General features: G+C 38.0%; 2 protein-coding genes and 1 non-coding gene across 4 annotated transcripts; 2 read left to right on the forward strand and 1 right to left on the reverse strand.

Moving 5' to 3' along the window:
- Positions 1–51,322: 51,322 nt before the first annotated feature.
- On the reverse strand, positions 51,323–90,994 carry Lipi (lipase I). The gene is made up of 11 exons (NM_001105899.1): positions 90,836–90,994; positions 84,575–84,622; positions 81,443–81,828; positions 78,913–79,021; positions 77,654–77,755; positions 72,308–72,397; positions 71,331–71,498; positions 69,226–69,330; positions 67,516–67,627; positions 62,334–62,510; positions 51,323–51,937 (listed from the first exon to the last, which is right to left on the reverse strand). Exons 1-11 carry the CDS (start codon positions 90,879–90,881, stop codon positions 51,850–51,852), a joined length of 1,431 nt encoding a protein of 476 aa, NP_001099369.1. The 5' UTR covers positions 90,882–90,994; the 3' UTR covers positions 51,323–51,849.
- On the forward strand, positions 57,587–57,692 carry LOC120095819 (U6 spliceosomal RNA). The gene has a single exon (XR_005491583.1). It is a non-coding gene; the product is annotated as a U6 spliceosomal RNA (small nuclear RNA).
- Positions 90,995–96,838: 5,844 nt separating the features above from the next.
- On the forward strand, positions 96,839–106,094 carry Rbm11 (RNA binding motif protein 11). 2 transcript variants are annotated; one of them, XM_006247995.5, is made up of 5 exons: positions 96,839–97,031; positions 100,738–100,900; positions 102,132–102,204; positions 102,725–102,821; positions 104,746–106,094. In XM_006247995.5, exons 1-5 carry the CDS (start codon positions 96,936–96,938, stop codon positions 105,028–105,030), a joined length of 714 nt encoding a protein of 237 aa, XP_006248057.1. In that variant the 5' UTR covers positions 96,839–96,935; the 3' UTR covers positions 105,031–106,094. The 2 variants fall into 2 exon arrangements, with proteins under 2 accessions (XP_006248057.1, NP_001388776.1); NM_001401847.1 differs by having other exon boundaries at positions 96,880–97,031; positions 104,743–106,089.
- Positions 106,095–144,179: the final 38,085 nt, after the last annotated feature.

Raw genomic sequence — 144,179 nt, forward strand, 5'->3', positions numbered from 1 at the left:
GCCGGCCATTGCATAAAAGAAGTCATTATAGCAGTGTGTACCTGTGCAAGGCCTGAATAAGGTTGGACCAACAACCATTTTGGCATTCATTGGGAAGGAATTTGTGTGGCCTGGCCTCTCACTGGAGTGCTATAGGCAGTTAATTGTTGCCAGGGTGCAGGGTGTCATATTCTTCAGTGAGGTAGCCTCTGAGAAGTGGCCCATGTTCCAATAAATAAGCCTACTTTTATGATCAGGAAAACAACAGAAACTAAGATTAGTGAGAAGGAAGAATGTCAAAGTAAGAGGTGGCCTTGTTGAGAAGAGTCTCAGGGGAAAGAGAGCAGAATGAGAGAGAGAGAGCTATGTTGAAAATGACCAGAATCCATTTTTATGCACATATATCCATGTGCCGAAACAGCATACAAATAAATAACCTAACGACACAGAAACAAAAGATATTAAAATAATAGCACCTGATCTAAATAATGTCAGAACAGATTTTTACTGTGACAAACAATGCCTCAAAATCGGGCACCTAATCTGCCATAGTTAGATGAAAAGTTCATGAAAAATAATGTAAATCTGTCTGAGATATTTTTTCAGTCTGAAAGAGAAAAGAGAACAAATAGAGCAATGGCTACAACCAAGTGTGCATGCCTCAGGACTGCAAATTGTACTGACATAGAAAGATTGTATAGATATTAATAACAGCAACATTCCAACTGCTTCACGGGCACTTGAACATTACAGTGTTCAATGGACTGGGCATGTGTCTTGGTTAGGGTTTTCATTGTTGTGCACAGACACCATGACCAAGAACTCTTCTTACAAAGACAACAATTAAATGGGGCTGACTTACAGGTTCAGAGGTTCAGTCCATTATCATCAAGGCAGGAATATGGCAGCGTCCAGGCAGGCACGGTGCAGGAGGAGCTGAGAGTTCTACATCTTCATCTGAAGGCTGCTAGCAGAACACTGGCTTCCAGGCAGCTAGGACTAGGGTCTTATAGCCCACACCCACAGTGACACACCTACTTCAACAGGGCCACACCTTCTAATAGTGCCACTGCCTGGGCTGAGCAGATATAAACCAACACAATAGGGAGTGGGGCAGGGCATGGAAAGGGTAATTGATGAAAAATTATATATGGCTGAGAGTCACAGTTGTAAAATCGGAGAGCCGTACAATGGAAAGACAGTGTATAAGTCCCTAAGTGAGTCTTTGGAAAGGTTTTCAACTAACCTGAAAGGAGGTAAATGAATAAGGGAAAAAGTATTGAATCTGAAGGGCAGGCAGTGCAGCCTGAGGCCTATGGACTACGTACATTTCGGCGTGGCTATGAGTGCAAAGTAACACATTTGTAGGTGACAATGTGATCCAAGAACAGCAAAAAAAATTGCCTGCCCCTGCAAGAAGGATGCTAGAAACTGATAAATGGCCACTACGTCAGACCAATTAAGTCAGTGCTGCAGAGAGTGATGTGGAAACATCTGCTTTTCTAAAAGTTTCCCAAGTGTTTTTGGAGGAACAAAGGATGATAATTGATATAGTTAGAGCCTTAGTTTCAGAATAAGAGCTTCAATATTGAGAGATATGACAAGGTTCTAAAGATGGGTGTTACTGGAAAAGAGAAAATGGTTTTTAAACTATAGTTCCAAACTGTAGTGTACCTAGGACCATGAAGACAGATGGGAAGATTACAGGTAGAAAAATAAAATAGGCTTGGTAACTACTGGTGCAAACTGGGAGGGGCCGAGCTGAATGGACAGGAGGCAAGGATGAAACCCTGGTGTCAGGTGTAGTCAGAGATGAGAAAACTTGGCAAAGAGAATATGAGAATGAAAGGGAGTGAGTTGTTGAAGATTCAAAATAAGCAGCCAAGTGTGTCAGCGCTGTGCCATACCAGAGACCTTGAAGTCACACATAAATCTCAGATGGGAAAACATGCCAAAAACTCTTAATACAAGTGAAGGAGTCATAATTCATACCCAAGGAAATAACTGTCAGTGAAATCATGAAAGATTAGAGATGGATGCCTGGCATCTCAGAGGCTCTAGACCTCCAGCGTCAATGAAAGGAGATTCATCTATACCAATTAATGGTGTAGATGCGTTTATGCATTTGTGATGGTCCACAAACTCAAAAACAGAGCAGAATTCAAACACTGAGTTGTCGATTCATAAACTCACTTAAAGAACAAAATAAATTTGAGATTATAAGTGAATTTTTAAAGGGAAAAATATCAAAATGTCATGGCTTTCACTTTTGGTCTCTTGGAAGGAATACTATTTGAACCAGTTGGGACGAGCCCTGGCAATGCAAGAAGTTTAAAAGCAAGGCTCATACGGTCAATGATAAGTAACCCAAGGTTAACAACTAGGACGTTTCCCACAGTAATTCTTTCAGTGTGTTTCACAATATCTTGAATGTAATGAGATGCACGGTATCTCTATGCTTTCTTCCAGTGTGTCACAGAGCAAAATTGCCAAATAGATTCACAGTGCCACAGTGCTAGTTCAACAAAAATTAATGCAATTCTTCTTTGTACACTTTTAAGATACCGTCTTAGTTTCTTAGTTTCTTCCTTCCTTCCTTCCTTTCTTTCTTTCTTTCTTTCTCTCTTTCTTTCTTTCTTTTTTTTTTGTTATTGAGGTAAAAGCAGCATATTGAAAACCGGTTCCTTCTGGCTCACCATTCATCATGGCAGGGAAAGCAAAGCTGTAGGAACATGGAGCATCTGGGCACATAAGTTCATCCATAACCATGAGGTAAACAGCTACAACTGCGTGTGACTACTAAGCTCCCTTTTGTCACTCACACAAACCAGGGTCCCAGCAGGGAAACAGAACCATCCACAGTGGGAGAAATATCCCACCCAATATAATCAAGATGATCCACCCCAGGCCATCTTACAGCTAATTCTACGTTCTGACATGTTCACAATCAACAGTAGCTACCGAGGGTACATAACACACACTGGTCAGTTCAGTCAACGAGATTAGCATCTGTCATGACACAAATCCATCCACTATTAGGTCAAGTTCATCTGAAAACTTCTCTTATACCAAAATGCTAATCCATTGTTATTTGCTGTAGCGTTCCTGTGATACATTAAATTTCTAGACCTCTTTGTCTTCAGTGTGTGCCTACGTATGCCGTTCCACTTGTATCTCTCTTGAGTCATTTTTGATCCCTGCTCCTGATATTCGTTGATATCAATTATCAATATCTATGAATTCAACTTTATCCTTTGTCCTGAGAAATTTTATTATTGATAAAAAATAATGTTGTGTTTCTGGGTCTTGGATATCCTAAATGGAAAGGTTTATTTGTCAAATGAATATAATACGGATATTTATTGATGTAGAAGATAAAACAAAGAGAATAGTGAAATTTTGAATCATAACAATAGCTCAAAATTTTTAAATATGGCTGCTGCTTTTGTGAAGGAATTCAGAATATTTTTATTTTTTCTCTCGAATCAACTTATAAGTGAAAAAGACAACTTTCTAATACTAGTCAAAGGAAAAAATAACGTTTGTAGAAGAAGCCCTACCATTCATCATTTTGTTTTCAGAAAAATGGGTGGCATTTACTAAAATGCCATGCTTGCTATGTATCTGATCACAATTAGTAGAATCTTTGCAGTCACGTTTTAGGTTTTTTTTTTTTTTCAAATATTTTGTGCCAGAGATGCTTAATTTTAATGAAGATTGGTCAAATGTTAAAATTTTAAATCCATAAGAATCCCCAAGCTCCATCCACTGTTTGGCTGTGTCAGCTGCTGGGTGGAGCCTCTCAGAGAACAACTTGCTCTTATCTGCAAGCATACGAGAATCTCATTAGCAGTGTGGGTTAGGGACTGCTGCTCGTCTGTGGGTTGGGTCTCAAGCTGAGCTGGTTGTTGGTTGGCCATTCCCTCAGTCTCTGCTCCATTTTTTGTGTCTCCAAAAAGGAGGAAAGGGGATAGGAACTCTACAGGAAGACCAAAAGAGTCAATTAACCTGGACCCTTGTGGCTCTCAGAGTCTGAACCACCAACCAAAGAACATGCACAGGCTGGACCTAGGCCTCCCTGAACATAGGTAGCAGATGTGCAGCTTGGTCTTCATGTGAGTCCTGAACAACTGGAGCAGGGCGATCCCAAAAGCTGTTGCCTGTACCTGGAATATGTTCTTGTAGTTGGGCTACTTTGTCATGACCTCAGTGGAAAAGAAGTGCCTAGCCTCACAGAGGCTTTAAGTGCCAAGGAAGGAGGATGTCAAGAGGGGCCTCACCTGATTAGAAGAAAAGGGGGCTGGAAGGGTGGGGGAAGAATTATAGAATGGCTTGACCAGGACAATGAGCAGGATATTGAATAAATATGTAAAAAAATTAAGTTAAATTAAAAACTATTTTAAATCTATGTTTGGATAGTTTTTATCTGTCAATTCACTGTAGGTTTTAGATCTTTTTATCTATCATGGGTATGACACTGCTCTTTCTTTGCCCTCTGTGAATGAACTTAAAGATTTTGAATTTTACATGCAAACTGTCATCATTCATTCATATAAAATGACAAGCTTAAAAACTGTTATGGCTGTTGACTTGTGCTTTGCTGGACTGCTAAGATGGGGAGTAAGTGGGTGTGAGGCCGATCTTTCACCTACTCTTGGGACTCCTGTTAGGTTGCCTTACCCAGCCTCAGTCTGAAGACTTGTTTTATTTTGTCTTGTCCTGTTTGGCTGCCCTCTCTTTTCTGAAGGGAAATGAAATGGGAATGGATCTGGGGAGAGGGGAAGATGGGGGAGCTGGAAGGAGTGGAGTAGAGGAAGCTGTGGCTGAGGAGCATTGTATGAGAGAAGACCCTATTTGAATAAAAATAAAATATCTTTCAGTTTTAAAAAAGTCAAGGTCAAACCACAAAATTGCTTATCCGTCATCTGCTATATCTCCTTTCAGACAAAAGGAAAATAAATCCTACACTGCTGTAAAATAAATGAGTGAGGAGCTGCTTCCTGTGCTTTGAATAACATCGTACTTCTTATTAAACTGTAATCTAGAAGAAAACCATGTCCGAGTTTTACCAACTCTTTATTTCCTCTCTTCCCTGACTCAAGATATTTTATAATTCTAAAAAGGAAAATAAAGTGATAATTATAAAATGAAATTGCACAAGATAATTGAATAACTTATCCTCAGCAAACAGATTTTTAGCACTGCACTCACAATACTCCCTAGTTGTTTTTTTTTTTTTAATGTGCTAAGACCAATCCTTTCTTGCCTTGTGTGTGTGTCATAGGGAAAAAAATTACCTCTCTGGGGCATAGCAGTTACATTTGTAAGATTTATGGCTTAACCTCAGGAAGACTTTCAGTAACTTGGTATAAAATGTATACATTTAATGGAAGGCACACTATGCGTCTTATAAGAATTTGTTCCAAGTCACTGTGTATAATTAATGGCTTGTCTACATATTTTTCAATAAAACTATTCGTGCTGCATTTTAAGTAGGCATTTTCAATAGCAGAATGAATGTATCTTTGTGAAGATACCATTTATCTACTATCACACCCAAAGCATAATGGCTAGACTTTGATACTCCACAGACTTAGAACGGAGTTGGAATACAAAGCTGTCTTGTCAGCACAGTGTGGATAAAGTCATCACACTCTGCGGGGATTTTCTAGTCTCAGACTTATCAGCAGTAAAATTAGAGTCATTTTCACAAGTTTATTAACACAAGATTACATGATCTGAAGAATCCGCCTTATCATCAGGCAAGTGGGGCATTTAGAATTGAAATTATAAATTTTGTTCTCTAATTATATAAATTACATGTAAAAGATTTTTTTCTCGGAATGGCTAAAATCTGAAGAAACTTACCTTAATGAAAATAGAGCGTACAGTTTCAGACATATATTTAACTTTTGTATTTATGCTCTGGAAAAGTAGACAAGTGATGCAAAGAAAAGCTTGATTTTTCAAACTAAGGAACACAGTAGGCTTTTCTTCATTCAAATGATCACATCCATGAAGAGGGTCATAAATAGTTGTGAAGGAGTCCAGAAAGTGTCACCCCAAAATGTGGTACTACAGTACGCAAATCTCTTCCAACTTAAGACATTTTAAAAATGAGACATTCCAACAGGAGTGTTCTTGAAAGTCCCCTTGTCTGCCCGATTGTTATCAGTCCTCTCTCCAGGACCATTATTATTCTCAGAAACTCTAGACTCCGGCAGTGTTTCTCACCATCATGTATTTTTCTAAAGGTCCACCCATCTTGCTTACCTCCCCTGCACCTTGCTCAGCGAAGGAAGCCTACAGGCCTACAAGTTGCTCACTTCCTCAAGACTTGTGGCTCTTTTCTTCCCTGTCTTGTGCCTCGTGTCAGCTTATCATCCAGGCTGGGTCATGGAACTCTCAGAGGTTAGGAGAAAAGTATTCCCTACCCTATTTTATTTTCAAATGAAAGCAACTAGTAATTTTAAATATAAAGTCACAGATAACCCTGGGAACAGAAGTAGTTTGCTAGTACGGCAGTTTGGGATAAAGAGGTACACTGGCCGTCAAGGCAGATTTCCTAGGGTGGTCTCTCAGAAGCCTTCTGAGAGATATTGTGGTTAATGCCGCAACAACCATCTGATTGATTAGGCTTTTGGTTTTTGTAAGTTTTAGTTTTGTATTTTGAAACAGAGTTTGCCTTCTAATTTCTGGGATTATCATAGCTTGCAGTAATACCTGAGTGATGTGCATCTACTGATAGAACCCAACACTTGTTAGATAAGCATTCTGTCAACTCTGCTACACTCCCATGCCTTCAGTGAAACGCTGGCAGCTCACAAATTATAAAAGTCACAGTGCTGAAATAAAATGACAAACTGAATCCTAGTATGAACTCTTAAAATTACAGTTGAACATATGAAGGAAATCTGTTAGTGGATCTGGAGAGGGATTTTTTAAAAAAAATAATATATGAGTATTATTTGTTTTTAGATTTCAATATATATTCAAAGATTTCTAGACCTCTAAAGGGTAATAATTATTTTCAGTTTTGTGTTGGTGTTGGCTTGAAGTGGCTTGTACCAGCTTGTGAGAGCTAATTGCCACGTTTTCAAAACTTCTGTTTGGTGACAATTAAACTTAGAGACTCTCAAAATTAGCTTTTAGGGGATAATTTCCACTATATACATGAACAGAACCTACAGATTATGATGTTGATGGTATAATTTACACCATACACATAGGTGGACATTACACATTATCACATTTTCACACACTCTCTCCTTTAGTCCTTCTGTAAGTATTTCTAAGGTAAATCCTTATTTTTCATCATAAAAAATTCTAACATTAATAAAAGAAAATTATATATTTTAAAAGTATTTATGTCTGACCACATTAAATTAAAGTGAACTGTAATAATAAGGATGAATAAAATGCATTAGTTATTGTAAATAATAATAAATATTTGTTAATTATTTTACTAATTAGATGAATACAAAATTGCATCAATGGTTTCACAGAGTAAGGAATGTGTGCCAATTCCTCAGGGATTTTATACATGTCAGGAATTTATAGATTAAAGTTTAATTTGTGAGTAGCTTGCTGTATGATTTTTTTTTTAATTATAAATAAACTATCCTACTCTCCAAGTGGCTGAGACATTTAGTTTCTGGTATTTTGAAGTAAAAACAAAACATACGAATGTGAATAGGAAGTAAGTAGAAATCAAAAGGGTACAGACTTTTGCATGTATCGTGAGCTAAAAATAATAGGGAAAGGCTCGAAGTCTTAGAAACAAATTGTGAAAGCTCTAAGGCTAAGGAGATATAAATACAGAAAATTACAAAAATCAAGAAAAAAGGAAAGTAACAAACAATAAAGCGAAACTTATGATAAGGCCAAAAAATTGGATGGCCGTCAAGAAATATGGGAAGTTAAATTAAGACCAATTGCCAAGCTCAACTATGGAAAACCATATGGTGGAGAAGGAGTTGTGAATCATCAGAGGTAGGAAGATGACACAGGTTAGCTCAAATGGATGACATAAATAAAACCACAGGGGAGTTCTGTACCTGCAGAGAGCCTGAGATATAATGCATTTTCCAAGACATTCCTTCAGCAATGAGGTCTTTGTTGAGGGTGGAAGAAATACAGAATGGATAATAGAGTGAAGCGATTATAAATACCAGCCTAGGCCATGTGATCAGTTGCAGAAATGAGGATTATAATTGGCATGGGTGTTTCTGTCATAATTTGTTAGAATGTGTTTGCGCACACGTACACTCATTCGGCAGATACTTGTGTTTTCTTTCCTATGTTTCTTTATTGTATAACTTGTCATCACTTCAGAAATACCAATGGTTATCATGTTTAAGCTATGGGACACTAAAAGAATGGCCCTCAAGGGATAATGTCACCTACTTTAAGCTACATAAGATGTCTGTGGTTATATATAAGATAGTTGGATTTATAATTGCATGGGGGAATGGTCATATCATGTTAGATATAATTATTACCTTGTTTCTGCTTCATTTGGAAATTAAACACAATATGTAGAAAAGTGTCTGTGTGGCAAGGTGAGAGGGGGTGAACTTGTGAGGATCTAATTGTCAACTTTACAACATCTGGAATCACTTAAAACTCAAACATGTACAGACCTCTGAAGGAACTCCTTGATGACGTCATTTGTGATCAGAAGGTCCACCCTAAATCTCAATCACACCTTCAGGTTAAAACATACATAAAAAGACAGGAAAGAGCAAGGTGTGGTTTCCTACCCGCCTGCTCTGACGCTTGGTGTTGAGCTTACCCATCCTGTTGCTAAGATATTCCTCCCCTGTTATTATGAAGATTTGGAGATTCTAACACACACAGAAGGAGGCCGAGATCATTCAGCCTTTCTATAGGAAGAAGAGGACTATTGGAATACCTGGCCCACGGTATATAAAGCCATTCTAATAAATCCCCCTCTAATACAGAGTACCATTACTAAACAAAAGGCTTGTGAGAGGAGCAGTTCGGGTGAAAATCTTAATCTTTGACACCATAGAGTACAAATTGAGAAATTGTGACTCCATATATTCTATATTTATGCTGTACGGATATCAACTAGAATTCAGACAGAGCTATATGGGATAAAGGTACATTAAGCCAGAGTTAAAATTGCCAGTCAATTTATCTGTCAGAATACAGGTCAAGATTGGAGTCCTGTGAGGAGAATTCGGAGTGGTTGTAAGAAAAGATTGTGACTGAGGTTTCTTCAAAACATGAAATTGTTCTTGGAATGTGTTTTCAAGCTCCTTCCGGCTTTAGAGAATAGAAGTGAATTTACTTCATAGCATTCATTACAACTGGCTATTGTTGTTTGTATGTTTATATGTCTCTATGGAAAATGTACTTTTCCCATTTGTGGTCGGTCCTCATGATTGGAGACTTTACTCACATGACTCTGCCTGTCCCTCAAAGCATAGATTGCCTGATTCTTTGAATAAAATTGGCTAATGCATGAGACATTAGTTCTCCTCATGTATTATCTCCATTATTACAGGTCCCACCACCTTGAGAGCAGTGACAGGGGTTCAGCAAAGGAGGTTTCAAAATTATCTTAAGAAATTAAAATATCTATATTTAATTTCAATTTTTAACCCAAACTATTTTACCCAAAGCATGCCCACTCCAGATCTCTGTAGAAACGGAAATTAAAACACAAAAGGAAAAAAGTGTTTTGATCAGTAATCTCTCGTTTTATTTGTGGAAGGAAAAATTGTCAACTGTATTACACACAAAACTAAAAGAACTTGCATTTATTTCAGTCATCCTATTTTATAATACTGAACAAGATGACCCGAACCAGACAGTCTGGAGGAATGAAGCCTTGCATTTAATATCATGAACTTGCTATTTATAAATGGCGGTCCCTGTTAAAAATCTTAAAAGTACTCTGAAAATTTTGTTTTCAGAGGCTGGCACTGATGATTCACAGGATCGTTATCAAATGCAGCTGCACATCTGACCTGGAGATGATGAGTGTGGGTTTTGGTCAAATTTTCATAGTAATTTTGTTTTACCATGCTACTACACTACATAAATCCTTTATATCCATGCTGCTGCTACTTAAAAGTCTGATCTTGAAATATTGCTGTGTAATTTATCCTCAAATTTCATAGATAACTCATGTTTCATGAAAAACTGAGTTATTCCCTATTCCTCTATATTTTGTTTGTTTGTTTAACATGGATGTTGGAAGCCCAGACTTTTGAGATAAATAACACCGATCTTAGTTCCACTGTTGAAAAGCTAGGAAATCTAAAGAAAGCTATTATCTGGCCATTGCCTCTCAATATTGTTTTAAAAATATGAAACATAAAAATAATGTTTGAAAAAGCAAGCATTAATATTTAAAAGACATGATATTAAGCTATATTGTTAACATAGGCTCAGCTAATTTACAAGGTTTTCTATTTATATTATATAAAAATCTGCATAAATGTAAACTTGGAACCAAAAGACAGTGCTTCCAAGATAAATGAAAAATAACCAATCATGAGAGTTCATGTCTCAAATCTATATAAGGAGTTCCAGGCTGGCTTAGTCTACAAAGCAATACTCTGTGGCTCTGCCTCACTCTCAACCCCTGTCCAAAGAAGAAAAGAGATAAATGAAAATCTGCTGAATGAACTTCAACTATTGGGACCTTTAATTGTAGACAATAAAATAAACATCTCCCTCCATTACTGTACAGTTCCCTGTCTATGGGATAGGGTGTTTGAAAAGGACATAGGTACTGTTCAGGGCACACACATGAAGGAAAGGAAATGAGTGCAGAAGAGCTTATTATCAATTGCTCTTCTTCCTGGTATCATTAACCTTTGTAGAAGTTATGAGCATGTAAAACAGATCCTAAATGAACTTGGTGCTGGGAAGTTCTCATAACGAAGTCGTATTTCTTCTATGATAAGTCCAAGAAGCAGTAAAATCACCATGATCGCTCACTGAATATATCCTTTACAAAGTGGAGATATTATATGCTACACACTATCCACGTTCTATGTTTTCTTGTTAATAATTGCAAATTTATAAAAACATTTCATTTCATTTTACAATACTTGGGTGAAAACTGCTGTGTAATGAGGGACATACACAGAGTGTGAAGACACCTTCTAAGAGGGCAGCATGTCTTTTTTTTTTTTTTTCTTTGAATAGTTATTTTTTTTTATTAACTTGAGTATTTCTTTTATACATTTCGAGTGTTATTCCCTTTCCCGGTTTCCGGGCAAACATCCCCCTCCCCCCTCCCCTTCCTTATGGGTGTTCCCCTCCCAACCCTCCCCCCATTGCCGCCCTCCCCCCATAGTCTAGTTCACTGGGGGTTCAGTCTTAGCAGGACCCAGGGCTTCCCCTTCCACTGGTGCTCTTACTAGGATATTCATTGCTACCTATGGGGTCAGAGTCCAGGGTTAGTCCATGTATAGTCTTTAGGTAGTGGCTTAGTCCCTGGAAGCTCTGGTTGCTTGGCATTGTTGTACTTTTGGGGTCTCGAGCCCCTTCAAGCTCTTCCAGTTCTTTCTCTGATTCCTTCAATAGGGGACCTATTCTCAGTTCAGTGGTTTGCTGCTGGCATTCGCCTCTATATTTGCTGTATTCTGGCAGTGTCTCTCAGGAGCGATCTACATCCGGCTCCTGTCGGTCTGCACTTCTTTGCTTCATCCATCTTGTCTAATTGGGTGGCTGTATATGTATGGGCCACATGTGGGGCAGGCTCTGAATGGGTGTTCCTTCAGTCTCTGTTTTAATCTTTGCCTCTCCCTTCCCTGCCAAGGGTATTCTTTTTCCTCATTTAAAGAAGGAGTGAAGCATTCACATTTTGATCATCCGTCTTGAGTTTCCTTTGTTCTAGGGATCTAGGGTAATTCAAGCATTTGGGCTAATAGCCACTTATCAATGAGTGCATACCATGTATGTCTTTCTGTGATTGGGTTAGCTCACTCAGGATGATATTTTCCAGTTCCAACCATTTGCCTACGAATTTCATAAACTCGTTGTTTTTGATAGCTGAGTAATATTCCATTGTGTAGATGTACCACATTTTCTGTATCCATTCCTCTGTTGAAGGGCATCTGGGTTCTTTCCATTTTCTGGCTATTATAAATAAGGCTGCGATGAACATAGTGGTGCACGTGTCTCTTTTATATGTTGAGGCATCTTTTGGGTATATGCCCAAGAGAGGTATAGCTGGATCATCAGGCAGTTCAATGTCCAATTTTCTGAGGATCCTCCAGACTGATTTCCAGAATGGTTTTACCAGTCTGCAATCCCACCAACAATGGAGGAGTGTTCCTCTTTCTCCACATCCTCGCCAGCATCTGCTGTCACCTGAGTTTTTGATCTTAGCCAATCGCACTGGTGTGAGGTGAAATCTCAGGGTTGTTTTGATTTGCATTTCCCTTATGACTAAAGATGTTGAACATTTCTTTAGGTGTTTCTCAGCCATTCGGCATTCCTCAGCTGTGAATTCTTTGTTTAGCTCTGAACCCCATTTTTTAATAGGGTTATTTGTTTCCCTGCGGTCTAACTTCTTGAGTTCTTTGTATATTTTGGAAATAAGGCCTCTATCTGTTGTAGGATTGGTAAAGATCTTTTCCCAATCTGTTGGTTGCCGTTTTGTCCTAACCACAGTGTCCTTTGCCTTACAGAAGCTTTGCAGTTTTATGAGATCCCATTTGTCGATTCTTGATCTTAGAGCATAAGCCATTGGTGTTTTGTTCAGGAAATTTTTTCCAGTGGAGGGCAGCATGTCTTAATAAGTGATTGGGAGGTTTTCTCCCTACTCTGAAAGTCCACATTTATTGAATATGATTGAAGTTATAGCGATCTCCTTGAGGTACTCTTTTCCTATGTGCGACATGGTTTCATTTCCAAACAAAACGTAGTATCACCGTACTACACTTCAAAACGGAAGGACTTAAAAGTGAAAAGAAATACACAGCTTATCAACACCTTGTTTTCTACACGGGACCTGAAATATTAAGCCTTCATTATAGGGACAGAGTGGAGTCAGTTGTTTTTGAGGAGTGTGAATTGATAGTGTCCATATTTTACTCTAATGACTTAAACAGAGGTGTGTAATTTGCACCTCAAATCTTATTAAAAATCAGGGGTGTCACATGCAATTATTTAGAAGTGTGAAAGTGACCTCATTAATGATCAAATAGCCTTTGACTCTTTATGGTAAGATGTTCTGGGAACCAAAATTGAAAGAGAATGATGGATACAGGGACCTTCTATTCTTAGAAAAATCAGCAATTCTAATCAGGAAAATAGTTTTGCAAAAAAAAAGCCATTGTTGCTGAAGTTTATTTTCATTTGCAGTGTACTTCAATGTACCATGGAAATATTGTGAGCTAATAAGAATCATCACTGGAATCATGCACAATTACTCAAGGATACATGCAGCATGTCAGTTGAGAGAATTTTCAAAGGACACTCAAATATACATGAGGCATTTCTTGGTCTTTTTTATGATAATTAAAAAGTACTCATTTAATTATCAATCGATGAAAATATGCAAAGGCATAATTTTAGCAATCTTCTGACATTTTCATCAATTGAGATTAAAATTTAAAAAATAAAATAGAAGTTTCCAATGAGTGTATCGGATACTCCAATAACATAACAATAAGGAATGGTTTGTAATTCCTAGCTGACAGGAGAGGGAGAGTTAACATCGTTTAAGGAAGAAGCCCCATGTAGTAAGGATTCTGTAATTTTTGTTTCTTCAAAAACACACAGAAATATTATTATAAGAGTATGTTTTTATTTTAATCCCAAGTGTAGTGGTGTGGGACTCTTTGGACTGTCTGTAGCAGCTGACTATGGTTGGCCTCATGTTCTAGCAGAGGCATGGTTTTGTCAGCTGTAGTTTCTACAACTGTATGATGATTTGAATTCCTGAAACTTTTCAGGGGGTAGATAAATGCTAGAGAACCAAGAGGCAAGGTTGGTGGTTCAGGGGCAGGGGTGGTGGCAGTGGTAGTGGTACTACTGGTGGCTGTGGTGCTGGTGGTGCTGGTGATGGTGGAGGTGGTGATTCTGATTTGTTAGAAGTTGCACTCCAAGAAGAAACAAGAAGAAAGAAATTAGATTCAGGGATATTCTCTCTCTCCCTCCCTCTCTCTCTCTCCCTCCCTTTCTCTCTCTCTCTCTCTCCCTCCCTTCCTCCTTCCCTCTCTCTCTCCCTCCCTTCCTCCTTCCCTCTCTCTCTCCCTCTCTCTCTCTCTCTCCCTCCCTCTCTCTCTCCCCCTTTCTCCCTCTCCCTCCCCCTTCCTTTCTCCCTCCCTCTCTCCCTCTTCTATCATACTTTCTCTCCTATCTAGTGGTAGAATATAATGGGGTAAAATCGGGGGGATAAAATGTGGGGGAAAAGAACCCACAAAGTAGCAAAGACCAGCTACAACAGCTATAAGTTGTTATAAATTGCTCCAGTGGATGGCCACCCCCCTAGGAGTATGCAGATAATAATAATGAGGTACAGTGGGATTTGAAAAAAAAAGCAAAACAAGAAAATACAGCATTGTTGCCTATGGAGTTCACAGGATGAATCTGTGTTGAGATGGGAAAGGCAGATTAATCATGATCAAAATACCATGTTTGAAATTCACAAAAACTAATAAAATAATTTTCTCTGTTTTTAGTAATCATTTTATTTGTTTACATTTCAAAGGTTACCAAACTCCCTGGTCTCCCCTCCATGAATCTCCTACCCTATACCCATTGCTTCTAAGAGGGCACTCCCCCCTCCACACAACCACTTCCACCTCACCTCTCCAGCACCCTCCTTCTCTGGGGCATCAAGCCTCCACAGAACTACATGCCTCCCTGATGCCTGATGAGGCCATCCTCTCCTACATATATTTCAGGAGCCATGGACCAGCTTGTGTATACTCTTTGGTTGGTGCTTTAGTCCCTGAGAGCTCTGAGGGTTAGGTTAACTGACACTGTTATTCTTGCTTGGGTTTGAAGTGCCCTAAAGCTCCTTTAGCCTTTTCCCTAACTCTTCTATTGTGGTCAACAGGCTTAATCCAATGGCTGGCTGTATCTGCACCTGTCTTAGTCAGGTGCTGGCAGAGCCTCTCAGAGGACAGCCATGCCAGGCTCCTGTCTGTGGGCACATCTTGGCATCTGCAATAATGTCAGGGCTTGTTGTCTGTGGATGGAAGAGATCCCAAGGGGGTAGGAGTGTCTGAATGGCTTTTTCTTCAGTCTCTGCTCCATTTTTGTCCCTGAATTTTCTTTAGAGAGGGACAGTTCTGGGTTAAAAATTTTTAGATGAATGGGTGATCTCATCCCTCGACTGGGGGTCATGTTATCCACTGGAGGTGGTCTCTTCAGGTTCTATGTCCCTGCTGTTTGGTATATTGGCTAATGTCATCCCCATTGGGTCCCAGGAGCCTTTTGCATCCCTAGCAGCTAGAACTTTCTAGTAGTTCCCCAAGTTCCCCACCCCTCAATGCTACTCATTTCTGTTCATTCTCTTGGCCCTTTGGACTTCTCTCCTATATCTTCCCATACATAATATGAATGATTAATAAATACTAAGAAAGGTACTCAACATTGTTAGCCGTCTGAGAAACTAAAATACTTTGCTATTTCATCTCAAGCTAGTTAAGATATGGTTAAAGAGAAACCTTAAAATTTGATGAGTGCAATTGTTGACACAGTTGGAAATTAGTGTCAAGATTCCTTAAAAAACAAAAAGAAAAGAAAGAGAATAACCACATAAACTATTCTCTTATCATATCCAAAGAGTGACTTACCACAGAAATGCTTGCCCATCCATGGTATTGCAGATCTACTCAAAATAGCCAGCAAATGTAATTGCCCTAAATGTCCATACATTGGTGAGTTGATGATGAAAATGTAGATAACATACAGAATGGAATTTGATTAAACTATAAAGAAAGCTGAAATTATGAAATGTGCAGAGAAATGGACAAAATGCAAACGTCCTATGGATATAATGAAGGCACAAGAAAATCGCTGCATGTTCTCCCTCAGAAGCAGACCATAGCTTTAAATATGTAGCTTTGTCTATTTGACATGGATTTAATATAAAGGTCAGTAAGAGTGTCTGGCCATTCCTCTTGATTGCCCACTGAAACTAGAAGATCTTACTGCTGAAGACATTGCACTTTAGTTGTATGATACAGAAAAAGGATGAACCATGATGAACATGTCCTACTTCATGATGGCTTTCACTACAAAGGAAGGTGCTAATTAGGCACCAGGGAAAGGAGAGAAAGGGCATCAATGAACTCATCCTGCTGTGAACCTTAATAATACTGACTTAGCTGTTTTCTGGTGCAGTCATTAAACACCAAAGTCATGTCTGGCACCAAGTGGCTTAAGTGGTATCTCTCCTCCAGCTCTGCTACCAGCATCTCTCTCATCAGCTGGCTCCACTCCCTATGTACACTCTCCTTGGTAGATACCCCCGTCTCCAAAATCTTGGCTTTACTTTCCCACCTTCATGCAGTAGCTTCTGGGGGTTTTCATTCATGGACTCCATTGTCACACCCTTCCTGGTCTCCTTGTCTCTCTGAAATCACATAGAAAGAATCTGACCTCCTTCCTCTTTTACTTCCCATTTCTCTAAAACCACATGGCCAAAGTCTGCAGCTGGTTTGAAATGAACCCTAGCTTTTTTGAATTGCATTGGCAGTAATTCCTTTATTCACTGACTTTCTAGGAATAGAAAAGGCCTTGGTCTCTCTTCCACAAATTGGAAGCTTATCTAGGTAGAATCTTGTACTGAGGGCACCATTGTTTTTCCAGTACAAAGCAGGGTTCTCTTTTATAGAGTTAATCATCTCATTGGCTATAACTTCTCTTTAAGCACATGCCTTGCCTCTAACATTAAGCTTGCTTTCCAGTGTTCTTTTTGTCTTTGCTATACATTTTTGCTTCTGCCCAACAATAACCAATACACAACTCAACATAATCTACTTTTGAAATTCTCTCTGCCAAATAAATTACTTATACACATTTTCTTATTTTAGGCTCAGACAAGTTCACAGGACAGGAGAGAAAGCAACCAGATAATTTGCAAAATACTACAGTAATGACTTTTAGCATAGTTGCTAATATTCTCCTCTGAAACCTCAGAGCTCAACCTCCATATTCTGCATAGCTTTCAGTGCTACCCTTGTCTTCTATTAGAACAATAATTTCTGCTTACACCACTTTTATTCCCCAGTTCAAAGTTCCAAACTCTCCCACATTCAACAAAAGAAAACACTAAACCACAGTCAACTTGTTCAGAACAACAGCCTACACTTGTGTAGCAACTTCTGATTAGTTAGTTTAATGTGAAAAAACATCAAGTCCAGCAGTTCTATATACCATATAAAATGACTTAGATGCCTCTGTTTTTCTGGCTTTGTTAACTGTAATATACATCTTTGCCATTTGCTTATGGTTGATATATGATCTTTCTCACTTTCCTGCATTGTCTAACTTGCCTATTGCTTGCATTCATGCCTAGTGCTTGTTCATATGCCTCCCCATCATAATTCATTCTTATCATTTTGGAATCATAAACCCAAATAAACTGTTTATTAAGTTGCTTTGGTCATGGTCATTTATAATCAAAAAATAAAAGTACATTACACACACACACACACACACACACACACAGAAGCACTGTAGTAGAAGAATATGTGAAAAGAATATACAGAGTAGAAAATACACAGACAATTTGGGACAGGCTTTTTTCTGGAAATATACATTTATCACAATCACACTGTTAATTAATTAATTTAACATCTCTGTATAAAAATTGGTCATCAACAGCTCAGTATGAATGGAGGAGAAGCTCTACCTCTTGCTGCTAAATGATCTCTAAGTGACTTTCAGGGAGAAGTTGAATTATTGCCTTAAGCTGTTCACCCAGTGTTTACTCCATCAGACTGCACTGCACAATTCCAATTCAACAATCACAACCATCCTAATTAAACAAAACATGTTTTAAAAACAAAACGCAAGATTGTGAATCAGGGAAAGGAATAAGTAGGAAGGAAGGATGATTGTTAGAAGTGAAGGTGATATAAAAGAGGGTGTGAAAGTTCATAATTAGAATGCATATATGCATGAATGAAATTTGTGAAAATCTAATTTAAAAGTGGAAGAAGGTATCTTACCTAGAATTACACATATGCATACATATGAAAAAGAAACATTTTCAGTATTGATTCTTTAAAGGAATATTCAACATTTCTTTGCATTCGATTCTGTTTTTTCTTTTTTATTTCCACCCAACTCAGATTTTAAAAAGTATTTTGAGATAGGCTCTCATTATGTCATCCTGAATGTCATAGAACTCTCTCCCTAGACCAGGCTGGCTTTGCTGACAGTAGCTCATAAGGAAAAGATCTTTATCAGCTTACAATTCCAGGTTTAGTCTAGGATTTGGGGAAACCAAGACTAAGACTTCAAAGACCTAGTGACTTCACATCACTGTGAAGATCAGAGAAATAAATGTGTGCACGCACACTTTGTTGTAATAATCTTGATTTCTCTATCGTATATGGTTCAGGAACATAGGCTCAGGAAGAGTGCCACCCCCAATAGACCACGTTGTCCCACATAAATTAACAAGATATTTACCCATAGATCAACCCCATGTAGACATACTTCACTGAAATTCACTTCCCATGTGATTCTAGGTTGTATCAAGTGGATAATTAAAAGTAACTGTCACACTAGGTAATGGTCTCTACCACTGAACTATGTTTCTAGTTCTAAAGGGCTAATATTCTTAGGAGTGTGTAGGCTATTTTATTATCATCAAAGTCTGGGATACTGCATAAAAACCACTCATTAAGATAATGTTCTGATACCATATCAATTTATAATTACACTAAATTTAATGCATGCACAAATTACTAGTGAAGTATAATAACAGATCACGACTACAAGATCTATTAATAATCCATTGATGGAAAAACTAAAAAATATATATTCAAGTCTAGATACCTAAAACAGGAAATTGCAAAGAATATAAAATACTAAAGTATTTTCAGCAGACAGTATTAGAGTCAAAACTATTCCAGCCACCATTTAGGTTAAGTCTTATAGTGAAACCATCTTCTTTCAGTGTATACATCTACTTAAAGATGTCAAAGATTAGACATGTATTATATGGTGTGAGACATTCACTCATACAAACAAGTAACAGCAGGGGTAGAGGCTGGATCAAATAGCAGACTGAAATCAACATGAACAAAGGGAGCTATCAACAACGGACACAGCTTATAGCTACAGTTCTGGAACATGAAAGGCGGCCCTTGTATCTCTCAGCATTGGTAGCTTGCCATAATCCAGGAGGCAGAACACCTTTTCTTTTTTGTAATACCCTGCATAATTTAGGGCTATGCTTGAAATTTAATATCAATTTCTTGGATAAATGAATAATTAATATGACTAAAATCTGACTAGGCCATGAAAAAGTACCAAAGCACGCGCTGGCTATGAAGAGGGATCTATTAGAAATCTTGCTCTCCAAAAAGCCTCTGATTAATTATTGATTTGTGTTGCTCACAACTTCACTTTCTCAGAGGTAAAGAAGCAGTAAGGTTATTTGGCCTCTTTAGAGCCTCCTCCCTTAATGTTCCAAGTCCTCAGTCTTGATCCACAGAGGACTGTGACTTTCCATTCATTTTGCCATTCTACTAGAACTCATTGTTCATTCTCATGTGTGACCAGCTTGTCTCTTGCCAGACAGTCATTCACATTTTCTATCCATAGAGAAAGGAGAGCCTAGATTTCAAATGGCAAAGAAGCATTACAGGACGAGAGTTGCTGTTTCCTGGGTCCAGGATGGATATTCCTAATTGGCCTACACACCCTTTGTCTTCAATCACGTACTTGTCTTGATGTGGTTTTCTCAAACATTTCCTCAATGTGGGCTCCAATTGGGGCAGACTAAACATTTTGCTCACTATAATCTCAACCTCAGAATGCCTGATACTGGCAGAAGCCACTGTTCAAAACAACTCACAAGTTCACAATTGTGTATACGTTCGTCAATATGCCTCAGAATGGTCTCTTGGCAAATCCTAGCCACTCACACATACACTTAAACTGAATGTTCATAGAGCCAACTTGAATCATGTCTGAGACCACAGTAGAGGCTCTAGTTGCTCAAGCTCAAAAGCACTGGCATCCTGGTTACTAAAACAAAGAGATCAGCATCTATGGAAGGTAATATGTAGGGAACGCCCAATAGAGACAATTTTTCCTTATACAAAATGTGGTATTTTGTTATCATTATGGTCACACACCTGGGAGAAAGCTGAGATTATGCTTGAAAAAGAAAATAATATTTAAGGATTTGGTAGAAGTAACTCCTTCCTTTCTTTCTTTTTTCACATTACATTCTGATTGCTGTCCCCTCCAGGTTCTCCCCTCACACCTCTCCCCACCATGATCATCCCCCTCTCCTCTGGGAAGGTGGAGGCACCTCTGGGCATTTCCTCATCCTCGCACATCAAGTCTCTACAGAGCTAGGCACATATTCTCCTACAAGCGCAGACAAGGCAATCCTATTAAGGGTACATATTCCAGAGAAAGGCAAAAGCTTAGGAATATCTCTGGCTCCAGTTGAAGACTGACCTACACATTTTCTCTCTTTTCAATTCCACGATATGTTAATGTAATGCTTGTAACAAAATAGGCTTTTAAAATAATACACGGATGGAAAAATACTATTAGAGTTACATCATAAAAACTGTAGGAAGACTGTCTGTGTGTCCCATGAGAACCCACCACCTACTTAGCAGGAACATAACCAAATTAAGCCATAATACAAATAAAAATCACAAACAACAAACCCTACTAAAATTTGTATTATGTGCCTTGGAAGCTCAGATATATAAATGAAGAAAAATGTTCCAATTACTCTTATTTTTCTCTGGGGAACTGTAACAGATGGATTATAAAGATGAATCCATGATAAACATCTAAATGTGGTTACTACCTTCTGTGCTTTCTTGGTTCATACTTTTATTGTTTTCTTTTTCTTTGTAACAGGCGAAACTTTTTCTGAAGCAATGAAGAACTTACAGCTGCACTGAATATTATATAGTTACATATTTTTCTTTATTGTAGGTGTCTCTTTTAAATGGTAGAGAAAACAAATAGAGGAGAAGTTCATGTTGGAAAAGAAGAAGGAAATACAGCTTAAAACAAATAAAATGGAAAGCTTTTTGTGTAAAATTTCTTAGGAAAATGGGAGCTAGTGAACTAATTACTTAGATTCTGATTCCTTTTCAGCATATTCTTTCTCTCCTATCTATCTATCTGTCTGTCCGCCTATCTATCTATCTATCTATCTATCTATCTATCTATCTATCTATCTATCTAATCTATAGATATCTGTATATCAATAGATAGATATCTGTGAATTTATCTATAGACAGATAGATAGATTTTATACATTATTTGCTCATATGTATGTATGTGGGATATTTTAAACTTCTGATCCTAAAATTATAGGTGTGTACCACCATGCCAAGCTTGTAGCAGATAGTTAACAGTATTAGGAAGAAAGAAGAGCTGAAAATAAATGTCTATGTTAGTAAGAGTAAAGCTACTGAAAGCAGAACAGAACCTATACCTTGGGTCCATGAGTAGTGACCATCGAATGATGTACTTCGGCAATATGAAGGGACATTCACACACATGGTGCCATAGGAGATCAAAGCATGCTTCTAGGGACAGAAAGAGACCTTCATTGTCCTCTTGAAACTCGATAATCAATCCACTTAGAAGTATAGATCAGGAGGTAAAATGGTTCCCTCCAGAGGAACATTACAGAATATTCTTTTGCATCAAGATCAACATAAAACAGCATTGCAAATATAGACTGTTTACTTTGCTAAAATAACATCATGGAATGTCAAAACTGTGTGGTGTTGAACCCAGGCATTTTACGAATGTGTCCTGACCTTAAAATGTAATAGCACATGCTTAATGTTTCTACACAAACTCATATGACTTTGCCAAGTAAGTTGTAGAAAAATTAAGTTGTACCTAGAAGATGAAGCTGTCTTCACGTCTAGTGGACACATTTATCTTCACAAATTCATCAAAATATTTGGAAGTTTTTAATTCATGCTAAAAATATTTAGGGCAAGTTATCTTCTAACTAATTATACATTTAGAATATTTATATTTGGGAGATGTCATCTTCTATAATTATTAAAGTTGACCAGACTGTGGTAGTTTGTTTAAATTTATACATATACATTTTACTTTAAACATGACAATTATTTGTGTCTTATTTCATTATAAACTATATCACATGGGGCTGGAGAGATGGTTGAACAGCTAAGGAACATCCATCCCTTGCAGGGGACCTGAGTTCAGTCTCCAGTATCCATTTAGGTGCCTTAGAACGACCTGTAATTCTAGCTCCTGGATATTTGCAGCTTTCTTCTGCTCTCTTCTCCCACCCACAAACTTATGCATAGAAAAACAACAGAGAGTTAAAAATAAATTATAATGAAACTTTTATTAAAAGATATTTCAGGAATGTTTTTAATTCTTAATTAAAATATAATTACACCATTTCCTCCTGCTTCTCCTCCCTCCATTACATCTCATGCATATCACCCCTGTCTGTTCCCTTCAAATGCATGCCCTCCATGGTTCCTCTTTGTTACTTTACATATATTCATGTATACGAATATAAATACAACTTGCTAGGTCCATTTGGTATGGTTTATATGTATATGATTTTACCTTCTAATCTCCTATAGAACAGACTATGCACTTCTGAGCACTAAATGGCTTTTCCAGTCTAAACTCCTCCCACAATCCTCTCCAAAATATTTTCAATTTAGAAACACTGCACAACACTGGTGCTAATCTCTGCCCTGCTTTGCTTTCTGCTGTTGGGATAAAACCAAAACCAGTTTGTGGAGGAAAGGTCCTGTTTCAGTTTACACCAGCAAGGAGAGTCAACAAAGTGTTCAGGGTAGGAACTCTGAGGTAGCAAATGAAAGGGAGCCCATAAAGAAATGATACTACTGGTTGACTTTCTCTGGCTCTGACAATCCAGAACCACCTGCCCAGGGGTGGCACCATGCAAAATGGGAGTGATCTCCCAACTCCCACATCAATCATGAATCAAGAAAATGCCCATAGGCAGCCAATAGGTTGGCCTACTGTAGTATTTTGAACTTTGTGTGTCATGTCAACAAAAGAACTATCCAGAACATTTCCTTTTATTTTGTAACATGAATTTTTTGACACTCTATACTGATAAAGTCTGTAACTGTTTTTCATTGTACAAGGTACATAGTTAAGAAACTCTACATTTACATTTTGGAAATTATGGAAACTAAAAGAGTGAGAACTCTTGAAGTGCAATGGAATGCATTTTTCACTCTGAGATGGCCATGGTGACAAGCAGACAAACTGGTAAAAATCTGAAAACCATTCTGCAATAGAATGATGAACAACAGAGAATACCAAAATTTATATTTCCCCTCCAACATTGTTGCAACATCCTTCTGTATTTCCTTTTAAGGGTGTATGTGTTGTGACCAAGTAACTAAAGAGACAGCATCCTCTAGAGCCATTTGAATACCTGTTTGGTTTTGCTAACAACATAAACCCAAATTAAAGGTCAGACAATTTCTCTGATGAAAGAGAGACTGTGGAAGAAGCCAGGAAATCTGCAGCTCTCAAATAACATTGACCTGAAATTCCCCAATAACATTTATCTGGAAATGTCTATGATGCTGATCTCTGAATCCTGCATTTCTCTAATGAGCGGATGTCAGTGTCAAGGAGGTAAGGTTGGCATAGCTTCACGCACATCTGCTTCCATTTCTTATCCTAAGTGCTCCTGAGACACCCAATTAATAGGCCTTCCCAACATTATGGCAAGATCAATATAAAACTCACTCTCGGTGCATTTTTGGGGATATGCCATTTGCTGCTTAATTAAACCTGGGATGGTCACCCAAATTCAGGACTGTGACATTTCCAGCTCTCTCTGTAACTCAAAATCACAAACATCTTTCCTGTGTCATTCCTAGAAGACTTTCCACTGAAATCCGTGAATCTGACACATGTCCTTATTTATGCAATTAAGAGCTACCACTATTTCCCTCCACATTTAAATTGAAATTATATATCTGGAGTCACTTTTCAGGGTTTTATTCTTAATATCAGAGAGATATCAAGCGGTTCTATGCAGCTTATTCTTAAAAACAACTTATATTAAATTCTGTCTAAGCTTCAATGAAATTCCTTTTTAACTTTTATACTTATCCGACAGATTCCATAATATGTGGCAGATTACAATTTGTCAAAATTTCCCATTGTCTCAACTTGAAACTTAGAATATGCCTTCTCTTTTCCTAATGTGAGGGCTATTTATATGTCAACACAAGCTACAGTCATTGGAAAGGAGCGAACACCAGCTGAGAAAAATGCTTCCAAGATATCAGAAGATCAGGCTACAGGCAATTCTATGCAGTATTTTCTTAGTGATTGATATGGAATGGTCTATCCCACCATGGGTGTGGCCATCCCTGGACTGGTGGTCTTTGGTTGTGGAAGAGAGTACACTGAACAAACTGCCTGTAGCAAGCCAATACACAGCACTGCTCAATAAAACTGCATCAGCTCCTGCCTTCGGGTTCCTTCCCTGTTTGAGTTTCTGTACTGACTTCTCTAATGGTGAACAAGATATGGAAGAATAAGTCAAATATACCCTTTCCTCTCCAAGGTGCTTTGGTCATAGTGTTTCATCACAGCAATAGAAAATCTGCTCAGACTCATAGCTCATGAAGGACGCAAGGGCATGGTTATTTCAGCATTAGGCTATGAGATTTTATGATACTTGGAATTTAAGAAGTAAGTTTGTCTGCATAGTTCAAGTTGGTACATTATACTATAGAAATATTAACATTGTAGAGGAAACAAATTGATCATTTCTCCAACATCATTTCTGTGACAGTCACTGGAAACTGGGTGTTCTTCTGATCTGACTTAGAAATACTGTCTCTGGCACCACTAATAGACACTCACAGAATGCTAACACATTTATCTTATACTTTTGTGATTGCTGTGGTACATCTGGTACAGGCAATGCAAAGGAAGAAGGCCTTATTCTGACTCACAATTCAAGGTTAAAGTTCAGGTCAGTCAGGACATTATGGTACCAGGAGCTTGAGGCATCTGATTCCATTGCAATCCCACTCAAGAAGCACAGCAGAGACACACAGTGCTGAGCTCACTTTTATGCTTCAATTCAGTCCAGGAACCTGACCCACAGAATAGCATTGTCAATCATTAAGGTGGATCTGTCCATCTCAGTTAACCATACCAAGGTAATTCCTCATAGCCATAACCACAGCCTATTTGCTTGGTGAATCTTACCAACTTGACAATCAATATCAAAGTTCGCATCCTATACACATAAGCTGTCTGAAACCTGGAGACATGGAAAAGTTCATTTATTCTGTAGAAATTCGTTTTCAACTTCTACCAAGTATGTCCTTTGAATCAAACTCGAAACATTAGATTCGTCAGTAAGTGCCTTTGCCCACTAAGCAATCATGCTAGCCCTGTTCTTCTCGATTGGAGTAAGCAATCACAGCCTTGCTGTTTTCAATTTCGCACTCCTGTCTCAGCCTTCTATAATGGGATATTAGGCATCTCTTATCACACCTTGCTGAGTGCAGTAGCCTTCGATTTGGTATTTCTCTGACTTAAGCTTAGCGTATCTTTGGCAACCTCCTTTTCAGAACATATGCCATGAACATCCATCCAACTTAGCTACTCAGAGTCATTTCCCACCAGGGTTCTTTGCGTGACATTAGATAGACTGCAGCACATTCTAAAGATATGTCTCAAACAGCAATATTTTGGATTCATATTATTAACCTGACTGTGCTGTGAAAATGCCATTGTTTAACACCTTTGGTGATGAATCTTGTTTGTGAAACCATAATCTGATTGCATCACTTCTTTCTTTCACTTTCCTCTCTCCTAACCCTCCCATGCACCCATTGCTCCCTCTCAAATGCATGTCTTCTTTTTCTTCATCCCCCCTCTTCCTAGATGTCTTTAAGAACCTTGCTACAAAGATACATATACTTAAGAAAGTATTATATGTATATATAATTGAAGAGGCTTCAGTGTCTCTGGAAAATAAGGTAAATAAAGACAAAGAAAAAGAAAGCTGAAAATTAGATAACAAATGACTGTACTTATTAACATTGTATTAATAATATATCAAATACTCTTACATTTTAAGTCAAATTCATTTAACATCAACCATGAACAACAGTGACAAACTACTAATGAAAACCTTGATAAATCTTCTGGGTAATAATTTTAGAACTTGTGTTTTAAGCTTTCATAGTAGTAATTTTATCATACTCATTACAACAAATAAGTAAGCTATACAAACTTCATTGCAGCATGAGAAAAGAAACTGATATCTAGACAGTAGTAAGGGACACTATTACCAAGATCGGATTCAATTTGACATTTGATTCCCCAGTTTTATAAATCACCATTCACATCATCATGATCTAGATCTAGGGTTGCACTAACATGTTTTTTGAAAGGATTGGCTCTTTGGTAATGTCCTAGTTAATTTTACGTGTCAAGTAAAACTCACCACCTGAGAGTGGAATCTACAGGATTTTTTCAGAACATATTGTGTGATGGGCATGTCTGTGGGGGGTTGTCTTGATTGTTAATAGATGAACCCTGCTTATTGTGAGAATGGGCATTCCACTGGGAGGTCAACTAATTGTATAAGAAAGGTAGTTAAGCATGAGTCTCTCATGAGTTGCTACAAAGAATCAGCCTCTTCCAATGTTCTCCTATCCTTCTTAGCTGTAAAATCAATTCCTTGTTGGAGGTAATGATGTGTGGAACACCATGGAAGCCTGTATTAAAATGCTGAGCTGACTCCTTTCAATGATGAGCCATAACTCATAAGTTGAAATAAGCCATTTCCTCTTCTAATTTTCTTTTTGCCAGCATGATTCATTATAGCAACAGAAATGAAAACAAAAGAAATGAATTTATGTGCTTAAATCTAAAAGTTGTATGATCTTGGAAAAGTTCAATTGCATCTTTATGTCTTAGTTGGGCCTGGCTTTGCCTCTTGTGGACTGGGGACAATCTCACTAGCTTCTACATGAAGGAAACAGATACCTGACTCTTGCTCGAAAGAACCATCATGTACCATTTTCTTCATCTTGATGAGTTTACGGCCAGAAGGAAATCAATGTCAATATGGATAAATGCTCACAAGGCAACAGCAGGAAATATAAAACCATATAAACAGCTTCATTTTACTGGAAAGGTATTTGAAAGCTATGTTAAATTGAGAAGGGGAAAGAAGGTCTCTAAGGGCATGGGGAATCGGTAACTGGAAGCTGATGAGGCTTGTCTGGAATATTATCTTGGAGACTCTGAGACTTAAGAGAAGTTTGGACAGCGGAGGGAAGATGATTGAAGAGTGTTGTGGGAGAGACATTTTCTGTAGTCAGCAGAGACAAGAGAAACGAATGTGATAAAGGAGTATGGTATGAAGTAAAAATGTCTTTAAGTAGCTCCATGGGGGTTATAAACGCAAGGGGTGTAAAAGCTAAATCACCAGGATGACTATAGCATCGTTATTGCCTGACTGATGTACATCCATATGAATTGGTCATTGAGATCAATTTTCCCAACCAGTGAATCCCATTAAACTCCAGACAGTGGTATCAGAAGTGTGAGTCCACAGCTGAGGATGTGTGGGCCATTGTAGAATGATGTTACCTATCTATTTTGGCGCAGTTGTTTAATTTTTACAGCAGATTGCATGAACATAAAATATTCTGTCTTATTCACTGTCCAATAGTAAACATCCATAATATTATTCAATCATTTACGCCATTCATTTCCAAAATGGGTATTGTCTTTCAAAAAACTGAACTGCATCCCTTAAACAACAACTTTCAGTCTTTCTCTGCCGGCACCTTCTATACCTCCTGCCCCCGTGACTAAGCATCTCATACAGTGGAATTAGACAGTGATTCGTGTGACGTTGAAGATGATATTTACTTAGATGTTTGAGAGTGTAGTGAGTATGTTAGCATTAATACTCATGCCTTTTCTGAGATCTCAAACCACTTTATGATGTAACTGCCTATTTACACTTTCAAGCACTCCACACCTGCATGTGTAACATCTATGTGCTACCGGCCGGGTAAATGCCCCAGGATTCTATGTATCCTTGTCATGTCTGTTTCCGTTGCTTTTCAGCTACGAGTGACTCTCACATCACTTTCTCCTCCATTTATCAAATTTGCATTTATTCAAATCCTTTATAGAGCCATCTGAACTGCAATGCTAAAGTATACCTTTGTTAGTGGGATCTGTAGCAAATTAGTATACAGAAAAAAATAAAAAAATATTTGTCCTTTACATGATCAAGAAGAAAACGCAAATTTTCAGACCAAGAGAGTCAAGAGACTAATCTGCAATGTTGCATTTTAAAAAAAGTTTAAGAAAATTCATTTTAAACTTTTAACATTTTAGCACATTTAGCTCTAGAATTTACACAATATCACATTTCATAATCAGCAGCTTCGGGTTCCTGTGAGGTCAATTGTTCATGTTTTGTAAAATTTAAAAATCTATTTTACTTTAAAGTATATTATCTCTTCTTTTTTTTAAAGGGGACCCTAATTAAGAGGTTAGTTTTATTCTAGGCTATACAACTAGGAAATTAGTCCTAATTTCACCATCTACTCTTGAGAGTGGGCTAATTAACTATATGTCGCAGCTACATTGATAGGTGAGTCTCCAAATCAGTCCCCGGACTGCTGCTCTATGAATGAGGACATGAACGGGGAACTGAAAAAAAAGTCATTCATCATAATAGATGAGTTATTCTGGTCTATATATTGACTCTTGCAATCCAATCCATTCTAATCCTCGATATTTTGACATGGTATACTGTTATTTTACAATTTTTCATGAACAATGTAATGTTAACCATGCCGAAAATGAAAACATGTAGCTATGTTCTGAACAATTTCACATCCTAAAGATGTTCATATTATTCTTAGGAATTCTGTGAAACTTGAGTTTATTGCTTTACCACAAATACAAATAATTTGTCAACTCTTGACTAATAAGTTCTAAACATATTTTAAAATTGCTTCTTTCACTGTTTGTTGTTTTATAATTATCATTGGAGAATTTTCTTGCGACAGCATTTCTGTGTAATATCCTGGTTCTGTTTGTGATTTTCATCTTCTCCACTCATCTTATTCCTGCATTGATGTCATATATCATGTCCTGTAGCATTACACATTCCTGGAAATCCTTCACTATGAAAATATCCCATGAAGGAAAAATGTATCTGCCAGATTCCTTCTTTCAGATATTTCTGCCAACCCATCTACTAGACAATACTTACAGGTCCTGTATGTAATTAATTTAAAATCATCTTCTTTAAAAGGTGCTTTAAGCTTAATTATGCTCTTGAGACCAGGTCACATTTCCATGAATACTCACCACATAATATAGCCTGTAATCTAGTTGACAGGACTTATAAGACACCATGGATCCTCCAGCTCTGCTTCAGTCAGTAATGGACTCCCCCTCCCACTATGATAATAGGCTGTGAGATGAGAAAAGAGCTAAAAATTTCTGTTGCCTAATGATATCACAGTACTCATAATATCTAGTTAAATTTTTACATGGCTGTGGCTTTTGTATAAGCAAGTATACCAATGCAGTCTACCCAATTATGAGTTGAGTCTGCTTCTTAATAATGAGAGTAAATGACTGTGTTTCCCAGTTTATATTTAGTAGAGCAAATTTCATTCTCTGTGTGTGTGCTAATTCCAGTTATATAAATTTTCAAAAAGCTTCTGGAAAACAGCCTCAGGCTACTCACAGTGTTGCTGCTGTGGGAGGTGGTGTCCTGTTTCTTTGTCATACTACTGACATTCCTTGGGACAAAGTAGAGACACAAAGTAAAATTCTTATTCGTTTGATTGTGATTCTCTGTGGGTGGCCCTAAGCTTACACTTGTTATGGCTTCAGCATTTAAAGCATGTAATAAAATGCTTATATGAGTAAATACAAAGAAAGTCTCTTCTAGTATGGGTTGACCATTTAAAACATAATAAAAAGCTAATGAAGTTAGATATAAAGAAAACCTTTTCTACTATTCTACAAATCATTTGTATCTTAGGTTAAATGTTATTGCTGGAGTAAAAAAAAATATGAGATGCTCTATTGTCATATGCTACAGTCGAGGTCTTAGAATAATGAAATATACTTCATGTAAAAATGTTATTCTGTTTTTATAGAGCTTGGAGGGGGAAAAACAAGATTTTCACAATTAAAAGTCACAGTATGTACTGAGAACATACTGTTTTATATTTCACGTGCTTCAGTGAGCTATCCACATGACATCCTGACATTCTTCTATTAACTGAACTGGAGAGAAGCATTTGTTACAGTCACGAGAAAAATGATTAATTACCAATGTTAAGTGGCATGGATAAATTTTAGTAATTATAATTCAGGAAGCTACATGCCTGTGTTGTCTTAATAATCAAAATGTTGTCTTTTCAGAAAAAAAAACCAAACTGGCTAGCATTCTAAACCTAAGTTAGGTTTAAAGTCAACGCTGACTTTTATTGGATGTTTGTTTTCTATTTGTAGGTATTACAGTTCACATATTTTAAAACAACAAAAACCTCACATAAACATGATCTAAGAAAATAGTATTTATGAAGTATACAGTCAAGATTAACAATACCATGGTTATATGATGTATAGTCAGGGACAGTACTGTCCCCAGTCCTTATATTTATTCTTCACTCCTTTCTGACTCACCCAGGACAACCTTTCATTCTACAATCTCTGTTCTAGATATGAACTCTACAAATATATGCCCTTTCCACTTTAAACATATTTTCCTGCATGGTTTTCTATACTGGAATGTGATTGGGTGGATAAAAGCTTACTTTTTTGTTAGATAATTAGCTGCTGTTTTAAGAAGGGCTGATAAATGGGTTTTCTAATATCTGAGAGATGGGCAATGCCAGGCTGGGATGTGTAGTTTAGGATGCATACTCTAATGTTTCTATAATATCCAAATAGGCAAAAGCTGTTTGTGAGAACGCAGACTGTTATTAAGCAAAATAAGACTAAAATTCCTAAAATATATTATTATAAAGCGTATTCTTGATTCTCTTACTGTTTTGAAGACAATTTCATCTATACTGTTCAATAAAGACACCTATGCTAAAAATAAAACAATTCAAATGTCAACCCACAGATAAACTGAGGCTTGCATTTCTCTAATTCAAACAGAATTAAGCACATCACTGCCAAATGATAGTACCAGATGATAAAGTATAACTGGAAAATGTTAATAGTATCCTTGAACCTTTGCAATTTCATTAACCAGGTCATTCTTACTCCTAGGCTTTATAAGTCCTTCTCTGAGCATAAAATAAAACATGTGATTGAAACTACAGATAAACAAATTAGTCTCCCCATTGACTGAAGCTCTCTGTGACCTCCCAAGGAGTACTGGGAGATCCCATTAGCTACAGGGTAGCACAATATAGCTAATCATAGATGACAGGAAGGAGGTCACGATAAAATTAAATCCAATGGCAATATGTTTCAGGATTTTTGTTAACCTGGAATACATAGTTACCTCAAGAGGTGAAATAGACAAACAAAATTACTTTAGGTGTTAGGGAAAAATCAAATTGAAAGATAACTTTATAAGCTATTCTTTTGCTATTAAAATCAATGAAATATGCAATTATGGAACATCACAGAAAGGTTAAAGATGAGAACACATGCAGTCTATCTACAGGACACCAAAGCCATTTAGGGTAATGAAATGTCTATGAAAGCCATATTAATTAGCAAGTTCCCAGGACTCCAGTGCTTACTTTATTAATGCCACAGTATACAGAACACAGATCATTCCGTCTTTTGTCTACTGTCTGAGTAGTGACCTCTGTGTTATGAGGTAGTGTATCCTGGAAATCTTTCAACAGACAGAAGTGCCACCTAGTCCTGTAGCCCTATGATTATTGGAAAATAGTAGAATCGTCTCGTTGTTGAAAAAGATAATTTTTAAATGTTCAAAACATGAAGATGCAGCTTACTACAAAGATGGCAGGCATATTGCCTCACCTTTTGCTTTGCTGTCATTTTGTTGTCCAAACATTTTTTTTCATAGAAAAGCGAGAACCCTGACCACTAAAATCCAAGGAGGAACAAAATCATGCATGATAGAGCATACATTGTATAGGTAGGAAGACCAGTAAAAATGAATGTAGTTCACAGTTTTTTTTAAAGATAAAACTAGAATAGCAATCATTTAGACTATAAACTTAACTGCCTACTCAGTATAAAAAAAACAGAAATTACCAGCAACACTTGGTTTATCTCTCCCACTTTCATGACCTAAAATGGTATCTGCCTATGATGTCTGTGGTGACCTTCATTCTTTCAAAATGTAGGTTCACTGAGTAGCTGAGCTGATGTTTCATAGGCATATTTGCCTGTGAGGAAAATTAAAAATGCATTCCTTTATCCTAGATACTTCAGACAGATTCAGAATTTGGAAAAGTCTCCAGACATAAAGAGATTTCCCCCGCCCCCTAAATTTTACAAATAGAGTTTCAATCATAAACTGTCATAGTAATTCACACTCATTTATTTCAAAAGCAAAAACAAGGAGCTCATAAAAAGTAAAATCCACATTTAATAACACCAGCAACAGTTAGCAGGCAGAAAGTCAGAGTGTCTGAGGCATGACAGACACATCTTTGAAGGAAACTTCTTGGAATTGGTTTCAGTTTGCCTAGATACAACTCTGTACCTGACGACACACCATTCCAGGAGACACGAGAAGTCTTCTGAAGAGACAGGACAACTTACAAGCTCAAAAGATTAGAGCAGAGACTGAGTATATAGAACCAGCCCTCTGAGGAGTGGAGCAAAATGGGATGGAATTCAGTGGGAGTGCATATCACAGGGGAGTGACTCAGCGTAGAGCCAAGAACCAAACATAAACCACATCTGGAAATGGTCTCTAAACAGTACCCGCAGATGAGATTCCACATATCCTTTTAGAAATCAGATCATTTGCTTCTGTGAGAATATTGCCACCATTTGAAATTATTTCTTATTTCATATAGATTTGATAACAGTAAAACTATACTCTTTCTTTTTTTAAAGCTTAATGTTGAGTTGCTTATAATATCTAGAAAATTTTCATGGAATACTAACACACCTAACATTTAAAAAGCCTAGTTTAGGGCAAGCAAGATGACATAGTGAGTTGCTTACTGCTAAACACAATGATCTGAGTTCAAGCCACAAGACCCACATGTAGAGAGAACCAACTCCCATAAGTCATCCTCTGACCCCTACAGTGGCACGTACTCACATATACATACATAAATAAATGTTTCAAAATACCCTCTTATATCATTATAATTAAAGACACAGATCAACACTGGGTTAATATGCAAAGGACTCTAGAACTGTCTCCAGAACCCCTCCATCTTGCTTTATGCATACTTCATTCCCATGAAGCTTGCTAGTTTAAGAAACTGTCACATAAATTGTTCCCATCTAAAAGAACTGCAGGGACAGCAATGGTAAAAAGACTGAAGGAAAGGAGGTCCAGTGACCAGTCCAACTTAGAATACATCTCAAGGGGCGGCTTCAAGGCTTGACTCTATTACTAATTCTATGATGTACTTACAGACAGGATGTACTTATAGCCTACCATGGCTGCCTTCTGTGAGGACCAACTAGCAGCTAAGACAGACATAGATACTAACACCCAACCAAGGGCAGAAGCCAGGTATCCCTGTGATTGAATTAGGAAAAGGTTGGAAGAAGCTGAGAAGGAGGGAGACCCCATAGGAAGAACAGTAGTATCAACTAACCTGTATGCCTGAAATGTCTTAGACACTGAGCCACTGACCAGGAAGCATGCACCAGCTGTTATGAGGCCCCTGACACATATATAGCAGAAAACTGCCTGGTCTGGCCTCAGTGAGAGAAGATGAACCAAACACTGAAGAAACTTGAGGCCTCAGGGAGTAGGGAGGTCTGGTGAGGTGGGGATGGATATAGGGTGGGGACATCCTCTTAGAGATATGGTGAGAAGGAATGGAATGAGGAACTGTGGGAGAGTGGACCAGGAGGAGGATAATGACTGGAGTGTAAAAAAAAAGATTAAAGATGATGATGATGATGATGACGACGACGACGACGACGATGATGATGACAGAAGAGGAGGAGGAAGAGAAGGAGGAGGAGGAGGAAGAGGAGGAGGAGGAGGAAGAGGAGGAGGAGGAGGAGGAAGAGGAGGAGGAGGAGGAAGAGGAGGAGGAGGAGGAGGAGGAGGAGGAGGAGGAGGAGGAGGAGAAGAAGAAGAAGAAGAAGAAGAAGAAGAAGAAGAAGAAGAAGAAGAAGAAGAAGAAGAAGAAGAAACAATGTAAAAGACACAAATAAATGACTAAATGCTTAAAGAGAAGAAAGTCATGTTTACGTTTAACTATCATGTTATTATTTTGGAATAAGTCTCTCAGGGAGGAGTTCTAAGTAGGGGAATTTCCTTCTTGTTTGGCATTCCCCTAAATCACTCCTCTTACTCTACTGCTGAAGATGTATTACTGTCAGATGAATTAGGTTAATGGCACGGAGAAGCACACTATTACAGACCAATATGAGTCAATGATTTTGGGAGTGCTTTTAGTTTTGTAGCTCATATTGTATCAGCTAAAATCTCAAAGTCAACTTTTAGCAAAAGAGGAATGGAATATTAAAGACTAGTCACAATATGTCAATATTAGTGTTTCAAAATAAATATCACAGACTTCTAAAGATACAATGAGTTAAGAGTTCTTAATAGACATATTTATGTATTTGATGTGAATAAAAAATAACTTCTGTTTGTTAAATACTAATGATGGTGAAAGTATCCCACATATAGATATAACAGTCTGTAGAACACAGAACATTCTTGCATAGAAGAAATGTTATGAATGTGTTGTGCTCAGATTGATTTAAAAAAAGAAACAGTCTCTGGGGAATCTAGGCAACTCCCAAAGCAATATGCTTTTGGTGTTGCCTTTGGTCACCTTGTAGAATTTTAAGGTATCTATCTCAGAAGACACCACATACTCAGATGCTGAACCTCAAAGATTCCTGTTGAACATGGCCTTAAATTCTACTCCCCGCAATAAACAGCTTTCATAGTATTGGGACTTGATATGAAGTAACCAGCTTTCATAGTATTGGAAGTTGATATGAAGTCGCCAATGGAGAAAAGCAATCAATAGTCCCATCCAGCTATGATGACTACAAAGCAAAGCAATGACCAGTTTATCAAAGGTGCAACAGTGGTCATTACACCTTGGCAGTAGCCAATAACTGTTTAACAAAATGTAAGGCCCACTCAAAATGAGGTAATGAATTCATGCCTAGTACTCTAAACCTAGCATATGAGACCATAAAGTCTTGGTGTGAACCCCTACTGTCCCTTTTCCAAACCAGTGTAATCTTTAACTGCATTATGAACACTTTTCTTTAGAAACACAGATAAATATAGCCTTCATTTCTTATCAAAGAATCTTTACTTTGCAACAAATAGAAAAAAGCCATTGCTGGATAAAATGCAGACTCTACCTGAATGTGGGGTACCCAGCCCCAGCTATTACATTCATTACACAACTTCTATATCTAAGTCTCCAGGAACAGCGCAAAAGGGAGCAGAACACGAACTGCGATATCACCAGGATGTCTGCTTCAAGATAGTTTCCATTTTTATTATAACAGGGGATCTGTAACCATGAAAGCTCAACAATTGTTGCCACAAATAACATGAGTAATGCCTACCCTAGTGGACATGCTAATGTAAATGGGGAAAATCTCGCAAAGAGATATATCCATACCCATCAATCAAAGACTCCCAAAAAACGGAAAAACAGTCTTCCTCAGGATCATCCAATATCAAGAGTCAGCCATAAAAATTCATCAAGCAACATGGAATGAACTCAGATAATTGTATTTATATGCGTGTGTGTGTGTGTGTGTGTGTGTGTGTGTGTGTGTAATAACAATTAAGGAAAAAGAAACCATGAATTTGACAGTAAGAGAGAGGCACAGCAGGCATAAAAGGGAAAAGAGTCAGTTGAAAAGTACATTATAAATTTTATCATTCTGTGACCTGCCTCTCTACCCAAGTGTTAATGTCTTTTGTTTTACAGAGATGGATAGTTTCATGAGGTCCCATTTATTAATGTTAATCCTAGTTTATTTTCTTATTTATTTGCCACTTTATCTTAATTGGGGGTCTACACTGCATGCACATATGCAAACCCTGTGAATGCCCAATGTCCACGGGAGTGAGCATCAGACACCCTGAGACTGGAGCTGCGAAGAGTCTATAGTCACCGTGTGCCTACTGTGGATCAGACTGGCTCCTCTGTGAGAGTAAATGAGCTGTTGGCTGCTGAGCCAACTCTCCAGCCAGTTCTTCTACTTAAAGCCTGTGTCCTTCTCACTAGGTCCTTTCCTGTGCCAATATGCGCAAACATCCCCTACTCTCTCTTCCTGCAAATTCACAGGGTTATGTTAGGTCCTTGACCTAGGCTGGATAAAATTTGGTGCAGGGTGAGAGCTAAGTCTTTAGTGTCATTCGTCTGCATGCAGCTACTTAGTTTGCACAGTATCATTTGTTGAAGATGCCATGTAAAATGAACTGGGAATGATCTCTGAGACTTCCCCTGTAGGATTGTCTTGGTTTACTTTCTAACACTGAAATAAAACATTCTGGCCTAAAGCAACATGGAGTACAAAGGGTTAATTTGTCTTCGGGGTCCCAGTCTCAAGCCACTAGAAGGGGAAATCAAGGCAGGAATTCAGGGCAAGAAGCTGGGGCCAGCACTGAAGCAGAGGCCATGGAAGAACAATGCCTACGAGCTTAGCCTTGGCTTCAGCTTGCTTTCTTGTATAATTTAGAGGTCCCTGTCCAGAAGAGAATTTTTCTACAGCTTGCTTCCACAGTCATTTTCTCAGCCAAGATTCCCTCTTCCCAGGTGACCGTAGCTTGTGTCAAGTGGATGAAAGACAAATTAATGCAGATATTGTCTTAAGTTAATTGATGTGGGAAGCCTTGCACACCGTGGGGAGCACCACTTCCTGGGTTTAGAGCTGGGACTATACAGGATTAGCGAACACGAGGTAAGCACTAGAATGAGTGCATTCATTGCTCTCTTTGTGTAAGTGTGGAGATGATGTAGACAGCAGCCTCAAGTGTTTCCTGCCTTTCCGGTCCTCCACTCTAACATCTATAACAGGAACTGGAAGCTGGAAAGGATAAGGCAGCCAACATGCTCATTACCACATCATTTGTCCCTTTCATTATTCAATCTACTGGTTTCTAAACCACAGATTTCTTTGTAATAAAAACACACAATTACATGTCACTCATGTGAACAACGACACTCAAGCCCTGACATTTTCTTGTGAATTCACAACTGGTTGAGACAGGGTTTTGTTTTGTTTTGTCTTTTTACATTTTTTAATAAATATTCTTTATTTACATTTCAAGTCTTATTCCCCTTTCCTGTTCCCCATCCATAAAACCCTATCCCATCCCCCTCCCTCTTCTTCTATATGTTCCCCCACCCTCACACCCACCCCTTCCCACCTCCCTGCCCTGACATTTCCCTATAGTAGGGGGTCCAGCCTTAGCAGGACCAAGGGCTTCTCCTCCCATTGGTGCCCAACAAGGTCATCCTATGCTACATATGCAGCTTGAGTCATGGGTCTGTCCATGTGTACTCTCTAGGTAGTGCTTTAGTTCCTGGGAGCTCTGGTTGGTAGATAGTGTTGTTTTATGAGGTTACAAACCCCTTCAGCTCTTTCAATCTTTTCTCTAACTTCTCCAATGGGGACCCCATTCTCAGTTCAATGGTTGGCTGTGAACATCCTCTGTTTTTGTCAGGTTCTGGCAGAGCCCCTCAGGAGACAGCTATATCAGGCTCCTGTCAGCATGCACTTGTTGACATCAGCAATATTGTCTGGGTTTGGTGGCTGTATGTGGTGGCTGGATACCACAGGTGAGGCAAGCTCTGAATAGCCATTCCTTCAACCTGTGCTCCAAACTGTGTCTCCATATCTCCTCCTATGAATATTTTTGTTCCCCTTTCTAAAAAGACTGAAGCACCTGCACTCTCATTGTCCTTCTTCTTGAGCTTCAGGGGATCTCTAAATTGTATCGGGTAATTTGAGCTTTTGGGCTAATATCAAGTTATCAGTGAGTCCATACCATATATGTTTTTTAGTGATTGGGTTACCTTACTCAGGATGATATACTCTAGTTCCATCCATTTGCCTATTAATTTTATGAAGGCATTGTTTTTAACAGCTGAGTAGTACTCCATTGTGTAAATGTACCACATTTTCTGTATCCATTCCTCTGTTGAGGGACACCTGGGTTCTGTCCAGTTTCTGACTATTATAAATAAGGCTGCTATCAACATAGTGGAGCATATGTCCTTGTTATGTGTTGGAACATCTTTTGGGTATATGTACAGGAGTGGTGTATTTGGGTCCTCAAGTAGTCCAATGTCTAATTTTCTGAGGAACCTCCAGACTGATTTCAAGAGTGGTTGTACCAGCTTGCAATCCCACCAACAATGGAGGAGTGTTCCTCTTTCTCCACGTCCTCTGCAGCATCTGTTGTCACCTGAGTTTTTTATCTCAGTCATTCTGACTGCTTTGAAGTGCAATCGCAGAGTTGTTTTGATTTGCATTTCCCTGATGACAAAAGATGTTGAACATTTCTTTAGGTGCTTCTCAGCCATTTGATATTCCTCAGCTGAGAATTCTTTGTTTATTTAGCTCTGTACTCCATTTTTATTTTTTTATTTTTTTATCTTTATTAACTTGGGTATTTCTTATTAACATTTCGATTGTTATTCCCTTTCCAAGTTTCCAGGACAACATCCCCCTAACCCCTCTCTCTCCCCTTCTCTATGGGTGTTCCCCTCCCCATTCTCCCCCCATTACTGCCCTCCCCCCAACAATCACCTTCACTGGGGGTTCAGTCTTGGCAGGACCAAGGGCTTCCCCTTCCACTGGTGCTCTTACTAGGCTATTCATTGCTACCTATGAGGTTGGAGCCCAGGGTCAGTCCATGTATAGTCTTTGTGTACCCCATTTTTAAATAAGATCATTTGATTTTCTGGAGTCTAACTTTTTGAGGTCTTTTTATTTATTGGATATTAGCCCTCTATCAAATGAAGGATTGGTAAAGATCTTTTCCCAATCTCTTGGTTACCATTTTGTCCTAATGAAAGCATCATTTGCCTTACAGAAACTTTGTAATTTTATGAAGACCCATTTGTTGATTTTAGAGCATAATCCATTGGTGTTCTGTTCAGGAAATTTCCTCCAGTACCCATGTGTTTGAGGCTCTTCCCCAATTTTTCTTCTATTAGTTTGAGTGTCTCTGGTTTTATGTACCTGTCTTTGAGCTCACGGACTTGAGCTTTGTACAGGGCTATAATAATGGGTCAATTTGCATTCTTCTACATGATGACTTCCAGTTGAACCAGCACCATTGGTTGAAAATGCTATCTTTTTTCCACTGGATGGTTTTAGCTCCTTTGTCAAAGATCAAAGGTATGTAGGTTCATTTCTCAGTCTTCAATTCTATTCCATTGATCTACCTGCCTGTCTCTGTACCAATACCACACAGTTTTTGTCACTATTGTTTTATAATACTGCTTGAGGTCAGGGACGGTGATTCTCCCAGAAATTCTTTTATTGTTGAGGATAGTTTTCATTATCCTGGGTTTTGTGTTATTACAAATGAACTTGCAAATTGTTCTTTCTAATTTGATGAAGAATTGAGTTGGAATTTTGATGGGGATTGCATTGAGTATGAGGATCACTTTTGGTAAAATGGCCATTTTTACTATATTGATCCTGCCAATCCACGAGCATGGGAGAGCTTTCTATCTTCTGAGTTCTTCAATTTATTTCTTCAGAGACTTGAAATTCTTGTCATACAGATCTTTCACTTGTTTGGTTAGAGTCACATTGAGATATTTTATATTACTTGTGACTATTGTGAAGTGTGTTGTTTCCTAAATTTCTTTCTCAGCCTGTTTATCCTTTGAGTATAGGAAAGTTACTAATTTACTTGAGTTAATTTTATGTCCAGCCACTTTGCTGAAGTTGTTTTTCAGGTTTAGGAGTTCTGTAGTGGAACTTCTGGGGTCATTCAATATACTATCATATCATCTGCAAATAGTAATATTTTGACTTTTCCTTTCCAATTTGTATCCCAATGACCTCCTTTTGTTGTCTGAGTGCTCTGGCTAGGAATTCCAGTACTGAATCAACTTTAAATTTGAACTGTTCTCAGTATTTTGGCCCATATTCAGTTTTTTCTCATGTGAGAGCCAATCTTGACTACAGAGTTAACCTGTAATTGCTATGCATACACAAGCTGCCCATTTACTAACTAACAATGATTATGCTTTTCTGTAATGAGCTAGAATTGGAAGTACAGCAATGATGACCAGCACTCTACCAACTGAGTGACAGCCACAGCTGTTTTCCCCTTATTGAAAAGTAAAAGATGAAGCTCACTCATCTATGTCTAAAAGGAAATGCATCCCTAACACTTGGTTTATAGGAATTCACAAACCCCCAACTACTTCTTCCACTTAAAACCAAATCCTGTAACTAAAACACAGGGAATACAAATACTTAGTCATATTAATTCTTAGATGAGCACTGTTCAAGTATTAGAAACTATTAATGTTTTTCAAAATTATTTGGTTCAAAAATAGTTATTTTAGATCATGCTCATTTAAAAATCCTTTAGCCATAAACTGAATATATTATATAATTACTTTCAAATCAATTTCAATTCCTGAAATGGTAGCTAGTGATACACAGTTTATATTATTGTACAGAATACAATATTACCCTCTATATAGAAAAATATAAATATAATAGTTCTATATGTAATGTGAACAGCTATTATAATCAATTCATTTTTCTAGTTTGAATTCAGAATTGCCCACAGTGACCAGTTTTAAATTATTTCTTTCAGTACCAATTTATGCTATCATGCTGACATACTTTCCAGAGTCTACTAATTCATGTTTTAACCTTCTGCTTTCAGATCTTGCAGTGATGGGGAATTTGATGGATCCTCCCCTGGCACAAAGTCCATTTAATGAAGTTCAAAGAATACATGGAAATTTTTATATTTTAAATTAGAAACGATTAGTACTATGATTTTTTTATCATCAGGAAGTAAAATGTGGTTTTCAATCTTTACGAGTTTAATAAATTCAAATAGACCTTACATGGAGATTAGCTATTGAAGCATCTTAGCAGCAAAGAGCATAACATGGTAAATGTTTACTTCTTGTTAGATGGCTCTGGTGTTTCCCATCAGTAGATATGATAAAGAGGAAAGCTTGCTTTCCTCTTTTAGTTTCAAGACTGGTAACTGTCGAGAGGTCTGGCAATTAGACATGAATTGCCAAAGTGTTTTTCATTGCTGCCATAAAGATTATGACCAAAAGCTAGAGACATATTGAGCAAGACATTTTTAACAGGTGGGATACAACAACGTGTATTAACAAGCAAGATAGACATAGGTAGCATTACTGTCTTTGATTATTAGTTTATACAAAGCTGTGTTCTAGACCCACAATCACAAGGCTTCTTCAGTTACGCCAGGTCTACAATGCACATCTTCCTAGTTACAGGTCTACAGGGTCGTGATGTTACCGTGTCTTAGTGAGGGACCACAAAGCCTTTACCTTCGGCTAGCATACTTACATCCAGTCAATCATTTATTCTTTGCAACCCGGTTATGGAAAGCACTTTTATCCTAAGGTTTTAATTTTCATAACTGCTGTCTTTTCAAATCCCTAGCTGAAAGGTAACTGCTGTTGTCAACATCACTGCATCCCTCCGGCCCACTGAGAAGTAAGGACAGGCGTCAATCATCAGAATTACCAGAATACCAAGGCAGAAACACAAAAGTAACTGGAAGAAGGCACTTACCCACCGGAAGTTTGGAGTCATTTCACAGTTGAAAGTTGTAGGGAAATAGATCACAGGGCTAGAAGCAAAGGGGCTAGTCCCGCGATTACACCTAGGACAAATCTGTCAGGAATGACAGAGAGGAGTCCCTCTTAACTGCCTTCTGCCTAGCCGACTGTGGCAGCTCATAACTCTAATCACAGTGAAAGGCTGAGAGACAAGATGGCTGCTATGAAACTACTCTGTATTACAACGGGGGATCCTTTAGGAAAACAAAAGAAAATAGAAACACTGGTGGTTTGTCTGCCTCGGGTTCAAACAACCCGAACAACATCAGTGTCCCAGTGAACCCAACTGCAGATTAGACAATGTAATAAACGTGTAAATTGTGAGAAAAATCTGTGCCTTGCTTGAGCTCGGCCAGCAATTACTCCCTTGCAATAGAAACAACTGGAAGCCCCTGGTGTTGCAGAATGCTGGGTACTAGCCTTGTAATTTACAAATTCAGAAAGTGCCAGTTCAAGCTGCTTTTGGGCACAGGCTGACCTTGGCATTGTTGCCTTTACCCGGCTAAGGGCAATCGTCGGTGCGGAAGTGATCAGAAACTTATGAGATTCCCTTGCAAGTCTCAAGAGATCAAGACCAGGAGGACGAGGAGGACTGTTCACACTCTAAAACCAAGTCTCGGGACCATCATATTCTATGATGCTTGAAAGGCTGAAAATTCAAAATTCCAAGTCTTATGTTGCCCCATAGTTGCTGCTTGATTTGAATCCAAGGTAGATCAGAGAAACATTCACCGGTGAGCATATTCCCCTGGGTGCTTTGATATGCTCAGTGTACTGAGTATGACTTTCTCCCAAGCCATTTCAAAACCACAACCTAAAGAGAGGATGGAGACCTTCCATCCCTGGTTTAGCTTATGTATCAATCATTTAGATTAGTAGTGATATAAAGATTAAACTCGCAGACTGCAAAGCACTTGCTCAACAACCGTGGATTAACATGTCAGCGTTTAGATTTAGATTAACTACCTGGAAATTTCAAACACAAAACAAATAGCAGGAGCAGTAAAAAACCTGCTCAAGTCCTATGGCTGTGAAGACATTTCTGTTAAAAGGCTGCCCTCTTGTGACAATGCGTTATATTTTACCAGGAAAGATCTGTGCCTCCCTTCACAATCCAATTCCCAATACCTTAACAAGTAAAACCACAGTATAGTTTAAAGGATTAAACACCTGGGGCCTTTTTTTCTGTGATACTTTTTTACTTTTATCAGAAGTTCATTTTCAGTAGATATTTTGGGGAACTTAATGTTTAAATCTCATTATTTGGGTAGTTTGGTGTTTAGATTTGGTTGAATATATACCTCTTCTCCATCTTTAGAGAAATTAAAGATAGCTTCATATTCAAATGTCATGTCATAGGAAGTCATAGCTTACATTACTGTACATAGAAATACCACTGCAGGACAGAAGAATGTGTTCATCAGCCGGTCTCTTTTCGAACTGCAGACAGAACACAGCCCTGGCTTTAAACAGCTTTTGGTCTAGGACTTGAGGTGAGATGTGGAAACAAAGCAGCATCATGCATGTGTGATGACACAGGTTTATGTATCACACCTAAAGGCAGGAATAAAAACCAAGGGGAATGACCAGAAGGTAGCAATGGAGACTCTATTAAAATGGGTGAGGCAGAAAAAGACAAAAAAGAGTTCCATGACAGGTAGCCAAGTGGTCAAGCTCCCGAAGTACTTTCTGTGCTCAGGCTCTGTTCAGGGGGACTAGGGTCAAGCTCCCGAAGTACTCTCTGTGCTCAGGCTCTGTTCAGGGGGACTATGGTCTACCACTAGATGTGTCCTCAATGATTGCAATATCAGTCCCAGTTCTTTTAAGTGTTGCCTGGTGACTCTGGCAATGAATCTCCCACTTGAGGGATGTCCCCCCACATAAATCAACAGCCTATCTACAGGGACATAGTCAATATGGAGGGGAAAAAGCCATAGTATCCTTGCCTCAATTTGAGAGTTGCTTTTGTATAGACATTGAAATTCCCATGGGGAAGCTGAGTATAGTGAATAAAACCCTCAGATCCTAGCCATTAATATGCGAAGACTGTGGAGGGGGTGTGCAAGTTTAAATATAAAAGTGCAGAAATATGAAAGCGCTAGACTATAAAATGACATCCCACATTAAAACTAAAAATAATAAATATATAAATGAATAAGTAAGTGGACGAATGAGAAATCTCCATTGGGTGGAATGATAGCATTCTGGTGGTTCCAGGCAACGTATTGCCCTGCGTGGTCCTACAGCCTTTACTGCTATACATGTGCTGGGAATATCTCATTGTGAATCCTTAGAGCCTGATTCTGGAAAACCTGGTGGTAACATGCCTGTACCTATGACACAATCCAGAAATGGGCAATGGAATACAAACAGAGGTAAACTTTTACGCTGGGACAAATGGAAAGTGGCTTAAAATAGAAATACAGAATTATGTCAAGGGGCTTCTCTGGTGATAATCGAGAGACACAGTAATATAAGTTTAAAAGATAACATGTGGGACAGCTTAATACTATTTAAATATTAACAGAATAATAACAGTATATTTTCTATGTAATCCTATGACATAGCAATCATGGGTTTGGAGCCCAGTTAATGGTACTAGATATTATTTTCATCTTGTGGAGCAGGTTTTTATTGATTGATTGATTGATTGATTGATTGTATATACAGACACTGTAGCTGTCTTCAGACACACCAGAAGAGGGCATCAGATCTCATTACAGAGGGTTGTGAGCCACCACGCATTTGCTAGGATTTGAACTCAGGACCTCTGGAAAAGCACTTGGTGCTGTTAACCACTGAGCCATCTGTCCAGCCCCTGTGGAGCAGATCTTAAACACCACCACTGCCAACAACAACAACAAAATGGTTGGTTATTCCTATACTACCTATGCCACTATTGCACCAATGGAAAAACTTTAGCAAGACGGTCATTGCTGCAGCTCACATTGTTCACATCTGGCCAGCATCTCCCATGGTCACATAAGCAGAACTTTCTAGTACTAATAAAGCTACCAGTCACTGATGAAGTTCCAGATCAGTGCCAGTCTGATTCTCCATATCCTATGACTCAAGTGTTTGGCTTCTTTAACACAAGGATCTCGCCACCAAGCAACCAGAGATTCCAGGGACTAAGCCACTACCTAAAGTCTATACATGAACTGACCCTGGACTCTGACCTCATAGGTAGCAATGAATATCCTAGTAAGAGCACCAGTGGAAGGGGAAGCCCTGGGTCCTGCTAAGACTGAACCCCCAGTGAATGTGATTGTTGGGGGGAGGGCGGCAATGGGGGGAGGGTGGGGAGGGGAACACCCATAAAGAAAGGGAGGGGGAGGGGTTAGGGGGATGTTGGCCCGGAAACTGGGAAAGGGAATAACACTCGAAATGTAAATAAGAAATACTCAAGTTAATAAAAACAAAAAACAAAAAACAAACAAACAAACAAACAAAACCAAAGAAACAAAAAATAAAAATGAAACCAAGGTCAATCAATGGTGATAGTCCATATTGTCTGGGAGTTTACGAGACCCTATAAACCAACAACCTTAATCCTGTACCTGGCACTGAGATTTTATTTAATTGCCTGTGGTATGTGAGAGAGACATTGTTTTCTATTATAGAATAACTTGATTTAACCCCGCTTTATACAGGTACATGCAAACCTGGGTCTTCATGTAGGTCTCACAAGAATCGGAATGGGGGCTGTCTCTCAGTCTGTTGCCTGTGTTGGATCCCTGTCCCCAGGCTGGGCTACCTGGTCAGGCCTCAGAGGGAGAGGCTGTGCTTAGTACTGCTGTGAGTTGATGTCCCAGGGTGGTCTGATACCCCAGGGGGCTTCTCTTCTCTGAGGAGAAGAGGCAGGGGTAATGAGGGTAAAGATTTGTGAAGACTGTGTTGGGAGGAGAAGATTGTGTTCTATAGTAGTATATTTAGGACTGGGACTAGGATATAAAGTGAATAAATAAATTAATAAAGAAAAAGACAAAGAAAGAATGACACTTTCTACAGTAGTAGAATTTAAATAGAAGTTTCAAAGGTCGTTATTGCTAAGTATCCCTCCATGTACTCCCTCTTTTATCCAGCTTTTCCATTCTTTAATCCATTTAACCACTGTTAAATACCATAATTCCTCTTTCCTCCTTTATACTAACTATATTATAATCCAAATTTTCTGTGAAATCCACTCTTATGGCCATTAACTAGTTTGTTGGGATTTTGTTTTGTTTTTACATTTTTGGACACTCTAGTATAAATACACATATGTAAAGTTTCAAATCTACCATCCAAATATAACAGATAATATGTGCTATTTGTCTTTGCTGCCTTGTTTAAGTTTGGGATATCATGATTATTTTGTTCCATATATTTACTTATCTATCTACAGATTTGGCTAAAAGAAAAAAAAACAACATCTTTCATATTGTTATACAGTAATAGTAATTACCGTATAAAATATGCAAGGGAAGAGTTGCTTTGGTTTCTGAGATTTCTTTTTAGAATCTGGAATGCTGTGATTAACTTTTCTATTGATATCAATTTTATTTCCATAGCTGAGGGGAAGAAATGGAGCCAGACCCCAACTGTGTGAATGCATGGCTTGGGATGACTCCAGATAATTTCGTCCTCTGACGTAACTATTCCTAGGCCTAGAACTGGAAGCTTCTAGTCCCCATACTATCTAATCTTCCAAGCTGACCGATTCAATCTGGTTTCTCTCTGCTTCTCACCAAACTGCTTTGCCTGGCGTCCTGCTGACTCTGGTTAAATGTAATGATTTCGTGGCTCATTCTCTTGCTTGTTCCACCTTCACCTGTGACTAGCTTGTTCTCTCTGTAACCTGTCCCTATATCACACCTCTCTCTCTCTCTCTCTCTCTCTCTCTCTCTCTCTCTCTCTCCCTCCCTCCCTCCCCCCCCTCTCTCTCTCTCTCTCCCTCCCTCCCCCCCCTCTCTCTCTCTCTCTCTCTCTCTCTCCCTCCCTCCCCCCTCTCTCTCTCTCTCTCTCTCTCCCTCCCTCCCTCCCCCCCCCTCTCTCTCTCCCTCCCTCCCCCCCTCTCTCTCTCTCCCTCCCTCCCTCCCCCCTCTCTCTCTCTCTCCCTCCCTCCCTCCCCCCCTCTCTCTCTCTCTCCCTCCCTCTCCCCCCCCTCCCTCCCTCCTCCCCTCCCTCCCTCCCCCCCTCCCTCCCTCCCCCCCCTCTCTCTCTCTCTCTCCCTCCCTCCCTCCCCCCTCTCTCTCTCTCTCCCTCCCTCCCTCCCTCCCCTCTCTCTCTCTCTCTCTCTCTCTCTCTCTCTCCCCCCCCCCTCTCTCTCTGCTTTTAAGTAACCTTCCTTTCCTATCTTTCCTTTGTTGTTCTAGCGTGAGTTGGACATATCCTATCCCTGACTCATTCTGTCAAATCTTTCTCTAATGTGTCACTTTGTCTGCAACTCGATTTCATATCACTTTCAAACATGACTAGTTCCCTCTAATAACTAGCATTAACTGCACTGTGAGGTATTAAACGTATATACTAAAGGCAGGTCTGTATTCCAGCCAGATCATATTATAATCCAGGATGTTTCTTTATTTTGGATGGGTCCTGTAGACCTAGAAGGCCTTTGGCTATGATCCCTTGCCAAAGCAGCCTTGTTGATGAATTTAAATTTTCTATATTTTTCTATATAATAAAATAACTTTAAAACCTATCTACTGGATTTTTCAATGACAAAAGATATTGAGGTGTTTAGGACCTATATACTGCACCATCACAACCCTATATAGCTTCTAAATAATTTTTCTTTAATGCTTTCCTTTATTTCATGTGAAAACAGAATATATATTTAAACCAACAAATATCAAGTGCTACTTTTGATGAAAGTTCTGGGAAGTAAATAACATTTATATAGTTTTTAACTCTCTATAATAAAACACTCTTGAAACTAATGACATATTCATCTGATAAAGTGTAGTGATTTTAGTATCTGTATAGCTATGGACACTGTTTCCTTGCCAGCAATGTTTAATTTTCCTAACGTGCTATTAATGAATGGCGTTAAAATGATCTCTAGTTTATCTGTTCAGATGTTAATGATTGTTTTAATAACATGTAGTTAGGAAGCTATTTTTCAATTTATTTCTTATTAAACTTAACTATATACTCTGTCTTGGTCAAAATCTTGTCATACCTAAGTCTTGTTTTGGAAAGGCTTGAAACCTAGAGAATATTAAATTATCTCTAAGAATACTCTAGGTTTGAAACCTAGAGAATATCAAATCTCTAAGAATACTCTGATCTTCAAGAATACCCACCTGTAACATTTTGTTCCAGACAGTCTGATAATAATGATTGCTGCCCACGCTTCCCCCCCAGTGAAAAGAAAGAAACTTGAAAATGTTACTGCTTCCTTTATTTAATTAGACATAGGTCAATGAACAACTGAAATAATTTAGACACTCATAAGACTCTGAAATAAAGATATATACATTTCCAATTTCATTCTCAGAATGGAATACAAGTGTACAAAGATTCATTAGAGCCATGCTATCACACATATATGGGACAGCATTTCTGGTTAAGAGAGGAGACAGAGGCAAAGGTGGGAGGCATACGTGGGACAAATAAATTAACCATGGAAACAACCAAGAAAAGGTCCAAGAGGGTAATGGTATGTGGGTGAGTCTGAGCTAAAAACTGTTTTCCTGTTGATAAGGATTAAAGGAAGAAACCTTGAAGTGTATGCAATTTGGCACAATGAGTCTGGGTGGATGGTGACTTTAAATTTAATCTTCAAACACTTTCTGTAATCTTGTGTTCCATTTAAACCACTTTTAGCCTTCATGCAAAAACAATCTTCCGTGTCCCTATGAGACAAAATTCTACTCTGAGCCAAGAGCCAGAAATATAAGCCATGGTACAGAAATCCAAATTCTATTCATCAACACCATCTGTATTACCAGCTGCTCACCTTTCAGACATTTTTAAATTTTTCACATACCCTATGTTTACAAGACAATAAAATATTAAGGAACATTCTCGTCATGTTTTAAAGTCCTACATCTCAAAAGTACCCCCCAAGGTTTCCATCCATCTCACTTATGCCACCTGAGAAATAAAATTATATTTTTTGTCGTAGAGCTGTTTAGGAATGTTTAGCAATGTCTTCATTTGAAAAATCTAAAAACACACCCCAGAAGAACAGCATGTGTTTCTGTGAGCTTGACAAGATGGTCACATTCAGCAAATTCTGTGTCATTTGGCTCAATATTCCCCAGACATATCACACTTTTAGGAGCCAAGTTCCCCCTATTGATCTAGGCTGCTGTGGAGTATTTGATTTTTCACTCACTTATTCATTCATAGATTTACAGAATGCTCACTAATTACTCATTATAGAACAATCAAATCCTGCCCAAAAAGTTTTTCCAATATTTTCCATCATTCAGTTTTTATTTCATGATTCCTAACCCAGTCACTGAGGATATTCAAAGTGTGTGCTTACAGAAAATTTGGAAAGGTACATGAGACATTTCAAATAAAGATTTCATTGCACAGATTGAATTAATACTGCTATAGTACCTTAAATGTCAGCTGGATGAAAAATTATTTGTTGAAGGTCCCAACTGGTAGTTGTATTGAGAGGTTTTAGAAGTTTTGGAGTTTAATAAAGATAGGTACATGGTGGTCAGTATTGAAGAAGCTATTGGAATCCTACCCCCTACTCACCTTAGTTTGTTATTTGATAATTTTAATAGATCAACAGAAACTTCACATAATCAGGTGAGTATTGCATAGTAATGTATTCAGGTAGGTAAATAATTTTGGCAAGAAAATTAATCACTTGCCTGTTCCTGAGTCCAGTTCCCAAAACCTGTGTAAAAATTACTGAAATGGAAATGGCGAGATGTCTCAGCCATTAAAAGTAGTGGCTGTTCTTACAGAAGATCTGACTTCAGTTCCTAGTACTTATGTCTGGGAAGCTCAAAATTACCTGTAACTCCAGCTCCTGGTGATCTGATGCCCACTGCTTTGCAGGCAACTACACTCACTTGTACACACAGCCCCACACAGACACACATGCATACACTAAACAAAACTAAATGAATAAACAATCTTTTAAACAAAATACCAGACATAGTGCTGTATGCTATCTGAATGTTGGAGAGGCAAAAATAGGACAATTACAAGGACATGCTGATCTGCCTGCCTAGCCTAACTGGTAATCCTAGGCAATGAGAATTCCTATTTCAAAGGAGATGAACATCACTCATGACACTGACACTTGAGTTGATTCTCTGACTTCAACGCACACAACTCTGTGTGTGTCCTGACATAGTCATATGCCCCAACATACATAGAAAAACACACACATGCATATAACGTTTTAATTTTAATATTAGAAACAAATTCATTTAGAAATGTGATGGTATTAAAATAAGATACGTGGTGTGTGTCACACTCTAACCTCGCTAGTAAACTTACACGAATTTTAAGTAAACATTTGAAAACAACCCTCGCATACATAGAAGAGCCTATCTTCTTCACATGTCTAGCGTGACATATACAGTGAAAAGACAATCCTCACTAAAACACGCATCACGAAAAACAATGAAGAACATGGATATTTACTATACTTGATATTTTGGTTTAGAAACATGTAACATAAACTATAGAGAGGTTGAGACACAAGAAAGAAAGACCTGTGGCATAGAAGTGTCTCAATTATCAAGTGGGTTGCAAAGTGTCAAGGAAATGTAGATTGTATTTCAAATAGTAGTGTTAATTAATCTAACTCCTCACATTACAAGCAAAGTTGATGAAAAACATTCACAATTTGACTGACATGAATCCAGACATCCCCCAGGGAATTTGAGTTACGCAATAAATCTTTACCATCTTTATGCTGGAGTCTCTTCCTCAGTTATGCAACAAGACTTGTTTCATCAGGTTTTATAAAATTCGATAGGTGAATATGCTCCAAAAGCAATAATGATCCTTATGACTGTTATGTAGAATCATGTTTATTTTTATCATCATGATGGACAGACACTGTTCATAATTTTATTAAGTACATTTCACAAACATTTCTTAGGGGACTGAGAAAAAAATTCAATTAGTCCACTCAAAAATTCTATCATTAAATCAAGGATTTCATCTTAAGCCAGGTAGGTGCATAAAATATTAATTTATTGAGCACCCTAGCACAACGTCGTTATTTGCAGTGCATAACAAGTTCTTCATATTCACAAGATTCACATAATCTCAACTTATTTCACTAAACATATTTTCGAATGTAAAAAACTGTTTTTCCATAATAGAGATGTTCAGTGATACTGAATTTGCCCCACTGCAAAGCACTCAAAAAGCTTCTCATTTTCCTTAGGAACTGTGCTTTAACATACTCACTTATTAGTAGGCTAAGTAGCAGATGTAAACATTTGATGTTGAATTTCACTTAGGAAGCAGGTAAGGAGAAACAACAGCTTTAGGATATATGCAGAATGCATTTTTGGCGTGTGCACACTTTGTTTTCTAATTTTTATTCTTTAAAATGTATTAAAATGGATATACCTAATCACAGATTGACTAGCCATTCTAGTCTGTGCCTGCTTACATTGCTCCAGTTGACAATTTTCTCAGTCCATAATTTAAACTGGAAGAAAGAAGGCGTTCACCCCGTCTGTTTCTTACACTCATCTGGTTGAAGATCTATCCTGGCTCTTTCTTTAAGTACAAAATCATACTTACAAATTGGTGGTCTTTGAAAGAAAAGAAAAGAGGAAAACATATTAGTAAAGTAGCAAATTCTACTTCCTTTCAATGTATTAATGTAGTATTAGAATGGTATATTCTGTAACTAGCTACTTTTCCAAAAGAAGGGCATTGGAACTATCCCATAGAACTGAATTCACTTGTCTCATCTGTTACGGGTAACATAGAGATCATACTCCTAAGAAGGAAAATAATTCTCCTTTCCACTCCTATCTCTGCTACCATGCAGATCTTCACATGGCATAGGAGAATTGTGTAGGACAATAAATGGTGCTACTGAAATTGGTGTTTTCCTGAATTCAATGTTAAAGTACCTATAATACTCTTTCCATCATGACTAACACCAAGGAGACAGAGTGACATGTGAAACATATTTATCTACATGCATTTCTTCAACCCTGTTTTGCCATTCATTAAAATGGAAATAACACCATGTAATATATTGTACATTTTATGAGACTGCATTTGAGATGTCTAATAGGTCAAACAGCTATGGTTAATTAAGACTCTTGTCCAACTGCTTATTTTCCTGTTAATATTTGAAGAAACCTACAAACAAAACAAAAACCAAACAAAAAAAGTACAGAGTATCAAATTAAATAGCAAAAGCTTGGTACAAATCTATGGAAGGGAAAAAATTAATGCATGGTAGAAGTAAACATATTTTAAAAATCATCAATAGTAGCTAAGTCAAAAGACGTCAAGACAACCTCACAGGTTATCTTACTTTTATCAACCTCCCAGCTGGTGGAAATACTATTGGGTGTTTGGTGGTGTTATTTATTTTTGTTTGTTTGTTTTTCTTCTTATAGAGCTCAGGTTGGTCTTGAGTGTCCTTTAAACCTTCTGCTCTATCCTGCATATGTAGAGACTGCAGGCATGAACCACGATAGCTGTCAGTGTTATAAAAACACTTAGGAGAAGATTGTATTTAAAATGCTTGACTTTTTTTTTTTGATTTTTTTTTTTTATTAACTTGAGTATTTCTTATATACATTTCGAGTGTTATTCCCTTTCCCGGTTTCCGGGCAAACATCCCCCTCCCCCCTCCCCTTCCTTATGGGTGTTCCCCTCCCAACCCTCCCCCCATTGCCGCCCTCCCCCCATAGACTAGTTCACTGGGGGTTCAGTCTTAGCAGGACCCAGGGCTTCCCCTTCCACTGGTGCTCTTACTAGGATATTCATTGCTACCTATGGGGTCAGAGTCCAGGGTCAGTCCATGTATAGTCTTTAGGTAGTGGCTTAGTCCCTGGAAGCTCTGGTTGCTTGGCATTGTTGTACTTTTGGGGTCTCGAGCCCCTTCAAGCTCTTCCAGTTCTTTCTCTGATTCCTTCAATGCTTGACTTTTTATAAGAAATACATTTTATATTTGCATATATAACATAAACTCTGATCATCTTAAAAATTAACAGAGGATAGTTCACATATTTCACATTTGAAATAATAAAGTCTGGTTACAACTTTCATTTTCATGCCATGGGACTATAATTGTGGAATGATACCACTCAAATCTGGGAAAAAGTTTTAAATATTCAGAGAAATGGATTTCATTATGTTATAGTGTCTGCTTCTAGGAGCTGAAGTTGACTCAGAGGTTGAAGGCACTTCTTGCTCTTACAAAGAACAATGGGGTTTCCATTTCCACCAACCACAAAACAGCTGAAGACAGCATCAGAGGATTGGATTCCCTCTTCTGGAATATGTGGGCACTACATGCAAGGAGTGTAAAGTTGCCTCCATAGGCAAAATACGCATACGCATGAAATAATTAAATATAAAACTTTAAAAAATATAATTAAAGAAAAGTCGAGGGAAGAGTTCTAGTTCCTCAAAAATGTTTACCAATACTTGTTCTGTTCTGTTGTACTTATACATGAGTATGGCTTCGATATTTGAATTTCCTGTGCCACATTTTTACACTCTTTTTGTATTAAAAATGTGTCAGATTTACCAATGAAAAAGCTACTTCAGCTGCTCAGTGCCTTTGCTGCATGTCTAAGATGTATGAACAGCGCAAGGACGTCTTCTTTCATTTTTTACAATAGAAAGAAGCTCACAAGCTGATCACCATGTATTTAGGTTACTAATATTCAGACTATATGTCCTATTAAATAACCTTCACTTCATAAGGCATGTGCAATATTGTAAGGGCAGTTTAAGCAAATGTGTAAGGCCTAGCAACCTTAAATTTTGCCAGTGTGTACGCGAAAGTTCAGTTTTCTTTCTCTTTACAGTATGAAAAGTCACCTGTTTTCACTGCCATGACTCTCAGTGTTTTATTTTATAAAATTGATATGTCCTGCTTTTGCATGAAAATGCTATTTCAAAGAAAATGTCTACTTGTTACAAGTCCCAAGAGAAAAAATGTTTCTATGCTTTTTATTGTAGCATACCCATTGAATATTACACTTCTAATAATTTGCTTATTAGAGATTATGTTATAGTGTCTGCTAATACATGAGAAAAATATTTCATCGAAATAACATAAACTTTAATTGGAAGTTTAAGTTAATTGTTTAACTTAAAACATTGGAAGTAATTCTAAGATAATATCTAAAATTAAATCAGTCTAGTTTTTACTGCAACCTATAATAACAAAACAAATTATAAGAAATACATTTTTCTTATTTTAAAAATCTTCCTGAGACCTTTGCATGATTTGCCACATTTACTATTCTAATATTCCTGTGCAAAATGGCTTAGAGAAAGATTTTAAGCATTAATACAGGGACAGAAATATACCCCCGTCTTAACTGCTAGACAGCAATAAATTCTCGACATACAGGTCATAGCTAGATAAAGTGTGTTTAAAGGCTGGAAGTAAATTAACCTAGGTTAAATACTTCTCCAAGTCTGTCTAGTACACCATGAAATCAGGCCTTCTAAAGAACATCTGTCCAAAAGTAATTTAATAGCTCCTTGAAAATCAACCTCAAAGATATTTATAGAAGTTCTGCATTTATAAAACATATACATAGCCCTGCTCAAGTGCATACCACACCAGACAAAAGAACAAATTGGTACCTAGGCCAACAGAAAGGATTCATCCCACAATTGATTAAAGAAGATGCAAAGACCCAGTGCCAAACCCATACAGGCTCCTTTCTGGCTCCTACAGTCCTTCCTCCTCCTCTTTTTCCCATTCCCCTGGCTCTGTCAGAGAGGTCGGGGCAAAAAGAGAACACACCCCACAGAATCAACTAAGCAGGGCTTATAGGACCTCACAGACTCTAAAGTCACAGCCAGGAAGCCTGTACCGGCCTAATCTAAATCACGTGCATACGTGTTCTGGATGTGTAGTGTGGCGTTCTTGTGGGACACCTAACAGTGGAGGCAAATTGGGATGCTGTTCCTCCGCTGGGTCGTCTCATCCAGCCTTGATACGAGGGTATGTGCCTAGTTCTATTGCAACTTGTGTTGTGTTCAGTTGTTATCCCCGGGAAGCCTGCACTTTTCTGAGGGAAATGGGGGAGGAGAGGATCTGAAGGAGATGGGAGGTAAAATAGGAAATAGGAATCCCCAAAGAATACAGATAAATGATACAAAAAAGAAAATAAATTCAATATGTGGTTGAAACTTTAAATGGACTCTTATAAAAAAAAAAGAACAAAATCTACAAAGAGTTAATTTATCAAATTCCTTCATAAAGAAAATATGATTTTTTTACCTTTTATGCTTTAAAGGTATTATAGTACAATATTATAATCAATCATTTCTTATAGAAAGCTAAGATATATGAATAACATTATCAGACATATTATAATCTGTCCCAAATCAGAAAAAAAATGATTATCCAAAGAAAACAATTTGCCATTTTTTGAGAAAGGAAAAAAAAATATACCACTAAGCTTTTCAATACAATCAAGGCAACAGACACCATAGCGACCTGTAAAAGTATCGAAAGTAAAATGTGTTTCAGACCGAAGCAAACATGAGGACTTCTCCAGAGTACAGACTTCTACAGAGTACAGATGACCTCATCATTGTCATTTGAAAAATGCCAATTAACAACAAGCTCTATTTGCATACCTGCTATTTGAAATGTAAATAAAAAATATCCAATGGGGTAAGAAACAAAACAAAACAAAACTAGAACCAAGCAACCAATCAAGTAGCAATCCAAAAGTAATCCAAAAGAATAAAACCGGTATACACTCATTGTTAAGTGGCTATTAGCCCAAATGCTTGAATTACCCTAGATGCACAGAACACATGAAACTCAAGAAGGATGACCAAAATGCGAATGCTTCACTCCTTCTTTAAAAGGGGAACAAAAATACCCTTGGCGGGGAATAGGGAGGCAAAGTTTACACAGAGGCAGAACGAACACCCATTCAGAGCCTGCCCCACATGTGGCCCATACATATAAAGCCACCAAACTAGATAAGATGGATGAAGCAAAGAAGTGCAGGCTGACAGGAGCCGGATGTAGATCTCTCCTGAGAGACACACCCAGAATACAGCAAATACATGAACGAATGCCAGCAGCAATACACTGAACTGAGAACGGGACCCCGTTGAAGGAATCAGAGAAAGGACTGGAAGAGCTTGAAGGGGCTTGAGACCCCATATGAACAACAATGCCAAGCAACCAGAGCTTCCAGGGACTAAGCCACTACCTAAAGACTATACATGGACTGACCCTGGACTCTGACCTCATAGGTAGCAATGAATATCCTAGTAAGAGCACCAGTGGAAGGGGAAACCCTTGGTCCTGCCAACACTGAACCCCCAGTGAACATGATTGTTGGGGGGAGGGCGATAATGGGAGGAGGATGAAGAGGGGAAGCCCATATAGAAGGGGATGGGGAGAGGTTAGGGTGATGTTGCCCCGGAAACCGGGAAGGGGAATAACAATCGAAATGTAGATAAGAAATACTCAAGTTAATAAAGATTAAAAAAAAAAAAAGAAAAGAAAAAGAATAAAACTGAAAAGTAACCTAGACGTGGTGATTTAAATGAGATGCCCCCAATAAGCCTCAAGCATTTGAATCCTTGGATTCTAGTTGGTGGTGTTTGAAAAGGATTAGGAGGTGTGGCCTTTTGGGGGAAGGAGTGAGTCTGGGATTGGCTTCCTGTTCCAGAAGTCTTCTTCCATAACCAGGATGTTCTCTGCTTCCTGTTTATGCATTGGGATATGAAGTCTCAGATATTGCTCTAGTACCATGCCTGCTTGTCTGATGCTCTGCTTCTTGCCATAATGACTCCTATCTCTTTGGAAGTTCAAGCACCACTTAACGTATTTTTTGTAAGTGGACGGAATCATATTTGTTTATCATTACAATATGAAGTAACTAAGATAGTAGTAGAGGAACACTTGTCGGAAGAGCAATAAATATATACTGCTGTTCAAAAGTAGCAAAACTTATAGCTACTTTGAAAAATACTTATTGTTTCTTTCTTTCTTTTGTTTGTTTTTTTCGGAGCTGGGGACTGAACCCAGGGCCTTGCGCTTGCTAGGCAAGCGCTCTACCACTGAGCCAAAGCCCCATCCCTGATTGTTTCTTATAAAGCTTAAGACATATCATATTATCCAACAATCCTGCTTCTTGATATCTATACAAGAAAAATGACACCTTATAATCATATTAAAAACCTTATGCCAGTACAAGTTTACTAATAAGAAACAAAACTAAGTGCTCGCATCGGAAACAAAAATACTAAAATTGGAACAATACAGAGAAGATTAGCATGGCCCCTGTGCAAGGATGCATAAAAATTCATAAAGCGTTCCTCATTAAACAAACAAACAAACAAACATGGTGAGTGGGTAAGTTGCATAATACTTTTAAATGAAATACTATTAATTCATAATCTTCAGTGATATAAAGAACAGCTATATGCAAAATGCCACAACTACAATGACCTTTAATCCTATGTCTATAATATCTGGAAAAGTATGAGCCAGTCACAGCAGATAGAGGTTGGAAGTGGAACCAAAAATCAAAGATCATTTAGTACAAATAAAAAATGTTCTGAATTTTTCTTCTGTCTGTAATTGAAATCCTTCACTTACTGAAAGTCATACAAATACACACCAATAAGAAATATTTAGGGGGCTGGGGATTTAGCTCAGTGGTAGAGCGCTTACCTAGGAAGCGCAAGGCCCTGGGTTCGGTCCCCAGGTCCGAAAAAAAGAACCAAAAAAAAAAAAAAGAAATATTTAGTATTAAGGTTTTAAAGGTGAGTTTAGTCAGAGATTTTTCTGGAAACCATCCAAGGTCACCCCTCTCATATGTATGTTCCTTAGTTCCTCAAATCTAAGATCTTGGTTATAGGGAGTTCCTGGGAGGAGGTTCTGTGTGGTTTCTAACAATCTGTATCTGGAGGAGTAATTGCTTATCAAGGGTGTGCAAATTACGGTGGGTCATCAGACATCACATCTTTTGTAACCCACATCTTCCACAGTTCGGCAGTCTCAATTCTCACAAGACTGTGTATTATCTGTGTGGACACATCTAAAGAGAAAACGCTGCCACATGGTTTACATCGATTTTCCAGTCAATTAAAATTAGCATACTTTTATCCAAGTATCTGTTAGCATTGCTATCTCTGGTCAGAAGATGATATTAATAGCCTCATTAAATATACAGAAAATGTACTTTAGAATTTTATTTTCTGAGTCAAAGGAATTACATGCAACTGTTATTCTTTTTAAATTTAGTAAATTATTGCAACTCACCCACAGTTTAGGTTATAAGAAACAAAATCCCATGAGCTTTGTCCATAGTAAATACTGTGTCCTATTTCTTATATTGAGTGGGTATTATAGAGTATGTATCCTGCATTAAAATCAGCTGATAAATTAGTGATACAAAAAGAAAACTAGTAGTGATTATGTCTTGGTTGAAACATTATATATGAATCAAAATTTCAAAATCAACAACTAATAAGTTGAGCCTCAAGGAACGGAAGAATTTCCATAAGGCAAGGACACTGTCAACAGGACAAAATGGCAGTCTAGAAAATTGGAAAAGATTTTTACAACTCTACATCTGATATTTGGGTATCAGAGGTCTGATAGCCAAACTATATAAAGAACTCAGGAAACAAGACAGCAACAAACCAAATAACAATCAAAAATGGGACACAGAGTTCTTACAGAGGAATGGCTAATGGCTAACAAGCACTTGAGATTTTTATCCCACTTCCCTCAGAATGGCTAAGATCAAAAACTGAAAGGGTAGCTCATACTGAAGAGGATGTAGAGCAAGGGACACACTGCTCCTTTGTTGGTGGGAGGGCAAACTCATACAACCAATTTGGAAATCAATTTAGTGGTTTCTCAGAAAATTGGGAATACATCTACTTTATGACCTGTCTACCCCACTCCTGTACCCAAAAGATGCTCCACCATACAGCAGGACACTTGCTCAAGTATGTTCGTAGTTAGAAACAGTTTTATTCATAGTAGCCAGAGACTGGAAACAAGCTAGATGACCCTCAACTGAAGAATGGATAGAGAAAATGTGGTACGTCTATACAGTGGAGTATCACTCTGCCGTTAAAGACAGTGACATCATGAAATTTGCAGGCAAATGGATAAAACTAGAAAAGATCACCCTGCATGAAGTAACCTAGACCCAGAAAGACAAATGTGGTACGTCCTCACTTGTAAGAGGATATTACTCACAAAGTACTGGAAAACAGTGCTAGTAACAGGAAGGGCCCTAGGGTGGGAGGGTGCTTGAATCTCACGGAGAAGGGGGATTAGACGGTGGTGGGGACTAGAGGGAAAGGGCTGGTTGAGGAGGAGGGGGAACGGGAACAGGAGGGATCAGTTGCAGAGAGGACTGAGGGAGAGTACTGGGAGAATAAACTGGATTGGCGAGGGCATATCCAGGACTAGCCAAAAACCTAGAACAACAGAAATTCCCAGGAATCTAAGCGACTAAGACACATAGGAACGGGAAATATGGAGCCTGAACTAGCCATCTCCTCTACCCAGTCAAAACTGCTAATGGAGAAATTGAGACACCAACCCAGACAAAAAACGTTAGAGCCAAAATCTGTTCCACCTACGAGATGTACATGGGTAAAAGATGGAGCAGAATTTGAGAGAAGGGCCAACCAATGATTGGCCCATTTTGAGACCCATATCATGAGAGGGAGCCCAGCTCTGACACTCTTCATGATAGTCTGCTATACTTGCAGACAGGAACCTAGTGTAACTGTCCTCAGAGAGGCTTCACCCAGCAACTGATGGAAACTGATGTGGAGACTCACAGCCAAACATTAAGTGGAGCTTTGAGAATCCTGTAGGAGAAGAAGGAAGGATTGAAAGAGCCTGCAGGAAATATCACAAGAAAATCTACAAAAGCAACTAACCTGGGTACATAGGTGCTCGTAGAAATTGAACTGCCAACCAGAGAATGTGCATGGGACTGACCTAGGCCATCTGCACATACGTAACAGTCATGCTGCCGGGTCTTTATAAGGGACTCCTAAAGTGGGAGCAGGGGCTGTCTCCGACTGCATAGGCTGCCTTTGAATCCTCTTCCCCTAACTAGGCTGTGTTATCTAGCCTCAGTAGCAAGAATGTGCCTAAACTTTATGTGCCGAGGCTGATTGACATACACGGGAGGCCTCCCTCCTCTGTTCTGAGGAGAGAGAAGGAGGGACTGGGTGGGAGGGAAGAGAGGGGACACTAAGAAGAGAAGATGGAGGGAAAGTTATGATCAGGATATAAATCAAATAAATAATTTAATAAAAATTTAAAATAGTGATGCAATACAGAAAGTATTAATAATTATGTCTTAGTTGAAACATTACATATGAATCATTTTTAAGAAATTACTTGCAATGAATATTCATTAATTAGTAGAAATGCTTTTTTTCTTGTAAAAATAAGTACCAAAACAGGTATAGATTAAAACTACAACTTTGGTCTTCATTGTATGATATCCTGCTCCAACCACATTAGTGTAAGAAATTATATTAAATGTTTTTGCGCTTATGTATATTGATTTTGATACTTTTGCATAAATTCCAACCACTGGGACAATGAAACTGCTTTTTGTCACTCTAATAGCATTTTAACGATTTTTGAATGTATGTGTATTATTGTACTGTAATTATAAGATGATTTGCATTTAAATTAATTTGTCCACCCTCCTCTGTGGATATAGAACTCATCTAAATGTATGCCCTCAGCTTCGGGAAATGTCTCAGTCAGTAACACAAGATGGGAACCTGAATTGGATCACCAGCACTGACAGACGAAGGCTGGCACAATGCCATTCTTATAAGTTGAACAGATTCCTGGGACTCATTATAATGATGCCAGAGAGAGACCCCTTCTTCAGAAAAATGTGAATGGTGCCTGAAGAATAATATCTAAAGTGTCAGTACACGTGTACATGTTGAAATGCTCTCGTACACACATACAGACGTTTTATCACTATATCAACATAAACATAAATACATATTTTATATATATATATATAATGTTTTGCTTTTGTTTTTACTTTCTTCAGCTACTTGTTTTCTGTACTGCACTTTCATGTATAACAGATGATTGGGAATTCAAATTATACACCAGTTGGTTGATAGATAAAAGGCGAGTGAAAATAGAAATATTACAACAAATGAAAGAGATTACAACCAAGTCACAAACTATTTCTTTTGTGATATGAATATGGGGAGGGATATGCATGAGATATTCATGTATACATGTGTGTATGTGGACTGCACCTATCTATGCCGGCACATGCAGAGGCCAGAACACAATCTTGGTATATTCCTCTGCCATTTTCTACCTTGTTTCTTTGAGATAGGATGCCTTACTGAAGTTGGAGATGTCTGTGTTGTCTAGCCTAGCTAATCCCTGCCACGATTCCCTTGTCTCTTCCTGTAGGTCTGGCATTACAGTTGCAAGGTGCAATGCATGGCCTTCTCAATGGTGCTAGGAATCCTCCCCAAACCCTTGTGATTTACCCTAATAAAAAAGGCATGCACTCTCTCCTACTTCTCTGCCTCAATCTTTACTGAAGCTGCTGAGATTTACATCTCGCTGGTCCCCTTATTTTGCTCTTAAACTCTAGTAACATTATTTTTGAGTTTCAAAACAAAACAACAAAATTAAGTGTTGATAGACCTTTAATATTATACAAATGCCCCACCCTTGTAATACCTTGTGAAATTATGTGTGTTTGTGTGTTTTTTCTTTGCTTAGACAATGTGATTCTAAACGGTCCTAAGTATCACTCAAGACAAAATAAATACATTATATAATATTTTATAATATTTATAATACATTTTAACATCCTGGGATTCACATATAATAAAATTAACCAACATTTTTACCCATAAATTCTTAACTAAAATTTACAAAGTACTTTTAACATAAGACAAAATATTGTAATCAAAATTTCAATTTCCTACCTTTCTGGATGTGTGAGAGATTTAAACACGAGACTCTTTATTCTGTACTCGCATGTGGGACAGAAAGGACTTGTGGACTGATAATATGTCATGGAAATGCGGGAAATATTCACAATATCATTTACGAACTGAGCAAGAATCTTAACTTCTTGAAGATTAGCAAATGGCATGGTCTTCCTAAGTAGAAAAACAATTATATGTTCAATATATTAGTAGGTTAAATATATTTTAGATCAGTATAACAATAATGAGGCAGAACACAGAGGACCATTTTATAGGGAAGAGGTCAGACAGAACTGAACAGAACAACAATAAAAGTCTACACATTCCCATATAGACACACAGAGCATGTACTTGTGTCTGAGATTGTCTATCCTGTGTTTGACTTTATAGATCCTGCTTCAACCATCAGGAACCATCAGTTCCTTCAATTGACAAGGAGTTCAAATGAAAGACAATGCCCTCTAACATTCTTTAAAATAATTTTTCTTTAAAGCAAATGCCAATAAAATACTGAGATTTAAAATGAAAAGTTAAAGTAATATTTTTAAGCATAATTTCATGACCACTCTCAATGTATCAAGATAGTATCCTTGCTTCAAGCATATGCTTGGACCCCATTTAACCAGAAACTGCCTTTTTAGACTATTATAAAACCGGCCATTTTACATGTAAAAGAGCAAAGACAAAAACAAAACTAAGATACAAGTTGCTTTCTAGAATCCACCCAACTATTAGTCATGTGTTATATAAGAACGTCCTTCCCACGTTCTTCATACCAGAAATAGGAGTCCATACAATAATTCCCAGTGTTATAGGATTGGCCTAATCCAAGCAAAACAGAGCCCTTTCTATTGCCATCTCTCAGTGGTTAAAAATGAGGATGTAAAATAGGTAGGCCAGAGGAACCACAGGGTTTGGGTCCGAAGAAAGTAAAAGCGAAATAAATAATGAGGAGGAAAAGGGAAGGGAGGAGAAAAAGAAAAGACAGGAAAATCTTCCTTGAAAGCTGTAGCAGTTTGCAGGACAAAGCATTGGGGTAGAGACATGTCTCCATTTTGAACAGAGGGTAGCACTTGGAATCCAGCATTTCCTGGCAACCTTGACCCCTCCTTTCTCTATCCCTTAAATTTTTCACGTAAGTTAGGCTCTCCAAAGGATGTTACCATTCCCTCCAAAGTTCATCTCTTTGTTCTTGCCCTGGCAGGGTTACTCACTTTCTCCTGCAGGATATAACTTCATTGACCTTGTCCACAATGTGTGCCAAAGAGCACGTGCAGATTTCTCAGTTACTGCAACACACCCAGTTAGGTGTTACTATAATTTCCCATCTTCTCCAGGGGTTCCAAATGCCTGAACTCATATCCCCTCTATTCCTCTCTTCTCTTCTCTCTTCTGCTTCTCCCTCCCCCAACTCCATTCCCCAATTTTCCTTCCCCCTCCACATACACCCTCTCTGTCCTTCTCTATATCCCTATCATTCTCACTACATTGAGATCAGATTGCCTCAGTGTAAACAATTATTAAAACTGGAAGAATGCAGCCTATTGTAACTTTGGTTTTATTAATAATTTAAAGTCTATCTGATGTACTAGTCAGAAATACTGAAAGACAGATCTAATTTATTAAAAAAGAAAACCTTCAGTGCTTAGCATGTTTCCTCTCAAAATATTCAATGAACAATTAAATTGAATACACTCTATAGACTTCTCAACTCCATGTAGGATGGTTTGGTACAGAGAGTGTTTTTTTTTCAATAATTTTGAGGGTTCACTGTTCAAATTTTGAAATTATTCAAGACTGGTTTACTTTAATTAATTTTATATTTCAGGTGAATCATAAAAATGCATCACACATAGTTTTGGAAGCCTCCAAACCTCAAAAATATCTCTGGCTCTTTGCTTTGATTCCATTAAATTTCTCTAGTTCCCTTTGTCTGTCACTGAAAGGCAACAGCAGCCATCTCTGAAGAATCTCAAATTTCCTATAATCTCACCAGCACTCATCTGAGTGACTGCTCGAATATGAATATTTAATGCTCATATCCCCTATTTAGAAGCCTACAGTGAGGTGTGGTGAAGCAGCTTAGTACGTGAGAGGCTGCCAAAGCTGACGACCTGAGTTTCCTTACTGGAGTTCAGATGATGGAAGCAAAAATGTAATACCCAGAAATTGTCCTTGGACCCCAACAGGAATGCATATATCAGGCGTACTCTCCTTTAAAACACACACACACACACACACACACACACACACACACGCACGCACACACACACACACACACGCACACACACACAGAGGCACGCACGCACACACACACACACACACACGCACACACACACAGAGGCACGCACGCACACACGCTCACACGCACACACGCTCACACGCACACACACATCCTACTAGTCAACTGAATGCTTTTAGTGATATTGAAAAAAAATGACCTCACCACAACAATAGGTGTGATAATGAGGAGCCAATATATTTGCGGTGAAGTCCTAATTTATAAGAAAGAAAAAGAAGAAAGAAAGAAAGGAAAAGAGAAAAAGAAAAGAAAAGAAAAAGAAATAAAAATAAGAAAAGATGTAATGTTCACAGGTCATGTATAAGAACAAGGGCTCAGGGCTGGGGATTTAGCTCAGTGGTAGAGCGCTTGCCTAGGAAGCGCAAGGCCCTGGGTTCGGTCCCCAGCTCCGGAAAAAAAGAACCAAAAAAAAAAAAAAAAAGAACAAAAAAAAAAAAGAACAAAAAAAAAAAGAACAAGGGCTCAGCCAGACAAAAACAGAAGGAAGAACTATTAAATAGCTCTATTAATAGTCAATTAAATAGACTTGGGTGATCCTACTTTTCTCCGTATAATACTGCACATTTTGTACAAAGAGCAAATATTCCTATTTCAGTTCTTGAAGAGGAAATGTGGAGCCTTGAGTATACTCCTATTTGGACAAAAGTTCAAATGCCAAATAACTGATAGAAAACCCAAGCTTAGATTGTTACATGGGGTTACACATTGTACTAGGATGCATGTTCTCATAATCTTATCCCTTTTTATTCTGAACCCATTATGAGGAAAACACATCACTATTTCATCGTGTTTAACTGTTTGCGAAATAAATGAGAACAAATGTCTTTACCTACTGGAAACATGGAAGCAACTGTCAGTAGTGTAGTCCCATGCTATTTATGAGTTTAGTTAACCGTTTTCTCCCGACTTTTGAAAGCAACTTCTCCCAGTTTGCTCATGATATTGCATTACTTTCAAGGGTGTTTACTCCCCTTCTGCGGTCTCACTCCATATTATGTGGTAATCTATCCTCAAACTCATTACTCATATTCAATTGTGTATTACTTCCACCAGTGTTTTGCTTCTTTCTGAGCAAAAAAACTATTTCAGGTTGAGTGCCCTGAAGGGCTTTAAAAATATAAATATATTTGGTCATAAACAATGTGCTAAAATTCATTTAAAATGTAACCGCCTATTTCTGATAAGAATAAATGATAGAATACGCATGTGTGTTTGTTTAAATATACAAAAACTTTATCCAATTAAGAGGTCTATATTAAGAAACTATTTACTGAACAGTATTTTGTAGTACAACACATAACATATAAACAGGCTTGGGAGAAAACGAATTGAACTTTCTCCTGATGAAATGTGGACCCTGAGAGGAGTAATGAGTCTGGATCAAAATTATTCTATATCTTCTTTGAGAGACTGAAAAGAAGTGAAAAGGAAGAAAAATTATTATACACTTCCATTTTCCTGTCACCACCAATTTGTGAAGTTTCTTATGAATTTAAAAATTTATAGAATGAAATATGAAATTATTGGGGTAATTTTTTTTTACTGGTCTGACATTGACCCGGGATTTCGTTGCTGGGAATAGTTGCAGCATCTCTGATGGAGGCTTTTAGTTTCATGGCACCTTCTAAGTTTCTAGTACTTTGCCAAAGGGTTTATTTCATTGTGATCTTCATGGATAACAAAGTTTGAAATATTTTCTTCTATGCTACAAATTACATTTACTTTAAGATATGGTTATGTGTTATACTGTATGCCATTGCAGATTACTAAACGTTTATAGAACCACAATATTAAGAAGACGACTACCATTATTCAACAATTAAACTTGCACCCAGTCATGAATGTTCTTCTTTCTCTTAATTGACAATTGACTCAATCTGTATGTTGTACTATGTTTAGATACAAGACACAACATATTTAGTCTATTGGACAGTTTTTGTTATTATAGCTAAGATGTGATGACAGTAAAGGTTGGAGATAGCAACTGTGACTCCTGAAACTCAGAGGTCACCGATTGCAGGTCAAAGTTGAAGCCAGTTTATTGCCTATTATTTGCCAAATAAAGTTTGTTGTGTACTCAGTCACCAGACATAAAAAACAGTTTCGCTGTTAAATAACTTTGTAGTAGTTTAAACCAGTAGTTTAAACTATAATTTAAATATGTAGTTTCACCTTTATATCATTCTTTTGTTTAAGAGAAATTTTATTTTGTATTTTATGAATACAAAATAAAAAACCAACAGCCAAGCTTAGATTGTTACATGTGGTTACACATTGTACTAGGATGCATGTTCTCATAATCTTATCCCTTGGCTATTGGTTTTAAGCAATAGTTGTTCAGCAAATTTAAGCTGAGAATGTGCTTAAAGATTATGTAGCTTTAGAAATGTATATATTGAAATATGCATATGTAAAAAAGTCAATTGGAATTGAGGAAAAAGGTGTATTCAACATGTCTTTGGGAGCCTTGGAACTCGGGTTTCTTTAAAAATTTGTGTCACACTATCCTTGACTGGTGGCACTAGGTTTTGATTTACGACACCATGAAACTGGTATTCGTCAAAAACTCGAGAAAGTGAGCAAGCAAGATGTTTAGAAGGAACACTGGAATTAAGAGCCAAAAACATGACCAAAAAAAAATGGCTTTACCTAATCCTTTAATGTTTGTGGCCATAGGCTGTGAACGATGTGCTAACTATTTCATATTTAATTCTGTCCCATAGAATGAGAGAATAGAACATGATATATAAGATGTTCCTAATATTTAAGCCTCTTCAGTTAGAAATTTTACTACAAATTATCTACTAAGCCATTCATAAATATGCAAATAAGCAAACATTTGATCTATGAAATAAATAAATAATAAATGGTACTTACACATAGAGCCTCGGGTATTCCAATACTCCAAGGTCCTTTAATAAACCAAATGAAAGTGAGCCATTCTTCATAGTTTCATTCAAAGCGACTATATTGAGAGCAAAATAATAAGCTACAAAATAAAAACACAGAACATTATTCATACTATATTTCAAACTTTGTTTTACTACACATGCAAATAGACACATAAGCACTCATGATACATGCATATTTATATGCAAATAAAAATATTCAGATCAAATAATTTTAGCAACGGATAATTCATTCTGCTTCTTGTCAAGTTCTTTACAAATTACAATTCTTAATTCTTTGAGAATTTCAAAAACTTTATCCTGATCATATTTATCCCCATCCCCAAGTTTCCAATCCACCAGACACACCCTTAATTTGTCACCCAGTGAACTTTGAGTTTCCCATAATTTCTCCTCACTGAGTACAGATTATGTTGTTCAACTATTCTTGGGAGTGGGACCTGTTTTGAAGGGTAAACAGCATACTAAGGGTCACATCTTTATAGAAAACTTATAAAACAACGAGTCAGGTTTTGAAGAATAAGAACCTGCCAGATAATCTTGAGTATGGTGATAATTTGAATAAATCAATGCTATATTATAACCGGTCTGCAAACTTGAAATCAAATACAAACACAGGATAACCCAATTAAATAATGTTATGTTTTTAAGGAACATATTTAAGCATTTATTATAAGGTCTCCTAATTACCTGATAATATATACAGCTAAATTTTCTTAACAACTTTAATTGTTAATGGCTTTGACTGCTGAGGAATGGCAGTGAAGTTAAATATCTGTTGAAGTGTAAGTTCATTGTAGCTGTTATATCTCAGTTACATATGCTAATATATAATAAAAAAGGGGCCATATTGTGCACATGCACATGTACACACACACACACATTTTTAAAACATAAAGCATCGTGTTTTAAAGCACAAAATAATACATAATTAAAAATATAAAAACCAATTGGCCAACATGATTCAGTACTGAGAAGTCATCCGTAGGATATATTTAACAATAAAGAATTAAGCAGTAAAAATTAACAATGAAAAGAAGGGTGAATCAAGAAACATATGTCGAAAGCTGAAATTGTGAAATAGGAGAAAGTATTCAACATTAGGAAGAAGAGAAAAGGGGAAGAAGAGAAGGGGAAGAGGAAAAGAGCATTGAAAACATGGAGACGTGAATGCAGGAAGTACATGAGTGTGCAGGAGTATATATGGATGCAGAAAATAAACGTGAGTGCAAGAAGTACATGTGAGTGCAGGAAATACATGTGCATGCAGAAGTACATATGAGTGCAGGAAGTACATGTGCATGCAGAAGTACATATGAGTGCAGGAAATACATGTGAATGCCAGAAGTCCATGTGAGCACAGGAAGCATATACAACCAGGGCTTGAAAACAAACAGAGCTAGTGTGGTTGATTCAAACATTGCATGGGAATGATGATTCAATTGTCATTCTCCTCTTGTCTCTCACGATTGCCATAGTCTCATTTCTTATACTTATTATTATAATACTCATCTAACCATTGTATTTAGAAACAAGTAACTGGATTCTTCAACTTACAGGTTTAAAAATAGTGATAAGTCGTATGTAATGATTACTTATGACCATGCTCTCCATTATACTCAAATAACATATGCTTGTCTATAATGACTCATATTATAAAAAAAGGCAAACCACTTACTACAGAATGGATTTTGGCTACTGGTATCCAAAAATGCAGTGGTCCTTAGAGGCCATTCCTCTGTTTTTTTCTTCAACTCCTCTTTCCATAGATTAGCTTGAATACCTAAGATTTGAGAAAAAGAATATAGGAATTAAATTTCTGTCAAAAAGCACACAAACTCTTCAAACCACCAAAGTTCCTAAGTGATTTACGTGATCAAATATAGATTAAAAGTATTAAAAAATATGCAAGATGCTTTACGTCAATTTTCAAAGTAACTCTTATATTCAAGACTCACAAAACCATTCTACTCATTAGAACTTGGCATAATCTGAATGGATAAGATGCACTAGGTCAGATTTTACATTCTATTATAAATTCAGAAGTTTATTCACAAATCCTTTTACTAAATTCACCAGAATAAATGAATTACATACAATTTTAATACACAATTTAGCTCTAAAACTAAAGCTCCCAAATTATCATCTATGTACTACTGTATTTATAGTATATAGTATATCACATATTTACATATATTGTATGTATACCATAATACAATTAATACACATAAACATAAATAATATAAATTTATATATTGAGTATATTTCTTATATATACATATCTGCATAAAAAATTAAATTAGTAGTATATTAAACATAACCAGATACCCCTTTCTGTCTACCTCAAAACTTTTAAATCTAATATGGTAGACAAAATGCTTAATGGACATTTTAGAAGTTTTAACTCTCCTTCAACCTTATGTTCCTAAACAATCTCTGTCGTTGACCTAAAACACAGATATAAAAACAATACTAATAGAAAAGGAATCCCCCTCTGGAGATGTAAAGTAAATAAATCCCTTAATAGTATGTTATGGATAGAAGAAATCTGTGGAATGGAAATGTGGATTTGACAAGAGCTGGGTAGGGCTAGCTTTATGTAGACAAGCTCCATGTGTGGTCAGTAAGGCTGAATAAAGAGGGTGCCCTGGGCTCAGTTCAGTCTTCTTAATTAACTCCTACACCTAGGGCACCTTTGACTTTGTCAGCATTTCCGGAATATCTTGCCATGGTACTAACCAGATATTGATATATCTATGATATGCTGAGACATGGAATCCTCTTTGGAAAAAACTGAACAGTCTCTGGAATTATTTTAAGTCCTCTTATTTTTTTTAACTTTTTACTTGAATGCCTTTTATTTACTTATTTATTCCTTCACAATTTCATCTATATAGATAATATGAATATGGTGGTTTGGATGAAAAGGTCCCTCATAAAGTCGTAGGGAGGGGCTACATTAGGAGCTGTGGCCTTGTTGTGTGTTCCTGGGAATGGGCTTTGAAGTTCCAAATGCTCCCACCAGTCCCGGTATAACCCTCTCCTTCTGCTGCTGCTGCTCCAGATGTAGAGCTCTCAGCTACTTCTCCAGCACTATGTGTGCCTGCAGACCAATATGCTTGCCCTCCGTGCCAGTAATGTCCTACATCTATCAATGGTAAGCAAGCTCCATTTAAATGGTTTTGTTTTTGGTAAGAGTTTCTATGATCGTGGTGTCTCCTCCCAGCAATGAAATTCCAACCAAAGCAGCATATAAAGTGCACTTTGATGATACCCCCATTATCTTCTTCCTCTCCTCCCACTTCATCCCAGCTTTTGTGGATTATTTATTTTCTCTCTATTTTTATTGGCAGGTTTTCATTTTCAAAAGCTGTCAACATAGTTGCCCTTGTTAAATTTTACTGATATGGGAGGCATGAACTATATAGAATTCTTGACTACTTGCTCAGAGCAAATATAATGCTGGCTAGCCAGAGGTACACCCCTTCACTTGTCCCTACAAATTTCTATTAAAAGAAAGGAAGAAAGAAACAGTCTCCAGTGTACAAAGAATGTAAACATTCTGCCTCTAAACATAGGAAGAGGGAGGGCAAATTCCTTAGACAAAAAATCGATAGTGAATGCATATCCTGCATCTACCATTACCCCTGTTGAGAAGTTTTCCCCAAACCATAATATACTAACAGACTAGAATAAAGTTTACTTTAGCATCCAACCTAAAACGCTATTCTGATGGTGTTAATCGACTTCAAAAGGAATTGTAATAAACACAGCTTCTCTCACCAAGTCTTGGGCAGGAGTCTTTGTAAAGATTCCCACAGCCCACACACAAACCACTCTTGTAATCTCTGTAGGAACGACATGGAAATGAAACAAAATTGCAGTTTGTTTCAAAAGCTTCCAGGAACAAGTGAACTGCTCGCTGATGGTCACATTTAATGTAATCCATTCCTTAGGTGTGAGAAAAATAAGCAAAAATAACCATAAATACATGAAATCAAGATCAAGAGAACTAAAGAAAAACTGACCATTAAGTTATATCAAATTCTGTTTCTTATGTATACAAAGCACTGAAAATACAATTATAGTTCAACCTATCAAAATGTCCCATCAAAGTTTTAGATTGAGCATGACTTTGTCATGAAATTAATAAAACATTTTCGTAAATCAATAATCCAAAGAGCATAACTGTTTCAATTTGACAGGTTATACTAACACACCGCAACAATGTTTCCTATAGTATTCTCCTTTCTCTTACTGTATCTCTAAAACATTGATGAAATATCAAATATGTCTAGGGAGGCAAGTTGTGTTAAAATTCACTTATGTCATCCTTTCCCTATTTTTCATATTCTTTGGTTTATTCTCTAGTCACAGTGGCATTTGATCATGCACTTAACTGCCATAATGCTTAACCCCAAGTGTGAGACACAGAAGTGGCCAGAGTTGTCAAATCTGTGTATATGTGGAAATATGTTGATCATAGTGCTAAATCTTGTAATCAGACTCACATTCTAAGATAGCCTAGAATATGTTTGCTATTGATTTTTTCTAGATAGCTGAAATTGTTCTTCGTGGTTACAATAATGAACTAAAATAGTTGAAACCACAGAAATCAGGTTTCATCCATGACCAGTTTTATATAATAGTAAGCTTTGTTCATTAAGTGGTATCAGTTGAAATTATTTCCTGCCAATAAATTTCTTAAGTCAGTATTGCATATGGATTGAAAAGCCAAATGTAAATTACTTTTAAAATACCTGACAAAAGAGATGTAGGACAACCTGGCTGATTTCTCCCACCATTTGGATAAAAATCAATGTGTCCCGATGGTTCTAGAATACCAAAACCTAGGAAGAAAGCAGCCATGAAATCATAGAGCTTTTAAAATGTTTTGAGCAACTGTATACAACAAAACATCTGTAAAAATCCATTAAACTCGTTCTTCAGAAATTTGAATTAAAGATAAATGCTGTTCTGTTTTTGTTAGTTTCTTCTGACTCAGGCAACTCTTCTGACCATCTCTTCTTCTCCCCACTCCCTCCTCTCCCACCACTTTTTTCCAGAGATATATCAATATGAAATATAAATTAATGTATCCATATTCATATAAACAACAGCTCAAAGTACCCTAGAACTCACTATGTACCCAAAGCCTGGCCCCAAACTTAGAATAATCCTCTTTTTAAATGATATCTACATATATTGAACCATCCCTGCATCCCTGCAATGAAACCTACTTGATCATGATGGATGATTGTTTCGATGTGTTCTTGGATTCCGTTTGCAAGGATTTTGTTGAGTATTTTTGCGTTGATATTCATAAAGGAAATTGGCCTGAAATTCTCTTTCTTTGTTGGGTTTTTGTGTGGTTTAGGTATAAGCTTAATTGTGGCTTCATAGAAGGAATTTGGTAGTGCTCTGTCTGTTTCTATTTTGTGGAATAGTTTGGATAGTATTGGTATGAGCTCTTCTATGAAGGTCTGATAGAATTCTGCACTGAACCCATCTGGTCCTGGGCTTTTTTTGGTTGGGAGACTTTTAATAACTGCTTGTATTTCTTTAGGAGTTATGGGACTGTTTAGATGGTTTGTCTGTTCCTGATTTAAATTTGGTACCTGGAATCTGTCTAGAAAATTGTACATTTCATTCATATTTTCCAGTTTTGTTGAATATAGGCTTTTGTGGTAGGATCTGATGATTTTTTAATTTCCTCCCTTTTCATTTCTGATTTTGCTTATTTGGATACACTCTCTGGGCTCTCTAGTTAGTCTGGCTAAGAGTTTATCTATCTTGTAGATTTTCTCAAAGAATCAGATGGTTTTGTTGATTCTTTGTATAGTCCTTTTTGTTTCTACTTGGTTGATTTCAGTCCTAAGTTTGATTATTTCCTGCCTTCTACTCCTCTTGAGTGTATTTGCTTCTTTTTGTTCTAGAGCTTTTAGGTGTGTTTTCAAGCTGTTAATGTATGCTTTCTCCAATTTCTTTTTGGAGGCACTCAGAGCTATGATTTTTTCCTCTTAGCACTGCTTTCATTGTGTCCCATGAGTTTGGGTATGTTGTATGTTCATTGTCATTAAATTCTCAGAAGTCTTTAACTTCTTTCTTTATTTCTTCCTTGACCAAGTTATCACTGAGTAGAGCATTGTTTAACTTCCACATATATGTGGGCGGTCTGTCATTATTGTTGTAACTGAAGACCAGCCTTAGTCTGTCATAGGACGCATGGGATTATTTCAATCTTCTTGTATCTGTTAAGGCCTGTTTCGTGACCGATTATATAGTCAATTTTGGAGAAGATACCATGAGGTGCTGAGAAGAACGTATATTCTTTTATTTTAGAATGAAATGTTCTATAAATATCTAGTAAGTCAATTTGGTTCATAACTTCTGTTAGTCTATGTCTCTGTTTAATTTCTGTGTTCATGATCTGTCCACTGATGAGAGTGGGATGTTGAAATCTCCTACTATTATTGTGTGAGGTGCAATGTGAGCTTTGAGCTTTAGTAAGGTTTCTTTTATGAATGTAGGTGCCCTTGCATTTCGAGCATAGATAATTAGGATTGAGAGTTCACCCTGGTGGATTTTTCCTTTAAGGAATATGAAGTGTCCTTCCTTATCTTATTGAAAACTTTTGGTTGAAAGTCTATTTTATTCGATATTAGAATGGCTACTCCAGTTTGTTTCTTTGACCATTGGCTTGGAAAATTGTTTTCCAGCCTTTTACTCAGAGGTAGTGTCTGTCTTTGTCAGTGAGGTGTGTTTCCTGTATGTAGCAAAATGCTGGGTCCTCTTTACATATCCAGTCTGTTTTTCTATGTCTTTTTATTGGGGAATTAAGTCCATTGATGTTAAGAGATATTAAGGAATAGTGATTACTGTCTCCTGAGAGCCTCAACCAGAACATTACAAATACACAGGCGAATGCTAGCCGCAAACCATTGAATTAAGAATGGGGTCCCCACTGAAGGAATTAGAGAAAGAATTGAAGGAGCTGAAGGGACTTGCAACCCCAAAAGAACAACAATACTAACAAACCAGAGCTCCCAGGTACTAATACACTAAGCAATGACTACACATGGATAGACCCATGGCTCCAGCTGCATATGTAGCAGAGGATGGCTTTGTTTGGTACCAATGGGAGGAGAAGCCCTTGGTCATGCTAAGGCTGGACCTCCCAGTACAGGGAAATGTTGGCATGGTACAGGAATGGGGAGTGGCTAGGGAGAGGGAACACCCTTATAGAAGAAGGGGATGGGGATGGAATAGGGGCTTATAGCCGGGAAACTGGGAAAGGGAATAACATTTGAAATGTAAATAGAAAATATTCAATAAAAAACGAAATCTCTTTTTCAAATTGATTTTCATAAAAGTTATTGTTAATAATTTTGCACATTTATTATTCCCATGTTTACTATGGGACAATCCTAATACTTTGAGGTGGGGGGAGAGGAAAACTTTTGTAATGGAAATGTTGTGTGATAGAGAAAAATATAAAAGAAACTGAGAGTACTATTTGCCAGAGAGTAATCAGTGCAATGGAGAAAGAAGATCAAAATAAAAAAACACCTAGCAAGGATAGTCCTTGAACACTTTTTAAAGTAGAAGGTAAAACTGGAAAACTTTTAAAGGTAACTTGGCTAGAGAATTTCCCATTCTGAAGTTAAATGGACAAGTTAAATGGATGTTTGAAGAGTGGGAGGGAAGGAGTCAACCCAATACGTGGGAGAGGACTAGGGTCCACAAAGAAACTGGCTAAGATACAATGGGCAAGGATCAGCCAGGCAAAATACTATTAGGTCACATGCAGCTGTCAGGGCAGTGGGATGTATGTCTCCCTCTTTGGATGATGGTGCCTCAGGCTTGTTGACTAGGTTTACTCAGTAGCAAAACTCTACAAAGCTTGCTAACTCTACTAGTAGATTACAACTTGAGCTAGGACGGCATGAGCCATGTGGCTATGATATATGAGCCTCTGTTTATTTGTAGATTTCCAGGGCTCTGCAGAAGCTTCAAATTCTGAATATATCACCAATATTTCAATCTATAACCAAGAGGAGCATGAAAGGCATATTAAACTCAGAAAATCTGGGACTATACTTATATATGAAATCTCATTGCCATATAAGATACTTTAGCCAAGGGTGCAAGCAATTTCATGTTACTGAATTTTTGTGATAAATATTAGTGTCTAGGTATGGTTTAACAGCAACTTGATTTAGGTAGAGCATACAACAGAATCAAGTAATGTGTCATGATATCTTAAAGAGCCATAAAATACTTGGCATACACAGCATGAGGAGCAGATTTAAGAATTTTGATATAAAAAAAGATGAAAGCCCTTTAAAATCATTTAATTACAAGTCCTCAGACTCTACAAAAGCAAGTGTGCCATCAGTGTAGCAGTGGAGAATCCCTCCTTTAGTATTATAATCTACTCCGTTGAATTTAAGCAAAGAATGCCACATTTTAAGTAGGTCCCTAGAGCAGTGGTTCTCAGCCCTAGAGAGCAGTCACCAATCCTATGAGGGTCAAATGACCTTTACACAGGAGTCGCCTAAGACCACCAGAAAGCACAGATATTTACATTAAAATTCATAACAGTAGCAAAACTTAGTTATGAAGTAGAAATGACAATAATTTTATGGTTGTGGGTCACTGCAACATGAGGAACTGTATTAAAGGGTCACAGCTATAGAAAGGTTGAAAACCATTGCCCTAGAAGAAAGTCAGCTGTCGAGAGTAGTCTGAAGCCTCAGCATATCTCAGTTCAACATGAAAGCTAAAAAGCAAGAGGCTCCTGTTGAGACAAACCTCCCACCTATCAATGAGTAAGGATAAAGACAACAGAGCTAGGAAAAAACAACACATATTTATTATGGACTCACAAATGGTTCTTGAGGCCAGCCTGGCATATGTATATAGGTATATGCATAAGAACATAACTTTAGAGGGTTTTTTTATTGTTTTTAATGATCCGTATGTAGGTGTGTCTGTGTGGGCATGCGCATAGAACTACAGGTGTTTGTGGAGGCCAGAACTATTTGACACCCCCTGGATTTAAAATTATGGGCAGTTGTGAGCTGCCTGGTATCAGTCATGAGAACTGAACTCTGAATCCCTGCTGAGGGCAGTAAGTGATCTGACACATACAGCCATCTCAGCAGCACCCTGAGTACGTAATTTTTAAATCTAGATTGTGAAAACAAAAAGAAAGGGGATATTTGTCTACTTTTGGCTTGGCTTGCTTAACATAGCGATCCCGAGTTTCACCCATTTTCCTGAAATGTTGGGATTTCATCTTTCTTTATGGCTATATAAATTCCAATATGTTTTCATATATTCATGGACATCTAGACTGCTTATATGTTCTTACTATTGTAAGTAGCATAGCTATAAATGTGGTTATATAGCATACATTCAGAAAAACATTGAGGTGAGTTTGGTAAGTAATCAAGAGTCTCCCTGATATGAAGAGTCTTGTCAGTGCTAGAATCACCAGATCAAATCCAGAAAGGAGCTCTCTTCTCTTCTCTTCTCTTCTCTTCTCTTCTCTTCTCTTCTCTTCTCTTCTCTTCTCTTCTCTTCTCTTCTCTTCTCTTTCTTCTCTTATCTCCTCTCCTCTGCTCTTCTCTCTCTCTCTCTCTCTCTCTCTCTCTCTCTCTCTCTCTCTCTCTCTCTCTCTCTCTCCTCCCACAACTTACTCATCTCATCCATTCAATCAAAAGGACCTCAAGACAGTCTCAATAATTCTAATGCATTCACTCGTCCAACATTTTATAACCAATGGCATCAAAACCCTGCTAGAGAGCTTTATAAAGAAAATTAAAATCAATAGGGAACTAATTCCCTAATTCTAGAGAATATTCCTTATCTGTGGTTCTAGTGCTGTGCTCACTTCTAGTTGGTTTGCATTCACAGGTGGAAAGTAAACAGTAACTAAATAGCAGCATTGAGCATGGCAAGGAAGTATGTAAAGTCAGTGACTGCCACCAGAACGAAGAAGTAAACCCCAAACATTGTATCTGCAACTCTTCCTCTTCCTGGGGATCTATATTTCACATTTTGCTTTTAAACACAAACCTCAAAGATACTTATTATTTTACCTTGGGAGTCAGAGTGGATAACATCTACAAACTTTGCATCTGTATAATCTAATCTGCAATTTGATGGCTTTCCAGAAAATTTTGGTCCAGCTGGATCAAGGCCTGAAATGCAAAACATAGACTATCAATTGGGCCATATTTTACTAGCTTACATTACCTGATTTTCAATTATAAACATAAGCACTTGCAATTTTAGTTTAAACTTGTCCCAACCTACTTAAAGTTAAATGAAATTTGACAAATAGCAAATATTTTCATTATTTGAATATTTATCATCACCCTTCAAAGGCATTCCAATCACAGGAAAGATGTTTCAACAAAATATTGATATTTTAGCCAATTTATCTAAGGAGTAGGTAGACAGAGTAAGCTGTATAACTGAATATTTAATAGTAACTATGACCCCCTGTGGTGGAGAAAAAGCCTTAATAACTATCCTCTGGACCTCTCTTCAATTCACTGCCCTACCAGCCTCATCCTACATTTGTCCATAGACCCAAATCAATATATAAATAAGTGTTACTTTAACTATTACTCACCACACACTCCTCTTATCCCTATTTTATTTAGCCTGTTTGCTGAGTGGCCCACCTATCTCTTTCTCTAAATTTTTCTGATGTAAGAAAACCTGTGTCAGTAGAAAAATAGATAAGCAAGCACTTGCAACTATATGAGTTCACCTCTCCTTTTCCTTTTATGGACTTTATTATAACAATAATATCCTGTATAACTCATTGGAATTACCATAATTATCCTATTGATATAGATATGAATAATTGCTTAATAAACATTACATAGGCAAATGATAGAAATTTATGTGAGCACCATGGGGTTGCAGCCTTTAACTATAGTTAAGTTTACCTTGTGAATCTGAGTGAACTTTAGAATCAGAATGTTTCAGACTTGAATAGCAACTCCTGATTTGTCTAGTACAAAAATGAATGCTTAAAAGAATGAAAATACCATAATGTTTATGAATATGGACTACAGAGCTAAAATTTTTAGCTAATGAAAAAATGATATTTTAACTGAATGGAACAGATCTTGCCATGTAATCTTTGACATTTTAATAAAACTACAAAATTCAATACTTGCTTTTCATGACCATCATAATCATTAAGAAAGAATTCACCATCTACAGTTACAAAGTAGTATTCAAATATAGCTTGTAGCCATGCCTGCTAGGTTTTTAAGTAGAATACACTCTAATGGAAAATGTGCTAAAAATGTAATTTAACAAAAGGAAAAGATTGTTTTACCTGTAATTCTTCCAAGTTGACCCTGAAATAGCTTTCCTACAAAGCCACAAATATGAGCCCCTAAGCTCATGCCAATGAAATGAAAATTGTCAAGAGATGCTCCATGGATCTGTAAAATGCAAAATACAATGTAATAACTTTTATTTTGGATGAGAACAAATTCCCAATATACGGACATTCTGAAATCCACTGTTGATTTTGACGTCATATATTTTTGGCACATAAGAAAGGACTTATAACTGTGAAAAGACATAGGTTAGTTCAGCTCGCACCACAAAATATCTGATCTTTATTTGTTTCCAGTAATACCATTAAACTTTACTTGAAAATTTAAAGTAAATTTAAATGTAATTGCAAGACGAAGTTTTAGTCACCCATAGTATAGAGTGAGATAAATAAAAATATCATTTAATGACTGAGACATATCATGATCAAATAGTAATAATGGGCATGATTGTGTGTTTATTTTGTGCTAAGTATATTAACATCTGCTTTATGCTTTATATTTAATATTCATGTTTGTCATATGTTATTCATATCTATCCTATTACTTAACACTAAGTCTATACTAAAATTATTAACTAAATAATATTTTGTTAAGTATTTTACTAAGAAAACAGAAGTTAAAGTTGTATGCAAAGCTACATATAAAGAAAATGTATTTAAAGTCACTGAAGTCTGAATATTTCTGCCTCTGAAAATTAATGTGCTGAATTTCTAAACCTTAATGTCATGGCCTCTGCTGGAAGTAGGGCACAGACAAAGTGACATCACAAATTAGGGGTATTTAAGAATGGGGATAATGTTCTGACAGAGGAGACCTAAAGAGGCTTATTTGGATCTTTTGTGATGCGACAATGCCAAGATTCAAACAATGAACCAGGAACCGCTCCTTACCAGACCCAGACTCCACCAGTCATGTCTCTCTAGGAGACATGAACGTGTTTGTATGTAAGGTCACTAAAGTGTTTGTTATACCGTTGCTCAAATGGACTAAGACCCAAGTCTAGAGCTGTTTGATTACAAAATATATGCTAGACTTCTTCTGTCTTCCCTTAAGGGTATATCAAACGCTCTAGCACAACCAATAAAAGTATAAAAGCCACTCTTACTTTTAAAGTGCTAAGCTGAAGTATATGAATTTCAGGCAGGTTCTGAAACCACAGGTTACATAGTACAGCAAAACAATGAAGGACAAGGTGTGGACATTTGGTTCACCTCAAGTAGGCAGCTTTGAGAGCTCTCTGGATCTATGTTTTCCAGCAGACTCCCGGGGAGCTACACAGTGATGGTTGAAGCTCATAAAATGGTGGCAACTTTTCACCACTATTGCAGAGCAAGACAGGGGCTTTCCCAACAAAAAAAAAGCATTTCTGTTCTTCAAATTCCTCAAAGCAATGTCTCAAAAGAGGAAGAAGTATTTCTCCAAACCACAAAGCAATAGTTACTTTTCTCCCAACTCCTGTAAATCATTTGCAAGCAAATTGCTATGATTTTTTTTCCTAAATTCTCTACTTAACTAACACTTTTCACAGTATGAGGTACCTGTTATCCTATCTTCTGACCTGGGTCACAATGTTTTTAAAATTAAAGATTTTTAAACAAATAATAAAAATTATTTTATTCACTCATTAGTACATGTCATGTGTTGACTAAGCATATACACTTTTGCATATATACAGTACCATATGTTTCTATATCAATTTAATATTCATGGAACATATAATAAAATTTCATTATTTTTAAAGTATAAACAAAGAATTTTGTAGAGAGACGAAGAGGCTGTTCACAGTGACACAGACGAGAGGCAACAAGTTTGAGTTTTGATCCCCTTCATTCTGAATCCTGATGTGTATGCTTTGATGTTATGCCTGTTCAACTTAGCATAAGTTTGGAAGTTCATTTCATCTAAAATTCAGACTTCAAAACAAAGAAGATCCCAAGAAATCAAATATGGCCTATCTTTCTCTGAAAGACTTACTGTCACCACCTGTGCTCAGAAAAGATAGGAACTACCATAAAGTGTTTACAATGCCATAAAGGTTGACCTATTAAACAATAATTATTCAAAAATAAAAGACCTATAAGAAGCCTTGAATTTAATAGGTCTATGCCAACCCTGAGCTGACCTAGTGGAAACTGAGATCCATATTCAGGGATGTCAGAATAAACTACTTCCTAGGATCTTTTCCTCCAATATTTACCAACAACAAACATATTAGCCTGATGTTAGAAAACATAACTAAAAAAAATGTACGGACATTACAGTACTGTTCACTCCTCACATAAGATCATTAATTCAGTCCAAATACAGAGTTTGAATGAGCTTTAAATTCTAATGGTTTAAAATAAAAGTTTTCTCATATTTAAAATATGAAAATGAAATAAGGGATTATCATTTAGAGTAGACAAAATATAGCTTAAGATTACTGTGTCTAAGTTAAAGTTCCAACTGATTATTTAATTTCATCGTATCACATAACAAAGTATATATCGCATCACATGTCTACCTTAAATTTTTCCTACTTACCAAAAGATTTTCAATGTACTCTCTCAAAATCTCCGCAACTTTTCTTGTATTTTTAACCGCTCTACCGTAAATAAAAGTCGTAGCGCCCTGGTTCCAGTCTACGACAATGAGATTCACATCTTCCTGTTTCAAAAAGGCCTTAGTAAACTTATGTATCCACATTGGGGTGGAACCAAGCGGCCTGTACCCATGAATAATCCAGATGGTTTTCTTCGATGGGTTGAAACGGGCATTAACTGAGTTATTAGACTCAAAGAGTGGTTCTGCACACTTAGCATTGTTCCTTGAGTACATCAGCAGATTTATCTTTACTGTGGGATAAAATAAATCTTTCAAGGAATTCATTGCATTTGACTTTGAGAATTCAAGACATGTTCTATTATTCTCTGTAATGATAAAAAATCAATCTGAACATTAGTTAGGATAGCACTGCAGTTATGCAACTGAATAGGAGAATTCTATTTCATTAGCACTGTAACATGATTTACTGAGCAACTCTAATGTTAAATCGGTCAATGGATCAGGCAAAAAGGCTTCCTGAACTAGAATTAATAAAAATAATAATGACAACTATGAAAAATTTTGATAGGTTAAAAGTCATAAACATTCTTTTATAATAAAATAAAATGGGTCTGACGTAAATCATTGTAATTACTAATCAAGTGGGAAGGGCAGCAGTAAAAGTAGATACATTGATTGTGAATTTTCACAAGCTTTAACAGAAGTGTATTTACATATTAAAAATCAACTCACCATTACCCTTATTAACACAAACAAAAATAATACAGTACCAGTTTGCTCATAAACTTAAAGCAGTATAAAATTCCTTCTATGACATATAGGACAAGCACTTGAAAGTGTGAGGCAGAAATAACCCCAGTTCAAAGGTTAGCCTCAACAAATTAGCAACACCATGAGAAGATGAATACAGGGAAAGAGGGAAGAAATCGCTGCAGTAAGATTAATGAGTGTAGATATACAAACAGACATAACAATTGCATACAGAATACAGTGAGAAAATGGGAGGCCTGAGAGCTGTGTGCCCGAGGGAGCCACTCCAGAGCACGAGCAAGTTTGAGAGGCATCCAAATCCTGAAACTCTCATCCTAAGATGGCAAGAGGTAGAATGGTTCCCTTCTTGGGTCTGCATGTTCTCGTGCCAATAGCCTCTATGATCCCCACTTCTGCCAGCTTTGTGATACTCATGTAGCCTGGTGCCCAAATTAAAGGTTCATTGTCCCCTCTAACTGCCTACAAAGCCATGTCCAGTGAATACCTGGAATGCCTTTTTATGCAAATGAAGCAGTCCCAGTGCCTTTCTACCAACCAGTAATGTGCACTCACCCCAAAAGCTTCTACCCACTCCCCAAGGTTTATGTAATCCTTTTCACCACCAATAAATGAAAGCCATTTCATTGAAAACCTCTCTGAGCTTTTATCTGTCCACACTGAGCCAACATCCTGGGAAACGACTACCCTGCCGCACAAGTAAGCTTTCTTTCTTCCATTCTGAGCATGTCTGTCATGGTGCCTGAATAGCCAAGAGCAAAAGCAGAACCAGGCCAACAATAAAATATGGTTTGGAAGTTTTATATGTATGTGTGCAGTGGGTATACATTAGACAAAGTTATTAAAATTATTTCACAATATCTGAATTAAAATAAGTAATTATATTTTTTTTCTTTTTTTCGGAGCTGGGGACCGAACCCAGGGCCTTGTGCTCGCTAGGCAAGCGCTCTACCACTGAGCTAAATCCCCAACCCCAATAAGTAATTATATTAATACTGAAGGTGTTAATCACAAGTTTTTGTATAATGGCACAAAATATAAAATACCTTTATCTATCTATTGTCATTTATCATCTACCTATGTATCCACCTATTCATCTACCCATCCTAGAAGAATAAAGGCCAGAAAGAGAAATAACTACAAATGCTCAGTATCAGTGGTCATTGTGGGCAGTAAATAATGGCTGCTTTATATTATGTTTTTGTTGTTTTCCAGAATTATGAATTATTGAGTAAGCATGGGCATAAAATACTTTTATGAGTGCATTGCTTTGTGCTACGTCTAGAGCATTAATTTAGTAAGACTATTTAGGAAATAAAACGTTCAGTACTTGTCAAATATTTATAAAAGCATTAGTAAATATCTCAGTGATTTAAAATTTAAAGATTGATCACAGGGAAATAAAAGGCAAGAACTAACAGATATTATTCTAATATTGTACATAATATACAATGCTTACAATAATTCTAATTTTGAAGGTACAGATGCATTCGTGCTCTACTTTCTTAGAGGAAAGAAGCTAGTTAGGGAGCTATAACTCTTGCACAATATTCCCAGGTTGACAATGAAGATGTAATTAAAAGAGCTTTGATCCTGCATATGTAATAAGTATCAGAGAAAAAGGAAGAAGCAAGGAACAAATTGATCCATGGAACTTGCTCTGCTGAGTTCATATTTTATGAACCATACACATTTACCTCATACATCTCCAGGTCTGGACAAGTGTGAAATATAACCACATCATCCAAACTGCTTTGTTACAAGATTTGATAGATTTTTTTGGCCTGGTCTTACAGGGAGTAATGAGAAACTAAATAGCAAGATCCCTCTGATACAAGTAAGAGGGAAGCGCCTACATTCAAATAGTCGGCAGAAAGATGTCCTATCTATTAGCAGTCACAGCACTAACTACTGATTTTCTACACTGCCGTCACTCAGAGTAGAAGAAAAATGTCATTTCAAAAGAAAGAAGAGGAAGCTATTGAGACAAATTTTATGTTATTAAAAAAATGGGATCAGACCAAGAACAGGACAATTAAAACTCTGATTAAGGAAAATATACAGCTGCATGGTAAACATTTGAATTATAAAATCATATGAAATGTGAAATCTCTCCCTGCAGGAATACATGGAAGAAGGTGGAATTATGACTATGAAGAGAGTGAAGCTAATGTTTGAGACAAACAGTGAATGATAAAGCCTGATGCTGCTCAGTAAGGGGTGTCACTTGTTGGAAGAAGACAGGAGGGCCGCTTCATCAGCTCAGGACATCTTTGGATGGCATTGTTTGCAAACTCAACAAACTCACCACAATGTAAGGAGCAACCACTCAATTGGACTCACCGGGATTTTTAGACCCTCCATTGCTTTTCGATGGAAAATTTAAATACCCTAGAAATGTGAATACAGAATATTCTGATTACAAACAGAATAATAGTAACTTCAATTTTTCTCCTTTTCAAACAACTCATCAAAGAGACTGAAGTGTAGAGAATGAGACATTCATCAGAAATACTTGGAGACTCATAATCTTTTGCCTTTCCTAAAAGATACTATTCACAAATGGTTACATTACACTTATTGCTATGTGATGTGTGTGTTTGTGCACACGCACACATGTGATCTGCATCAATGATTGGGCATAAGAAACCATATAGAAACAGCAGGTGTCTGTCTCTGTTACTCTCAACTTGACTTCCATGAGACAGGATATCTCACTAACCCAAAAGCTAGATTTCTTTTCTCCTTTTTTATTGGTTATTTTATTTATTTACGTTTCAAATGTTACCCTCCTTCCCAGTTTCCTTTCCACAAGCCCCCCTAACCTTTCCACCCTCTCCCTGCTTCTGTGCGGGTACTGCCCCACCTGCCCACCCACTCCCACCTCAGCGCCCTACCATTCACCTACACTGAGGCATCATCACTGAGCCTCCGCAGGACCAAGGGGATTCCCCTCCCATTGATGCCATATAGGTGGACCGATTCAGATACAGAAGGAAATGGGGGCTAAGTGCAGAGGGTCAGAAATTTGAAAAGAAGTGTGTAGTAACAGTGGCGGGGAGGAGGAACTAGGGGTAGCCACTAGAAAGCCCCAGATGCCAGGGACCCAAGAGATTCTCGGGAGCCAACAGAGAAGACATTAGCTGAAATAGCCAACAAAGGGCAGAGAGAACCTGAAGAGAGCATATCCAGTGGATAGGCACTGCCCCTGGTTGCGGGATGGGGCCACTCAATCCCCTCAAAAATAATAATCCATAATTCCTCCTGTCAAAAGGAAATGCAGGGTCAAAAAGTGGAACAGAGTCTGAAGGAAAGGCCATCCAGAGACTACCCCACCTAGGGATCCATCCAATCTGCAGACATCAAATGTAGGCACTGTAGTTGATGCCAAGAAGTACTTGCTGACAGGAGCTATACCCTGAGAGGCTCTGCCAGAGCCTGACCAATACGGAAGCAGATACTTGCTTCTTGCTGAGCATGGGGACCCCAATGGAGGAGTTAGTGGAAGGACTGAAGGAGCTGAAGAAGTTTGCAACCCAATAGGAAGAACAACACTATCAACCAACCAGATGCCCCAAAGCTCCCAGGGACTAAACCACCAAAAGCTAGGTTTTTAACTAAATTGACAGTGAAGGAAACCTACTTGTCTCTGGACCTTATTGCTGGTGCTATAGTCACTCATAGTTTTGCCCATCTTTTTCATGAATATTGGGGATTCAAGCTCGGGTCCTCATGCTTTCAATGTGAAGCCTGATGCTATTCTTAGGTAAAAAATATTAGATTCATAGAGACATGATTCATAGAAATTCATCTGAAATACTGGGAGTGGCTGTGAAAACAGTGATTTTTTTTTAACGTTAAATGTTAGAAAGCTGAATGACACAGAACGTTAACAACACAATTCACCCATATACTGCTTCACATTCAACTTTTACTCATAGAAAGAATGTAGATGAGGTGTAGGAAATAAACACAGCCTCAACTGGAGGGAGGACAAGATTCCCATTCTTATCTCTAAAAATACAATACTTTAAATCACTGGAGGAGTGGGGTTAGGAGAAGAAAAGAGTTCTCATGCAAGGCTAGGTAATGTGGTTTCCAAAATCCCAATGCTAGATATGGCATAGCTCCTTGTGAGCTATTGTCTCAGGAGGCCCCAGAAAATCCCAGAATAACAGAGGATCTGTTGGTTGTCCAACAGATCTAGTTGATGTGATATTGTTGTAAAAGACAACATAGCCTGGCGGTGGAAGATACAGAGAAATTAACCTAGTTCTGTGGAAATTTCCTTGTGAGTAGTTCACTTTTGTAGTGCCAGGCAGGCTTTTCAGCTGTTTGCAAAGAGGCATCAACATTTTGTACTCCACTGCGAACCCTCTGGACACCAATACCCATCCACCAGGAAAAATGCACTCACTTTCTGCAACTGTGGCACAGTTGTTATGACAGTAAATACCTTCTCTCTCTGAATGGATCTGGTGCTCTGTCCAAAATAAGGAACTTATGCTTGGCAATATAAAACACATCCAAAACTCCATGAGTAAAGAGACCTTAGACCCAATAGGGGATCTTACTACCGTTGTTTGGCTAAAAGGGCAGGCTGTCTTATAAATACATGTGTTTATGTCTATAAGGTAAAGCTACTTTTAACCTCAATCAAAGAAGGCTTCTCTTTACAACAAATGGTGACAAATGTCAGGGTGCATTGTAGTTCACAGTACTTAGAAAAGTGATGCTTGGTCCTAATCAGGACATTTATGTCATCTCCTCAATACTCAGGAAATATGAAGGGAAAGGGAATGGAAAAATGTAAGACCATCAATCATGGTTAGAGGACCATACCATTCCCCACTGAATGATGCCTGGATAGCAGCAGACATTTCCTTCACTCTATACACACTGAGGAGCTGACCAGGCTCTGTGGGATAGCTACAAACATTTCATGAAAGAAAAATAAATGATTTTACTTTATCTAATGACATTGGATCGTAAATTAATACCAAAACAATATGCCATTATATACTCATTAAAAAGTTAAAATAATCTAGAAGGGATTAAGATTAGAAGAAAAAGTATTAAAATCTATAAAACTAGCAGGAAAGGTATTACTGAGGACATAAAACTATTAAAATTACTTATATTGTGGAAGAAATTGGAAAAATAATGTGGTACTTTGGAAACAGGTTGATAAATTCTTACAGTGAAAATATGTACCTTACCAAACCATAGCAGTTTATATCTAGATGTCAACCATTGACAACTAAGAACTTCATAAAAGCATGTACAAGTTCACATAGCATGTTTTCCATGCATGTCTTACTCTTGAAGGAACATATACATCAATCAGGAAACACATGAACAGTTGCGTTCTTACAGTCTGTATAGCTTATTACTTCCCAAGTACTAAATAATAATAGTAAACTATTACTGCATAGACAAACGATCAATTGTTAAAAATATGTCAAGTAGAAGACATAGAAAAAAACCAGGAAAATGAAAAAATTTACATGAAATTCTAGAAAAGGGATATTTAATCTAGAATATCAGAAAATAGACTTGTGTTACACGCAATCAGAAGTAGGAAAGAAATTAATTGCAAAGGGTATAGGACAATTGGAGAATAAGAAATCTATGATTTCGTGTATCTTAAAAAATAAAGTACATATAATTGTCAACATGTGTCAATGTGTTCAGCTAAATCTATAAATTTCGCCGCCTTAAGTATACTTTAATAAAGTAAATTTTCCGAGGATGCAGGATGGTGATGATCTAAGAATTTGCAAAGGATACAGCTGTATGTACGCATGTATATTTATTTTAGACAAGAGTCTCAGTTATTTCCCTAGGATGGTCGTGAACTCCTAATCTCAGTGCTTATTCAACCGCAACCTCCTGAATGCTGGGATTACAGGTATACACCATGATGTTAGCTTCACGTCATTGTAAAACTCTAAAATAGCTAACCCTAATGTCAAACATAAACCTACATGCACACACACACAAGCTACATAAAATGTAGATGACTTATTACTCCGTTAACAACCTAAATTTAAAATTGTTAGATAATCTGCTCAAAAAATACCATACAACAAGACCAAGAGAACATAATTTTAATTAATACCCTCTCACATATGAAAATAGAAGTATGGCTTATTAAAATGATGAAATCTTAGTAGTAATTATCCTATTAAAAGAAAGGATAAAGTCATCTGTCACAGGATGAATTGTTTTTACAAATCATGAGTATGAGTCATTATTTTTTTTATAGCGTCTGACATTTAGCTCTAGTTTAAAAATATGGGGATAGGAACTAAAATATTAAGTACATTTTGAATAAACTGGCATATGAAATAAATGGTTTGCCTTACATAAGCAATGGAAATTATGAACTATAATTTTTAAGAAGCAAGAAGCAAATAAATAATTCAATTAATATTTCCATAAATTACATTTACACTTCCTAGTTCTTCATTATTTTCCTTCGTAAGCTTTTTCCTACACTAATTGAACTTTGGGATTTTGGTTTTGAATTTCATGGGGAAGGGGATTTTGTTTGTTACATTCAGTATTTTGTCTCTTTGACTAGAGAACGATGTAGGTTCTTTATCCCACGATACTTTTGAGGCCTCAATAGGCCTATGCCTAGAAATGGGCCTCATGCAGAACTTGTGACCCAAGCAGATACTTCAGGATCAGTAACAGGCTAAGTGGCTTTATTCTTTCAGGACCTCAAGTTAAAAGGAATTTATCCAGTAACAACTTTTAAAATGCTTGGATTCAGTGACAGGAGATCATAAATTAGTTTAAGCTAATTTAAAAATAGATGAAGGCTGAATAGGAAAAGAAGGACACAGGGAAGAATTATAGAAATACTGGGAAAAAAAGACAAGAAATAAAAATATATACTCTTATAAAACAAATACTGAAAGGAAAAAACATTCTACAAAAGAATAGAGAAGATTTGGTTAAAATAAAAAATGTCAATATTTTGTGATATTTGAAAATTAAAACTAATTCAATAGGATTCTTGAATAAAACTTTGTGAACAGATCTGCAATGCTCTCTTTTCACTGAATCTAAAACTGAGTTCATGTCAGAGAGCAGAGCTAAAAACATACAACATTGGTTCACAAAATTTTAACTATTTATTATCTAGCCCTTTAGAAAGATATGTTCCTCTTCTTGCTACAAGAATAACTGCATCAACAAATCTGAAACTTTAGTAGTTAGCAGCTACAATAAGAATATACTTCATATAGTTTGAGTAAATATGTAAATAAATATCTTTATACAATCTGTTCAGCTACCTTTCGGCTTGCCTTATATTCCATAAATTAAATACTTTTTAAACATTTTACTGGTTTTATTTTAATTTTGCTATTTTATTGTAGTCATCGTCATGAATGACCTAAACTTTCAACAGAAACAAAATATATTTCCCAATTATAACTCCACTTTTCCTGTTGAAAACTTAGGAAACTGAATAATCCTAGTCAAAATCCTAACCAAAATCTTTGAACCTGGACCGGAAATGTGCAAACTATGCTATCGAAGTAACAATGGACTATCCTATCAGAAAAGAAGTAAGGCTGCTGGTGTAGAGTTCAAGATTCTCTAGCTTTTCAGTCAAGATTCTGATACCGTGTATCATAAACCTAAAATATTTATTTTCAAAGAAAACCTCAATGAGTAAAATGTACCATATAAGCTATGTACTATTGCCCGGAATACCTATCTATTTGAGTATGAAGCTTAGACATCTCCAAAATTGAGGAGTAATCCAAATAGCCAACTTGAAAGCAAAAGCATTAATTTCTACTTGGCAAATCATGTTTTTTCGAGCGCATAGTCACAAATTTATAAAAGATATAGAAGATGTAAAAGCCTAGTCATTCACAAAATTCCACCAGAGAGCGATACATCTTGGCTTGTGAATTTGCTACTGTTTGCATTTACATAAAGTAGAATGGCTTGTTCAACCGTAACCAACAACTCACTCTCCTTCACGCTGGAACAAGACGTTCACCCATAAAGTAGAAAGTTGCATTGCTAACATTAGTAGGCTTCATCACCATCGTCAGCCAGCAGAAGAATCACAGTTCCTGCCCACTACCATTAGACACTTTGGGACATTTATTATGTGAAATGAGAAAAAAAGAAGTTCTCCTGCATTGATAACTGGTTCAACTGAAAAATTACCTACTCAATAATTTTCTTCAAATGTCAGACTTTTTAGACAAGTGAAATGGAAGAGTGTTATATAGTAAGTTATGATTTTCAGACACTGAACTCAAGCCTTACTCCTTAATTCCATTTTTTTCTTGAATGTTTCTACTTAGTCCTGTTTGCCTATTTGTTTTCAAGTTATTTATTTTCTGATAAATAAATACATCATAAAGTTCCTAGTTAGCAAACACACACACACACACACACACACACACACACACACACACACACACACACATACCTTCATAATAGCAATCTTGTCTGGTATAAATACCATAATCATAGCAATTTTTCGTAGTATGGTGGCATAAGATAATACAAACCATATTAATTATTTTACAGGCATTTTTAATGATAAATTATTAATAAACATCTTACCAAATCTTACCCAGCATATCCAACACAGAAAAGTGTATATTCTCATTTGGAATCAGAAACTGTAAAAGAAACACTAGGTTTCACCAAAAACTTCCGTAATTCGTTAAGGTCCTTGTGTGATAGGATTGTCTCCCTCCAGCAAGCTTCCCTGTAAAAATGACTCTTGCTCCTCCCCTGGCTGAAGAGGGTGAGGGAGTCTGTCATCTCCCACTGGCTTGTGTTATGAGAGCGTGTCTAAGCCAAAGACTCTGTAATAACTTGCAAATGTGCAGCTACACAAATAAGATTTGAGAGAAAGGGAAACCTAATTGTAGATGTCTCCGTTCCTTAACCTCAGAATTTTAGAAGTGGCATGGGAGGATATGTTTATGGAAAGCATAGAAAAAATAAATATGTTACTAGAAATCCCAGAAATGAAAGGAGTCAGAGTAAGTTGTGTTTCATGTTCATTTTGATTATAAACTGAGTTCTCCACAGACCTAAAATCAATAACAAGATCTACACCCATGAAGCTGCCTAGGTCTTACGTATATGTCATTATCCTTCCCAAACACAGGGGCTATTTTAGATCTCTCAGACACTGAGCCACCAGCCAGGCAGCATACGCTTGCCAGCACAAGACCCTCAACACATATACAGCAGAGGACTGCCTGATCTGGCCTCAGTGAGAGAAGAGGCACCTAACCCTGGAGAGACTTGAGGCCCCAGGGAGGGAGGGGGCCATGTAGGGTTGGGTGGGGACAACTTCTTGGAGACAGAGTAGAAGGAATGAGATGAGAACCTGGAGGGGATAATGTCTGAACTATAAAAATAGGTTAAATATAATTTTTAAAAAAACTTTTTATTCTAGCTTGTCCTTTGGGGCTAAAGTTTGATATGGAAAAAATGTTTTTGGTTTTAATATAAAAACCATTTAAAAGCATTACTAGTTTTCTCTTTGATAGTTTATTTAGTTTTTCTCCTATTTTCTTTCCTAGAAAGAAAGTTGAGACAGCAAGAAAAAGCAATAATCATTCATACACAGAGCCCAAGTTCAAAACAAAACTTTTTTTTTAAAGAAAATATGTATCTTGAAAATGTTTCAATGATACTATAAATCTGGAAGGTTTTATTTACAACAGAGGTCAGGAGAAATGGTTTAGAAACCTCCAGACCTGAGATACTTATTTTGAAATCAAGACATGTAACTGCTGGTAAACACTCATTAATTTGAAGTGTTTGACCTTTTTGAGTTTTATTGAGGCTGTGTTTTAAAGAATGTAAACAAATGTAGACACCTCCACCACACTCAGTTGTTAATAACTGCAAATCTCTAAATGAAAACTGCATATCCATGTTATGTGAGAAGGGAAAAATACAGTGAAAAACATGTAAAATGCGGTTTTAATGAGATGATACTTAATAGAATAGGAGAAAAAAACTTTCAAAAGACATAATTTACTTTTCTCTGGTTTTTTTTTTTTTGGTAAAATGAAACTATCTTAGTATTTGTATTGACATCATTCTCACCCACTCATATGAATGTGGAGTTTAAGCCAATACAGTCTTTAACAGCGTTTCAGAACATAAAATGACATTCCTTCATTATCATACATTTTACTTGCTTTCAATATGAGAATATTTGGTTATTAATGCCTAATAGAATATAAGTGGAAGATAATGTAATGTAAAATATACTAATGTTTTTAGCATTCTGGGTGTTTATTTAATTCTTATTCAAAAATACAATATGAGAGTAAGTATTTTTAAAATACTTATGTGAACAAAGTAAATAATGTCACAAAGGAGATTATGCTGGTGATGAAAATTACAAACATAGGGTTGATGGAGTTCTGTTCATCAGCCGTGTTGCTGAGCACTTGAACACTAATTATAAGAGCTAAGCAATATTTACTTAGTAGGTCAGTTTTCAGAATTTATTTTGGGATTAAACTTTTATTTAATTTATATTATTTCTGGTAAAAATATTTAATAAAGTCTGAGGATTGTGACTCTGTTAGTAGATTCATGAGGTGGTGTTAGTAGAGTCTGTACTGCTCCAGACTCTAGATTCAATGTCTAATAGCACTAAATGAGTTGTAAACCTTGCCATCAGGAGGAGGAAAGAACAGAGGACTGTCAAGGTCAACCATGGCTACTTGGCAAGTTTGAGGCCAGACATTGACAGCACCCTGTTAAAAACATAAGATCTCAAAAATGTTTACCTCTGAGTCAGCAATTAGACATCCGAAGGACATTGCTACAGAACTGCAAGTTTCTTCCATGTCCTAATAAAATAAAAGGCACAGGAAAGTGCAAACAAAAGAATTCATCTCAAAACCATTACCATGACCCAAAATGGAAAATATAAACGTCTAACAGGACATAATTTCTCTAATTGTGTAGATCATGAAGATTAATAATACACACGTGTCATTATTTCTAGTTTTAGAAAGTATCCATTACCAAGTTCTTCCATTCATTAATTCATTCATATGTTTATTCATTTATACAACTTTTAGTAAGCACCTCCTGAGATCCATAGACTTAGTTTTTTTGATACACCATGGAGATGCTCATATTTTTCAGGAGATGTCATTTCAACAGGTGTAAGTTATGCAGTCACAAATGTGTCAGGGTCTGCCTTGGATGCTTGTATTTACTTATGCAGCACTAGTTCAAAGTAAAGAGGGGTTGAAAACTATAACTAGAGAATAATGCTTTTACCTATGTGGAGCAGCCAGTGATTCTAGATTGCACTGTAGAGGAAATTGCAGCAGAATACACTTTCTGGGGTGAGCTACTGAAGTGAAATTAGAAATCTGCACATCTACCTATGTAACTAGTTGTCTGTTTGTCAACTCTGGGTTTGTATATGCACACAAAACCATATCCATCCACGTGTATAATTTATACTTTGGTACATCCGTGAAAGGAGTATAAAGCATTCTGATAAAAACAGTCTAATTCTTTATGGAGTATTGCACATGCTCCCACTAAAGCTGTATATGTGAGAAGTGGGCTAGTAAACACTGAAAGCAAAAATACTTTTTAGCATTTGGTACAGTTGTGCATTCAATATGAATTAGAAAATACAATGTACTTAAATCAAAAGTTACCTGTTGAGATCAAATTCTAAGTAAATAGCCAACCATATGAGCTGCATTTCAAAACAATGAATAAGAAATCTAAATAACAATGGTCTTGGATGTATTTAAAGCCAAAAGAGCATAGCATAGCATAGCATAGCATAGCATAGCATAGCATAGCATAGCATAGCATAGCATAGCATAGCATACCGTAACACTAAGACAATTCACAAATACATAAAAAGAATAGAATACATTTCATATAACAATATAGTACAACCTTTAACTATTGGGAAACACAAAGTTGTAAAACATTTGCAATTATATGCAAGCACTGAATATATATAAATGTTACAGAGAAAAGATCTTGGTTTGGACTATATTTTTTAAACAATTAAGTACAAATATGTACGAGATGTACACAGTGGAGGAAGTTTTGAATGTTCATTCATTTGAACAACATGCATTGGCCGTCCATCCTGTACTTACTTCTTACTACATTGCACTTGTTTGGATGATGAAGCAAAGAGAGACAATATCCATAGACTTGAGAAGTGGTAAGAAAGGGTAATCAAACATGGCTACTAAAACTACTGATACCTGCATAGTCTACATAAACAAGTCTCTCCCAGTATCCAGATTGCTATTATTGACTTTTTTCCCAGTCTATGGAATATGCTGTTTCCATGGAGTCATACACCATCTCTGGCTCTTACAATTCTTTCCTCCTCTTCTCCTCATAGAGCCTCGAGTGGATGGGCTTTTGGAGACATCCAGTTTAGAACTGGCTGCTGTCAAGTCTCTTATTCTCTGCACACTGCCCAGGTATGAATATCTGTTAATTCCTATCTTCTACCAAAGCAAGGGCTTCTCTGATGAGGACTGAATGAGGCGCTGAACAATGGGTATAGCAACACACCCGCCATTTTGAGTCATTTTATTTCTATGCTACATTAGTAAAATAAAAGTAATATGTCTCCCCATAGGTCCATGGGCTATATAGTCTTGAATTCTTGGCCACTTTAAGAGTATCAAATATGAGTCCCATTTCATGAGGTGGTCCTTAATTACAATCAAATAGTGGTTGGTTGCTCCAATAGCATTGATGCCATTATTGCACCAGTATATCTTGTGGGCAGTTCATTACTGTAGGCCACAGGTTTGTAGGTGCTCTGGTGGTCTAAAGAGTAACTGTGAATGCTGCTCCGCTGCTCCGAAGAGGTGAAGCTTTTAGCTGGGTGGCAGCTAAACTTCACGTTTGGTGATATAAATGTCTTCCGCAATAGGACCTTAACATCCCGCTGTGGTGAGAAATCAGTAAACTTGGTAAAAGCTTTCGATTTTGTGTGTGTGGGGTGGGCTGGGGGTGGGGATGTGGAGACCCCTTTGCTCAATGACTCCAAAACCTGCACTCCATCCCTGCACCTGGGGGTTTTACTTGGTGACATAAGATGTCTAGGTGAAGCATTATCTCATCTATTAATTGGTGACAATGTAAATTTGTTTCACATACGTGAAATAGTAAGATTAGTAGGGTTCTACAGTAGTAGGTTTCCATATGGTTTTCAAATGGCCTTCGTTGTTAGTAACCCCTCCAATAGCCCCTCCTTTACCTTCTCTCTTGCCTTGCCTGATTTAACACTCCTATTTTGGTTTTTCCTGTATCTCTCCATAACACTACATTCTATTCCTTGTAAAATCCTTTCTTCTTCTCTGTTCCTTTACTACATTACTTGATTATTCAAGTTGTAACATGTGTATTGATAGCTTGAAAGGTAACATCCCTATACAAACACACAATGCGTAATTTGCCTTTTGTGTATGGATTACCACACTGAGGATGATCGCCTCTAGTTACATCTATTTACCTGAAATTTCCCTAGTTTCATTTTTGACAGCTGAATAATATGCCATTGGGTAGATATGTCACATTTTTGTTATTCATTCATCAATTTATAGACATCTAGACTTTTTCTAATTTCTGTTTATGATGAATAGAGCAGCAACAAATATGGATGACTCTCTAGTAGGATGTAGAATCCTTTGGGTATATGTTGAAGAGTCATATAGCTGGATCTTGAGGTAGATCTTTCTAAGGAACCAACACAGCAATTTCCATAGTGGCTGGACCAGTTTCTACTCCCACAAGCAGTGGATAAGTGTTCTTCTTTATCCACAACTTTGCTAACAGGTTTTGGTATTTGTCTTACTTATCTTGGCCCTTCTGAATGTAGTTTTAATTTGCACTGCCTCCTGGCTAAGGATGTTGACCATTTCTGTGAGAGTTTCTCAATCATTTCCTTTTCTTTGAAAAGGATTTTTCTGATCAATCAACCAAGCAGAAGTACATCTCCTGAATTCAAAATGAATTCCTACCAACCAAAGACCAAGTCATGTTCTCATTACTGTCCTTTCCTGGGTGATTTCAGGGTCCTCTGGGAACATTTTTTTCAAGGATTCATTGATACCTGTTTTCTTGAGTTCAGTGGCCTTCCCAGCCCACAGAAAAAATTTCAAAGACCTGTTATGGTATCACTTAAAGGCTGAATCAACTTTAATTTTAGTCCTTTCTTGTATCAATATCCGTGCATGGAGACATTTCTTTACAGGTATCTACCCATTTACAGTATCTACCCATTTAACTCCTTGGAAACATTTTGTATCACCCTAGGCACATCAATACTGAAAGTTACTCAATCTGAAATCAACTAGTCATTGTATTTCAAATGTTGCTTTAAAAAAATAAACATACTAAAATCAACAATTAATCTTGTTCAGAAAGAGACATAGGCAGTGTGCCAACTGTACAGGGAAGCCCTCTGGTCCATGAGTCACGGTCTCTCTAGCCAGGGAGGGCGGGGCTGCGAGATGGTGGGCGGATCCCGCGGGGCCGTGGGCGTGGCTACACGCCCCGCTCCGCCCCTGGCGCGCGCCCGCCTCTGGCTTCACTGCCCAGGCGGGGCCGCGCAGTAAAGCGGAGCGAGGGGGCGGGGCCTCGGCACCTCCTCCATCCCTCGCTGCGGACCGCAGGGATGTTCCCCGCTCAGGAGGAGGCTGACAGGACCGTGTTTGTGGGCAATTTAGAGGCCCGTGTGCGGGAAGAGATTCTTTACGAGCTGTTCCTTCAGGTACCGTCCTCGGGGAAGGCCGGGCGGCGGCTGTGGAGCCCCGGGACCCCGCCCCATCGGAGCTCGGGTCTCCCTTCCCTCACTTAGACCCGCAAGTGTGCAGCCGGGGATGAGCGGCTTGTACTCCCCATCCTCTACAACCCCGGGTGGGCAACGACCTCCCAACCCCAACCCCAGCCTGGCAACCCCAGGCGAGGGCTCCCGGAGCCTCTCGGGGCCCTGGATGTGCTGCGGAAACACAAAACCACCCCGTCACTGTCCTCCAGGAATAGTAAGCACCCTTAGGTCCAACCTGAAAAATGGCACCTGAGAGGAGGAGACTTCTCTTGACAACCTTTCCCTGGCTGTCACCCTTTCTCCCAAGCCTTTTGACGGGGGGAGAGCATTTTTGTTCTAGAATCATACAAGTGATTTCTGAAATGCGAGGCAGTCAATTCACCGTGACTAATAGATTCCCTAGTCATGGCACTTTATTTCATACACGGATCTTCCGGACTTTTTTTGAGACCTGGAGAACACACGCCTGGGTCCCAAATTCCAAAGAGGGGTGTCTTCAGCCTCTCATCTCATTAGTTAATGAACTCAGAATTATAGAGAAAGTCGAAGGTGTTGAGAAGGGGGAAAATCAAAACTGTTTCTCATGGACAATGCTAATCTGCAAGAGACAGGTAAATAATATGGGGGGAAAAACCTGTTGAAAGTGAGAACACAGAGGTCTATAATGAGGCCAGTATCTGAGTCTCATCCTTAAATGTAAAATGGGAGTAACTATGTCTGAAATGTAATGCGATTGCCAGAAGTAAACTTCGCTTTGGGAAACAGCTACAGCCTGAGCTGTTGGCTGCTACTGCTGCTAATAGGACTATCATTATAATTATTACTAATAATGCTAATTGTTGCTACCAAAATAAAAAAAAATCAAGAGTGACCTCCACTTTCAAAATAAGGGAAAATTCTCAGAGACTCAATAACAGAGATGCATTTCTAGTGTGGGTACTAGTAGTGATTTTTTTTTTCTAATTTTCAAAGGACTTACTTTATCTCTAAACTCAAGGAAAGAATGTCTTTGCTACCCACAGATGCTAAAGGGTTGGTACCTAACAAGGATTCTCTGTAAATTTCTCATCCTAAACAGTAATTTATTATCTAAAAATTAATTTAAAAATTGATTAATAAAAGATTTTTATCTTATCTGGTGCCACTTTAGAATATTCCCTCTAAAAACAACATTATCTATTTTGTGACCCAATATGATTTGAAATTCACTATTCAGAAGTGGAGTAATTTTAGCAACTCAAGAAAGCATTCGTTCTGAACCTTCATTGGGGGGAGTGAGGAAAGATGGTTTTGGGATTCCGAACCCCCTAATACCCAACCTCTCTAGTCAGAAAGTACTCCGTCCACATCAGTACTGTGCACACCGAAGGCAATGGACAGTATTCCTTTATTTCTTTTCAGGATTTCCTCTTCCCACTTAATTAAAATTTAACCCCCATTGAACAGGTCAAGCAGTAAGCCTATGCTTTCATATTACCCAGAGAGAATTTGCTGACATAGATTATCATTTGAAAGACTACATCTTCAAGAGCAAACCCCCTCCCCCGAACGACTTGACAGCTGGCCTGAAAGTGTTGAATTATACTTTTGAAAATGATACGGCAGAACTGGGAGTATGGCTAAGTGGTCAGCACTTGCTTTGCATTCATAACATTCTAGACTCAGTCTCCAGCACCCAGGAAATAAGAATTTTCACATATGTGTATAAGTAAATTTGTCTGTATATCCTACAGTTAACTTAATGTTAATAGAAGAAAAAAAAACCTAGAAAGCAGATAAGTCCTTTTACTTTTGTTACTATATTAAGTTTATAATTTATGCCAATTTTCTGAAAATCACTTTTAAATTCAAATATAGTTTTATACTTTTGTCCTTTTAACCAAGAAGTATGGGGAGGGGAGATGGTGGTTGTGGTTTTAAATGTGTTGAGTGTAAGGCACCATGACACAGCACCAGGAGGCTGTCTTTACAGAAGAGGCGGCAGTGGGAAAATCATTTTGCTAATGTCATCCTATTCAAACAGAGGGACCAGGAGCTCCTCCCTGGGCAAAGCATTCAGAGAAGAGAGACTGACATACAAGCTCCAGCACTGTTGTACAGATAAACAACAAGTATTCAGGCAACTGCACTGTGAAAGATAACCATCCTAGCATATGGCCAGCGTCTCTCTGGTCCCTGTGAACACAGCGTCCAATCAGGCAAACTAATTGATAGAATTTTTTCCTCGGGTGTTGTTACCAGTGTTCCCTAATATTTGGCTTTGCTTCTTTGCTTTTTATTACCCGTTATGAGTTTTTATTGCTACGCATTCTTCACAGGTACGATTTGTTGCACCTTATTCTATTTGAATAATCGACCATGAAATAATAATTTGAGTTGTTACTTTTTTCCTAGTTGTTCATGTTTATAAATAGTTTACCCACTCTACCAGATCTTAAACATATTAAAATACATTTCCTTTCAGCATACATACGAAGCAATGTTACTAGATCAAAAGACACATTAGGTTTAGTTTCTCTTATAAACACTATGTAGTATATTAAAGTATATTAAAGAGTTTCATCATTAGAAAGGTTGCGAACCACTATCCTATACTATATAGAAAACAAAACCCGTAAACCCCTGAGAATAAGACCAATGCTGGCACGTGACGTTTTCCTTCGTTTGTGGTATACCCCAGGCTAGCTGGTCCTTTGGCTTCTAGCAATTTGCATTCTGATGATTTAAGCTCAGTGGCCATGAACCAGAATGAATCTTTGCTAAGGGAGTGTAAGCATTTTGTTTTTGACATAGTGTGGGACAATCAAAAGGGTCTCTGTCATCACTGTTAACTTTTTTTTTCAGAGAAATGTTTGCAGTTTCTTAACAGAAGTGAGCCCGCGATGATATATCTCCACGCTTTCTGGCCATAACTCAAACACATGATTTTTTTCTCATTCCAATGTATTTTTCAATTAAATACTGCTAATATTCGTGAAGAGATAGTAATATTTTAGTGTGAGATTCAAATACTCTCTAAATTGATGTGTAAAGTCTAAAATAAGAATAGTCTTTCCTTTTAATATTGGTTCTGCAATCTATAAGTTCCTTTCCCATAACTTTTTGATAAGCTAGAAATCTTTCTAGGAAGACGCATTATTTGTGGAACTCTTTTTTTTAAATTTTTATTTAATCTTTTTTTACACTCCCAGTTTTATCCCCTTCCCATTCCACCCCCTGACTGTTCCACATCCCATACCTCCTCCCCCCTCCACCCCGTCTCCACAGGATGTCCCCACCCCACCCACCCCACCAGACCTCTAAACTCCCTCCGGCCTCCAGTCTCTTGAGGGTTAGGTGCATCTTCTCTGACTGAACTCAGACCCAGGAGTCCTCTGCTCTATATGTGTTGGGGGCCTCATCTCAGCTGGCGTATGCTGCCTGGTTGGTGGTCCAGTGTCTGAGAGATCTCGGGGGTTCAGGTTAATTGAGACTGCTGGTCCTCTACAGGGTCGCCCTCCTCCTCAGCTTCCTCCAGCTGTTCCCTAATTCAACCACAGCAGCACTATTGTTCTTTACTTTAGTCAAACTAAAATCTATTTGATTTATCTTAGTGTAAAAACAAAATCTTTGGCTTTATAAGGAAATAATTGTTTTACATTTCTTTTAGGCTGGGCCACTAACCAAAGTGACTCTTTGCAAAGACAGAGACGGGAAACCAAAGTCCTTTGGCTTTGTCTGCTTCAAGCATCCGGAATCCGTGTCTTACGCCATAGCTTTGCTGAATGGAATTCGTTTGTATGGGAGACCAATTAATGTGCAGTATCGGTTTGGTAAGTTCTCTCACCAAGTTATCTGTATTTTGATGCTAATTCCACTGCCCCAAGGACAGCTGCCTAGTCACAGACTCAGGAATCAGGTGACTTGATCAGAACCTTTTCCCCATTGAATTTGTAAAGTACAAGTGAGGGGCAGGTACAGGATAAAAGGAGGCCTGTCATTGGAGGAGAAGGAAGGATGGGCAGGAGAGAACTTTGAAGGAAGAGAAGAGAGGAGGAGAGAGGAGAGAGAGGGGCTGAGAAGCCGTGACAGGACAAGATGGCAGGTGATGTTAAGATTCTGCTCTGTGTATTTACAGGTTGTTATTAATGTTCTCATTGATGGATACTACCGGGCTTTGTATGTTTAAGTGGGCAATTATATCTTACCAATTGAATCTAAGATTATTGTGTTGTGTGTTCTTTTATGTGAGGGTTTGAGTGTAGGAAAGTGTGCGGCTGGGCTGTGTTTCCACCAAGATATCTAGCAGATATCTTGGGGCACTGAGGTATAGACCCAGTGGGGTAAAAGACCAACATTACCATTTTATTTTTATATTTTTACAACAACAACATTGTATATCTTACTTAGTACCTTGCCTGTATAATGTTCATATCTGTCCAGGCTTTCAGAAGAAGTTCGATTTTCACCTATTCATTTTTAGTCATGTATAAAATATGTAAATATGACTCTAGATGTAAATGTTTTACACTAGTACAGAATTTTGAGTCAATACTATCTCCTAAAAGAGTAAGATGTCTACATTTGTCTTGGTTTTGTTGTTGTTTTGTTTTGGTTTGTTTTGGTTTGGTTTGGTTTGGTTTGGTTTGGTTTTGGTTTTTTCCATGTGGAGAGGTTTAATGAGAGAAGAAGAGTGGAACGGGAGATAAGTAAAGGCCAAAGGCCAGCCATGAGCACATGGAGGGAAGGGGGGACGGGGAGAGAAGGGACAAAGGGGAAGAGCAGGGAAGAGAGGAGAACAAAGAGCAAGAGAGAGCAAGAGAGAGAGAAAGAGGGTTTGGTTTTTATTAAATAGTGTCTCACTATGTGTCCCAAGTTAACTTGAAACCCTTGGTCTTCCTGCCTCAGACTCACAAATGCTCAACTATAGACTAAACCACCAAATTTGGAGTTTTAGATGGCTTTATGTATGACTTAATGCTTTAATTCTCAAACTCTATGTAATTATGCCATAAAACATTTTTTCAGTTTCATTTTTTTTCATTCTGTCTCATGAACTTAAAGGGAGTTCTCGCTCTTCTGAACCAGCTAACCAAAGTTTTGAGAGCTGTGCTAAGATCAACTCACACAGCTTCAGGTAACCAATGCATGGCTTTTCTTTACTAAATGAACTTTCATTATCTTAATTTGTTAGATATCAGCAAGTTTATTAAAGTAACAGTGTAAGCACACAATGTCTTAATTAAACTGTAAATATAATCTTTAAAACTAAAGGGACAACAATTCTACTCTACTTTTCTATCTACAGAAAACTGGTGTTCTCTTGGGGGCTGAAAGTCACTTGGTGTGTTGTGTTCATATCTGAGTCTTTCTTTCCTCAAATATCACACAATCTAACCTATTCCTTATTTTAAAAATCAAATGTGATTCTCCATGCCATGGTATCAGTACTGTACAATTAAATAACTAATACACTGTCACATTGTCAGTGAAATAATTCACTGTTCACGATTGTTCAAAGTGGTTCATCTTGAGGCTCCCAAGATGGCTTGACTTCTACTTACGTATGTAAAGAGCTTGTCCGTAATGTTTCTGAGGAGAAATCCCATTTGTACCTTGGCATTTTAAGCTGTCCTTCCTTCTCTTCTTTTACAAAGGAACGATGAAATGGTGTGCAGGCCTTCCTTCCCCGTGCCGTTTTTCCCCATTACGAGTGCTGCGTTACCTCAAGAGTATTTTTTCTTTCAAAAAATGGTAAGTGTGAAGCACTTTGATTCATGTATAATTTACAAAAGCATAAGAACAGAAACACCATTGTTAGCATTCAGTGTTAAAAAATTACACATATCTGACCAGGCATCGCTACAGAACATGCCTCAACATGTGCTCAGACAGGGTCACACATTTCAGTGTGTCATCTCCGTTCAGTGGTAAAGGGCAGGTGACAGCCATGACTGAAGTGACCTGGTTAAGTTTAAGTGCCAAAATCTCATCAAAGCGACTGTTTCCAAAGATGCTTTGAGGCATGACGGTTCTCACTCAGTTTATAATATTTGTGTATGAGGCCATCTACCAGGAATTTTTGTTTTAAAAGGCCACTTGAAAATTTCTCAGTTGCTAGAAGGAACTGCCTCATTCTTTGAGCCCTCCACAGTTCCCCTGTAGCCTAGACTTCTTAATCCTGGTATTTGATTTTAGAATAGTTCCTCGCAACTCTGTCTCATTAGTAAAACAAGGTAAGTCCTGCGGCTCTGCTCAGTGAAGCCAAGAGTACAAGTTCTTTAGTGACAGGGGTGAGACCGTTTCTTAGTTATTTAATATTTTTATTCAGTAGCTGATTTTTTGTGACTATATAGCCTGTATGTAAGCTGAAGGTTTGCTTGTTTGTTTGTTTGTTTGTTGTTTTTAAATAGATATTATCAATTGGCAGTAAGAGAAGAAGCAGTCATTTCTTGTAAAATGAGGCTTTTGCTCTCAGAGAAAAATTTTCTAAATTATAGCTAGATATGTACACTAGTAAGGAGTTTTTACCTGACACAGAGTCTCCCCAAGGCAGTTGCCTTTGTTCCAACCAGACTCGCATTGGATGACTCCCCTATGATACCCATGTCATCGGATTAGAATAGTTAGAATTTCAGTGTCCTTGGTAAAACACGGGAAGCCACTCTCCATCTGAAAAGTGATGGCTGTGTCTTTTTACACCTTCAGAGCTCTTAGCTGTGTCTGCACCTATGAAATTCCAATTTTCATTAAAATTTAAAATCCGTACTTGGGCCACATAGTGGGAAGGTTTTATGTGTATCTGAAGTCAATGGAAGATGGTAGGAAACTTTTTCTCTGTTATAAAATTTTATGTAAATGTATGTTAAATTACACAATTTCGAAGATGATTTACCTTCCGTATAGGGTAAACTGTGAATAATTGAGAAGACTCATCCTGAAAATAAAAACAAAGTACCTGGAGGTGCACCTCAGTTGTAAGAGTGCCTGCCTGTGAAAAACAAGGTCCTGGGTTAATATTCCAGCTCTGTGGGGAAAAAGACTCCTTAATGAGTTATATTGGTAACAGGTTCTAAATGACAATAGAATGCATATATATAGGGATAAATAAATACAATGTTCTATGTTTATTTTCCCTTTTATAGTGTGTCTACAAACTAGATGTTTTGCATAATATTTCTACTGGATATTGCTAATCAATGCTGTAGTGAAGTATGTGGCATCTTTAGTCTTTGTACTTCATACTAAACAGACAAAGAAATGACCCAACCAACCAGAGCTCCCTGGTAATAAACCACCATCCACAGAGTACACATGGACAGACCCATGGCTCCAGCTGCATATGTAGCAGAGGATGGCCTTGCTGGGCACCAAAGGGATGGGGGCCAAGGCTGGACCCACCAGTGTAGGGGAATGTCAGATAGAAGAAGAGGGAGGGGGAGGGGATGGGGGTTTGTGGACAGGAAACCAGGAAAGGGGATAACATTTGAAATGTAAATAAGTAAAAAATATCCAAAAAGAAAAAAAGAAAAAGAAAGAAAAAAGAAATTACCCTAACCCTGTACAACCCACTCGCTCTGTTACACCTAAGTCCGCTCCCCCATGGCTCACCTGAACGTGCGTGTGAGGTTCCTTAGCGGTTTGTATGTGAGTTCATGAGTGTCTTCTCTCCCAGCAGTGGTACACACACAGCCCAGCGCTGCAGCCTCCTTTCTACGAGATGACAGCTCCACTTCCCAACCCTGCGTCTGACTCTTGCTCCCTAAACCACGCTCCAGACCTAGAGGCTGGCCCCAGCTCCTACGAATGGACTCACCAGCCACCGAATGACCCTGACCTGTATCCTAGGATTAAACGAAAGAGGCAAAGGCCAGACAGCGACAGCGACAGTAGCTCAGGAGACAAGAGAGGAAATGAAGGTAGCCAAAAGTGCCACAAGTGTAAAAAGAAGAAACGCTACTAGCGAACCGTGTCTGCACTGCTCTCGAACCTTCAAGCAAAGAAGAATCTGTCGCACACCAAATGACCAATCTTTGGCCCGGCGTGTCACTTTTGAAACGTATGGAAATATGACTCTGCGATTTGCTATTCGGTTTGCTATTCGCGCCCATGAATGATAAAAGCCTTTAAACAATAATATACCATACTGCTTTCCTGTTTGCAAGGTTACCTTTGGACCGTTGTCAGTGCCCTTTGCCCAGTCTTATTTTAGTGTTGCGGATGAAATTTCACTAAATTCAAAAGCCACTCATGAAGTCCTTGAGGGTTAAGCTTCCTGCTCTCCCCAGAGTCTCACTGAAGGCTTTCAAGCACAGGTGGGCTGGCCTCAGAGGGACCTCTGTAGGTCGCTGGCAGGACTAATGGGAATAATTAAAAAAAGAGTGTGTTCTAGTAAATATGTAGCGAGGAGGCTTGAGTTCCCTTTGTCACCGACACTTTGGGTTTTGTCTAAGTATGAGAGGTCTGAGCTTCACTATCAGGGTTGATTCATATGACCATGACTGTGGCACCAACGGAAAGATAACCGACATAAGCTCGGTGTCATATGCATAAAGGCAACGCTATGTGATTATTTCCCTTTTCTGTGTTTTTGGTTGATATAATTATCTGTACACACCACACTTCTTGTTTGATGGTATCAGTATCTACTCTCTAGTTCTCCCCACAGGGGCAGAAAGGACATAATGACTGTGTGATTGTCGCAATGAGTAAGTACATAGGATGATGCTGTACCACCGTGTACTTAATGCCTGTGGTCCAAGTCTATACTTTTAATTCTCTTATTCTAGTAGGTAAATGTATATGAATGGTGTGTGTCAACACTTTTGCTCATCTAATAGCTTACCATAAACTAAAATGATGACGACTATATACTTATTAAAGCTAATTGAAAGGATCGCGCAAACTCATTATGAATTATCTGCTCAGTTCAGTGGGGAATAAGGCCCACGTGGGTGTGACTTCTGCATGTCGCCTACTCTTCCACACATTATTTATTTAATGAATAAAATATCTTTAACCAACAAATAACCGAGTTTTACTCTTGGGTAATGAGGATATAAGTGGTGGTTAATGACAAATACAAGCTTATTGATATAAAAACCTCAACTGAGTTGCATAGAACTTTAACTGGGTTTTTACATTCTTAAATATTTAAATATAGGAGCATTGGTTTTTTTTTTTTTCTTTTAAATTCCTATTTGACAATTCGGAATCATGGCCAAGATAAGATTCATTCTTTCATAATTTTATAGTAGCATCTTTAAACACGTTAACTTCATCTTCTATACTCCTCTCGCTATGAAATTTACCACAGACATAAATTAGGCCATGCGATTGGCAGATAGCAGAGCTAGGTATAAGAATGCTTCTTAGCAACTGAGATGAATGTGTAGAAGAAAGTTAGGTTGAAGTAGGACAGGATCTAAAGGACACAACCGGAAAATGTTCTTGTACCTCTTCCATCAGAGAAAGAAAACTAACTCAGTATCCGCTCTTAACTAGAGAGCCATTTTGGCAAACAGAATGCTAGGAAAGTCAATTTGACTGTGGTATCCTTCTTTGTTAAAGACTAGGAAACTTACTGTAACTTGCTAATATTTTCCCAACTTCCAATTTTTAAGTTGTCCATTTTTCAGGTATTACAGACTTGGATGAAGGATTATTAAAATTCTTTGCCTCATGAGGTTTTCTTTTCCAATTTTAATCCTCCAATATTAATCAGAATTATTTCAAGTACTAGAAGTTAATAATCTAAAAATAAAACTAGACCCTTTCCATTTTCTCATCTTCAATTTATTTAATTAACTTTTAATATACCAGGCAGTGTCATAACAAGGAAAAATGCCACGATAAGTTAGTGTTAAACAAAGTCTCAAATCTGCAGAAGAGACACACATGTGCTGTGGCTTAGATGTTTAGATAAAAGACAGCTATGAAATTTCAGCATCAAATGCAATTTATATGCAATATTTTGGTAAAATTAATTTAAAATGTTGTTGCAATTGATTTTGGTTATTGCCTATGGCCTAAAAAAATTGAAAATTGTTACAAATAATTAGTGACTTTTCAGGTTAAAAATATTACCCACAAATATATAGTCATATATTAATATATGACTAAAGATTTCTCTCTTGACAATATTTCCAACATTGTACTTAAGATTTTTTTCCCTGTATTTATTAAAGGTACTCACTTGGGTGTCTCATTAGCAACACAAACTTTATATTTCCCTTTTGAGTGTAAATTCTCCCTAACTATTTCGTCTTTGATCGGTTATGACTAACGTTTTCCTACTGAATAGTTTTTCAATTTTTCCATAGAGAATCTTTCCTCGGTGACTTCTTTAGTTCCTACTCTTGTTTCCATTACACTGAAATATTGTTTATGCCAAACACTTGTCAGAATGAAAATAGGCTCTTATATTTTTATGTGAACACACTGAAAAAAGTCAAAATGATGCTATGCTGAATTTCATGTACACTTAACTATGTAAAGCGTAGGCCTTCTCCTCATGACAGAAATGGTTCAGTGAGATACATAAGCTTCGTTCTATCATCTGTACAGCTCTAGGTAGGTAATACAATCACCTTTAAAACATACATCTATTTATTAATTTGTGTATGTATGTGTGTAAAGGATAAGTATAATAATTGACGATGAAATCTGCACCCACTGGAATGAGGATTTGAATCATAAATAAAAATTAAATCATAAATAAGGGCCAACAAGATGGCCCACTGGGTAAAGGTGTTTGACACCAAGCCTGAAAACCTGGCCTTGATACCAAGGATTCACACAGTAGAAGGAGAGAACAGAGTCCGACAAGTCGTCCTATAGTCCATATGTGATCAACCACATATAAACCCCCCCACACACACATACACACTCTCACGCCACACACATACAAACACTATTGCATGCTTTGTTTTCCACTACCAAACATTGTTTTGCGTTCTCATCCATTTCCTGGCTAGTCATCCTTGTCTGAAGACCTTAGATCCTTGAATTTGGGGTCATCTATTCTTTTTCCCCCCTTTTTTTGAGTGATGTAGCTTCAGTATCAAAATGAGTGTTCAGAGGACATTTATTCACTGATGATTGATTCTCACAGCGATGACTATTCTCCACAGAAAATAGGGGGAGTTGAACACGGTTGCAATGAGTAGTGAGGAGCTGGAGATTGGGGAGGAAAGGGTTCATTCAGCTTACACTTTCCACATTGCTGTTCATCACCAAAGGAAGTCAGGACTGGAACTCAAGCAGGTCAGGAAGCAGGAGCTGATGCAGAGGCCATGGAGGGGTGTTACTTACTGGCTTGCTTCCCCTGGTTTGCTCAGCTTGCTCTCTTTATTTTTATTTTTTATTAACTTGAGTATTTCTTATATACATTTCGAGTGTTATTCCCTTTCCCGGTTTCCGGGCAAACATCCCCCTCCCCCCTCCTCTTTTTTATGGGTGTTCCCCTCCCCATCCTCCCCTCCTTGTTGCCCTCCCCCCAACAGTCTAGTTCACTGGGGGTTCAGTCTTAGCAGGACCCAGGGCTTCCCCTTCCACTGGTGCTCTTACTAGGATATTCATTGCTACCTATGAGGTCAGAGTCCAGGGTCAGTCCATGTATAGTCTTTGGGTAGTGACTTAGTCCCTGGAAGCTCTGGTTGCTTGGCATTGTTGTTCATAAGGGGTCTCGAGCCCCTTCAAGCTCCTCCAGTTCTTTCTCTGATTCCTTCAACGGGGGTCCTATTCTCAATTCAGTGGTTTGCTGCTGGCATTCGCCTCTGTATTTGTTGTATTTTGGCTCTGTCTCTCAGGAGCGATCTACATCCGGCTCCTGTCTGCCTGCACTTCTTTGCTTCATCCATCTTGTCTAATTGGATGGCTGTATATGCATGGGCCACATGTGGGGCAGGCTCTGAATGGGTGTTCCTTCTGTGTCTGTTTTAATCTTTGCCTCTCTATTCCCTGCCAAGGGTATTCTTGTTCCCCTTTTAAAGAAGGAGTGAAGCATTCACATTTTGATCAACCGTCTTGAGTTTTATTTGTTCTAGGCATCTAGGGTAATTCAAGCATTTGGGCTAATAGCCACTTATCAATGAGTGCATACCATGTGTGTTTTTCTGTGATTGGGTTAGCTCACTCAGGATGATATTTTCCAGTTCTGACCATTTGCCTACGAATTTCATAAAGTCATTGTTTTTGATAGCTGAGTAATATTCCATTGTGCAGATGTACCACATTTTCTGTATCCATTCCTCTGTTGAAGGGCATCTGGGTTCTTTCCAGCTTCTGGCTATTATAAATAAGGCTGCTATGAACATAGTGGAGCACGTGATTTTTTTATATGTTGGGGCATCTTTTGGGTATATGCCCAAGAGAGGTATAGCTGGATCCTCAGGCAGTTCAATGTCCAATTTTTTGAGGAACCTCCAGACTGATTTCCAGAATGGTTGTACCAGTCTGCAATCCCACCAACAATGGAGGAGTGTTCCTCTTTCTCCGCATCCTCGCCAGCATCTGCTGTCACCTGAGTTTTTGATCTTAGCCATTCTCACTGGTGTGAGGTGAAATCTCAGGGTTGTTTTGATTTGCATTTCCCTTATGACTAAAGATGTTGAACATTTCTTTAGGTGTTTCTCAGCCATTCGGCATTCCTCAGCTGTGAATTCTTTGTTTAGCTCTGAACCCCATTTTTTAATAGGGTTATTTGTCTATCTGCGGTCTAACTTCTTGAGTTCTTTGTATATTTTGGATATAAGGCCTCTATCTGTTGTAGGATTGGTAAAGATCTTTTCCCAATCTGTTGGTTGCCGTTTTGTCCTAACCATAGAACCCAAGACCACCAGCCCAGTGATGGCACGACCCACAGTGGGTTAGGCCCTCCCCCCTTGATGACTAGTTAAGAAAATGCCTTACAGCTGGGTCTCATGAAGGCATTTCCTTAACTGACGCTCCTTTCTCTGTGATAACTTCAGCTTGTATCAAGCTGACACATAAAACCTGCCAGTACAATGACCCCACACATCTCCAAGTAACTACTGACAGTTATGGTTGCTGGGAAAGGCAATATCATTTTGTTTGGTGTTCACAGCTAAGCTGCTTTTGATATAGTAAGTAGAGTCATTCCTAACTCATGCAAACAACCATAGTTAAACTCAGTTACAGACATAGACACACGCGTATGCACACACACACACACACACACACACACACACACACAGAGACACGCATTTTAAGAGCACTTTATAAATACTTTTAGTTATCTAAGATGTTCAGTGATTTTTATCACCGGTATTCTTTAAAAAAGTACATTATGGTTTTCAGATGAATTTTATATGAGTCTCATTTACTTCCGGAGAATTATGGATCAAAGTGACTTTCCCAGCTCTCCTTTGATGTGGTTTGAGAGCGGGAAGAAGCTTATGTCTAAGCTGGCTCTTCTAGGGGTGGAAGCTGGAGCTGGTAACGGGCCAACAGAAGCACTGATCTGAGATGAAGTTTCATGAAAGTGATGACCTACAAATGCCTCCCTCATGTGTTTATGTACCTGCAGGTTGACCTTTGCAGAGAACATTTTCAGGAGTTTTTTATTTATAACAAGTGGTGCCCATTGGCATTTATACTTGTTGCAGATACACTTTTCTTACACTGTTTCCCACACTTTTTGACTCTATTTTTTTTTTACTTTCTGGAACTTTTTGCTGACTTAAATGACTGTTCTAGATTTCCTCTTGGTGTTTGTTTAATCTTTGCAATAAAATATACAAAATACTTAAAATTAATGTTACTATGATATAGTATTATGATATAAGTTAGAGATTATCCTGTTTCATTCTCCACATTGTTAATTAAAATAACTCATCTACCAATAGTAAATTCTTATTCTGGGTTCAGTCTCCAGCTCCGAAAAAAAAAAAAAAGAAAAAAAGAAAGTAAATTCTTATTCGTGTTTTCTATACTTTTTATTCTTGAAGATCTGGCTCTATAACAATACTACAATGTCATAATATTTTAGTTATTATATAATGGTCAATTTCATAAAACTGCATTTTTGCAATTTCCTAATACAAACATTTCACATTTTATTAAGAGTAAAATGTGTTTTTCTGTTTTTTATTAGTGTAAAGTATTTTAAATTCAATAGCGACTCAATATTTTCTTTTAAAACAGATTTCAAAAATACTTATGTTACAGTGTCAGTTTTACTTTTAATTCACTTTCCAGGCTTTGAAACATAAAAATCCCAGTGGAGACACTTCCTGGTTTCTAAATACCACAGTTCCACTGTGACTCTGCCTAGCCAAGCAGTTCTCTAATGTAGTTTAGACACTCCAAAACTGCGATATATGTAGCTCATTTAAAGAAGTGTGTGCCAATAATGCCTTATAAGACCAGTGCGACATAAAAGGAATGCCGAGGATAGAAGGGATCCAGCATCAAGTGGAAGACGGAATATTTTCAGGACTGTCAGAAGACTAGGTCCTTACCTTCAAGGTGTGTATGCAAAGGCTGCTCTCCAGTGACAGCATGATTGAAACGTTTGCCAATATGTTGATTATAAATACATGTCAGAGATTAGAAGGATAGAACAGAATCAATATTTATGAAAATTGATCTGGATGTATTATTAAAGGACAACGAAGAAGCAGAATTGTTTCATATTTTTTTAGTTTGCAATCTAGTTTTTCTTATTCCCTTAAATAAATAAATAAATAAATAAATAAATAAATAAATAAATATAACCAGGATCTATCCATGTAAACTGGTTTCATTTTCTTTTCCAATTCTCAGAACAGAGTCAGGAATGACCTGATACATTATCTGTCTGTTCTTCTGTCCAAGCCCGCATAGACTTCTGTAGACGTCCTCACCTCCCGCCATTTTCCAATAAGAAGGCTGCAGCAGAGGCAAGGTTGCTGACTAAGCATCTGAGCGCCAGTGCACATGAAGACTGCATGTTCTCCGCTGTTGTGTGTTGGATATGCCCGCTCTGGACCTGGGACCTGGGTGTTTCATCTTATATGTGATGGTTTTATCCTTCCATTTCCCTTTTACATTCCATTGTTTTTAATCTCAGTATTCTTGGCACATAACACTTTAACCTGACCCAAGTCCCTCACAGTTCTGGAGTGTCTAACCTACTCTAGAGAACTGCTTCGCTATGCAGAGACTCACTGTAGAGCTGTGGTATTCAGAAACCAGGAAGTGTCTCCAGTGGAATTTTTACTGCAGGGCCTTCCAGATTAAATTGCAAATTGCTCTTTCTAACTCTGTGAAGTATTGAGTTGGAATTTTGACGGGGATTGCATTGAATTTGTAGATTGCTTGATTGCTTTCAGCAAGATGGCCAGTTTTACTATGTCAATCCTGCCGATCCATGAGCATGGGAGGTCTTTCCATCTTCTGAGATCTTCATTTTCAGAGACTTGAAGGTCTTGTCGTACAGGTCTTTCACTTACTTTGTTAGAGCCACAACAAGATATTTTATATTATTAGAGGCTATTAAGAAGGGTGTCTTTCTGTAATTTCTTTCTCTGCCTGTTTATACTTTGAGTAGAGGAAGGCTACTGATTGGTTTGAGTTAATTTTCTATCCAGCCACTTTGCTCAAGTTATTTATCAGCTGTAGGAATTCTCTGGTGAAATTTTTGGGGTCACTTAAGTATACTATCCTATCATCTGCAAATAGTGATATTTTGATTTCTTCCCTTCCAATTTGTATCACTTTGACCTCTTTCTGTTGTCTAATTGCTCTGGCTAGGACTTCAAGCATTATATTGAATAGGTAGAGAGAGAGTGGGAAGCCTTGTCTACTTCCTGATTTTAGTGGGATTGCTTCAAGTTTCTCTCCATTTAGTTTGATATTGGCTACTAGTTTGCTATATATTGCTTTTACTATGTTTAGGTATAGGCCTTGAATTCCTGATCTCTCCAAGACTTTTATCATGAAGGGGTGTTGAATTTTGTCACATGCTTTCTCATCATCTAATGAGATGATCATTCTCAACAATAAAGGAACCTTTGGGGGAATCACCATTCCTGATTTCAAGCTGTATTACAGAGCAATCATGATAAAAACTGCATGGTATTGGTACAGAGACAGACAGATAGATCAATGGAATAGAATTGAAGACCCAGAAATGAACCCACACACCTATGGTCACTTGATCTTTGACAAAGGAGCTAAAACCACCCAATGAAGACAGGACAGCATTTTCAACAAATGGTGCTGGTTCAACTGGAAGTCAGCATGTAGAAGAATGCAAATCGACCCATTCTTATCACGTTGTACAAAGCTCAAATCCAAGTGGATCAATGACCTCCACATAAAATCAGATACACTGAAACTAATAGAAGAGAAAATGGGGAAAAGCATCAAACACAGGCACAGGGGAAATTTTCCTGAACAGAATACCAATGGCTTATGCTCTCAAATCAAGAATGAACAAATGGTACTTCATAAAATTGCAAAGCTTCTGTAAGACAAGGACACTGTCAATTGGATAAAATGTCAAACAACACATAGGAAAAGATCTTTACCAATACTACATCTGCTAGAGGGCTAATATCTAATATATAAAAAGAACTCAAGATGTTAGAGTCCAGAGAATCCAATAATCCTATTTTTAAAAAATGGGCTATGAGCTAAACAAAGAATTTTTAACTGTGGAATAGTGAATGGCCAAGAAGCACCTAAAGAAATGTTCAATATCCTTAGTCATCAGGAAAATGCAATTCAAAACAACCCTAAGATTCTAACTTTTATCAGTCAGAATGGCTAAGATCAAAAACTTGGATGACAGCAGATGCTGGCGAGAATCTGGAGAAAGAGGAACACTCCTCCATTGTTGGTGGAATTGCAAGCTGGTACAACCATTCTGGAAATCAGTCTGGTGGTTCTTCAGAAACTTGCACCTGAGTGCCCAGCTATGCCACTCCTGGGTATACACCCAAAAGTTGTTCCAACATATAACAAGGACACATGCTCCACTATGTTCATAGCAGCCTTATTTATAACAGTCAGAAGCTGGAAAAAAACTAAATGTTCTTCAACAGAGATATGAAAACAGAAAATATGGTATATTTACACAATAGAGTATTACTCAGCTATTAAAAACAATGACTACATGAAATGCTTAGGCAAATGGATGGAACTAGATAATATTGTCCTCAGTGAGGTAACCCAGTCACAAAATAGCACACATAGTATGCACTTACTGATAAGTGGATATTAGCCCAAAAGCTCAAAATACCCAAGAAACAATCCACAGACCATGTGAAGCTAGAAGAAGGAAGATCAAAATCTGAATGCTTCAGTTCTTAGAAGGGAGAAACAAATACTCATTGGAGAAAATACAGGGAAAAAGAGTAGAGCAGAGACCGAAGAAAAGGTCATCCAGAGACTGCCCCACATGGAGATCCATCCCATATGCAGTCACCAAACCCAGTCACTACTGCTGATGTCAAGAAGTGCTTGCTGACAAGAGCCTGATGTGGCTGTCTCCTGAAAGGCTCTGCCAGAGCCTTACTGATACAGATGAGGATGCTTGCAGCTAACCATTGGACTGAACAAGGAGACCCCAATGGAGGAGTTAAAGGACTGAAGGAGTTTAAGGAGTTTGCAACCCCATAGGAAGAACAACACTATCAACCAACCAGACTCCCCCAAGACCTCCAAGGACTAAATCACCAACCAATGAGTACACATGAAGGGACCCATGGCTCTAGCTTTATATGTAGTAGAGGATGGCATTGTCTGGCATAAATAGAAGAAGTCCTTGATCCTGTGAAGGCTCATTTTCCCAGCATATGGGAATGCCAGGGTCTTGAGGTGGGAGTGGGTGGGTAGAGTGGGACGTATCTTCATAGAAGCAGGGGAAGAGATGGGGAAGGGGGAAAAGGGGTAATATTTGAAATGTAAATACATTAAACATCCAATAAAAAAGAATATATATTAAGAGTTGCTAAAGAGTATAGGGGTTGGGGATCTAGCTCAGTGGTAGAGCGCTTGCCTAGCAAGCGCAAGGCCCTGGGTTCGGTCCCCAGCTCCGAAAAAGAAATAACGCTAAGAGTTGCTAAAGAGTGTCAAGGTTATGTAGCTGTTATGGGTTTGCTCATGACAGTATGTCTTCAGTAAATATTCCATGAAAATTACAGAATATAAAATGTAGAAGAGATTCCTGAGCTGCCTAAAAAGGTGACCTTCTCTCTACATGGCACAATATAGAGACAATAGAAACAAGAACTTGCACTAAGAAGTTAGCTGAGGGATGTTTTTAATGGATGAATACATTTCCATTCATTTTTACAGATGAATGCATTTAGCATCAACAGGAGTTTTTACAATATGTATGGGCTGAATGCTTGTTTACCTACAAATTTGCATGATGACATCCAATCCCCCAATCTTTGATTTTGAGGTGCATAGATAGCGAAGGCAGAGCCATCAGCAGTGTCTATAGTGTCTGTATGAAAAGAAACAGAGCTGTTTCTACTCCCTTCCCTTCACCAAGTGAAAATGCAGGAAAACATTTGAGTACCAAGGAGGAGTTGGGCTCTCACCAGATCTCAGATGTGCCAGAACCAAGATCTTAACCTTCCTAGACTTCAGAATCATGGAAAGAAGATATTTATTGTTTTGTATTATCAAACCATGACAATTTGTTATAGCAGCCTTAGGTGGTTTGGACAAAGCCAAAATGAGACTCTAACAAAGAACAGAAGTAGCAGGACTAAAACCAATTCCTCCCACATATGGAAGAAACACAAATTGACAAAGATCTTAAAGTCCATCTACAAAAATCCAAACAATGAAAATTTTAAGGATCTTCTAGATTTCAAACTAAAACTTAGACTATAGCCAATGCCCACACTTCATCTGAAACTAAAAGTATTTCTGTGACCACTATCAGGGAGAGTATGGATTTAGGTGGATTTCCCTTGTAAAATACTGTCTCTAATGCACGAAAATGATTCTCACTAAATGTAGGTATAGGATGTATTGACCATAGAAGTTGGTTTTGCTTAACTATTCTTAATCATATGCATATATTAAAACATCTAAGAACTCAAAAATAGAAAGGTTTTAAAAGATCGAGGCTTTTTAGAGACAGGAGACATTCATCGTAAGTGCTTTTGGATATTTCACAGTATGTCAGTTCACCCAAGTGGAACTATATTCTGTCGAACATACTGCTTTCTAAACGCAGGTTATGATTAGTTATATTAAAAACATACTTAGAAGGTTGAAGGAACCTGCATGGGGCTTGGACATTAGGGGTAGGGCATCAGGAACGTGTGTACCTCACACACATTTCTTCCTGATCTGTTCAGCCACATTGTTGGCATAGAGCAGCAGCCAAGCCAACAGTTCTTCCACAGCCCCTAGATCCACTTGGTAGCATGTTTCAGGTTAGTGGAATAATTAAAACCTATTCTTGTCACTCATGATTACTTTTCTTTGGTCATATGCTCTTAGACATAACTAGAGAGGCTTATATGAAGAATTCAGAAAGTGCTGCCATATTTAATTTACCTTCAACTATTTAATATTGGTCAGGGATAATAGGACAGAAGCAAAGAGAATTTTCCATTTCTACTCAAATTTTAGGAAATTAGATAAAATGGAAAGGGTCTAGAAAAACACTTCATTTGAGCCAATCAATTTGACTACTAATTATTATAAATAAAATATTATTATAAAAAGAAATATATCTTTGGCAAATATATCAAATGAAACATAGCAAAATAAATTCAGTGCATATCTCACAAGTATATGGAAGCAGAAAATCTCCTGTTGACACCTTAAAGAAGGTAATATCATGTTTCCTGAGGCTTTAAAAAACTTGATTGATGTTGTCATACATGAATTGTTACTTAGCCCCAAGATGGTTAAGGGACATTCATGGTAAAATGTGTGCATGACTTAGGATAATTGCAAGATTCGAGTGGTACAATAAGAAAAGAAACTTGGGGTCCATTTACTGCCTAATATATGTGGGAAATGGGCTATGAAGGACACGGAGTAATGCAATTTTCGGTTTCACGTAGCCACGGATGAGCATAGAAAAACCAAAAGCATATCGGCCAGTGACGATAACAAGAGGAATGATTTTACTTAAGAAATTTTATACTGGAGATTTGAAAATTACTGTTACCAGCTTACCGCTGTTTGTATTCCCTTAATTTTTGAAATAAGTTTCTATTGCTGCTCTGTCTGTCTCACTACTACATGATTGTAGACAAATAGCTCACAGATTTCTCAGACAGAGAAGAAAAATGGTGAAGAAGACAAAAGCTTCATCCATGCCTGGACCTGATTTAGATTGTAACTCCAGAATCTTATCTTGACCATACTGTAATAATCCAACAAGAATTTTGGGTGTCATGGTAGGTGGCAATTGTTCTATAAAGCTAGTTCTTTGGCATGCCTTTCTTGAGATATAGGATACATTTTGTGTCTATGTACATTTTCTGATGCTGTAACAAAATATAGGAGGTTGAATGAGTTGAAAGGATTTTTCATTAGCTCACTCACGGTCCCAGAGGTTCAAAAGAACCATACGTCAGCTATCTGGTCCACTCAAGTGCTCTGGTGGGGACCTCGTAATAGAAAGTATCCCAATAGCAGGAGTATTTGACTTCCTCGTCAGTGGGATAGATAGAAGGGATTCAGAAGCCCTTCTATTGTCCACTCTAAAGGGCATTATCTGGGGAGCTATTCCAGCCATGGGATGGCTGGACAACTCCTGGAAGAGCATTGATCTATTCATGAGAGGAGCAGCTTCATGAACTCCCAATAGACTCCCCCTCTTAAAAGATCCTATCCCCTCAGTACCAAGCCTTCTGTCCATGGGCCGTCAGGGAACAAATCACATACAGAATACAACATGTCTCCTCCCTGTGTAGAGTTGAACTTTACTCTGCTCTTTCTCTGCTCGTATTGTGCATGTCTCTCTCATCCCAGGATTTAAAGACACGTATTTGTGTAGTAGAACTCATCTACCTATATCCTCATATTTTTCCAACTGTCCACTTTGTTTGCAGAAATAAGGACTCTGCAGCTTCTTGCATATGAATAAATGATTATGCCACTATCCTTGGCTCTGTTCCCTGAGTAGCTAATATCTTAATTACCTGAGTCACACCACATAGCTGGTTACCTGGTTCTCAGTTTCATATGACCATCTTTTTCTGAGTCTGGGCCCCAAATCTTCTATACCTGACTATTTTCCCAGAATTCCTTTCTCTCTACCAAATATCCCACCTTCTAATCTTCCCTCGGCTCACTGACCAATCACTGTTTTATTGATAGGTGATGCTTCCACTTAGTACGTGAGATTATCTCCACAAATTTGAATTTTGTGTATTTGGAACCTACATCTTTAAGTTCTATTTCTAGTTACCTTATTATTGATACTATATAAAGACTGGGGTTACACAGAAATGGACTCAAACTTTCCATCTAAAGAAAGATATGTGAATAAAGCTATTGGAGACCTTATTAATTTGCCCTCAAGAAGGTCACCAACCAATACTACACAGAGCAGAATCATGAGATTGAAGGAAATGTCTCTTTCTGGCCACTAAGTTTTGACATAATTGACCTCTCCACAAGTGGAAAGTGAAGTCACATCTTAATGGATTCGAGCCCAGATTGTAGAAGCTGATCTCTGAGAACGGCTTGCTGATTATTTTATCATGGAAAAACAGAAGGGCTCTTTTTTCCCTTAAGGAAGTAAGTTGGCTTCCACACCGAGATTTTCTGGCTATCAGATACATTTTACCAATACTTGCCTGCTCAGCTAATCAGCCTTTGGAACTTTGGAGTGCAACAGTGGAAATCGTTTGGCTCTCAGACAACTGCTATACCCTCCTCCCAGGCCATTGGTGTAAGAGTTGCTGTGTTTTGGCTCCATCGCTCCTTTTTTCTGTACAATTGGCTCCTCTCTTCAGAAATCAGGTACAGATGCAAGACAGGAGGGGATTGATAGCAACTTCCTTTTTTTTGTTGCTTTTTTAATCACATCAACAGAGTTGAATTTCTTACAAGCCCAACTCCTGAGATTTTTATATTTTATGCAATTAGATTTTTATGTGTGCACTTATCTATGTGAATAAGCGGCAAAAAATTTTCTTGTCTTGTTGCATTAATTAAACATCAAAATATTTCATATTCATTTCTGGGCTGAAGAGATGGCTTAACAAGTAAAGGTGGTTGGGTGTAATCCTGAGAACAGCAGTTCAACCCCCAAGAAACCACATAAAGATAGAAGAAGAGAAGCAACTGATTTCATAAAATTACCCTTTGTCCTCCATGCACACGTTTGAAAAACATGTCCACACACATTATACATTAATAAAGTATAAATCTAAATACGTCATACCATTTGCTGCATTCTATTGTGTATCAACCAGCTGTTGATCTTCCGGAAACATAATTGTTTGCTAAAGTGTTTAGAACCATATGGGTGCTTGCTTTGCCTTACATTTACAATATGAATAAATAAAAGAGTTAATCCTTAGAGTTAGTTAATCTGAAATTTAAAATTAAAAAAAATCTTTCTCTCATTTAATTTTAAACATAAAATGTTCCATTTGTTCAAAGACTACATATGTAAACAGTCACATTTAAAATTCAGTCTAAAACCTTATAGGGAACAATTTACATCAAAGAGACTCTAAGGACCTGTGTGCATTCTCTGCTGTTGATAGCTTGAAAGAGTCTTGCTGAGATGACCATCTGTGTCTTCTTACCCCCCATCAATACTCTAGCGATCACAAGCCTAGAAAGTTTTAACCCACCTTTAATCTTTTTTAGGTCACATAAGACACAGAAAGACCTGTGAACCTCGAGAGGTCATGAAATACCATTCATTTCCTCACAGTTCATTCAAGGAATTGTGATAATCTCTTTTCATTTTCCTCCCCAATCCTCTCAGGTTTTTCCTAGCATCTGTCTCACTAAGCCAGCCAGGCTTTCTCAAGCTTTCTAACTCTGAAGATCTAGCAGGATTAGAATCATCTGCACTTTCTGTGATAATTAAAGAAGAATGTAGCTTGTTCCCAGTAACCATACCTGTTCTTCGGTCAACTTGGAGGTGTTTTCAATCCCAAGGTAGACCAGACTATTTGGGACTTTAACTCAAAAGGACAGCTATATAAACAAGATGTCCATTCGTCTGGCCATAGATAATTTTCAATCACAGTACAGGAGGGATATGTTCACTGTTGTGATACTCAGCAATCTCTCTTCCAGCCTCCCTCACTCAATTCTAAAAGCTTGTTCCTTAGTGTGCACTGAGGCTACTGAAGTCAGTGTTATTACGGCATCAGTTACTAACAAAGCACCTGCAGTCACAACTCATCCCACAATCTCCAGGAAGAATATAAGCATTCCTTCTCAGGCCCATACTTCATCTCTACATAATTTATGAGTGTCCCTAGTTTGTTTTTAAAAGTCATAGGCACCCATAATCTCTTGCCTTCTTAAATGATTTCCTGTCCTCCCTCTATAACTGAAACCAGAACCTCTCCAGAGGACTGTGGCTATCTCACAGCAGCCCTCTGAGGAGGTAGCTGTCGTGTTTTTCATCTTCTTTGTGCCCCTCAGCTAAAAGGAGGGTGGTTGCCTCTTTGCTCAATATCAACCTTTCTAGATCCTTCTAATTTTTTCTGTCAGTGCAATATATCACATGCAATGCCTTCTGTTCGCAATGTTTGCATTCTTTCAAGTATTAAAATTTGAGAAAATGCAGTATAAAACATGTTTTTGTAATATTACTTCATAATTTCATGGCTAAGAATGTGAGCTGTTCCAACATTTACAGACATTATTGTATTAGAAAGCTTGTGCAGACTACTGCGAGTTTAGATTATATAATAATGTGTTTTTCCAAGAGTAAATGGATTCAGAAAGATGAGCTCCCTTAGCATTCTGAGAAAATTATTTAAAAGTTTTTCACTTTCTCAAAGGAGTTGAAGTGAGACATGTGGAATACAAAAGCTGTTACTGAGTTTTACTATAATTTTAAAATGGGAAACCAATTTTAGGGGTTGGTTATGTAACTCAAATCTTGTTTATGCATACTGCACAGCGAATCACACTTCCAGTGAGTCATTTGGAGCACAAGAACAAACCGCTGGTGAATAGGGGGCAAGAAATTTTCTAAACCCAGTATAAATATTCTTTCATTATCTCAGACAACTTAATTACTCTGCTTTGGTATTTTGGGAGTTGTTCTTTTGATCACTCTGATTTTTGAAAATCTGAATGTAAACTGCAGGATATATTCATTGTAGAATACTAAAGATGTGAACTTCTTCTTGTTGATTTTACCTGAAACAAGCTTCATCTTTCCTTCTAGTTGGCTCTGTTCCTAAATCTATCAGATTCATAAGCTCACTTTGCATCTATCCATCTGTCTTTTATTACATACCCCTGTGGATCTAACCTCAGACTTCCTGTGGTCTTCCACATAAAAGAAACAACCTGTAACCTACAGAAAGTGAATGTGCTCTTTCTTGAATTTCCTAACTAATTTCTAGAATCTCTTTTCTGAAATGTTTCATTGATATATGTTCCCTTAGCATACACTACAATCTATGAGAACTCATCCAAATCTCTGTATTAACTAAGTTATATGAGTGAACAATGTAATGGAACATAAATGGAATGGAAATATGTACACTGTATGTAGATATGTCTTTTCTTGTATCAAAAAATTATGTCAAGAGTTCTAGAACCCAGATGTCCTTCAACAGAGGAATGGATACAGAAAATGTGGTACATTTAGACAATGGAATACTGCTCATCTATTAAAAAAATGACTTCATGAAATTCATAGGCAAATGGATGGAACTAGAAAATATCATCCTCAGTGAGGTAGCCCAGTCACGAAAGAACACACATGGTATGCACTCACTGATAAAGTGGATATTAGCCCAAAAGCTTGGAATACTCAAGAAACAATTCACAGACCATATGAAGCTCAAGAAGAAGGATGCTGCAGTCCTTCTTAGAATGGAGAACAAAATACTCACAGGAGGAAATACAGGGACAAAGAGTGAAGCAGGGACAGAAGGAAAGGTCATCCAGAGACTGTTTCACCTGGGGATCCATCCCATATGCAGTCACCAAACCCAGTCACTATTGCTGATGCCAAGAAGTGCTTGTTGATGGGAGCCTGGTATGGATGTCTCCTGAGAGGCTCTGCCAGAGCCCTACTGATACAGATTCTGATGCTGACAGCCAACCATCAGACTGAGCATGAGGACCCCAATGGAGGAGTTAGAGAAAGGACTGAAGGAGCTGAAGAAGTTTGCACCCCATAGGAAGAAAAACAATATCAACCAACCAGACCTCCCCAGAGCTCCAGGGACTAAACTGCCAACCAATGAGTACACATGGAAGGACCATGGCTCCAGCAGCATAAGTAGCAGAGGATGACACTGTCTGACATCAATAAGAGCGGAAGTCCTTGGTCCTGTGAAGGCTCATTTCCCCAGTGCAGGAGAATGCCAGGATGTTGAGGTGGGAGTGGGTGAGTGGGAGTGGGTGGATTCGAGTGGGAGCATCTTCATCAAATTAGGGGAAAGGGAGGGTGGATGGGAGGGGAAGGAAAGGGGATAACATTAAAATGTAAATACATAAAATATCCAATAAAAATAAAATTAAAAAACAAAAAGGTAAAAAAAAAAGAGTTCTTGTTGAATTCACGTGTGCTCTCTCATTGTCTAGAAACTTCCCACTAGTTGGGTCCTACACAGATGCACTCTTTCTAACTTACCACTCGAGCTTTTAACATTCAAACCAGGTAATACAGATGGCTCTGAGGAATCCCCAAGCCAGCACCTTGATTAGAGTTGTCCTGATCTCATCTCTGATTCTAGCACTCAGTCACTGTTTTAATTCAGAAAGAGCAAGCCACCACTACAGCTCTCTCTACTGCAGCCTTTAGCTATTATCCCACCCCTATGATGAGAATTTTAATGCTAAACTCTGATCATGCAAAGACTCAAGTATTAAAGACTCAGTCCCCAGAGTGGAATGCTGAGATATAGTGGATACATTAAGGGATGTGCTTAGTGAGAAGTCATTTTCTAGTGACTCAAAAGCTAACCATCCAACTGTCTACTGCAGAAAATTCCTCGAGATCCTATGCCATCTGATCATAGACCGAAAGCCTTGTAGTGAGACCTGTAAAACTGGGAGTCCAAATAAGCATCTTCTGTGTAGACGTCTATGGTGCCAGGCACACAATTATGGGAATTAATATGATGCATTAGTGTGGTCTCTAGTTCACTCTAGAGAAATTTGAGTGAAAAATACAGATGTCACAGCACACACCTGTATATAGGAACTATCTGGCTTTCTCTTTGTTAAAAATCATAGCATTCAGTAGCAACAAAGGCTGAGGACGACAGCTTATGTCTTCACTTATTTGAGCGGATGACTTCTCATTTCCTTCCTTCTGGAGATCTCTAGATCATTTTCCCCTCACTCATACAACCAAGGCTGTTGAAAGTTTTGCTTTCTATTGGTTCTGCCATCCATTCTCTTGTGAGCTGAGTAACACAATTATTTATTTTCTTAAAAAATGATATAATTCCATAATGTATGAAAACAGATCAAAATAATGTGGTAAAAGAAATATCATGTAAGAGATTGATTTTGTATTCAAGTCCCTTCAAATCATTCCTACCAGCCTCTAAAATTTCCTGCCATTTTTGCCATATTTTCCTAGAAAAAATGTTTCCTTAGATCCAGGTGAGGGATTATTGAGTGAACAGAAAGGAGCAAGGGCCTCCTAATGGTGAACAGAGTCAATGATTTCCCCACATGGCAGCCATGAACTGCAAGGATATAGACCTGTCCTGTTATCAGAGCTTCAGTGGGAGACCTGGAACCTTTGACATAGTTGATTAAATATTAAGTTCCACCACTCCTCTGAAAATATTGAGTATTGATACTGAATACTTCAAGCAAGCATAAGGGGAAAAAAGCAGATGGATTTCAAAATCATATGCATTTGGTGAAGTTATTTTTACTCTAAACGTGTGCAGAAACCACCACGTATTAGCCATCCTAAATGTTCTACACCAATATATATTAACAACTTTTTTCAAAATAAATATGAAATCTGCATCACATCTATATGAAATAAAGATGAAATGAAACTTCATAGACCAACGAAATTTATACTATTTTGTATTCAGAGTTGGAAACAATCGGGTACTTCAATAATAAAGCAATTAAAATTATCCTGCTCACTTTGTAAATGCATGGTAAGGATGATTTTTCCCTCTGGACCACAAAAGAATTTTAAAAATGTCACATTTATTTCAAGAGCTCTTTGCAGTCATAAGTGGATGCATAGAAATAGACCAACAGTCCCTCAATATAAACACCGAAGAGCAAAAAATCTGTTCCTAAAGAGTGAGAAAGCTTACACCAGCACAGTTAATAGCATTAAATATTAGCACATAGATGCATTGTACCTGTGCTCAGTTCTCAATAACTCTGTGCCTTTGTTTATCCCCTGAACCAGATAATGAATCAAATTCTCCAATTCAAGTCACCAGAACAAGGTTGCATTGACGTTTTTCACCCTGTAGAAAATTTAATTAGAAGAGAACTGTACCTCATCTGCTGCAATTACTCATCCATTATCTAACTACTATATTAAGTCAGGGATGGAAAAGTTGCTCCAGTGTGGAACAACAGGGATTGAACACTCACTTTAGCAAATCCCAAACCAATACATTTATATCCTAGAGCACGGGACGGAGGAGAAGCGTGACTACATTGTCGAAGCATCCAAAAGATCCCTTCGCTTTACCTTTCAGCTTCCCTTTACAAGGACAAGGTTAATGTCTTAGCTAATCAGCCTTTTTGCTACCTTGACTTCATAAAATGCCTTGACTGTCTTCCTTAGTCTTAATGGTGGGAAGGAAAGTGAAATCCCCTTTCTTTCACGCACCTGAGAGTTGTAACACTGTAACCCCACAGAGTTACACCAAATGCTAGTAAGGCGTATGGAATCCTCACGCCCAGCCATTAATCTCCAGCAGATGCCAATTAAAACCCAAATGAGTCATCCCTTCCTGAAACACTAGAGCAAAGCTTAATACTCCCAGAGAACGCGACTCCCACCCTGAGTCCCAGACACCAACACTTCTTTGGGAAAAGGAACCCTAAAAACCAGTATGCCCAGCCAATTCTTGTAAAGGTCTGCTATTGTTTGTTTGCATTTGTTTGTTTGTTGCTGCTGGAGTTACGGATCTGTGAAGAAGGGGCCACCTAACTCTATGTTAAACAGAGCCAGGTTTCACTCAGCTGATCTTAATTAGATGTGCTGTGCTCGGAGTATCTAGTTAAAAACTCATTGGCAATGCACTGCCTTGACTCTTTTCTCGCTGTGTTCTTGCTCAAAAACGTCTCAATCACTGCCTGTGAGTCTTATTCTGTACCTTCCAGTACGCTATTCCCCAGAGAGTTCCTTAGAGGAAGAAACTGAGTTTACATTCAGCGGCAAAGCCCAGACAATACTTTGTAGCTTGCCATTCCAGCAATCAGGAGTACTAAGAGATACCCCACACTGATACTAGGCAGCTTTTGTAAGAAGATAGTTTGACTCACATATCTGTATATAAATGAATCTGGTAAAATTCTGATCATGGGAGAAAACCAGATGATTCGAATTGCAGGATTTCATAGACTCATAATAAAAGTCAGTCTCCAGTTAACACCATTAAACAAAATAACAAGCACATATTTTAAGCTTTCTAATTTTAATTATTTCTTCTGTTAAAAAGAGAACAATTAACTTTTAGGAAATTGATGTTAAACCACCTATTGGAAGATAGCCTTGTTCGCAATTTTCTATTGAGAGATAATTTGCTCTTAGAGAATCAATGTTTTTGGCAAATATGTGAGAAAATATTTGACACTTTCCATGAGATTTACAATAGAGTTGTCTAAAAGCTGTGCTCAGAAAAAAATCTGTATTAATCTGGTTTTGTTGTCACTGCTGTTGTTATCATCATTTTTGGTTTTGGTTTTACTAACTTGGTTTTATAAGAGGAAAAACAAAGTAAATGGGAGAAAGGACAGAAGACAAGAGGAAAGAAGGAAGGAAGGAAGGAAGGAAGGAAGGAAAAAAGGAAGGAAGGGAAGAAGGAAGAGAAAGAAAGAAAGAAGAGAAAATTAAAAGGTAACTTTTAATTCTAACTAGGTGAAGTTGAGTAGTAATGTTCCTAGAAAGCCACTAGAGGGCAGTGGTTAGCAGAAACAATAGGGAAATTGACTACAGAACTCCATAGAAATTAATAAGACAGTGAAGAAGAGAACAAAAGAAAGCTGAAGAATGGGAAGAAGGGCAAGAGAGAAAGAAAACGACCAGCTTGGCTCCAAACTGAGGATTTTGTTGGCAGAAATCAGCACAGGGATGAGTCTAACTTTCTATTCCAAATATATTTTACCACAATATCACCAGTGTCATTTGTTCAGAATAATGTTGAAGCCAAGCTAAGTCAGTAAAGGGGCTGTTGTGAGTGGTGTGTGTGTGTGGGGTGTGTGTGTGTGTGTGTGTGTGTGTGTGTACATGGTATGTGTGTGTGTGACTGTGTGTCTGTGTGTGTCTGTGTGTGTCTGTGTGTGTCTGTGTCTGTCTGTGTCTGTCTGTGTGTGTGTGTACAGGGTGTGTGCATGTGAGTGTGTGTGTGTGAGTGTGAGTGTGTGTAGGGGTTTGTGTGTGTGTATGTATGGGTGCATGTGTGTGTGTGCATGTAGGGGTTTATGTATATGTAGGTGTGCGTGTAGGGTGTGTGGTTTTTTTGTGTGTGTAGGAGTGTGTGCATGTAGGGTGTTTGTACATGTGTGTGTTTCTGTCAGTTGGGGAGTTGTGCATGTGTGAAAACATTGGTTTCAGTGATTGAATAACAAACCTTGTGAAAATGCCAATGTATGCCTTGTACTTATTTAATGAAAAGGAATTTAGACAATGCATATGAGTGTGGAAGCCACTGTGTTAACCACTGCTAGAAATCTTGAGTAGGCACTGAAATTTTCACAGGACACATATTTAGAGTTCTGAGTCAATCTGTATCTTAAGTAATAGAAGAATTTGACTACCAGGAGTTTAGACTAGTCACAAGTGTATACACGCTCTGCAAGTTTAACAAGTTCACAACAACAGATAAAACATGTCAACTGGCACCTCATCTACTCAAGAAAGGAAAGAGTAAACCAAACAGACCCCAAGAACACAGAAAACACAGCCCCAAACACATGCTGACCTTGCCATTCCTAAGAGTGGGGTCGGCAATAGCATACTCAGAGTCTGCTGACCCCTGAATCAAGGACAGGAACAATCACCCATGTGATCTCTAATATTCCTGATGAGACCATCCGGGCTAAGTGACATTTCCTACTGCATCATTAATTATCACATGACATGTTGCGTTCTCTATGAACAACTACATGAAATAGAATTTAGTAGGCATGATATCTACTAGAAAGCATCCTTGTGGCCAATGTGCTTGAAAAGGCACAGTGATGCCCACCGCAGTCATTTATCCTGCTTTGGGCTGAAATTGGTTAATCTTTATACCTTAACTTGCTTTGCCAGTTATTTAATATAGGCCAACCCATCCTAAAAGACTCTGGCACCTTCTTTGAGGGTGAAATAATCCTGGGAGACACTTGGCAACTGAAGAGTCTCTGTCACCAGACATTCTGGCAAGTGGGGAGGTGAGCTGTCCCTCAAAAACCTGGATGATAGACCTCCGTATGGATCACAGAGTGGGGCGATGCCCTGCCTACTCTTATCTCTATCTACAGCTCTGATAAAGACTGTGTCTGTCGTTACCGTCTGCTTAAAGAACTCATGGGTAATCCCTATGTGGGGTATTGTAAAGAACTCACTAATGACTTTCTGGGTCCTGCATCCTTCTAGGGCACATCTTCCTCCCTGTTTCTTTGTTGAGTCTTTTGGGTAGCATTGGGGATTTCCCTCTGGCACACCCCCCTCTTAGAAAACTTCCTCTCACCTGATTCTTAGAAGCAGTTGGTCTGTTCCTGCCATCTGACCTATTTCTACTTTTTCTTTACATTTGACCTAGTTAAGGCTTATAACGCCCAAACACTCAATGCATCTTCATTTTTCATACTCCCAGTTTCTCTTCCAGTTTTCCTTCTATTTTCTGAACCATAATTAATTCACCAAGGTATCTTGGAATTTTCTGCAGTCCCAATTACGTGAACTCTTCCCATACTAGCTTAAATCCCAAGCCTCACCCATATTAAAAGAGTAAATGGCGTTTGTTTGATTGGTTTTTTTTTTAATGATTTGCCTGAGCATTTTCAGGGATGAGGGCAGCTATCCCCCTTCCTGCACCTGAGTGAAGGTGATAGTTCATTTCTTTTAGTTTCTTAGAAAAGACCACTGTATTTGCAAGGGAATAGGCAGAGCCCAGCTCTCCAAGATTCCCAGATGAGATGCACTTCTGAGGTGGCAGTGATTGGATTTTGAGGAAATGTGAAGGCAAAGATGAATAGCATATCCAGATTGTATCCCCAATTCTTGACCATGAATGAATGGCAAGGCTTACAGTTAATGACAGAAAAGTCTCTAAAACCAGTGCATGCCTAACCTTTGCACCTGGGCCTTTGACAAGACTGGTGAAAATTAGAAGCATCTGTGACACATCTGCACATGATCGTGGCTCAAATTTGCAAGCCCTGACCCATCAACGATCTTCTTGTTCTCTTCAGTTTTAATTTTGAGGCTCTCAGTTGAATGTGACACAATAATTCAATGACAGTACATTGAGAACCTGTAAAGTGGTCATAAATTACATATGGATTCATAAAGAAAATGCGACATAATCAGAATATTAAGTAAAAAAGTTAATCATGATAAATAGACAACTTCCATTTAAGAAAAATTAAGGATATTCTTTTCACAGAAAGTTGAACAGTAATTCTAAGACTTCTCCAAAATCTACAACTTTTAAATTTAAACTATTAAGTTTCTTATATCAAATTCTTGTTTATCTCTATGATCCACATAGACCAATTATGAGTTTGGGGGAACATCACTATGAATTTTTCTTCTGTTATCAAACAGGAGCACAAATTTTTAACCTCAGGACCATCACATCAGCACAGAGAGAGAAGCCTGAGGGCTCTCCTATACACTCTTGAACACTTAGCCGCATCCCAGACTCTCCCGTTACACTTGTGCAGCAGGATCTCTCTTTGTACTCTCAGGGGGAACAGAAAGCTGTGTTCAGATACTTTCAAGTGTCCCCTTGGGAAAGAGTCAAATCAACACTGACTGCCACACTACATTAGTATAATACAGCCTTAATCATCACATTTCAGCAGTTTGACAATTAGTACTACCAGTCTACTTTTGATAATCTTATTTATCAGCTTATCTTTTGAATGTTTTAATTCCACTCACTACTCATAATGTAACTGAAACTTATGTGTAACAAAATATTTTAGAAGAAAATTATGTAATCTTTCATTTTCCTTGATGCAAACACTATCTTGTGTGACAGTGATCTCTAAAATAAAAGACTCAGTCTCCTAGTTTAAGCAAACTTTTATCGAAGAGAAAAGGACAAATTTAAAATTGTATTCAAATATTCTGCATATCTTTACAGTTTATAGAAATAACAAAGAGTTAAATAATCCAACATTTTGATGATCTGAACTGCATAAATGCCCACTTTTATGATGTTTATGTATGTATATGCCTTTGGATACTATCATGCACATAAAAGGGGCACTTAATACTCCCCAAAGGAAGCTATGACAGGTTGTAAAGCATGTCATTAAAATTATAAATATAAGTCATATACTTGTGTATATGTACAACACAGAACTCAGGCACCTTCAGACCAATTTTCAGATCTTTCTTTACTGTAATGACAGCCACACTTTCCCCCTTATAATCTCCATGGCCTCTTTTGCATTACAGTGGCAGAGTTCACAGGTTATAAAAAAAACCTAAATAGAAACCTAGGATTCCATGATCTTGTAATCCAAAGGCAATACCATGGACAGGAATGCAATAACGTAGTTCCATGAACACCAGAACCTTAAACCTATGTCTGGCCTCTTGGAGCTTGTGAGTGAGTCACCAGGAAAAGCAGAAAGTGAATGTTCTAGTTAGACAGTTAATTCCATACATAAGAAAAGAATAACTACCACACAAGAAACTCGATGCAAGATGTCCACGGAATCTCTTATAGCCCAGGCTGCTGTTATTTAATGTTTCCAGCAGATGGAGCCAAGGTGACATTGTGCTTTCCAAAGACTCGATCAGGCTGTGGCAAGAGGGAGGTTTGTTCTCATGACCTGTCACTAATGACTTTAGAAACCTAACTCTAAATATACTATTGCTAGCACTATCTGAACAGACTCTTGACTGTGTACAGGATGTACATATAATTACCAGTTTTATTTCTCTTGATGGAAGACTATATTACAGGTTTTAAAAATCTTTAACTGATCTAGGTTATAAATAAATGCTGTGAAAGTAATTTCACAATAATAAGCAAACGCATGTCATACTTTTAAGTCAAGAGTCATATTTGAAATGTGTGCTGTGTTTTAATTTTTAGTTAGCACACATTTTAGTCTTAGGATTAACCTTAAGTCTGGAACAAGACCACTTGCTAGACCTTGTTTGAACTACAGCAAGGAGTGTCAATTAAAAATTACAAAGCTTTAGATAAAAGCATTACAAATTAATAGAGGCCACAGACCAATGGTTCTCAACCTGTGGATCGTGACCCATTTGAAGGTCCCCTATCTGATATCCTACACATCAGATATTTACACTCAATTTCATAACAGGAGCAAAACTGCAGTTATAAAGTAGCAACCAAATGATTTTATCACTGAGGGTTACCACAACGTGAGGAACTGTGTTAAAGTGTTGCAGCATCAGGAAGGGTGAAAAGCCCAGCATAGATGCTGTGCACAGAAGTCCCCAGTGTAAACGCTTGATCCGTTTGCTCTGTAGCAGTGATGTCAGGCTTTCTTTCCAAGTCTTCCTCAGTGTGTGTGGAAATCAGAGGGCAACTTTCCAGGAGTCAGCTCTCTCCTCCCATCTTCTCTGAAGGCATGCTCTCTTGTTTTGTTGCTGCCTTCTGAAAACTCCAGGCTCACTGGCTTTCCAACTTCCTGCTGATTTTCCTGTCTCTGCCTCCTATCTCACAGTCGGAGTGCTGGGATTACATGGAGTCCAAAGATTGGATTCAGGTCCTCAGGCTCTTTCCACCTTCTAAGCCATCTTCCTTTGTTTCGCACTTCAATTTCTTTTATGAAGAGTTCTATTCCTGTGCTACACTGAGGTCACATGAAAAAAAAAAGGCCTTAGCAATTTGACTTTAATCATATTGCAAAGGTCATCATTCTTCTAAAATCAAAAATGATATTTAGAATAAACCCATGTTGTATATTTATCTTCCAACTCAATAAAGTAACTAAAAAATTGGCAAAAATAAATCTTCAAGACTATGAAATAATAATATTAAGAAACAAGCATAAAATACACAAAAGCTATAGACTTCCAAGGAATGAAGCATATTTATTGTAATGACATACAACATATCAATGAAAGGAGTACAAAATTCGAATTCATATAATCATGATTCTTAAAGAATAAAAAGTATAGGTTACTAAATCTTGTTATGTAAGATAATATTTAATAAAGAACAATTTAGAAAGGAATAGATGTATATATTTAAATAAAATAAAAATTTAGTTCCAGATAGATTGAAGAATAATATGAACAATCATTCTGGCAATTTTGATAGCAACAATAGCATAGTGTGATCGGTGATGGGCACAGCTTACCTGACCAAGGATTAAGGACCTCCAAAGATCATTCTTCCACTCATAGAGGGAAAGGAAAACTGCTACTGCTTTGTAATTAAGAAATTTTCGTTCTGGTTATGGGTTTCCCTTCCGCAGCTCCTCACTGAAACTCCTCACCTACCCAAGCCACCTAACTAATCCAAGCCCTTTCATTCTTTCTCCCAGTAGAAAAGAGGAAAATAAGCAAACAAACCAGAATACTAAATATGCAACTTCTGGGGGTGGGAGGCATACGGAACCTCTAGAAAGTCCCAGAAACCTGGGTCTTGAGAAACTCTCAGGACTCAATGGGGAAGACCTTATGCAAAATGTCCAACAGTGGGGAGAGGGAACTTGAAGAGTTCACCTCCAGTAGATGGACATGGACCCAAGTGGAGGGGACCGGGTTACCAAACCATGGTCAAAATTTCTGACCCAGAATTGTTCCCATCAAAAAGAACTGCAGGGGAAAAAATGGAGAAGAGACGGAAGGAAAGGCTGTCCAGTGACTGGCCCAATTCTACCTCATGGGTCAGGGGCACATAGGTCTGACAGTATTACTGATGATGCTAAGATACATTTACAGACAGGAGCCTAACATGGCTGTCCTCTGAGAGGCTGAGACAAAAGCAGATGCTTACACCCAACCATAGAACTGAAGTCAGGGACCCCTATGGTTGAATTAGGGGAAGGATTAAAGAAGATGAAAGGTAGAGCGACCCCATAGAAAGACTCAACTAACCCAGACTCCAGGGAGCTTTTAAAGACTAAGGCACCAGCCAGGCAGCATATATGGGATCCTCTAACGCCCCCCACCCCCACGCATATATAGCATAGGAATCACTTACCTGGCTCAGTAGGAGAGGATGCACCTAATCCTGGAAAGACTTGAGACTCTATGGAAGGGGGATGGGAGAAGCACCCTTTCAGAGGCAAGGGGGAGGAGGAATTGGGTTTGGAAATGGGGGTGGGGTGGGGGGGTTGGGAGCAATGGCTGGAATGTAAATAAATAAAATAATTAATTAAAAATACAACATATCAAAGTAAAAAAAAAAAGAAGGAAAAACATAAGAAACACACACTCAAAACCAAAACTCATAAAAACACAAAATTGGAAATGATGATATACAAGTTGAGAGCAGTAAGACCAAACTGCCTAAATGAATGAAAATATACAAAACATATAGAAAAAGACTGCTGATTCCATGCTGTGTTAGCCATCTGCTGCTGAGCCAGGGGCCTACCTAAGTGCCCTTGAAATACTCAGTGAGACTCCACTGGAGACAACAAGGTTTTTCTTTGCAAATGGATGTCATTTGAAAATGGAGATCATGTCCACTTTTCCTTGTCAGTTCTTGGACCCCATCTGGCTTGAGCCTATGAAACTCTTGTGTATGCTACTACAGTCTCTGTGAGTTTCTATGTGTACTCATCCAGTTGTATCTGAAACATACTGTTTGTTTCCCTTTTGTCATCCGACTCTTGTCTTTCACCCTCCTCTTCTACATAGTTCCATGAGCCAAAAATGGGAAGACTTAATGAGGATATCTCACTTAGGATTGATTATTTCAAAATGTCTCACTCTCTATATGTTGCCCAGCCATGGGTTTCTGTGTGAGTGCAGTTCTTGGCCATCAAAGCAGGATCAAGCATGGGTTTCATCTCCTGGAGAGGATCTGGAATCCAATCAGAGAGTGGTTGCTTACTCTCATAACTTTTGTACCACTATCCCATGAGCACACATACCTTGCTGCAAGGTCACCATTATAGACTAGACACTTTGTTGCTGGGTTGGTGTTTAGCCTTCTCCACTCTCAGAAAGCACAATACCTTTCAGTACCATGAAAATTAGTAGGGGTGAAGCCTCTAAATAGTCTCTGGTTCAGCTTCTCCACGTTCAATGAGAGATATGTGTTGTTTCAAGCAATAGGGCCTTACCATCAGTGTGTGGAGTGCATTCAATAGCCCTGGCAATACCCTAAAATGTTTGAGGGTTTCCATGGAATCTCATTGGCCAATGACTCCACTAGATGTAACTCATTCTTGGCTCTGGATATTTATTTGTCAAAAGGTATCTAGTTGGGGCATATCCTCCCCTGTTATTTAGTGACTCTATTTATAGTTCACTTCTATATCTGTCTATTTTAAGAAGCTTCTACAGTAGGTTTCTATGTGACTTCTCATACAGGCTTTAATGGTAGCCCCCCCCCCCCACTTTCCTACCCTTAAGCATCTTCTCCATGCCCCCTCTTCTTGTTCTAGCCTCCACCCTATCTCTCCATAGATTCGATTTCTCCTTCCTTGGGAAATCTTCGCACCCTAACTCCTAGTCTTTTATTCTATACCTGATCTCCAAGGTTATATGTATAGATATGGATAGTAAAATACCTATTGAAGGCTTAAAGCTAACATTGGAATATGAAAGACAATGTGCAGTATTCAATTTTCTCACTCTGGCATTAGAACTTCACTTATTCTGTGATAGCTTGTCATGGTCCTGAAGCCATCACACCATGACGATTATCCAGCAAGCAAGAAGAGTAACAAGGTTAGGTGAAATAAATCAAATAAAGACATTTCTGGGGATAATTTAAGGTTGCATACTTTGGATAATGTTATGAAAAGTTAGCCTGAAATAATGTTTAAACTGCCTGAATTAGTAACACTTACTGATGTATTTCCAACTAATAAAAGAGAATAGCAACATTTTCTTCACATAGATTCTTAGAGTGAAAAATGTAGGAATGGTAAAATGCTAAAGAATCAATGTTTCATTGATCAAACAAAGTCATAAACAAAGTCATATTAGCAAAATTCAGCGTCAGGTAGTTGTTTTTGGTTGTGAGCCTAGCCTTTAACGGCTGAGCCATCTCTCCAACCCCAGGTAGTTGTTTTTAAATGATAATTATGTAGATACATGTTAAAAGCAAGAAGCATATGAAATATTAAAAATCTAAAAATATAATCTTGGAAAATTATAATAGAATTAAAAAACAGAGCTCATAAAAAGAACTTGAGAATTGGAAATCAGAGTTCTCATAACAGATGAAGGCTAGGGATGGAATATAGATTTTATTCTTTTCTTTGGTATTCATTTTAAGTGTTTAATTGCTAAAACTGGAAGCTAATGCAGTCAGGTAATTTTTGTAATCTATTCATGTTTATAATTATGTCACTTTAAATGTATGTGTTTGACTAATTAAAGTGAAAATAATATAACCTTCAATTATATCATTTCATAAATAGAACTTCACAATGATAAATGTTTTGAGAGTTTCCTTTCTTTTGTTCAAATTTATAAAGAAGAATTTTTTCTGAGTAAAATTAATAACCATTGTAAGAAGAAAGAAGCTGAAATTTTATTTTAATAGGAATCTATTTCAATTAAAGTTCAGTAGACTTACTGGTAGTCTTTGACAACTGTAAAATGCCCTCTGATCCTGTTCTGTTCATTAATGAATCATTTTACAAATTAAACTATTTCTTTTATTGTTCATTATTTTCCCACAAATTCCTCACGGTTAGCTAATGGAAAGATAAACGGTGATATTCCCATGTTACAAGCACCTAATACATAAAAATTGACAGCAGTCGAGAGTGCTAATGTTGCCCAAGGAGGGGGCAGGGCTCATGTGTACCTGTTGGGACATTTCAGATTCAAACCATAGCTTCAACTTGTCTTGTGACTGGCTGTGGTTTATTTTTCAAAACAACCTGACCAGTGAACCATTCTCAGCTACACTGGAAGGTGGTACCTATCTTGATAAGTTCTTTTCTTTTTTGGAATTTTTTTATTTACATTTCAAATGTTATCCCCTTTCCCTGTTTCCTCTCTGCAAATCCCCATCCCATCCCCTCTCCCTCTGCTTCTATGAGGGTGCTCCCTCAACTACCTACCCACTCCCACCTTACTGCCCTGGCATTCCCTACACTGGGGCATCAAGCCTTAACAGGACCAAGAGCCTCTCCTCCCATTGATGCCAGACAAGGCCATCCTCTGCTACATATGCAGATGGAGGCATGGATCCCTCCATGTGTACTCTTGGTGGTTTAGTCCCTGGGAGCGCTGTGGGGGAGGGGGTGTCTGGTTGGTTGATATTATTGTTCTTCCTATGGGGTTGCAAACCCCTTCAGCTCCTTCAGTCCTTTCCTTAACTCCTCCATTGTTGTCCCGGTGTTCAGTCCAATGGTTGGCTGTCAGCATCTGCTTCTGTGTTTGTCAGACTCTGGCAGAGCCTCTCAGGAGACATCCATATCAGGTTCCTGTCAGCAAGCACTTCTTGGCATCAGCAATAGTGTCTGGGTTTGGTGTCTGTATATGGGATGGATCCCCAGGTGGGGCAGCCTCTGGATGGCCTTTCCTTCATTCTCCGCCCCACATATTGTTCCTGTATTTCCTTTAGACAGGAGCAATTCTGGATTAAAAATTTGGAGATGAGTGGGTGGCCCCATCCCCCAACCAGGGACATTACAACTAATCTCATCCCCACTGGGTCATTTCTAGTAGATTTCTTTCTTTTTTTTCTTTTTTTTTTCAGGAGCTGGGGACTGAACCCAGGGCCTTGGGCTTGCTAGGCAAGCGCTCTACCACTGAGCTAAATCCCCAACCCCTTCTAGTAGATATCTAATTACTTTTTTTAGTATGTCACACATTACAGTAATCTTACTCTAACTTACAGTTTTATTTCCTGCATGTACTTTTTCTGTATTTCTGGTAGCCAGGAGAAGACCACACTTAGAAGACCAAATATTACTTGTTAAATATATTAGAAAACATTATCCTGAAAAACTGTAGTATAAATTTGAATGAATTCTTTGGAATTTTTTTTGCTAAATATTGTATGTGCAATGTTAAATCACAACAGAAACAATTTCTACGTTTATGATTTGCAAATGTATAGTCATCTGAGACAAAAGGAGGGGTTTGGAATTGGCACCATGAAGAAGCAAACACATACAATCCTTCATCAAAAAAAAAAAAAAAAAGAAAGAAAGAAAAAAGGAAAGAAAAGAAAAGAAAAGAAAAAAGGTGGATATGGTCCCTTGGCTTTTCTTTTAAGTTGGAAATGGCAATGACATGCTTCTTGACTTAGTCCCCTCCTCTGTGGCCAGGAATATTTAGAACAACCCCTGAGAATCCTTGGTCTTTTCAATTCTTATTTTGTTTGAATTCTTTTCTTGGTTAATCTTTCACTTTTGTGAGACTTCCAAAAGCAAGGCAAGTCTCTTCATCCAGTAAACAGAAGTGACTTACTCCTGTGCACATCTGGCAATATCCTACCTTAAATTCCCTGTAATATCCTATAGTAGAAAGGAGGCAAGGAGGCATGAGGACCTGGCTAGAGTTCCCATAGAACCTGACCCTGATGCCTGAACTGTACAAAAAAAAAAAAAAAAGCTGATGAACATTTAGTAGAAATAAACCAGAGTTCTCACTTTATAGACTCTGGATTTTCTCTGTGGAAATCAGCCTCCGACCTCTGCCCAGAGGGCAAGTTCTAAAGACATTCAACCATGTTTCCTACGGAGAAAAAAATGGTAGCCATGTTAAAACAGAGAATAACATTGTTCACCCCAAATTACAGACCTATATGTGGATTTCCCACAAGATCTACTCTATGCTCATAACAGAAAACCAAGTTCACTTTTAACATGGGCATTCTGTTGGCAGAAAAAGCCGAATTACTTATCTGCCATTCCAAAGATGACCTTCAAACTGCATTTCGGTAGCTGATTATTAGATTATTTCTTAGAGGAGCTATCTTCCCTTGAGACACTCAAACTTTGCTTCCCTGACCTCTATTTCCCCACAAATATCCCAGCTTTCATTTGTCCTCTATCCAAAGTAACTTTCCTCAGCTACATCCTAGCCAGCACTCCTAACTCTTGTATTTCTTTTCCATTTCAGCTTCTCTAACCTGAGAAAATCCACTCATCCTTCCTGCTACTCCTTGACCCTGTCTACAACAGGTCAGGGAGTAAATCCTCTTCCTGACGCACACTGTGATGTACCCTGTGATGATCCCATCCTCTGCTGCTCCTCAGCCTTTACCGTCGTCTGGATACTGCTCTAAATGTAAGAGTGGTTGCAGTATTCACTGAGTCCCTTCCACACTCCCTGCCTCTGATGCACATCATCATGATCCCAGGTGAGGGAGTAATGGGAGTAAGGAAAGTGAGGGTAAGAAATTAGGAGCTAAGCAACTTTCCTAAAGTCATGCAAATAGAGATGCCCACCTAAGTGTGGACACACACAATCATAGCTTCACATATGTACTGGTTAGTTTTGTGTGTCAACTCGACACAAGCTGGAGTTATCACAGAGAAAGGGGCCTCAGATGAGGAAATGCCTTCATGAGACCCAGCTCTATGGCATTTTCTCAACTGGTGATCAGGGTGGGAGGACCCAGCCCATTGTGGGTGGTGCAGTCCCTGGCTGATGGTCTTGGGTTCTATAAGAAAGCAAGCTGAGCAAGCCAGAGGAAGCAAGCCAGTAAGAAACATCCCTCCATGGCCTCTCCATCAGCTCATGCTTCCTAACCTGCTTGAGTTCCAGTCCTGACTTCCTTTGGGGATGAAACAGCAATGTGGAAGTGTAAGCTGAATTAAACCCTTTCCTCCCCAACTTGATTCTTGGTCATGATGTTTGTGCAGGAATAGGAACCCTGACTAAGACAACATAGTCTCTCTTCTATGAAAGCATCAGCTAAAGGTTGGGTTGAGGCTGCTCCTGGAGTGATTGAGAAATTATGCATTTAATTTTAACCAGAGTAGACTAATAATGGGGGAATCATACTCAACAAATTTCTTGCATCAATTTTTACTCTTAAAGGTATGTGTGTGCATGTGTATATGTGTGTATGCATGTGTATATATATGTATATATGATGTGTATATATGTGTATATGTATATGTATACATATATAGAGAGAGATGCTATAAAAATTTTGTAAAGACACACAATTATAAGGGAAATAAAAATCATCCATAATTTCAGTGTTCAATGTGCAACTCTCTCAAAAACTAATTATCTAAAATGTTAAATAATTTAACAATTTGAGCAATAATTTAATTATTGTTTGCATAATTGATGTGTTCTTTTTGAAGGCTATAAAAATATCCTGAGTACAAAGACCTTGAGAATCTTAGTCTAATAGAGAAGGACACAGTAATAAATCATGAGAATGTTCACAGCATTGAACTTGGAATTAAGGTGTATGGTAATCCTAAGGCAACTAGTTACACAATCATAATAATATGATATATAGTATTTTTCCTCTTTATAGTAGTTATACTATGCCTTTGCTGTTTTAGGTACTTTGCTTAGTATATAACTAAGTCATACAGGACTAATTCAGTCTGGCTTTGACCTTTTTGTAATATTTATATTTCAGTCTCTCACATGCTGGGGTGACTGATGTAATCCACAAAACCCATCTGTCTAAGTTGTATCCTTTTAAAGGAAATCTATGAGGACATCGCTATTAATTCTGTTTGGTACATGAGAGTTTAAGCTGAAGTGTTAAATGCTGATGAAGAATGGAGTTATCATTTAAGCCAGTGTTCAGACCTCTGTATGAATATGCTTAATTACTCTCCCTTAGGTATCTTTGGAGGAAAGTATTTTCATGGGCAAAAGTCCCAAGTAATAGACTGGAAGAATGGGGAACATTTCAGAGTCTCACTAAGAAGGTTGAAATTAAAACATGGGAGGAGCATATTCTGCATGGTAGACTTAAGAAGGCAAAGTATGATTCCAGGAATCACATTCTTTACTACCAAACAACCTCACTTAGGTTTACATTGTTTCAAGAAGAGAAATCATAACTCCAAAAGGAACACATTAGCTAGTTGAGGAAAATTGATCACATAGTAGGTGATTCTCAGGGTTATTGCTGAGTCCTGTTGCTCGTTGGGATGCACCCAGACATATGTGGAAAATAGAGCCTAAATGGTTAGAAGGTTTTAAAGGTATATTTTATATGAGATGTTCTCAGGGAGAGATTGGTGTGAATCACAAAAGAGAGATCTTTGAATATTCATGAGTTTTTCTGGCTCTGGAAATCAGTGCTAATGTCAGCAGGCCAGGTTTCTGGGGATAACCATGTCCCAGTCTTCAGAGAAGTGGCTCACAGTGAAGCCTTGTCACAGCATTGTGTGGAAGACAGCCAAGGGAATATAGAGCCTGCCGTGGCCTAGCCTCTGACTGACTGTTGAGCTGTTAAGTTCCCAGATACTTTGAAGTACAGTAGTTAGGGTCAGTCACACATATAGGGACAACTGGTACAGTGTGATACCAAAGTCCTTAGAGGATAAGGACATAGCATAGCAGTGTGTAGAGAGAACAATACAAAAGCATTTGTAACAATGCCAAAGCTACGGACAGGCCAGAGTTTAATTGCAATGTTTTGTAGCAAAGTATCCTTTGTCAGAATAGCGTAAACAGACAAAATAGCACCAGATTTCTTTCAGTAATGAGCCGTTTCTGTTCTGCTGCTGATAGTCCCTTGCCTTACTTTGAGAGGGTAACTGATACGCAGTCTCTCAATAAAATAAATTAAAATAGAAAGGATTCTCATGGGGCAAAAATGGATTGGAAAGCAAGTAGACAGATACATGTAAATAGGACAAAATAAAATTTTAAAGCCTCATTCTCCCTGTGATGATAGGGTGTCATAAATACAATAGTACACTCTATCAAGGTCAATAAGGACAGTAAAACTAACGTTGGTGCAATTTCCTGCTTTTTTTTAATACAAAGCCCACAATCACTATAATGACAGGAGCTCCCTTTCCAGGGTGCCAGTTGGCTTAATCCAACCTTCTGTTACCAGCACTGGAGATTTTGTTTTTAATTTTATTTTTCTTGGATATTTTATATATTTATATTTCAAATGTTATCCCCCTTCCATACTCTCCAATACCTCCTGCCCCCTCCCCTGTCACTATGAGGATGCTCCCACCCCCACCCACCTACTCCCACCCCAATGCCCTGGCATTCCCCTACACTGGGGGAATGAGCCTTCACAGGACCAAGGGTTTTCCTCCCATTGATAATGGACAATGCCATCCTCCACTACAAATGTGGCTGGAGTCATGGGTCCCTCCACATGCACTCATTGGTTGCTAGTTTAGCCCCAGGGAGCTCTGGAGGGGTCTGATTTGTTAATATTGTTGTTCTTCCTATGGTGTTGCAAACCCCTTCAGCTCCTTCAGTCATTTCTGTAACTCCTCCATTAGGCTCCCTGTGCTCAGTCTAATGTTTAGCTGCAAGCATCCTATCTATATCAGTAAAGGTCTGGCAGAGCCTCTCAGGAAACATCCATTTCTGCCTCCTGTCAGCAAGCACTTCTTGGCATCAGCAATAGTGGCTGGGTTTGGTGGCTGCATATGGGATGGTTCCCCAGGTGGGACAGTCTCTGGTTGACCTTTCCTTCAGTCCTTGCTACACTCTTTGTCCCTGTATATCCTCCCATGAGTATTTTGGTTGTCCTTCTTTTTGAGCTTCATATACCTGTGAATTTTTTCTTAGGTATTCCAAGCTTTTGGGCTAATATCCACTTATCAGTGACTGCACACCATGTGTCTTATTTTGTGAAGGATGATATTTTCTAGTTCCATCCATTTGCCTATGAATTTCATGGTCGTTGTTTTTAATAGCTGAGTAGTACTTCACTGTATAAATGTGCCACATTTTCTATATCCACTCCTCTGTTGTAGGACATCTGGGTTCTTTCCAGCTTCTGGCTATTATAAATAAAACTGCTTTGAACATAGTGGAGCATGTATATTTGTTATATGTTGCAGCTTCTTTTGGGTGTATTCCCACGAGTGGTCTAGCTGGGTCCTCAGGTAGTACCGTGTCCAATTTTCTGAGGAACCTCCAGATTGATTTCCACAGTGGTTGTATCAGCTTGCAATCCCACCAACAATATAGGAGTGTCCCTATTTCTCCACATCCTCACCAGCATCTGCTGTCACCTGAGTTTTTGATCTTAGTCATTCTGACCGGTATGAGGTGGAGTCTCAGGGTTGTTTTGATTTGCATTTCCCAGATGACTAAGGATGTTGAACGTTTCTTTAGGTACTTCTCAGCCATTCAATATTCCTCAGCTGAGAATTCTTTGTTTAGCCCTGTACCATGTGTTTAATAGGGTTATTTGGCTTTTGGGAGTCTAATTTCTTGAGTTCTTTGTATATATTGGATATTAGCCCTCTATCACATGTAAGATTGGTAAAGACCTTTTCCTAATCTATTGGTCGCCGTTTCTTTTCTATTGACAGTGTCCTTTGTCTCACAGAATCTTTGCAATTTAATGAGGTCCCGTTATTGATTCTTGATCTTAGAGCACAAGTCATCAGTGTTCTGTTCAGGAAAGTGTCCCTTGTGCCTGTGTTCAAGGCTCCTCCCCAGTAGACTCTTTTCAGCAAGATAGGCGACAAATCTGCAGTACTTGGATAATATTTCAGAATTCCTAGGAGTATCAAATTCTGCCGACAAGTGGAAGAATCAAATAATACAGCCTAAAATCAGCCTATCCTTTCCTAAATCTGTAAGTTCTTCAATCCCACCATTCCATAATTCTCTCTGTGCTTGACAATGGAACTATGCATTTCACAATCTAAGTGGAGCAAGAATCCACTGGGTTAGAACATTCACTTTATGGCAAGGTTTTGCCAATGTTTGCCAATGTCAGGTCTCTCCTTTTTTTTTTCTTTTTTCCTATTTCCAAATACCTCCACAAACTGAATCTTTTACCCAGTTTTCTTTCAAGAAGTCTTGCACATGCCTCTTCCCTCCTTTGTGGTCTTGTCATTCACTCTTACAACAGGACAGTTTGACACTACAGTGTGTGTTTTAGTACATTTTGTGGAACTCCTAAAAATATCTGTCTTTCAATTCCTATGGCTAGGGACCTCCATCATTCAAAGCCACCAAACACTCTACAGCTTTCCCAACTTAGGCTTAATTACCATCAGTGTTCCTACCTGCAAGGGACCATGTCAGCAAAAATGCAGGACTGAGCAAACCTTTCTGCCTCCAGTTGCAGAATCAACCTTTCCTGGGGGGATTGCTTCCCAGAGAAGGAAGACAGATGTTGTTTTAAGATACTGGGTTATTTTTAGTCTTTCTCTACTTCCTGGATTTCTTCTCTGTGACAAATGTTAGAAAATTCTTCCTCCTGTGTAATACATAACTGAAAGGTCTGACAACCACTACAATTTCTTGTCTTTCTCATGCTGAATCCAGGACATGGACAGTAGGAAAGTGGAGAAAGAGACCCCGAAGTCAGAGATGCCCATGGTGGTATGTGGGGTTCTGAAACACTTGGGAGCAGTAGGACAAAGGTTCTCAAACCTGAGTTGCTTCCTCCATTCCTTAAGAGTAATTTAATTTACAATGTCATCTTTGCAAAGAGGCAGACAAACCAGACCTAAAGCAAGACTGTGACATGTAACTTTCCTCTGAATTGTAGCATTGCCTTCTGGAGTAGAGGGTCAAGCAGCTTCAAGCCTCAGCTGGTTAGAAGCTGCAAGAATAACAATCCTTTCTTAGCATTCAGACCAGCACTCCTTAGCATTCTGGAGAGAAGAAGCATCCAGACCAGAAAAGTTGTCTGTAAGTTGTACAAGGGCCACCAGAGACGTAGACTCTACATTCCCTGCTTCAGGCAATTACACTTGGATGCAATCACTTCTGTGACCAGGGTGAGCGGGCGTTTTTCCACATTTCTCCAGCTTTAAAGCAGATGCTCAAATCTTTCCATTCATGATCCCTTTTTATTAGGAAACTTTCATGTGACCCCAGGCAAATAAGAATATAGATGTACAACTCAAATATTTTCTGATAATAAATCATAAACAATAAATTTATTCTTTGATATATACATACATATAATTTTCCTATTTAATAGAGATGAAAGATGTTTCTTAGTAGTAGGATGATGTACTTATTTATTTTCTCAAATAAATAAATTCTGATTGATCATTGCATATGGCAGGATTCTAGAGCACTGTGAACATTTTTCAGAGATAATATTTTGACTTTAAGTTCATCAATGCTAAGAATGACAGTTCACTAAAATATGGCAAAATGGCAGACATGGAGAGGCCACTCAGAAATTGTTAAGAATCCTGTCTTAACTCCAACTCAAAATTCATTCAATGATTTTTATGGAACTTGAGTCCACAATTCAAATAAGAGTTTAAAAAGTAGTTATTCTAACACAATCCAATCCA

This window comes from Rattus norvegicus, chromosome 11 (assembly GCF_036323735.1).
Source record: "Rattus norvegicus strain BN/NHsdMcwi chromosome 11, GRCr8, whole genome shotgun sequence".
NCBI classification, from domain to species: Eukaryota; Metazoa; Chordata; class Mammalia; order Rodentia; family Muridae; genus Rattus; species Rattus norvegicus.

What these genes read in the sequence shown, in the direction of transcription:
- Lipi (NM_001105899.1), bottom strand. Translation starts at nt 90,881, where the DNA reads ATGAGAATATACACTTTTCTGTGTTGGATATGCTGGGTAAGATTTG. An exon ending in GAATACCCGAGGCTCTATGT is followed by an intron (nt 62,511 to 67,515) that starts GTAAGTACCATT and finishes TTTTCTACTTAG; the next exon opens with GAAGACCATGCCATTTGCTA. An exon ending in TCTCTCACACATCCAGAAAG is followed by an intron (nt 51,938 to 62,333) that starts GTAGGAAATTGA and finishes TTTCTTTCAAAG; the next exon opens with ACCACCAATTTGTAAGTATG.
- Rbm11 (NM_001401847.1), top strand. Translation starts at nt 96,936, where the DNA reads ATGTTCCCCGCTCAGGAGGAGGCTGACAGGACCGTGTTTGTGGGCAAT. An exon ending in TTTACGAGCTGTTCCTTCAG is followed by an intron (nt 97,032 to 100,737) that starts GTACCGTCCTCG and finishes CATTTCTTTTAG; the next exon opens with GCTGGGCCACTAACCAAAGT. An exon ending in ATTTTTTCTTTCAAAAAATG is followed by an intron (nt 102,822 to 104,742) that starts GTAAGTGTGAAG and finishes CTTCTCTCCCAG; the next exon opens with CAGTGGTACACACACAGCCC.